The sequence below is a fragment of the Halichoerus grypus genome, chromosome 13 (assembly GCF_964656455.1).
Source record: "Halichoerus grypus chromosome 13, mHalGry1.hap1.1, whole genome shotgun sequence".
NCBI lineage: Eukaryota > Metazoa > Chordata > Mammalia > Carnivora > Phocidae > Halichoerus > Halichoerus grypus.
In genome coordinates, this window is record NC_135724.1 from 95,344,522 (window position 1) to 95,484,128 (window position 139,607).

Sequence of the window (139,607 nt, forward strand, 5' to 3'; positions counted from 1 at the left end):
AAACTCTACACCCAGCTCAAACTCATGACCCTAAGATCAAGAGTCGAATGCCCTACCAACTGAGGCTGCCAGGCACCTTTAGAATGCTATCTTTGTGTTGAGTTCTATCATTATCTTACATACCGAAATGTCCTCACCGGTCTCCACTTGTCTGAATACTGTCATCAGTCATTCTTATAGGTGTCTATTTCTCTCATGGACTTTTCCAGAATGTCCTTCCATTCTTTTATTATTTTTTAAAGATTTTATTTATTTATTTGACAGAGAGATACACAGTGAGAGAGGGAACACAAGCAGGGGGAGTGGGAGAGGGAGAAGCAGGCTTCCCACGGAGCAGGGAGCCTGATGTGGGGCTCGATCCCAGGACCCTGGGATCATGACCTGAGCCGAAGGCAGACGCTTATGACTGAGCCACCCAGGCGCCCCATCCTTCCATTCTTTTATACCCAATTCCAACCCTAGACCCTAAAATAGGTATTACCTATCCATAAAAATAGTTCTGGATCATTTTAGGCCAGTAGAAGCTTTTCACCATAATACATTCATTCATAATTATGAATAAAGAGACTTGGGTTAGCAGGAGACTAAAGTCCCTAATATGGAAAGTTCTGGGAAAACTATAGGATTAGGGACGATGCATTTAAATTTATTTAAATGACATAAGATGGCAGTCCGGATGGGAGGATAGCCTAAGAAAGGTCTAAAGAGGTAAATTTGCTTCAATCAGAGTAGTAGACATAGAATATATTTTTGCAATTTGCTAAAAATATTATCTGCTTGGGAGTTTATGAGACTATAACTGAGTGATTAGCTTTGGATTCAGCTAGAAAGGGAAGACTAAATTAGAGGTAAGTGGAATAAAGGAAAGAGCTCAGGATTTAGATTTCTATCTATCTAGACTTTTTTTTGATGTGTTGCATTTTCATCTTAATTCAAAGTATTTTCTAATTTTCTTTGTGATTTTTTTGAGTTAGGGGTTACTTAACTTAATCTGGGGACTTCCTACATTTTTCCTGGGGTTGATTTCTTTCCTTTTTTTTTTCTTTCTAATTTAATTCCACTGTTGTCAGAAAACATACTTTGTATGATTTCAATCCTTATGAATCTATTGAGACTAATTTTGTGGTCCAATATAGGACCTATCCTGGAGAATGTGCCATGCACACATAAAAATTATACATACTTAACAGTCTTTTTTTTTTTTTTTTAAGATTTTATTTATTTATTTGAGAGAGAGAGAATGAGAGAGAGAGAACACCTGAGAGGGGATAGGGTCAGAGGACGAAGCAGACTCCCTGCTGAGCAGGAAGCCCGATGCGGGACTCGATCCAGGGACTCCAGGATCATGACCTGAGCTGAAGGCAGTCGCTTAACCAACTGAGCCACCCAGGCGCCCTACATACTTAACAGTCTTTAGATAGCATTGCTAAATAAAAATTAAGCCAAGTAAATTTTAAAGATATAATTGACTTTATTATTCGATTCATGAAACTGGCAGCATCCCATCTAGCAGGTAGAGGGGAGCTCCAAAGGGCTACAGAAAGGGAAAGGTTTTAAAAAGCAGGGCAAAGAAGTCATAAATAGAAAAAAGTATTATCTTAGGTGAGGTCACCCTCATTTGGGGACAAAGGAATTTTAGTAGGTAGATTACCTCCTCTTCCTTTGGGGGATGAAAAGGGCCCTGTGACAGATGACCTTCTTGGTGCTTACCCTTTAAGATTACATTTTTGGGAGGTTGAGACTGCTAATGTTAGGTTACATACTACTTCTGGGTTTACAGACTTGGGGCCTTCACCTAAGTGCGCCCATTTTGGGCCTGTGGTTTTCTCTTTAAGAGTGTTCTCTACATGTCAGTTACTTTGTGTCTTTTCAGTTCTGGCTAATTTTGTCTGTTTGCTTTTATCTTTAATATATCCTTTGCTTCCTTTTGGCTTACTTTGTTGGTTTTTCACTAGGTTTTTGAGACTTTAATTTGCTCCTTTTTTAGTGTTCATTGTTATAATTACTCCAGATTGTGAGATTTTCTGTTATTGCTGCTTTATTTCTCCCATAAATGCTTATAGAGTGTTGTCTACACTTTTGTCTTTATTTCCCTATTTCATTAAAATATTTGTTGAATAGAAAGCTTTTTGAAAAAAAAAAAGGATTTTCAGGCAGAAAAGCCTTTTAAAATTATGGTATTTAGAGTTTTATTGCATTGTAATGAGAGAATTGCTTATTTTGGACTGGCAGTTTGTTCTGTCTTCTTTCTTTCCATCCACTGCAGTGTCTCCTGTATGCAGTGCTGACTGTGTGGGTTAGTGCACAGGTGTTCCAGACTGTTGTGTAACCCTGTGACCTGCAGCTTTTGGCCTTACAAAGTGTCCTTCTCTTCTATGTCTGTGGATCAGAACCCTGTCTTTTTTTTTTTTTTAATATTTTATTTATTTATTTATTTGACAGAGGGAGACACAGCGAGAGAGGGAACACAAGCAGGGGGAGTGGGAGAGGGAGAAGCCGGCTTCCCCCCCCGAGCAGGGAGCCTGATGCGGGGCTTGATCCCAGGATCCTGGTATCATGACCTAAGCTGAAGGCAGACATCTAAGGACTGAGCCAGCCAGGCGCCCCCGGAACCCTGTCTTGTTTGACCTCAGGCCTCAGCATGTTGGCCCTTGCACTGAGGCTGGAGCACGGCGAGGCCCGAGAGAGGGGACCAGGGGTCGCCTGCGGCTCCCAGCCCTGCAGTGGGTCCGCTGAGGCTTGGCCCCTCTGCAGATCAGCTTTCTGCTGGAAGCCCTGCCAGCAAGCAGGAACCCTTCGCAGAGGATTCTGGGAGATGTAGTTTTCTTCCGGCGCCGTCGCGTCCGGTGCATGACGTACTTCCGCTGCGCCGCACCCGCGCTTGTAGTGGGGTAGGCGCCTCCAGGGTTGTTTCTGCCTTGGTGTTTGTGGACCGGAGCGGGCCCGGGGATTTCTGAGTTCCTGTGGCCCCGGACCCGGGCGGAGGCACAGATTTAGCCCCCTTCGGCGCATCTCGTGCAGACCAGCAGCTTGGCCGGCTGAGCCCCCACGGTAGGTCTGGGGCGTGGTCGGAGCCAGCCTGGACTCGGGGTCTCCCGTTTCAGGGCCGCGTCACGGTGCAAACTCATCGCTCCGACTGCTTGTGCCCAGGCCCGGAGGCCGTGTGCCTGTGAGGGACTCAGCCCCGGACACACCCTCTGTGGGGCGGGAGATCCCTCCTGGGTGGGCGCGGGTGAGGCCAGCAGGGAGATCCTCACGGTTCGCTTCTTTGCTCCGCAGCCTGCACGAAACAGCGCGGGATGGCCGGCAGGTTTCGGACAGCTTCGTGTTGGGTAAGTAGGGACTCTCTCGTCTTTAAAGGCTGCCTGGGCACCGAGGACGGACCCATTCATCTCTTTACCGTCACAGCCAGGGCCCGAACTCGCGCGTTCCCTCCCCCCGCTTTCTCCCCCTGATCTCCGGAAACGTCCCTTGTTTTCTGGCATTTTGTGTCCCGTGCCCTCTCCCTCGGAAGTTACACTTTATTGCCAGCTGCAACCCTGAACTCCGAGGGTAATGAGGGTCCTTGTCAAGGAAGCGGGAAGGAGCAGTTTTGGAGCGGGGGAGGGCCGGTGGACCGCCGGGACTGTGCGAGCGGTTGATGGGGTCAGCGAGTGATCGCGGTACGGCTGACTTCTCGCGGGCTGGCGATGCTTCCCCTCGGGAGCTCTGTTAGAAGAGGCGTCCAGGAGAGAGTGTGGCCGTGTAGATGCTGGCTGTGGGGTGCCTGCGGTTGGATCTGCAGCTCAAGTGGGAACTCCCGGGAAATACCCAGATTAAAGATCCCTCTGTTAGTGGAAGCTTAGGGTGTGAGGGGAGAGAGCCCTGAAAAGTGGAGACGTGGCGAAGACAAGGAAGGACTGCGGTGCACAAGGGCTGGGTGCAAGAGAGGTGTAAGTTTGGAGAGTGGCTGTTTCCTGCAAATTTGAGGAAAGAACTTCATAAAAGCCGTGATATGAAACACCTCAGAGAATTTTTTTTTTTTTAAGATTTTATTTATTTATTCGACAGAGAGAGACAGCGAGAGAGGGAACACGAGCAGGGGGAGTGGGAGAGGGAGAAGCAGGCTTCCCGCCGAGCAGGGAGCCCGATGCGGGGCTCGATCCCAGGACCCTGGGACCATGACCTGAGCCGAAGGCAGACGCTTAACGACTGAGCCACCCAGGCGCCCCACACCTCAGAGAATTACTTTACGAGACAAACAGTTGCCCTTGGATTTGGGAAGTTACAAGTCTTTTTTTTTTTTTTTTAAGATTTTATTTATTTGAGAGCGAGCGAGAGAGCGCGCACTAGCAGGGGCAGAGGGAAAGAAAGAGGGAGAAGCCGACTCCCCGCTGAGCAGGGAGTCCCACTCTGGGCTCGATCCCAGGACCCTGAGATCATGACCTGAGCCCAAGGCAGACGCTTAAGCGACTGAGCCACCCCGGCGCCTTGCGTATTTGTAAGTCTTAAGCAGTTTTTCCATACCTGAGAGCATGTTGGAATAGTCACTTCCTGAGAGGTAATGCGCGGTGTTGCCAACTGGATTGCGTAAGGTTGTGGACAGTGGAATGTAAAGAAATGATTAGTGACAGTAGCGACCTTTTTTAGGTGGTATGATGCCTCGGGTGTGACAAGAAGAGTATGGGTGCCAGGAACAAGGGAGGTCAGAGTGGCATGAATCATACAATTAACCTTAAAATTAAGGATCTTTTTATTATTTTTAAAAATAATCTCTATGCCCAATGTGGGGCTTGAACTTAAAACCCTGAGATCAAGAGTGGCGTGCTGTACCAACTGAGCCAGCCAGATGCCCCAGGATATTTTTATTCTTAAACAAAACCATATGGAAAATACAGTGAGAGAAAACATTGTATTTACAATAGCAATAAAGAAAGATAAAATAAGCAAACAGAATCATACCTTGTGAAGAGTAAGTAAGTAAACAAAGAAGACTAAATGAAGACTTTAGAACTATTGAATAGTATTAGTAGGTACCATTCTTAGCTAGGCACTTCGTGTGTACGAAGTTGTTAAAGTCTCATGACCCTGTAAGGCAGGTATGTCCCCACTTTACAGGTGAGGAAACAGGGAAGCCTGTCCATGGTCCCAAACTAGTATCCAAGGAGACTAGGGTTGCAGAGCTAGGATTCAAACAAAGCAGTATCTTCAGAGTTTGTGCTCATAATGCCTCTTACCTTTTTTTTTTTTTTTTAAGATTTTATTTGACAGAGAGAGAGAGGGAACGAGCAGGGGGAGCAGCAGGCAGAGGGAGAGGGAGAAGCAGGCTCCTCACTGAACAGAGAGCCTACCCCTGGGCTTTGTCCTAGGACTCTGGGATCATGACCTGAGCCGAAGGCAGACTCTCAACTGACTGAGCCACCCAGGCGCCCCTGTCCCTCTTACATTTTAATGTGAACAGTATTTCCTTATTCTTGGGTGCACATACTAATTTAACAAACGTTTATTGATGATTACACCAGGTAATTTTTCTAGGGCATGTTGAGATGAACAAGATTGACAGGGTCCATGACCCCATGCAGGGTATGGGAGATACCATACCTGGTATGTCTGGTCAAACATACCGGAGGAGCATCATAAACAAAGATGTGAGTGTTATGCACGTGAAAGAGAGCGGCTGAGTGGCTACTTTAGATTGGCACCCCTTCTTGAGGCAACATTCACGTACGGTCTGAGTGACAGCTTGACGATCATGGGATGGCGGGGGTAGTGGGGGAGGAAGCATCCCAGACTTTTATTTCTAGGGTTGTATTCCAAGCAAGTGGCAGCTGCCTCAAGTGGAAAGCAAGGCCATGGCTGGAGTGGAGAGGGTTGGCGCATCAGCCGGGGCCAGATTGGTAGGGCCCTATAAGTGAGGGGGAAGATCATGCTGGAAACCCCTAGGAGTTTTTAATTTTATTTCATCTTGGAAGAATTTTGGAACTGTAGAGAAATCACAAGAACAGTATAAAAAATTCCTGTACAGTGTTGTATAAAAAACCTCTTCACCCAGAATTGTCAACATTTTGCTATATTCACTCTATTATTTTCTCTTTGTGTGTGTATGTGTTTGTGTGTACACGTGCATATACACACTCTAATTTTCCTCCCTTCTTCTTTATTGTTCTAGCCCGCACCACTTCACCTCTGTAGACCAGCTCTTGCCTACACACCTCATCTTTTTTCCTCAGTCCTCCCTCCCTCCCTCCTACCTTTTCCTTCTCTTCTTTCTCCTCTTTTCCTTCCCTTCCCTCTTATTTTTGTTGACACAGATATTCCAGTGTAAAAGAGTGCTCCCCAGAAAAGATTGCCATCCACAGTGTGTTATGTAACCTTCCCATTGTTTTTCTCTGCATTTTACGTGTCTGATCATGTACACTGCTGTCTGTTCCACGTTTTAGTATGGAAATGGCTTTATTGCTTTTTCTCTTTAATATAAAACCATTTTTAATTGCATCGTTTTAGAAAATGGGATTGTAAGTAACACAGCCAAAGCTCTTTGGTTATCATTTTCTTCCTCTAATGTCAAGAGGTAGTCAGTAGCAGGTGCCTGTTCTCGGGGTCGTGAGTCAGGCCCCACATTGGCGTGGAGCCTACTTAAAGTAAAAAACCCAGAAGTTTAGAAAAGAGGTAGTCAGTAGCTTGGGGGGTTTCCATCCAGACCCTTCCTACAGGAAACAAGGTTTTATGTTCTCTTCTATAAATTGTGCAGTTTGCCATTTGCTTTACATTTATTTTAGAATTCTTCATAGCAATACATATAGATCAGCGTTTCCTTTTATAATAGCTCCATTTTATTATCCTGCAGTATGATTGGGCCGCATTTTATTAAGCTGTTTCTCCACTGATGGGGATTTAAGTCTGTGGACTCACCTCCTCATGCCCACAGCTGGTAACCACTAGGGCTTCTTACTTCCTGCTCTCAGGCCTCTCAGCTTTTGATCTGCTGAAATTTTGTATTCCTGGAGACACAAAGATATTTAAATTTTTTAAAAGAACTGATTAAAAATACTTATGAATTTTATAGGTGATTGGGTGGAATTTTAGGTGTGCTTAATTCAACATTTGAAAAGTTTATTTATTTATTTATTTATTTGTCAGAGAGAGAGAGGGAGTGAGCACAAGCAGGGGGAATGGCAGGGAGAGGGAGAAGCAGGCTCCCAGCCGATTGAGGAGCCCGATGCGGGACTCGATCCCAGGACCCTGGGATCATGACCTGAGCTGAAGGCAGACCCTTCACTGACTGAGCCACCCAGGCGTCCCGAAAAGTTTTGTTTTTGTATGAGTTGCATCATACTGTGTATAATTATTCTACAATTTGAAAAATGTCTCTATAGGATGAATGTACCATATTTTTTAGCTGTTCTCTTATGGGTGGAAATTTAGGTTGTTGAGCTTGTCACTGTTACAAACTTTGAAACCATGAACAACTCTGCACATGTATGGATATTCCTGTCTCGTTAATTTTTGGTTAAATATTTGGTACTTTTCTACATTCTCTTAGAACGCAGTTCAGTCTTAAAATTACCCTCCTGTCCTAATCCCTTTTCTCTCTTCAGAGATAATCAATTTGGTGTATATTCTTCTAGATCTTTCTACATATGTTTGTCTACAATCGTTTATATCCTTAAAATGTTTGGTTTGTTTGGGTTATTACATAAGTGGGTTTCACACTATGTAACATTATTTCTGTTTTTACCCCCATGCAAAAAATATATTTGTAGTTGTATCTGTGATGTTTTTATACATATATATCCATTTGTGGCTTCTTTTGCCTTTTTAAAAATTTAATTGAGTTCTAAATTATAGTAAAATACATAAACCTTAAGTGGAATATTTATATTCTTTTAGGTTCCTGGACCAATTCCAGCAAGAGGGGTGGGGGTGCAGTTCCCCTACACACAGCATCACACAGTTCTTGGACACCAGCAGGTTGTCTGAGAATTCAGCTTCAGTCTGTCACTGTCGACCCAGAGATGGGGGACAGTCTCCTGGAAACCAGCTGCCCTTTGGTAGGTTACCTAGGGGCTTTCCAGAAGTTGCCTCATTAACATAACAAAAGATACCTTGATCGTACTTACCAGAGGAAATTCCAAGGGTTTTAGGAGCTCTGAGCCAGGAACCCATGGATGAAGACCAAACACATATCAGAAATATGTTTTGGACATCTGAATGACCAAATATTCTTATAAATCACAATATTAAAGTATACACTGAAGACAAATGAAAATCAAGAATTCCAGCACCCTGGCAGTTTCCGTTCTTCTCTCTATCGCCACTGGCCCCCACCCCCAAGGGGTCACTGCTTTATTTATATTTTTTTACTCCTGTTATAACACCATTAATTTTGCCTTTTTTTTTCTTTTTTTAACTTAATATAATTGGAATTGTACAGTAAAGTATCTGGCTTCTCTCAGTCAGCATAGTTTGTGAGTGACATTCAAGTTGTATGATTCTCTGTTGTATGACTGTTTTATAATCTGTCTGCTGTATTCATGTGTTATCATAGACATGGTCATCAGCAACACTTGGGCTGCGTCCAGTTATTGGCTATTTTGAATAACACCGTTATAAACATTTTTGTACACATCTTTTGAGGGACATCAATTCTCATTTCTGTTAGGCTTATGCCAGGATTTCTCAGCCTCAGCACTATTGACATTTTGGACTGAATTACTCTTCATTGTAAAGGATTATTCTGTACATTGTAGGATGTTGAGCAGCATCCTTGACCTCTACCCGTTTAGATACCAGCAGCTCTACGTGACCAGCGCAGAAGTCTCAGTGCCAGACATCCCCGGGGGCGCAGAATCTCCCTCTCAGTGGACAACCACCTGGCATATATCTAGAAGTGATGGGTGTGTGTGTATTTAAGTTTAGTGAACATGACCAAACATTTTCCAGAAGTGCTGAAACCGCTTTGTGTCCCATCAGCAGTGAGTTCCAGGTGTCCTGCATGGAGGCCCGTCCAAAGTTTGTCAACTTTGCTTGGAGTATTTTCCCATAGGATGGATGTCCTGTACTCAACTATTCTATTGATGCTTAGTTAATGTGATATCCATTCTTTATTTCTAAATGTCTCCTGGTTTTTTAAAAACAAATTTCCAGTTTCCTTTTAATCTATTGTATACTTTTCTTCTATAATTTTAAGTATTTGTAATAATATATACTATGACAGTTATTTCTAACGTTGTCTGCTAACTTCTGGATCATCTGTTGCGTCTGTGTTGTGTGTTTTTCCTTTGATTTATCGGTCTTGTTTTCTTGCCTCTTCACATGTCTCAAAATTTTCTATTTTATGTCTATGTTGGTATAAAGGAACAACCATAGAGACTGAAGTTCAGTGTTACCTTCTACCAGAGTGTTTCCCCTTTCCTCTGCCATGCAGATAGGGAGATGACTGATGACATCATCAAACAGGCTTGGAGGTGGTTTGGGGCTGGGGTGCCGCTTTAGTTATTGTACATTCACCTGTGGTCTCGGTGGTAGTTGGGGGGGGGGTTATTGCATGCTCCCCTCTAGGGTTCTTTGTGTCCTCAGTGCCTTGAGACTGTGGGAGAATCAGTCCACCATTGCAGCCCAGTTCCTGTGCTCACCAGCACTCAGCAGATGCGCCACAGGGAAAGCCTGCTGTCAGGGGGCATCAGAGGCTCCCCTGCCTATTCTCAGGCTGGACAGATGCCCCCAGTGAAGGAAACACCCAGCACGTAACTCACCTGGGGAGAGCTCTGATTTTTAAAAGTGTTGAATTTTACATGACTTTGTTTCATCTATTGAGATGATCGGTTGGCTGTTCTCTGCTAATATACTGATGTGACTTATTTCACTGATGGGTTTTTTTGTGGGTTTTTTTGTTGTTGTTAATTTTGGACCGTCCTTTAATTTTTTGGATACATTTCCTTGTCATAGTTTGCTCTGTATGTGTGTACAGGACTTGTACTTGAGTAGTATTTTTATCTAGACACTTTGACCAGAGTTAATGATAAATGAGTTAAGACTACAGTTTGTGCTGTACTTGCCTGGTTTTGTCTGTGGGGTTGTGCAAGTCTGTGCTGTACAGGCGTCCCGTGGTTTCCGGGCTCAACATCAGGTCAGACATGATGGGAATTTTATGTTCCTGCGATGTTGATAGAACTTACTTTTAAGTGTAGTGTGGGCGCATGGCCTCTCTGAAACGGAGGGTGTACCTTCGGTTGCTACTTCTGTGTGTTTTGTGATCATGGATTAGTCAGTCTTGCTTTTTTTACTTCCTTCTGGGCCAGCTTGGGTTCTTTTTACTTTCTTTTTTTTTTTTTTTTTTTAATGTTCAAGATTTTTTTTTTTTTTTTTTTTTTTTTAAAGATTTTATTTATTTATTTGACAGAGAGAGACAGTGAGAGAGGGAACACAAGCAGGGGGAGTGGGAGAGGGAGAAGCAGGCTTCCCGCGGAGCAGGGAGCCCGACGCGGGGCTCGATCCCAGGACCTGGAATCATGACCTGAGCCGAAGGCAGACACTTAACGACTGAGCCACCCAGGCGCCCCTCTTTTTACTTTCTTAGACAATTTTTATTTCTTCCAAGTTTTCAAATTTATTGGAACAAATTCGTTAATATAGTTAGATCTGCTACCATGTTTGCTTTAAAAACATGAATTCAACAAAATTGATTTCGTAGGGAACAGTGTGAGCCTTCTGTCTGACTTCACACAGCCCTCTTTCCACCCCTTTATGATCAGCTTTAGCCCCTCTGGTGTCCAAACACCAGGTCTTTTCCAGGGTAAAGTGATGTATTGTCATTTTATGTATTTCTTAAACATTAAACATGTCAAACTGCTACTGTTTTTAATAGGTTCCTGGTGTTCTTTTTTATGTGTTGCTGACAAAGGTGTTGTGCCCCAACCCCATTCTCCCCATATTCCCTGTGGGTTTGCTGTGTGACTTTGCATAGGTTTGCAGCATACAGTAGAACTGCCTCTCTACAATAATCTCATAATTTAAAAATCTTTACCTTAGAGCTATGGATTCTGTCTTGGTCATAATAGTTTTCTATTTTTAATTTCTTCATTTCTTGACCAATAAAAAATTTTTTTTAATAGTTTCTCTGTATTTTATTTTTATTCTTATCAAACTCAAAATACAGTAAAAAGCTTAAAATAAAATAAGCCTCACGGTTTACTCCCACTCTCTTCTTCCATCCTGTCTGCATACTCAGCCACTTTGGTCTGTGTTCACTCTCGTGGCGTCTGCCTTAAGCTTGTACACAATCACACTGGTATGCCTTGCTTGGGCTTCTCCTCTGCTATGAAGTCACAGATCTGACAAGTGGCCTGGGCTGGATCTGAATGTAAGAAGTCACAGCCTCAGGCGTCCCTGTCCGCTCTCCCTTTCCTTGGCCCCAGGGTTTGTCTCAGCGAGCGCTCATGATACTCCGGTCTCATCTTCTCTGGTCACTTTCAGGCATTGGGCAGTCCAGTCCATGCTCTTAATTCCACCTCCTCTGCTTGCCCCACTCAGGCTGCAGAGGAGAGATGGGGTGCTCATCTCTTTATTCCCTCCTTCTATGGGGGCTCCTCATGGGTTGGGAAGACCAGTGCTTAGACCAGAGAAGCTCCTGTTGTCAGGTGATTGGTGCTCAGCACCAGGCGGTTGCTTGGAGCCTGAGGCAGGGCCTTACCCTGGATTTCCACATTGTGAGCAATGCTCTCACTTACTTCTGCAGACTCCCCCAGAATCGCATTCACTGTCTCTCCCCTCCTGGGTCTCCCTTTCTGCGGGCAGTGCTGTTGGGTAGGAGCCTGTCAGGGGTGATCAAGTCCAGGCATCTTTGGACATCACTTTTCAGCTGCCTTTACAGAGTGTTCCAGAAGCCTCTGTCTTCAGAAATTCCCAGAGGAGAAGAGATACCAGATTCCTGGTTTACTGAAATCCCTGAACACGGGGCCAGTTCCTCCTGATTGTGGGCTCAGTGGACATCCAGACGGTCTCCTCCTTCCCTCCCTTCCCCCAGTGTCCTGCTTCAGGGAATCCTGTCCAGCTGCTTCTGCAGCCCCTTGTTCCCCTCATTTCTCATCCCTCAGGCACCCTCACCTTGTTAGGGCAGCGTCTTCAGTTTACTTGGCCAGGATCCTTGCTGTCCTCCTCAACACCCTTCTCTGTGTGCTGGTCATCTCCCGTCAAGATGTCGTCTACTCTGTCTTTACTTGATGCCCAGAATCCAACCACTGCGTATTACTTCCAGCTACCTTCATTGCCCCAGATCCAGGACCCTCCCTTCTCCACAGCAGTCAGATTAATCTTGGGCGGGAGTCAGAACATCCCACTCTTGCTTAAGGCCTTCGGATGGCCTCTCCTCACCTGGAATGAAATCTCGAGTCCTTACCATACCCTCTGAGCCCTGAAGTCCTGGCCCTTTGTTTTCATGCCTCTTGGAAGGCTCTTCTGCACAAATCTTGGTATCATTCTCACATCGCTTGGGTTTCTACCCAAATAGTCCCTTACCAGAGAGCTTCCTGACCACTCCATCTGCCTACACCTGCCTCCCTGGGCTCTATCCCCTTACCCTGCTTCTTGGTAGAGCACCATCACCATCTGCTTGTTGGGTAGTTACGGGTTTACTGTCACCTTCCCCTGCAAGGATGGAAACGCACTAAGTCCAGGGACCGTGTTCATGGCTGAGCCCCCAGCGCCAAGAACAGTCCTGGCACATTGTCAGTGTCTCAGAAATGTTTGTTGAATGATCCTGTGAGGACCTGTAGCTTGTTACTACTTTTTTTTGGTCCCATGAAAGAAACTTATTATAAGCATTCTGGGTAGTTCACAGAGATGTCAGGAACCACACTTCCTGTCTTACAACTGCCTGGTGGGGACTGCCGCCCCCTGCCCAGCCACAGCGGTTCTCCATCATCTGCAGCTCTGCAGCCCTAGCTCCAGGCTTGGAGTCTGTGCCCGAGTGAACCCTGGTTGACCTCAGCAATGGGCCCCTTATTCTCTGGAAAGAAGGCTAGGAATTTACCTATTTGGCCTTTTTTCCTTTTCTTTCCTTTTTTTTTTATGGTGCCAAGCTCTCACTCTGTCTAAGACTCAAGATGGGTTGAGCAGCTATCAAGATGCCACACCTTCCCATGTGTTTAGAATTGTTCTCTCCATCTCTGGGCAAAATATATCCTGGATAATTTTTTTTATCAAAGACTTGTAACACCTGTTTCTTCTCCATGTATAAATGTTTATTTCCCTCTACAAGACTGGAAGCTTTTATTTTTTTAAATTTAATTTAATTTAATTTTATTTCATATCTGAGAGAGAGAGAGAGCAGGGGGAGGGGCAGAGGGAGAGAGAGAAGCAGACTCCTCGCTGAACAGGGAGCCCGACATGGGGCTCGATCCCACGACCCCGAGATCACGACCCGAGCCAAAGGCAGATGCTCAACCAACTGAGCCACCCAGGCGTCCCAAGACTAGAAGCTTCTTGAGGGCAGAAGTTGGTTGTGTTCGTCCTGAAATTTTCAGGACCAAAAACAGTATCTGGCTCATGGAAGCTCAAAAGTTTTTGTTTTTTTTTTTAAGATTTTTTTTATTTGTGCATTTGAAAGCAAGTGAGTGAGAGAACGAGCCGGGGGGGAGGGGCAGAGGGAGAGGGAGAAGCAGGCTCCCCGCTGAGCAGGGAGCCAGACATGGGGCTCGATCCCAGGACCCTGAGATCATGACCTGAGCCCAAGGCAGACGCTTCACCGACTGAGCCACCCAGGCGCCCCGGTTTTTTTTTTTTTGTTTTATTCTGAAAGTCAGTGTTGATCTGGGCACAGGAGGCAGTCTGTGGAGGAACATCTCTCCTTCCCGGTTCCTGTACATCTGTTCCACGTCACCTAATGTAATGGTATCCAATTGAATGGGATGTATATTATTCCAGGGATTATTGTCATTCAAGGATATATCTATGGAGTTCACCTGGGAAGAGTGGCAGTTACTGGACTCTACGCAGAAGTACCTGTACAGGGATGTGATACTGGAGAACTATAGCCACCTGGTGTCTGTGGGTAAGTGCAGCTTCTCTGTTGATCTCAGACTATGATGTATAAATCGCCACCCTTTTTCTTTTGTTGATCTACCCTGAGGTCTCCAAAGTACTTCCTGGTTGTGGGCTTGAACTTCAGAGATCAAAGGCTCATAGTCCCTATTTGGGGCTCATCTCCTCATTGTAGTCTTCCCCCAAGTGCCAGTGAGCAGTTTCATTTTGTAGTTCTGGATCCCTTAGTCCCTAGCAGCTTGGCCCACATCCTTTATGATTTTCCACCAACAGGGTATCATGGTACCAAACCTGATTTAATCTTCAAGTTGGAGCAAGGAGAGGAGCCATGGATAATAAATGCCAAAGTTTCCCGTCAGAGCTGTCCAGGTGGGTGAGTGGGAACCAGGAAGATGGGGGTGTGGGCGTGAACCTCAGGCAGTGTTGTGTGGAAGCTCTGCTTTGAAGCCCCTGAACCATTGGGGCAACTCGGGAGGAGCCAAGTTAGCCAAGCTAGCTCCTCAGGAAAGGAAAGGACCATTGCTCTACCCATGTTTGGGCTTTCCTCTCTTGGGTCTGAGGGGCAGGCATGCCTTCTTGTCTGCACTCTGCTCAGATGTTTTTCTGGGTTAGTTTCCTTCCTTCCCATGGTCATGGACTGCATTAGCTGTCCTCGCTTCCAGAGAGTTTCTCTCCTCTCCCTTCGTGTGACTCACGCCCTCTACTTCCCTTACATTGACTTTCTCTCTTGCCTTCCACAGATAAATCCCTCAGTCTTCCTCGTCCTTTGCTCAGCATCACCTTCTTCAGAGAATGCATTGTTTCCTTTTCTTTCACTGTGAAATGATAGCTGTTACTTTCTTGGGCACTTTTCTGAAGGATTCTGAAACCTAGCCCAGTCTCACCTGTGTCATGAAGTGATTTTATCACCTTACATTTCCTGGCTCCTCTTTATCCTTCCCTCTGGAGTCCTCCAGAAGGGCGTATTTCCCAAATCTGGCTGTTCTCTCACCAATATTGTAACAGCTGAAAGGCTCTTCTGCCCAAGCTTGCTTTCTCCCATGTCATAACGTCCCACGGGTATCCTCATCCTCTTCCCTTCTACACTCTCGTCCCGAGTGTTAAATGCTTGTAAAGAGCCCCGGGCTTCCTCACTTTTCATTCTCAGTAGCAGAAATGGGAAGGAGCTCTTCGTCTTTGGCCTCCCCACGTTTCTTACTGCTGCTCTTGTGCTCGTGTTACCATCTTAGTGCTTAGTACTTAGTACAGCTGCGAATCTTAGTACTGCTTCTGTTTTTGCTGCTATTTTATCTTCATAGCTCCTGTCCCCTCAGTTGTCACCCAGACTAGATCAGTGTTCTCTCAGGCATGGGAAGCTTAAATTCTTAGCCATATTTGAGAACTCTAGTCTTCTCCTTAGCTATTCCTGCTGGATTTGTTTTCATAAGCATCCTATCACTAGTCTGAGAAAATAAACAAGTATCTTACATCCCTTTTTCAACCAGAATAAAGAATAAGGAATTTATAGTCTCAAATGACAATTGTCTACCATAGGACAGCAGCCTCACAGTGGCTTAATTCAGAAGCTTAGTGATGTCAGGGGTTCCTGGTGGCTCAGTCTTGATTTTGGCTCAGGTCATGACCTCAGGGTTCTAGGATTGAGCCCTGCACTGGGCTTGTGCTCAGTGCAAAGACTGCTTGAGATTCTCTCTCTCCCCCTCATGATAGATTAGATAGATGCGTACGTACATGGATAACTAACTAACTATCTAACTTAAAAAAAAAACAAGGAGCTTGGTGATGTCAGCGATCCATCTGCCTCCCTTTTCCCACCCTGAGAGGTTATGCTTTTCTTTTCCTTTGTCCTGGTAGGTTCCTCCATGCCAGGCATCATATGCAGACACAGCAGGAGTCACTGGATAAGTCCTGTTTCTTTCCCCAAAATCCCCTTCACCAGTCCCCAGACTCTTTCTCAGAAGCCTGCCGGCATGTTTTCTTACAGCTGACATCCAGTGCCTGAACTAGCCGTGATGTGGGGGTGGGGAGGGCTCGGTGGGGGACCACACGGACCATGTCCTCACCAGTCAGGGCTGGTGCACGGAAGAGGGGAAGTGCGTGTGGCTCTGTGGTGAGCAGTGTGAGTCCTCCCTTTGGGTGTGCCGCACATGTGCCCTTCTGTCCACCTGTGCAGCTTCAAAAATGCTAATGTTAACACAAAACATCGTCATTCCTTCCCCAAGGGAGGCAGCCTGTGTTCTCATCCTGGACCCGAGTCCAGTTGCAAGGCCAGGATTTCTTGAGATGGGTGTGGTACCTTCACACAGGTGTGGCTGTGGCCTCACGATCTGAACAGACGTGGGCTTAAAAGATCAGCGGTCTATTCTAGACACATGCAGTGGTGGGGAAGGATCCGGAAACTAACGGAAGCTCCTCTGTGCAGAGGGGTGGATGGGGGATAGCAGTCCATCACACACTCTCCTCTTTGAGAAAAAAAATCAAAGACGACTTCTTGCTCTAGCATACTTTCCCTGTTCACTCCAGTCTTTTTGTCCTGTTGGCATAGATGAGACGATGCTTGGAGAGAACATGGGCCTGTCTGTTGGTGCGGATGTGGGCGTATTTGGGACTGAAGAATCATAGGCTGTTATCAGACCAGGCTTAGGTTTCCTTCGAAACCTAACAGGTGGGGCGCCTGGGTGGCTCAGTTGGTTGAGCGTCTGCCTTCGGCCCAGGGTCCTGGGACCGAGTCCTGCATTGGGCTCCCTGCTCAGCAGAGTCTGCTTCTCCCTCTACTGCTCCCCCTGCTCGTCTCTCTCTCTCTCTCTCTGTCAAATAAATAAATAAATAAATAAATAAAATCTTAAAAAAAGAAACAACCCACCCAACAGGCTTCCAGTCAGTCTTTTTTTTCTGACTAATTCTGTGAAGCCAATACCAACAACCAAAAGTGGTCTGAGCATTTATTCAAGCCTGAGAAGTCTTCTAGCCATTGGTCTTGGTATTCTCACCCCTGTCCTTGAGTTTAGTGGCCCTACTTTGAGGCACAAACCATAATGCAAACTGTTCCCGCATGAGTGGGGAGAGAGGGTTTATCAGGAGGTCCTGAGGAGGCAGGAGAGCCCCTGGTGGCCCCACAGGACAGCTGTAGCAACATGATGAGGCTGTGCCCCTAAGGAGTGTGCCTTCCTGGTGCCCTGTGGGCCTCACACTCAGCATCATGCTCCTGTTGGGCCTCATCATTGTCCGGCCACATGTGTCATCTGCGCACCTTCCCTGGAAGGTCTCGTCCTTCATGGTGTTTAAGACCTTTTACATGTTGTTGACTCCTGCTTTTCTCTGAGCACTGAACTTCCATCTGTCTGCCTACTTGCTGTCTCCTCTCCATTTGGGTATTTAGCCGAGATCTCAAGTGTAGTCAGATCCAAAACAAAGTCCTTAATTTTTCCTGCAAACATTTTCCCTCTCAGAGAGCAGCACCTCCTGTTTCTCCAGCCTAAAATCTGGAGTTCTTAAAGCCTCCCCTTCTCTCACCTTCTCCTTCACCCAGTCCTTTGGTAGATTTTCTTGGTTCTCTCCAGATGCATTCCACATTTGCTCAGCTCCAGGGTTTAGTCCAAACCACTGTGACGTCTTCCTGCACTACTACAAGGGCTTCCTCGTTTGTCTCTCAGCCCTTCTCCTATTCATTTTCTACATAACAGGCAAACATCTTTTAAAAGCACAACATGAGGGATGCCTGGGTGGCTCAGTTTGTGAAGTGTCTACCTTCGGCTCAAGTCATGATCCCGGGGTCCTGGGATTGAGTCCCGCTTTGGGCTCCCTGCTCAGCGGGGAGCCTGCCCCTCCCTCTGCCTACCCCCCCCCCCCCCCGCTTGTGCTCGCTCTGTCTCTCTCTCTCTGACAAATAAAATCTTTAAAAAAAATACTCTAGAAAGCACAACACGAATCAAGATGTCCTCTTACCTTTGGGTAAGATGAAAACTTTTTTGCCTGCCTATTTGGTTCTTGACGCACTCTGTTCACTCAGTGGGTTTTAGCTGTCCCAGCCTTTTTTCAAAATATTTTTCTTTTCTTTTCTTTTTTTTTTAAACTTGTAGGCTTCACACCCAACGTGGGGCTCAAACTCATGACCCTGACAACAGGAGTCACAGGCTCCCCCGACCAAGCCAACGAGGCATCCCATTTTATCTATTTCTTAACTGTGCCAAACAGGTGTTCCTTTCTCAAGAATTTTGTATGTGCTTTTCCGTCTGGTTGGAATGCTCTTGCCCCTGATTTTCCTATGGCTAACTGAGTCTTACTTTTAATGTCTCGTACCTATCTGAATGTTATACCCTGGTTACTCGGTATCCTCTGAATTCACTTTTTGAATAAGCCCCTGTAATAATAACATTCAGATATAAGATAAATGGTGTTGGCTCCTAAGTGCAGGCTAAGCCTCTTAAGCCTCGTGTTCTCTTTTTCTTTTTCTTTTTTTTTTTTTTTTGAGAGAGAGGAGAGCATGTGTGACCAGGGGTGGGGTGGGGGGAGAGGGAATCTCAAGCAGGCTCCCCAGTAAGCACAAGCCCAACGTGGGGCTCAATCTCATCCTGAGATCATGACCTGAGCTGAAACCAAGAGTCAGTCACTCAACACACTGAGCCACCCAGGTGGCCCTAAGCTTCTATTTTAAAAACCATTTTTGATCACTGCTAATTTGCCATCCATTTCCATAATGGGATTTGGTTTAACACAGTTCCTCATGCTCCATAGCTCAGATAGATGGCACATGTGGGCTTGGCCAGTATTTCTTTTGAACCGGTGTCTGAGGCCTGTTATTAAGCAAAAAACACTCATCACATGCCAGTTTTATAGCTCTCTAATTCCAGATCAGCTACATTGATGATTAAAATATATATATATGTATATATATATTTATTTTTCCTAGAAGGTTGGAAAGAATGGTACCAGAAAAATCAAGATGAGTTTGAAAATATCGAGGGAAGTTATGCTTGTGGCGCATTTGGAAAACGTCATCTGAGCAGAACCCATGTTCCTTCAAGACAAAGAATCCATAAGTACAACACACATGGAAAAGGTCTGACACAAAACTCAGGTTCAACCAAAAGCTGTCTGAGAAAAAATCCTGATAAGTTCCATGGATATGAAGAATCCTATTTTCTTAAGCATCAAAGAGCTCATAGTATAGAAAAAAACTGTGTGTGTAATGAATGTGGGAAAGCTTTTCGTTGTAAGTCACAACTGATTGTCCATCTCAGAATTCATACGGGAGAGAGGCCTTACGAATGCACCAAATGTGAAAGGGCATTCAGTGCCAAGTCAAACCTTAATGCTCATCAGAGGGTGCACACGGGAGAAAAGCCCTACTCCTGCAGTGAGTGTGGGAAGGTATTCTCCTTCAGGTCACAGCTCATCGTCCATCAGGAAATTCACACAGGGGGGAAACCTTATGGCTGCAGTGAATGTGGGAAAGCCTACAGCTGGAAATCACAGCTGCTTTTACACCAGAGAAGCCACACGGGCGTGAAACCTTATGAATGTGGGGAGTGTGGGAAAGCCTTCAGTTTGAAGTCACCGTTCGTCGTACACCAGAGGACTCACACAGGAGTGAAGCCCCATAAATGCAGTGAATGTGGGAAGGCTTTTAGGAGTAAGTCCTACCTCCTGGTTCACATCAGAATGCACACAGGGGAGAAACCCTACCAGTGCAGCGATTGTGGGAAAGCCTTCAATATGAAGACACAACTTGTTGTTCACCAGGGAATCCACACGGGAAATAATCCTTATCAGTGCAGTGAATGTGGGAAAGCCTTCGGTAGGAAGGAACAGCTCACCGCACATCTGAGAGCGCATGCAGGCGAGAAGCCCTACGGATGCAGTGAGTGTGGGAAGGCTTTCAGCAGCAAATCATATCTTGTTATACATAGGAGAACGCACACTGGAGAGAGACCCTACGAGTGTAGTTTCTGTGAGAGAGCCTTTTGTGGGAAATCCCAACTCATCATACACCAGAGGACTCACTCGACGGAGAAACCCTATGAATGCAGCGAATGTGAGAAAGCCTATCCCAGGAAGGCGTCACTTCAGATACACCAGAAAACTCACTCGGGAGAAAAACCTTTTAAGTGTGGTGAATGTGGGAAGGCCTTCACTCAGAAGTCGTCCCTCAGTGAACATCAGAGAGTTCACACAGGAGAGAAGCCGTGGAAATGCTCTGAATGTGGGAAATCCTTCTGTTGGAACTCAGGGCTTCGTATACATCGAAAAACTCACAAGTGAGAAATTAGAATGAAGTAGATGTTAGGGACTTTCTCACAGACGTTGATTCTCAGGAGACTTTAGATGATAATGGAGATGGGATGCAGAAGCAGGAAGTCCTAAAAATACACTCCTATCAATTAAGTCAGAGAGAGACCATCATATTTGGAATGAATTGACAAAAGCTTTCAGAAATAAGTCCTACGAGTCTGTAGACAAGAACTCAAGGAATGAGGAGCAGTCACTATGAAGTGCACTAGCATCATGATAAAGATAAAATTCAGAGAATTCATATTTAAAACTTGACAAATTTAATAAATCAGGAAAGCATTTTCCCATACGAAATGTATGTGTGGAGAGTCACATTCCAGATTTGAAGCTGTTTTAGAGTGAAGAAAATCTCAATTTTAAATGGTGGATTTTTTCATGGTGGAGTATAAAGTTGTTTTTTATTTTAATATGTAAATAAAGCAATGGTCAGGAAAACATCAAGGAACATATTCTGAAGGTTAAGAAATATTTAGTGTGACTTTCTTGAGTAACACTGAAGAGCATTTTTTAAAACTTTGGTATTTTGTTTTTTAATGTAACTTGTCATGCATATATTTGGTAGTTTGTGGAATAACATCCCCTAATATTCTCCATATTAAATGCTAAATATCAGTTTTGTCTCTTTATTTCTTAGCAACTAAAGTAATGTGGCTTTTAATAAATGGAAAGATTCTGTTCCCCAAATGAGTTTACTTACTCAGCAGTCTTTGTACGTGGGTCTGACAGTTATCACGGGGCTGCTGTGTAGGAGCAGAGAGAGAGATTATATTTTAGCAGTTCAGAGTGTGTTCTCCACTGATTGGCGAGAACACCCTAGTTTTCTCTGGCGGAGCACCTCTCTGGTGTGTGCATCTCCAGGTTGGTGTCTCTCAGGGCACCTGTTGCGCCAGCTACCGGTGAGCATTATGCCCATTACCGGCTCATGGTAGCCTCGTTCCTGGATCCTGAGTCTGACTCAGCCTAATGTGAACCAGAAGGGACGTGTGGGACTCACTCTTGCCCCAGAATGGAGGGCCATCAATTCCTTCCTGCTGGATTGGTTTCCCGGAATAAGTCTGGGTGCTGTCCCTCTTTGAACCTGGTTTTCTGGCCTTTGTGCTTCCGCCTCTCTTCAATAAAAATGTTTTCCTGCTCACGTTAAGGAGAGTGAATTTCTATCTCATATTACTGAAGGGCTTTAATCGATAAATTGTTGCTGGGCAGTAGTGTATAAGTCACAAAAGAGGGCTTTTTTCCTGAGGCAAGAAGAAAATCAGGTTCTTGTTTACATTCCAATGTGGAAACTTTAGCCCATAGTACAAAGTGCTGTTGCTTGTTTACACCAAGAACCTTGTGGCCCCTGATGATAAGATTCTGGGAACACTGAAGGCTATTGCCATAGAAGAGTTTTTAATTTATGAGGAAGTCTGACACAGGAGATGGGATGGCCACTCTGGTCCTGTTAGCTCTTAATCACAACGGTGACAGATGTGAAGCCCTGAAAGCTCATCTCAAGGAAGAGCGTTAACTGTGACGTTGCTGAATTAAACCATCCACTTCACATGCTTGCTAATCCCTTATAGAAACATGTATCGGTATAGAAAAAGTAGTCTCTTTAATAATTTTTTTTAAGATGTATTTATTTGTGAGAGAGAGTGAGCAGGGGGAGTGGCAGAGGGAGAGGGAGAAGCCGACTCCCAGCTGAGCAGGGAGCCCAACGTGGGGCTCGATCCCAGGACCCTGAGATCATGACCTGAGCTGAAGGCAGACGCTTCATCGACTGAGCCACCCAGGTGCCCCTAGAAAAAGTAGTCTCTTGACAGTTCATGTAGGGATACCTGACCGAAGTGTGAGGACTCAGCCTGGCAGACTCCTGAGAAACTGCGCTGGATGCTCTTCCCTCAGAAATACGTAGCTTAGACGTTGGCAGGCCACAGCTCGCAGGTCAAATACAGCTTGCTGCCTATATTTGTATGGACGGAAGCCAAGAAGTCTTTAGGTTTTTAAATGGTTGCAAAAAGATCAAAACTACTTCACCAATTGAGAAAATTATTTGAAATTCAAGTCTCAGCATCCATCAGTCAGGTTTTATTGGAACATAACCATACGTTAATTGTATTGTCTGGTGGCTTTTGCACTAACTACAATGGCAGTTGTGGCAGATGCTGTTGCCTACAAAACCTGCCAAGTCCTGGTGTAGGGTCCCTTCCCCTCCCTGAAGAAGTGGACCTTGCCTTGCAGGAGGAAGCTTATTCTGCCAACACCCCAGGGCTCATTGCTACCAACTCTCTGACCCAGTCTTTCAGAAGGATCCCACTTACTGGCTTAGGTCTCACCCTAATTATCTCATTTCACTTGATTATCTCTGTAAAGATACTATTGCTAATTAACTTCACATCCTAAGGTACTGGGGACTAAGAATCCAATACATCTTTTTCGAACGGACGTAATTCAACATGTAAGTTTGCCCTCTTGCTCCTCGCCCCCCATCCATGTCCTTTTCATGTGCAAAATACATTCTCCCCAGCCCAACACCCCCAGAAGGCTTACTTCACCCAAGCATCAACTCCAGAATCTCTAAATACCATCTAAATCGGATGTGGGTGAGATGGGGTATGCTTCATCCTGGGGCAATATTCCTCTCATTATTTGGGCTCCTTCCCAATATTGGGAATGTGTGAAACAGGTTACCTGCTTCCAAAATACAATGATTAGACAGGCATAAAGTAGACTATCCTATCCTAAAAGGGAGAAATCAGGAAAAAGGGTTGTGAGTCCCAAGCAAGTTAAAAACGGGGCAAATTCCATTAGATTTTAAGGCCTGGGAATAATTCTCTGGCCAAATGCTCGGTCCTCTGAGACCACTGGGTGATGGCCCTGCCCCTCATCCCTGGGTGGTGGACAAGCCTCTGGAATTGAAAAGGTGGCTTCACTCTCTGAGTCCAAGGAGGTGGCTCTGCCCTCGGGGTCACTCTTCCTTTGTCTTTAAGGATGACCCATGTGCCCATCTAGAGAGCTCTATTGGCCTGTTTCCAGGACAGCCAACGACTTTCTTCAGTCACCTTTCTCTGTCCCCTTCAGTGCAAGTTGGTAGCATTTCTGCTGAGATGGCTGATGGATTCACAAGGCACACCCTTGTTCTCTCCAGAGCATGCTTTCTCATTTTTTGCAATATGGATAAGCTGAGAATCTTTCAAATTTTCAAAATCTAGTTTCTTTATGCTTAACAATTCATTTTTCAGTTTATCTCTGTCCTCCCAAATTGTACTATTAGCAGCAAGAGGTCAGGCCATGTCTTCAACACTCTGCTTAGAAATCTGTTCACCTAAACGTTCCAGCTCATTATTTATAAGTTCTTTGTACGAAGCACTAGAACACAGTTTAGCCAAGTTCTCTGTCACTTTATTACAAAAATTATGTTTTCCTCCAATTTTCTTTTTTTTTTTTTTTTTAAGATTTTATTTATCTATTTGAGAGAGACACAGTGAGAGAGGGAACACAAGCAGGGGGAGTGGGAGAGGGAGAAGTAGGCTTCCTGCCGAGCAGGGAGCCCAATGCGGGGCTCAATCCCAGGACCCTGGGACCATGACCTGAGCAGAAGGCAGACGCCTAATGACTGAGCCACCCAGGCGCCCCCAATTTTCTTTTTTTTAAGAACTACTTTTTGAAGATTTTATTTATATGTCAGAGAGAGCAAGCACAAGCAGCGGGGAGTGGGAGAGGGAGAAGCAGGCTTCCCACTGAGCAGGGAGCCCGATGCGGGGCTCGATCCCAGGACTCCGGGATCATGACCTGAGCCGAAGGCAGACGCCTAACGACTGAGCCACCCAGGCGCCCCTAGATAAATAAAATATTTTTTAAAAAATGATTATCTCTGTAGACTCTCTCTAAATAAGGTCACGTTCTGAGGTGTGTGGTCGGGATTCCAACATATCTCTTCTGCGGGGATACAATTCAACCCATAACAATCAACAAAGAAATAGACAGCTTGAACAACACTATAAACCTTGACCTAACACATACATGGAGCACTCCACCCAACTACAGCAGAATATACATTATTCTCAAGTGCACAGGGAATATTATACAGCATAGATCAAGTGCCAGGTCATAGAACAAACCTCAAAGATTTAATGATGGAGTCTTGTCAAAAGAACACTGCAACCAGCTTAACACTGGCCAAATCTGGAACAGTTAGAGCATTCAAATAAATAATGATAGCAGGTTATAACCAAAAGAATAAAATAAGTCCATGGATCCATATTGATATAAATATGCAAATGTATAAACAAGTAGGAGAGAAGGGAAAACTTATTTCTTTAAAGTAAAATATCACTTAATACATTTAAGAAATGACATAATTAGAAAACTCACCCCTTGGTGGCCAGCACAGTAATATTTGTCTTAGGCAAGAATCATCCATGAATGCAAAAATTAGGTGGGTGAAAGTCTTAAAACCTCTGCCCACGAGATACTTATTAATTACAATTGGAAAAATAAGAATTTTACAAAAGAGAAATCTGGCATTTACCACCTTAATTGAGCAATCAAAATGAATATCGCTATTATTGGCACAAATAAATATGGAACTCGATATGGATCTCTGAGAAAGACACATCACTTGTGTAGTATTCCTGCCAAAAATGCGTAACCTGAATCTAAATCCTGAGGAGGGGCGCCTGGATGGCTCAGTCGTTAAGCGTCTGCCTTCGGCTCAGGTCATGATCCCAGGGTCCTGGGATTGAGCCCTGCATCGGGCTCCCTGCTCTGCAGGGAGCCTGCTTCTCCCTCTCCCACTCCCCCTGCTTGTGTTCCCTCTCTCGCTGTGTCTCTCTCCGTCAAATAAATAAAATCTTTTAAAAAAATATATAAATCTTGAGGAAACACCTAACAAACCCAGGTTAGAGTCATTCAGCATGAAAATGGCAACACTCTTAAAAATGTTGAGGTCAGGAAAGACTGAAAGACTGGTCCAGTTTAAAGGTAACTAAAGAGGGACACCTGGCTGGCTCAGTCAGGGGAACATGTGGCTCTTGATCTTGGAGTCGTGAGTCGAGCCCCATGTGTGGACTAGAGTTTACCTAAAATTAAAAAAAAAAAAATTTTTTTAATTTAGAGGTAACTAAAGATACATGAAATCGGATATTGAATCCAAGTTTTGCTTCTTGGACTTTATGAGAACTATTGATGGAATTTGAATCAGTTCTGTGTATTTGATAATAGTACTGCATTTAGGTTCATTTCCTCAATTTGATAACTTACTGTGGTTAGTTAATGGAATGACCCTCTTGGAGACACTGCAGTGTTCATAGTGTAGAGGAATTATGTCTGCAACTCATGTTCTACCTTTCAAGAGAAGTATTTTCTTTTATGGAGAAAGCAGACATGGTAAAATGTTAACATCTGGGGAATGTAGGTAAAGTGTATTTAGGAATCTTCCCTATCCTGTAAATTCTGTAATTCTGTGATTTTTTTTCAACTTTTCATCAGTATCAAATCATTTCTAAATAGATGAAAAAAAATGAATTTAGCAAAGTCATCAGATGTCAGGTCAATATATCCAAATCAATTCTATTTCTACATACAAGAAAAGCTTTGCGAAATGGAATTTAAGAAAATGAATCTATTTTCAAAAGTATCAAAACACTAAATGTAAAAAAAAATCTTGTGCTGTGGGAACTGTTCAGTATCATGTACTGATATTGAAGAGTTGTTCAGTTGTTGTTGATACATGAACCTACACAGGTGATAAAACTGAATAGAACTTCATACATGAACATGAGTGTAAGTGAAACTGGAGAAATCTGAGTATGTATTATGGGCTGTATTAAGGTCAATATTCTGGCTGTGATGTACTGTAGTTTTGCAAAATGTTAACATTGGGGTAAACTGGGCAAAGTATAAGGATCTCTTTCTATTATTTTTTACACTACAGGTGAATTTATAATTATCTCAATAGAAGTTTCAATTAAAACAAATCTAATAAAGATGTAAAAGGGGAGGGGCGCCTGGGTGGCTCAGTTGGTTGAGCGACTGCCTTCGGCTCAGGTCATGATCCTGGAGTCCCTGGATCGAGTCCCGCATCGGGCTCCCTGCTCGGCAGGGAGTCTGCTTCGTCCTCTGACCCTATCCCCTCTCATGTGTTCTCTCTCTCTCAAATAAATAAATAAAATCTTTTAAAAAAAAAAAAAAGATGTAAAAGGGGAATGAATAAACTATTATATAGAGTCAATGGAATATTATGTTCTGTGACATAAATTGCAACTGAATAAACCATATGTTCAAGCCCTAGGTATATAATATCATTGTTAGAGGCCAAAATAAAGTGAAATGGAATTACATATTATTTAGACAGGCATGTATCTGTGACAAAATGATGAAACAGAAGCAAGAAAATGATAACCAAAATATTCAGGATGGCGTCTGCTTCTGTGGAGGGGCAGCAAATAGAAGCTGCAAATTATTTGTAATTTCCTGTTTCTCAGACTGGGTGACAGATTCATGAACATTCATGAGAAAGTACTTGTAACTAATGTGAGATGAAAGGAGGACATAAATACAGACAATTTAGGTTTTGAAAAATTATAGGAGAATACTAAGGATAACCATGTACCACTAAATATGAAAGGTTAGATTAAATTTCTCAATTTTCAGGGCGCCTGGGCGGCTCAGTCGTTAGGCATCTGCCTTCGACTCAGGTCATGATCCCGGGGTCCTGGGATCGAGCCCCGCATCGGGCTCCCTGCTCAGCGGGAAGCCTGCTTCTCCCTCTGCCTCTGCTGTTTCCCCTGCTTCTGCTCTCTCTGTTTCTGTCAAATAAATAAATAAAATCTTTAAAAAAAATTCTCAATTTTCTTGCAAATTATACATGACCAAAATGGACCAAGCAGAAAAAGCAAGACTAAATAAATCAGTAACAAATATGGAAATTGAATTGTAGTCAGAAATTTCCTTCAAGAAATGTAGCAAGCTTAGATTACTGAACAGTAAAATTTTACCAAACATTAAAGGACTTGATCATCATTATGTTATTCAAGCAGTATTGGAAAATTTTAAAAGGATAGATTACTCCCAAATTCATTTTACAATCCTAGTATAAACTTCATACCAAATCTGGATAGAGACTATAGAAAAACAATGATTATAGACCAAATAGATGAAAGTTTTCTGAGTAAAATGGAATCTAGGTTACTTTCCCCACACATTTGTATATGTCCGTTTAGGTTGAACTGTATGAAATTACCGATAATGGGCCATTTTTGACATATATGGTGGATTTTTCTTTCCAAAGATGGCTGTAGCCAAGAGCCAGCCCTTTTTACCTCCCTTCCACAATGTGGCTGTTCCACTCCTCCCGCTGGGTCCCGTTTGCTGATGGTCCCTGGTAGCAGCAGAATGTGGTGGTGGGCTGCTGCGCGCCCCTTAAACACACACACGCACGCACACGTGCCTGTGGACACATGCACACATGCACGGACACACACGTGCACGCGCGCACATATACATGCACGTGTGCGGACACACGTGCACGCGCGCATATACATGCACACACGTGCGGATGCACGTGCTACACGCGGGCACACACAGAGGCGCATACACACGGACACACGTGCACACACGCGCGCACACACACACACACGCGCACACACACACACACACACACACACCGTAAGTTAAAAAAAAAAAAAGGCAATGCAGCTCCTGCTGTCCTGGCTGGAGTACTTGCTCGTGAAGCTCTCAGGCTGCCATGTGGCCAGTCCCTCAGGCTGTGGTGCTGGGGGGAGCCTCTGAGAGTCCACGCAGAGACACTACATAGGTTCTGAGGCTACATGAAGAGAAAGAGATGCCCATCCACCTCCCCGTATACTCCAGTGCCACCTTCCCAGCTGCAGCCACCAAACGGACAGCATTGCGTTGAGACGTCCTGAACCACAAGTGCCCAGCCACACCTTTCCTGAAATCCTGACCAACAGAACCGTGAGAGCATCTTGTTGTTATGTATGCTAAGATTTTGGGGTGACATTGTAGGCAGCAGTTGTGATTGGAATAGAAATTTGGCCTGGAAGTAGGGTCCTACTGCCTTGGCACTGGGCGGTAAGTAGAATCTGGAAGACTCTTGAGGAAAATGTTAGTGAAAACCTGAAGGGCCCTTGGGAAGGTTATTAGCAGAGCCTAGAGGTTGTTGGTGAGAGCTTGAAGGAACTCGAGGACAGTGCTATGGGAACATGGGGAAAGGAGACTTTTTAGGTAAAGGCAGACAAGTTATCAACATTGCCATCTAATGTAGATGGAAGATAGAAAACCTACCTAATGCCCTCAAATGGACTAGCCGAGTTTTCCAGGTACAGTGTCTGGGTGCCACCTGGTTTCTTCTCGGGACTTTTAATAAAATGTGAGAGCAGAGAGAGGAACTAAAAACAGAACAATTTCCCAGAAGAGATGTTAAGTTTCAGCTAGTAAAATGTCCCCAAAGTAAGAAATGCCCTCAGGTGGGGCGCCTGGGTGGCTCAGTCGGTTAAGTGTCTGCCTTCAGCTCAGGTCATGATCGCAGGGTCCTGGGATTGAGCCCCACATTGGGCTCCCTGCTCGGCGGGTTCTGCTTCTCCCTCTCCTCCTGCCCCTCCCCCTGCTCATGCTCTCTCTCAAATAAATACCTCATGAACCCCTTCAGACGAAAAAAATGCTTTCTGAGGACCTCCCCCACTTCCTATGTACCCCCTGCAACAACACACATGTATAATTACTAAACTCCTTCTCCACCAAAATACTCTCAAAACAGAAATTTGGGAGTTCCCCTCTTTAAGAACAAGAAGGAAGTCTGGGTACCTCGGTGGCTCAGTCAGTTAAGCTCCTGACTCTTGATTTTGGCTCAGGTCAGATCTCAGGGTCCTGGCTCAGATGGGAGTCTGCTCGAGGATTCTCATTCTCCTCTCCCTCTGCTCTTCCCCTCTGCTCACATGTTCTCTAACTAACTAAATAAATAAAATCTTAAAAAAAAAAAAGAATTGAAGTAAGTCAACAAGCCCTCAGTGAGATAAGCCATGGCATCAGCTGGTAAGTTCTAAGAACCCAGTTGCAGATCTGGGGGAAAATAATTTTGAAGATTTTATTTATTTGAGAAGGAGACAGAGCATGAGTGGGGCAGAGGGGCAGAGGGAGAAGGAGAAGCAGACTCCCCGCTGAGCAGGGAACCAATGTGGGGCTCGATCCCAGAGCCCCGAGATCATGACCTGAGCTGAAGGCAGACACTTAACTGACTGAGCCACCCAAGTGCCCCTGGGGGAGAACCATTTTGAAGAAAATTTCATTACAACCTCAATTTCCAAGAATATTTTCCATCACTTTTCCATGAGGTTGAAGACATGCTAAGTAAAGAGTTACTATGAGTGCTCTAAGTGTTCAGTTAAAAAAAAAAAAGAAATGGCAAAGTGAGTAGAAAGAAAAATATAGGACAAAACTTATGGTATGGTTAAGTGTAGTGTTTACAGCAAAAAACGAAACAAAAAAGCTAATTGTAAACTGAAAAATAGTATAAATATACACACACCACAAAGTTTTAAACAGCAATATTAACTTGGACTGAAAAGGACAAACCCTATACAAACTAAAAAGAGATCTTTGGACTCTCAACTTTCTGGAGGCAGGAAGGAGGCTGAGAAGGGTACTGTCTTGCAAACCTGATCACTTCTTGTGAATAAGGAAGGATGACGCAGATGGCAGAGCCAGAATCGAAAGGGTGCAGCCAAGAGCTAGGAAGAATTCCAAGAGAACAGGCCAAATTGGTGACCTGGTAACATGTATTCAGCGGGATTTAAGAATTTCTATGGAGCAGGGACTGCTGTGTGCGGACCCCTGTTGTCCCCAGTGTTGAACAGGAGTATCTGTAGCAGTTTTCCTGTGTCTTCCCCACTGTTGTATTTTGGGTGTATAAGACGGAAATAACCTCATTTAACCTTAATTTCCTTAGATGCCCATATCCAAATATAGCCACATTGGGGTTAGGATTTCTTTCTTTCTCTCTGTCTTTCTTTCTTTCTCTCTCTCTCTCTTTTTCTCTCTCTCTCTTTCTTTCTTTTCAGCAAAGCAAAGTTTATTGAGTGATAGTAAAGCAAAGTTTATTGAGCTCCTGAAGAGGGAGGGGACCCGAGAGGGTTGCCCGGGGTTAGGATTTCAACAAAAGAATTTTGGAAGGACACAAATTTTCAGCCCATAGCACATTTAATAGCCAGTAAGAAAATACACTAGGGGAAAAAACTCATGTTCGTAATATCAATAGGAATGATAAGCTTCTTAGGAATACATCTGATACAATGTTGAATTTTTTAAAAAGATTTTATTTATTTATTTGACAGAAGAGCAAGAGCGAGCACAAGAAGGGGGGAGGGGCAGAGGGAGAGGGAGAACTAGGCTCCCCACTGAGCAGGGAGCCTAACACAGGGGCGCCTTGGTGGCTCAGTTGGTTAAGCGTTGGACCCTTGATTTCAGCTCAGGTCTTGATCTGAGGGTCGTGAGATCAAGCCCTGTGTTGGGCTCCATGCTGGGCGTGGAGCCTCCTTAGAATTCTCTTTCTCCCTCTCCTTCTGCCCCTCCCCTCTCTCCCTTTCTAAAAAAACAAAAAACAAAAAAACCTTATGTAAACATAATTTATGAATAAAATAATAAAATGCTATTAAAGTTCGTAAAAGAACTGAAAAATTCATGGGGCACTTGGCTGGCTCAGTTGGTAGAGCATGTGACTCTTGATCTCAGGGTTGTAAGTTCGAGCCCCATGTTGGCTGTAGAGATTACTTAAAAATAAAATCTTAGGGGTACCTGGGTGGCTCAGTTGGTTAAGCATCTGCTTTCTGCTCAGGTCATGATCTTGGGGTCCTGGGATTGAGTCCCATGTCAGGCTCCTTGCTCAGCAGGGAGTCTGTTTCTCCCCTTCCCTCTGCCCCTCCCCCCTGCTTGTGCTCTCTCTTTCTCAAATAAATAAATAAAATCTTTCAAAAAAGGTTAAAAAAATAAAAATCTTAAAATTTTAAAAACTGAAAAATTCAAAGATATACTATATTGATGGAGTAGAGTCAATGTAATAAAAATACTAATGCTTACAAAATATAAATTTAATAAAATTCCAGTCAAAACAATAAAAGCATTTTCTTTCTTGAAATGGGACAGATCTTAACATTTCCATGAAAGTTTGCAGGTCTCAAACTGTCCAAGACAATCATGAACAAGGACAATTAGAAGAGCTTTCCGTTCTAGATACACGAGGTTTTTATTAAGCTAGAATAATAAAACAGAGTGGTATTCATTCAGTGATAGAAAGTATTCCAGGGGCGCCTGGGTGGCTCAGTCATTAAGCGTCTGCCTTCGGCTCAGGTCATGATCCCAAGGTCCTGGGACGGAGCCCCGCATCGGGCTCCCTGCTCAGAGGGGAGTCTGCTTCTCCCTCTGCTCGTCCCCCTGCTTGTGCTCGATTGCTCTCTCTCTCTCTCAAATAAATAAATAAAATCTTAAAGAAAAAAGAAAGAAAGAAAGAAAGAAAGTCTTCCAGAAAGGGTACCTTGGCCACATAGGAACGTCGGATATAAGAGAAATGAATTTATAAGTATTGAAGAAAGAATGTGCTATTTGATACTTGGTGTTCAGGGCTGAATTGTGTCCCTCCTCCAAATTCATATGTTGAAGTCCTAACCCCCAGCACCTCAGGAAGTGGGGGAGTCCGCCTTGTGTGAAGGGAGGTGTCGGTTCTTGGATTCCCTATGAAACCTCGCTCCAGTAAACACAGCCAGGAGGAACGGAGCAGGCATCAGGTAATTATTAAGGACGGTACACTCTTTTTCTTTTTCTTTTCTTTTTTTTTTTTTTTTAAGAATTTATTTATTTATTTGAAAGAGAGAGACACAGCAAGAGAGGGAACACAAGCAGGGGGAGTGGGAGAGGGAGAAGCAGGCTTCCCGCCAAGCAGGGAGCCTAACGCGGGACTCGAGCCCAGGACCCTGGGATCATGACCTGAGCTGAAGGCAGACGCTTAACGACTGAGCCACCCAGGCGCCCCAGGATAGTACACTCTTGAGAAGGGAGAGCAGGCCCACCCAGAGGAGGCCACTGCCCTGGGGTCAGGGGGGCCTTTTCTTTTTATGTTTTGTATAGGTTGTGGGTCATAGCCAGGGCGGTCTCTGGGAGGGGGAGTTTTTGGTTCTACAAGGTTCTTGCTGGAACTGTCAAGGCCATCTTTCCCCACGGGGGGGCCAGGTTGGGGGGTGCTGAAGCCACCCTTGCATATGTGTTATAATAAACCTAGGGGTCATCCTGGGGCAGCTGAAGAGGAGAGCACATGTTTCATAACTGTGGCTCCTGGCCCGCCAGCCCCGGGGTGTTAGAAGCCACAAGGCCAAGATGTTGAAAACCACAAAGTCAGGATGCTGTGCCTTCAGGCTTCTAATGTGTAACCTAGGAAATTAGCTTCCATATGGAAACAAAATGAAATTAGATCATTACTTCACACTATATGCATACACACAACTCCAGAAAGATTAAAACTTAAATGTCAAGGGAAAATGCTGAAACTATTAAATGGTAATACAAAGAAATATTTTACAATAACAAAATGGAGAAAGATTTTTCTTTCTCTTTCAAGAGAAAGATTTCTTTATAAGACACATAAGGAAACTATAAAGGAAAATCTACATACTTTTTATAATGTCAAAACTAAAATCTAAGGGACCAACATTTTTATAAACAAAGTTCAAAGACAAGGAATAAATTAAAAAATTAAAACATGTTGCATATTGAGGATTAGTAAATAACATACATCAACTCCATGGATCTAGTCGAGAAAGAACCTGACAGAAAAATAAGCAAAGGATAATTGACAATCTACAAAATAAAATCCCAATCATGTGGAAATACATATATTTCAGCAGTGATCACTGAAACACATTACCTGTATGTTCTGCATTTCAAATATCACTTCAATTTTATTTTATTTTTTTAACTAAAAGATTTTATTTATTTGACACAGAGAGAGAGAGAACAAGTAGGCAGAGAGGCAGGCAGAGGGAGAGGGAGAAGCAGGCTCCCCGCTGAGCAGGGAGCCCGATGCGGGACTCGATCCCAGGACCCTGGGATCATGACCTGAGCCGAAGGCAGACGCTTAACTGGCTGAGCCACCCGGGTGCCCCATCACTTCAATTTTAAAAATCTTGATCTTAGGTATCCATATCTTGTCAGTAAGTCCTCCTGATGTTCCAGCATTAAGTAGCATACAAGTTTTATGGTTAATGTCTATATTTTATTTATTTATTTGAGAGAGAGTGAGTGAGCGCGAGAGAGCACACAAGCCAGGAGGAGAGGCAGAGGGAGAAGCAGATTCTCTGCTGAGCAGGGAGCCCAACAAGGGACTCCAGGATCATGACCTGAGCCGAAGGCAGACGCCCAACTGACTGAGCCACCCAGGTGTCCCTAGAATGTATTTTTAAGTTTAAAATGTTTGTTTCATATTATTGAGGTGATTATATTTTCCCTTCGACTTATTGATAGGGTAATATTAATGAATATCCCAACTATCCTGTATTTCCACTCCGTTACAGTATATTTTCACAAGGTACTGCCAGCTCCTCTCTACTGATAATTTCTCAGGGTAGTCATAATTTTTGCATGGGTAGTCATCATCAGGTTTTGTCTGAGCTTCTTTTTCAAACCATACATTTGTCGATTTTGGTGTCTTTACGCTGAGTAGTCAGTAGAAAAATTCCTTCTTCTATTTCCTCTGGTTATTTTATATGTAAGAATTCTCTGAGCACTTGAAAAAATTCCCCGGAAACTCAATGACTGATGCGTTTTGGCACAGGATCTCTGAAACGGTCTTCATCTTTACTCATGAAGTGGTTTTCTCCTTCCTCGGGTCAAATTTGACACATCCATTCCTGGAGAATCATTTGTTTCACAAAGAATTTCTAGTTTCTTAGCATACAGAGGATTCTCATTCGACTTCCTATATGTCTGTGGTTATTCTCTTTTTGTCATCCTGCCCTTCTGTCTCTTTGTAAGGATAGCGACTTGTTTATAACTTTCCCCCACAGCACTTGAATTATGGATCAGCTTTACTTTTTCCTGTTAATTCCTATCTACTTAACGTAAATGTACTCATACATTTTTTTATTTCCTCACTTGAATTCTTAAGCCAGTTGTCTTTTTTTCCCCCTTTTTTCTAACGTATTGGTGGATTTGTATTCCTAGTCTTCTGAAATCCTAATCCTCTACATTGCTCCCAGACGCGCGTTCACGCCGCTCGCTCCCGGGTGGGCGGTCGCCCTCGCGTCTCCAGGCGACCAGCGCTCCCCAGACGCAGCGACGCCTACGTGCCGCGGTGCCTTCTGGGAAATGTAGTTCAAAGGCGGCTTCCTGGAGTGACCAAAAAAAAAAAAGAGAGAGAAAAGCAAAAACAAAGGCGTCTTTCTCTCGCGCACGCGTACTCGCACTCACACGGCCCCTGACGCTTTCGGGTTGCGCCCCTTCTCTTTGTCCTTCGCCGCAAAGCAAGAGGCGAGTGTGGGCGTCTCTGCACGCGCGCCCGCATGTCCATGCGCGCCCCCCGGCTCCGCCGCAGCCCTGTTGGCATCCCGCGGACCCACAGGCACCGCACGGAGGCCCGCGGGCCGGGGAGGCGTGCGGGCCGGGGGCGCATGCGGGCCGGGGGCGGGGCGGCGGCGAGTCTGGGGGCGCTGGGGCGGGTCACGTGGTTCCTGGGCCTGCGCGTCCGACGAGGGCGGTCTGGGGTCGGTGCTGGCGTTCGTGGGGGTTCGGGGGCGGATTTCCTCCGGGTCGGCGGTTGGGACGAGTGTGGGGGTCTCGCGGGAAGGACCTGGGGGTCGTGTCTGGGCGGCAGGCTTGGAGGCCTGTGGGCGCCGGCGCGTGGGCGGGCGGGGGTTCGCGGGTAGCGCGGCGGGGCGCGTGGTGAGTGGGGGGGCGCGGGGTGTGCGCCCCGTTCGTGGATGTGGCCTTCGAGAGCTCTCCCCCGCCGGCGTCCCTGGCTGTCCGGGGGCCGCGAGCCCCGGGCACGTGCGCCCCGGGGCCGCGCGGAGAGGGTGTGGGGTCCCGCCGTCAGGGCGACTTCCCTGCAGGGCCTCCTGTCCCCCCCCCAGTCTGGCTTCACCCAGCTCAGCTCTGCGTGTGTCAGTAGAGCTGTTTTTAAAGGCTTCGCTACTAAAAACAAAAAAACCCCAAAGCCAGAAACAAACCCCAAATAGGTTTTTGACAGCAGCTGGATGCTCCGGTCTGAAGTTCTCTCTCTCTGACTGTGGTCCACCTCTGCCACTTTGGGCGCTCCACTCACGATTTCAGGGTCTCACGTTTATCGCCTGAAAAATGAGGGAGTGCAAAGAAATGATCTTTTTTTTTTTTTCCTAGTTCTGATGCTTTTTGCTGTCATTAACGCATACTTTTTTTTTTTAAGCTTCATTTGTTTATCTGAGAGAGAGAGAGAACAAGCCAGGGAGGGGCAGAGCAGCAGACTTCCCGCTGAGCGGGGAGCCCGATGCGGGACTCGATCCCAGGACCCTGGCACCATGACCTGAGCCGAAGGCAGACGCTTAAGGACTGAGCCACCCAGGCGCCCCTGTTTTGTTTGTTTTTAAGTAGCCTCTACAACCAGCGTGGAGCCCAGTGCGGGGTTTGAATTCACGACACTGAGATCCAGACCTGAGCCGAGATGGAGAGTCGGGCACTTAATTGGCTGAGCCATCCAGATGCCCTTCTTCCTTTTGTTTTTATCCTTAGTTTGCCCTCGTGGCATTATTTCTGGATAGGGGACTAGATGGCACCAGTACTGGAATGTAAACAGAAACTCTGGAGGCCTTTGCCCACCCCCACCTCCCACTTTTGTTGAGGGGCTGTGACTGCAGGTCTTTGGGGACACTGAATGGGACCAGTGGCCTGGATCTGCCACTTCCTAGGTGTGTCCTCGATGTTGGGCAAGTTGCTGAACCTCTGTGCCTTATTAATTTTTTTGTAATGGGTGCTGGATGCATTAAGAAAAAAAAATGTATAAAACGTCTGTCACAGTAAGTAAGTAAATGTTATTTTTTATTATTCTCTATGTTTCCCCTGAAATTCCTTCAGAACTTGATGCTAAGTGGAACTACACGATGATGCTGATGGTTGCCCCTTCCTGCTGAAGACAAATGTGAGAGCTGTCGCAGGGAGAGCTGCGTGTTATGCAGGAAGCTGCCAAGGTACACAAAAATAGTCCAGTTAAAGTGGGCCAGTTGTACAGAGAAGGGCTTAGGCTTCCATTTGCTGAGAGGACACGTGGGAGCCATATAAAGGAGTTCAGGAGAAAACTTCTCAAAACTTCCAACTTTCAAAAACACATTTGTTTAAATTAGAGTAAGGTTGAGTCTGCATTTTTCTGAATAACAAATATTGGAAATAATACCACCACACTGATGGCTTGTCACACTTGTTCACCTGAAATTCTGAATTCTATGTATTTTCTATAGTAAGTATACATCATTTTTTTTTTCTTTGAGAGGGAGTCGGGGAGGGACAGAGGGAGAAGGGGAGAGAGAGTCTCAAGCAGACTCCCCGCTGAGCATGCCAAACTCAGGGCTCGATCCGAGGACCCCAAGATCATGACCTGAGCCGAAATTGAGAGCTAGATGCTTAACTGACTGAGCCCCCACAGGCACCTCTTAAGTCCATATCATTTGACATGACATGATGAGTTTTCTACTTTTGATGAGTTTTCATTGAAACCCAAGTAATCTTCACCGAGTAGTGTTTGACAACAATTACAAAGGAAATTTTAAAATCACACTGTGAATTTGGCCGTCTGCTTAAGGAAATGGCTTGCGTGATAAACATAGTTTTATTTGTCACAATGCCAGAATTTTTATTATGTGAAATGAAGTGAAAGCATAATGCAAAGCAAATGACATTTGTTGTAGGTATATTTTCCTGGTGTGTGTGTGGAGGTGGGGGAGTGGTTATGCAGTTATAATTGACTTTTTTTTTAACCATGCCTAGGTTTTTAAATTTTTTAATGGTTAAATTTATTGACTTTTTCTTTTAATTATGGTTTTTGCCTTTGTATTATGTATAGGCAAATTCTCCCCCAAATTACACAAATAATCATCTATGGGTTTTTTTTTATTTAAAAAAAATTTTTTTAAAGATTTTATTTATTTATTTGAGAGAGAGAGAGAGACAGTGAGAGAGGGAACACGGGGAGCGGCAGAGGGAAAGGGAGAAGCAGGCTTCCCACTGAGCAGGGAGCCGTGATCCCAGGACCCTGGGATCATGACCTGAGCCGAAGGCAGATGTTTAACAACTGAGCCACCCAGGCGTCCCCAAAAACGGTTTTTAAATGTGACCACATACTTATATTTTTGTTAAAAATATCCCTACAGTTTCCCCATCTCTTAAGGGTTGTCTGTGGTGTGGTAATAGAGGTACTAGTTGTTTCTTATTTAGCTTGTATACATTTCTGAATTTTGCCGTCATGTTTCACTGCTGCAGTAATAAGTATAGCTAATACTTGGGTAACGCTCATATGTCCCCAGTGTTCTAAGATGCAGGTATTTTCACTATGTAAAGGCATTTCTTGTGTAACTGGGAGAAACCTCCCTATGTGTTTCTGAGCTGGTGCTGCAGTTTGAGTTGCAGAAAGGCATGAAAGGGAAGAGCTTGTTTTTTAAGTGCTGTTTTTTATTATGATTTGGGGGCAGCAGGCCGTTCATCATTTGTGTTTCTGTGGAAATACCACGGTGACAAAGTGTGCACAGAGATAAGAACTAATTTGAGGATGTATGGGGTGTGTGTCTGCATAAACACACCCACGTGACATGATTTTAGTAGTAAGTGCCTTGAGCATAGCAAGAAAGAGAAACAATATTCCAGTTCTGCTTACCAGCAATGCAGTCACTTTAAAGATCGCTGCTTGCTTTTGGTAAGGTGGAGATTCTGTTAAATGCCTCCTCGGGTTGTCTGTGAGTGTCAAATTATAAAGTGCTTCGTGTTTTCCCTTACATGAAGAAAGCATTCACATTCCTTTTATTATTTCATTTATTCCTCAATCCCACTGTTAAGTGGACCCAAAGGTCCACTTTATCCTCACAATTTTAGCAAGTAAAAAAATGAGGCTTAAAAGCCAAGAAAGGAGCATGATTTGGCATATGGAGTGCCATTACACAATGATTAAAGCATAATCTTCCAGAAATACATAACCTCCTTGTGTCGAACAACATAGCTTTAAACATATAATCCAAATATCAAGAGGATTACAAGGTGAAATTTACCAAACTGTAATCTTATTGGGAGATTTTAACATGCTTCCTTCAGAAGTTGATAGAGTTGAGGGGGTTATGGACGACTTTCATAGGGAGCTAAGGCTCATAAAGATAAAGTTTGTCTGGTTTTGCCCAAAGCCATGTAGCCAGTGAAGGGAAGAGTTGATTGAAACTCAAGTCTTTTTTAATACAAATCACTTAAGCTCTCCAAAATTCCATCTGCCTAAAATAGAGTTGTACTTCATTGCACCTGTGAAAGTGATTTATCCTGTGTCCAGAGTGAGCAGTGAATGGATATCAGAAGTACTTTATATCTGATATTTCTTACCAAGTCACAGACTTCTGCTCTTTTGCACTATATCTTTTTCCTATCCCTGGGTAGCCCTATTTCAGTTATATAGAAACACAGATGACCGTGAATGCCTGATTCCTAGCAAGAGGAGAAAAGATTTTAGGTGCAGCATGAATATACCCATCAAAGTGCATTTGTTCCTAAGTCCATGGATCCTGGTTACCCACAGATAAGCCTGCTCATGTGATGTAAGGAAGGAGCTCCTGGAGCCAGGAACCTGCTCCCGGTGTGCGAGACCCAGCTACGGCTTCCTGGCGGAGCTCTGGGACAAAAGCAGAAGAGACTTAGGGTGGAGCAGAGCTCAGAGGTGCTACTCATCTTGGAACAGAAAATGACCATGTTACAGGTGAGGTGATTGCTGCTTCTTTATTTTCCAGGGGATTAGAAGAGGTGCATACGTCTTCTAGTGAAAAAAGTATAAGTAGTTAAGAAATCAGGGGAAAATAGCCTCAGCATAGAAGACCCAGGTTGGGACAAAACGGGAGCAGTTAGAACAACAGTGGGGTCAGGGGCGCCGGCTCCCTGCACTGTGGAAAATCCATGTGTAACTTTCAACTCCCCCAAAACTTAACTCCTCACAGCCTACTGTTGACCAGAAGCCTTACCGGTAACGGGTAATTAATATGTATTTTCTATGTGTATTATATACTGTGTTTTATGATAAAGCTAGAGAAAAGAAAATGTTATTAAAGTCATAAGAGAAAATACATTTATAGTACTATAACAGTATTTATTGAAAAAATCCACATGTAAGTGGACCTGCACAGTTCACACTCATGATGTTCAAGGGCCAACTTTCTAATTTTTTTTTTTAAAGATTTTATTTATTTGAGAGAGAGCACAAGCAGGAGGAGCAGCAGGAAGAGGGAGAGAGAGAAGCAGGCTCCGCACTGAGCAGGGAGCCGGCTGTGGGGCTCCATCCCAGGACCCTGGGATCGTGACCTGAGCCAAAAGCAGCACTTACTCGACTGAGCCACCCAGGCGCCCCTTCAAGGGTTAACTCCATAGGACCTTGAGAAGGTCTTAAGATTTGAATTGTTTTTGTTTTTGCTTTGTTAGAGAGTGTGAGCGGGGTGGGGGGGGTGGGAGGGCAGAGGGAGAGGGAAAGGAGGGAATCTTAAATAGATTCCACACCCAGCACAGAGCTCGATGGGCTCGATCCCACAATCCTGAGATCATGACCTCAGCTGAAATCAAGAGTCAGATGCTTCAACTGAGCCACCCAGGCGCCCCTGAATTTTTGTAAGCAATAGTGTCCTACATAATTAATGAATTTGAGCTACAAACTTGGTTTTCAAATTTTCAGTAGTTATAATAAAGATATAAGAATGTTTCTGTGAGTTGCATTATCCAAAGGTAAAAGTGAATTAGTTCTTCATAGAAAGTAAGTATTTCTTGGTCATTCTTAGATGAAGTCTTTGAATAAATGATATAGTGTGGGTAATGCCCTCAGAGAAATGTAGTAAATCCATGGGTCTTATAGTCATTTTTCATAGTTTTCCACAGAGTGTGACCCAAGGGGAAAATACCAAAGCACTTAGTAATCATAATTGCATATTTATGTACCTCTTCAATTGTGAAGCAGTATTCACATATGAAAATGTACATAAAATGTAAAAGTACAGCTTAATGAATTATTACCAACTGCATACCCATGAGGCAGCCATTCAGGTCAAGAAGTAGAACATTCCCAGCCCAAACGAGGCCCTTCGTGTGCCAGTCACAACCTCTCCCTCCTGGCAGAGGGAACCGGGACCCCGACTTTTGTAACCATTTCTGTGCTTCTCTTTCTAGTTTTACTCCTAAGTGTTCGTCCTTAAACACTGCAGTTTGTGTCATCTGCTGCAGAATATAGTGATTTGTGTTTTGTTTCTTTAACTTAACATTTTGTTTATGAGATCATTGCAAGTGCAGCTTTCTGTCCCGTGAAGACAGCTTCTTAATATCACCAAATTCAGTCAGTGTTCAGAATTCCAGTTGTCTCCTAAAACCCCAAATCGTTTGAAGTTTGGGTCAGAATCTGGGTACAGTTCATACAGTGTAATTGATCTGCCTCTCTTAAGTCCCTCTTAACCTATTGGCTCTTTTTTCCTAGCCCCATTTTTAAAAAAAAGATTTTATTTATTTGAGAGAGAGAGATAGCAAGAGAGAGCACTGAGCTGGGAGGAGAGGGAGAAGCAGGCTTCCCGTCGAGCAGGGAGCCCGATGCGGGACTCGATCCCAGGACCCCGGGATCATGACCTGAGCCGAAGGCAGCTGCTTAACGACTGAGCCACCCAGGCGCCCCGAGGCCAGGTGATGTATTCTGTGGATTTCCCACTGTCTGGGTTTTGCTAGTGTTGCTGGTGTGTTCTGTGTCTCCTGCAGTGCATGGATGTGGAGCTGTGCTGTCCAGTACAGAAGCCGCCGGCCACATCGCCTGTTTAAAATGATTAAATCTAGCCCCGAGTCACACTGGCCTCATTTCAGGTGCTCAGAAGCCACGAATTAGCACAGATAAAGAATATCTCCATCTTCACAGATCTGCTCTGGAGACTTGATCAGATTCAAGTGTGACTTTTTTTGGCAAGAGTATTTCAGAGGTTTTGGTACATGGTCTTTCAGGAGGCAACTTCCATCTGCTTGTCCCTTTGTCATGCCGGCAACTTTATATGGTTGTTGCCTTGATGGATTATTTCATTAGGGGCTACAAAGTGATACCCTGCTTCTACCTGCTCTTTGTTTCTCCCCCCCCCACTTCTTTGTTAATTAATTAATTTTTATGTATTTTTTAAAGATTTTATTTGAGAGAGAGGGAGGGAGAGAGAAGTAGGGAGGGAGAGAGCACAAGCAGGGGGAGGGGCAGAGGCAGAAGCAGGCTCCCTACTGAGCAGGGACGTGGGGCTCGATCCCAGGACCGCGGGATATTGACCTGAGCCGAAGGCAGATGCTTAACTGACTGAGCCGCTCAGGCACCCCTAATTAATTTATTTTTAAAAAATTATATTGGGTGCCTGGGTGGCGCAGGGTCCTGGGATCAAGCCCTGTATCGTGCTCCCTGCTCAGCGGGAGACCTACTTCTCCCTCTCCTGCTCCCCCCGCTCGTGTTCCCTCTGTCACTCTCTCTCTCTGTCAAATAAATAAATAAAATCTTTTAAAAAAAGAGATTTTATTTATTTGAGAGAGAGAGAAAGCACGAGCAGGGGGAGGGGCAGAGGGAGAAGCAGACTCCCCACTGGGATGCGGGACTCGATCCCAGGACCCCAGGATCATGACCCGAGCTGAAGGCAGACGCTTAACCAACTGAGCCCCCCAGGCGCCCCTTTCTTGCAGCATCATACTGAGTTTTGTTATCACGGTTATGCTTGTATCAAAAAGTTTAGGGTCGTGGGCGCCTGGGTGGCTCAGTTGGTTAAGCGACTGCCTTCGGCTCAGGTCATGATCCTGGAGTCCCGGGATCGAGTCCCGCATCAGGCTCCCTGCTCGGCAGGGAGTCTGCTTCTCCCTCTGACCCTCCTCCCTCTCATGCTCTCTGTCTCTCATTCTCTCTCTCGCAAAAAAAAAAAAAAAAAAAAAAGTTTAGGGTTGTGTTCTTGCTTCCATCTTCCATAGTTGTTTAGTAAAATAGGAATTATTTCTGCATTAAATGTCTACAGAATTAACTAGTAAAGCTGTTTTTTTGTGAGAAGACTTTAAGTTAGAGATTCTGTACTGCGGCTTGGCTCATCTTTAAGAGACGACCAGCTGATTAGTTTCGGTGCAGTATTTGAGAAGAATATCCATAGTTAACTAATTATCATTGTTCGTAGTATTTTAAAAATTTTCTTCATATGCAGTCCTGCCATCGGTGGCAGTTTTATCTCTTCCTTCTGATATTTGTACTTTTTCCTTGCATTTGTTGTACTGGCCAGGACCTCCAGGATACCTGTTTCCCCCCTCCTCTCAGCCTGCCTTGTTTCTGTCTGGTGCATCCCAGGGCTCATTTATGACAACGTCTGCCGTTAGCACCGACTCTGCAAGTTAAGGACACAGCCCCCAACATGACCGCCCTCACTTCTGTGGTCAGCTATAAGTTCTGGGGGCCCGCAGGCCACCTGCATTTCTGACCAACTGGCTACAAATTTGGGGGCTTCCCATGATCCCTTCAGGTGTGCTGGAACAGCTCACAGAACTTACAGAAGTGTTGTACATACAATTACAGTTTGAGTGTAAACGACACAGATTGGAAGCAGCCAAGTGAACAGACACAGAATGAGGTCTGGGGGGTTGCGGAGGTAGAGCTTTTCTGCCCTGTCCCCATGGAACCAGGACACATCACCCTTGTGGCACATAGCTTTGTGCTTCCCAACCAGGAAGCTAGCTTAAGGTTCCAATGTCCAGTTTTCTTTTTTTTGTTTGTTTAGATTTTATTTATTTATTAGAGAGCTGGAACGGGGGTGGGGAGGGGCAGAGGCAGAGGGAGAAGCAGGCTCCCTGCTGACAGGGGCCCTGACGTGGGACTCGATCCCAGGACCCTGGGATCATGACCTGAGCCAAAGACCGACCCTTAACCCACTGAGCCACCCAGGCGCCCCTCTACAGTTTTTATTGGGGATTCATTATGTAGATGTGATTTATTGACTCACTGGCCGTATGAGTGAACTCAATCTCCTCCCCTTCCTTGACGTTGGGCTCGTATCATCAGACTCAAAACACCAATCCTCTAATCAAATGGTTGATCTTACCAGCCGGTGCCCATCTAGAACACTATCTAGGAGCCCACTATGAGTCACCTTTTTTTGTGAGAAGCATAAACTCAGGAGGAGCCCATCATGAACTACGAAAACACTCTGTCACTGGGGAAATAACAAGACTTTAACATTTTTAAGAGCGAGAAAGTGAGTGTGCGCGCATGTGTCCTCGGCAGGGGGAGGGGCGGAGGGAGAGAGAATCCTAAGCAGGCTCCACACTCAGCGAGGAACCTGACACGGGGCTGGCTTGACCTCACGACCCTGAGATCATGTCCTGAGCCGAAATCAAGAGTCAGAGGCTTTTAACCGACTGAGCCACTGGGGTGCCCTCAAATAACAAGGCTTTAAAAGCTCTGTCCCAGGAACCTGAGACAAAGACCAGACAAATTATTATACAGTGGGTTGCCATTAGGTACCTGTGCTGTTTAATTACTTAAACGTAAGTAAAATTAAAAGGGGAACCCTCTTACAGTCTTGGTGGGAATGCAAACTGGTGCAGCCACCCTGGAGAACAGTATGGAAGTTCCTCAAATAGTTAAAAATAGAACTATCATGATTCAGCAGTTGCACTACTAGATATTTATCCAAAGGATACAAACGGGCGCCTGGGTGGCTCAGTCGTTAAGCGTCTGCCTTCGGCTCAGGTCATGATCTCAGGGTCCTGGGATCGAGCCCCGCATCGGGCTCCCTGCTCAGCGGGAAGCCTGCTTCTCCCTCTCCCACTCCCCCTGCTTGTGTTCCCTCTCTCGCTGTGTCTCTCTCTGTCAAATGAATAAAAAATTAAAAAAAAAAACAAAAAAACAAAGGACACAAACATAATGATCTGAAGGGACACCTGCACCCCAATGTTTATAGTAGCAATGTCCACAATAGCCAAACTATGGAAATAGCCCAAGTGTCCATAGACTGATGAATGGATAAAGATGTGGTGTGTACACACACACACGCTGGAATATTGCTCAGCCATCAAAAATGAAATCTTGCCATTTGCAGCAACGTGGCTGGAACTAGGTGGTACTTTCGCTAAGCGAAATAAGTCAGAGAAAGACAATTACATGATTGCACTCATGTGGAATTTAAGAAACAAAACAGATGAACATAGGGGAAGGAAAGGAAAAATAAGATAAAAACAGGGAAGCACACCGTAAGAGCCTCTTTCTTTAATTATTTTATTTAAAATTTTTTTTGAAGATTTTATTTATTTGACAGCACAAGCAGGGGGAGCAGCAGGCCGAGGGAGAAGCAGACTCCCCACTGAGCAGGGAGCCCAATGCGGGACACGATCCCAGGACTCTGGGATCATGACCTGAGCCGAAGGCAGACGCTTCAGTAACTGAACCACCCAGGTGCCCCCCATAAGAGACCCTTAACTCTAGGGAACAAACAGTTGCTGGGGGGGAGGTGGGTGGGTGGATAGGATAATATAATTGGGTGATGGGCATGAAGGAGGGCACTTGATGGAATGAGAGCTAGGTGTTACATGTAACTGATGAATCACTAAATTCTACTCCTGAAACTAGTAATACAGTATATGTTAACTGAATTTAAATTAAAAATAAAATCCATTCCTAGTCACCTTTGAAGTATTCAGTAGATGTTTGTGGCTAATGGCTACCTTGTTGGATGGTGCAGATACATTACATATGTCATCACAAAAAATTCTTTTGGACAATGTCCTTCTTGTCCTCTGAGAGCGAGTATTCAGAATTTCATCATTAAGTATGATGTTAGCTGTAGATGTTTGTAGATTATGATTACAAGTTCTATTACTAGTTGACAGTATTTTACAATGAAGACATTTTCATCATATGCCTTTTCCACATCTGTTGAAATAATGGTTTTTCTCCCTTATTCTGTTAATATGATTTATTGATTTCTGAATGCTAACCCCATCTTGCACTGTAGGTCACATTATGCTGTTTTTATACATGGCTTGATTCAATTTGCTAATTTTTTGTTAGGAATTTTGATTCTGTTAGAGTTATTTGCCCATGATGTTCATTTATTATGTTTTTGTTTGGTTTGGTCTGCTGGCCTTATACAGCGAGTCGAGAAGTTTGCACTCAGGAGGAATTTCTGTGAGGTTATTTTATTTATTCCTTAAATGATTGGAAGAATTTACCTCTGGAGCCACCTAGACTTGGAGTTTTCTTTGAAGGAAGGTTTTAAATTGTGGGGGTCAGTGTCTTTAACATTTACAGAATTAATTCAGACTTTTATCTTGTGTCATTTTTGAGTGCATTGTTTGAATATCTCTTTTACCTAAGTTGTCAGATACATTGGTATATCTTTACTACTTTCATGTTATCCTTTTTAACAACTTTTCTGAACTGTGACTTCAGTAGGATCTACCCAGTTTACGTGTGTAAGTCAGTGATTTTTCTGGTAATTTTATGTTGTGTTACCATCATTCCAGCTTTAGAAGTTCTGCTTCATCCCAAGGGGACCTGGTGATTTTGCAGTCAGTCCCTGTTTCCACCCGCAGTGGAGGCAACCACTGGCTTCCTTACTCTCATTTCACATCAGTGGGTTTGTATAATGTGTGTGGCTTCTCTCATCAGCGTAGGGTTTTGAAGTCCATCCATATTTTGGCACATGTCAGAAATTCATTCTTTTTACTAGTGTTCCATTCTGTGGGTGTTCCCTGTCTTTTTACTCGTTCACCACTTGCTGGGCATCTGGATTATTCACACATCCCGGTGGTTGTAAGTCCTGTCGTGGGGCAATCGTGTACATGGTTCATATGAATGTAGGTTTTCCTTTCTCTTGGGAACATGCCTGAGCGTGTCCTTGCTGTGTTGTCTGGTAAAATTATATTTAACCTTTTTAAGAAACTGCCACAGTCCCGTAGTGTCAGAACCATGTTATATCGTCGTTTAGTTCGTTTCTCCACATCTTTTCCAACACTTGTTATCGTCTGTCTTGTTGATTATCAGCATGCTGGTGAGTGTCACGTGGTTTCTCATTGTGGTCTTAATTTGCTCTTCTTTAATAACTAGTGATGTTGGTCACTGTTTCATTGCTGCTTATTAGCCATTCCTAAGTCTTCTTTGATAGAATGTATTAAAATAGTCTACCAGTTTTGGGCGCCTGGGTGGCTCAGTTGGTTAAGCGACTGCCTTCAGCTCAGGTCATGATCCTGGAGTCCTGGGATCGAGCCCACATCAGGCTCCCTGCTCGGCAGGGAGTCTGCTTCTCCCTCTGACCCTCTCATGCTCTCTCTGTCTCATTCTCTCTCTCAAATAAATAAATAAAATCTTTAAAAAAAAAAAATAAATAAATAAATAAATAAATAAAATAGTCTACTAGTTTTTATTTTTATTTAAAAAAATTTTTAAAGTAGGCTCCACGCCCAACGTGGAGCTTGAATGCTTGACCCTGAGATCAAGCATCATCTGCTCCGCTGTCTGAGCCTGTCAGGCATGTGCTGCCTACTTTTTAACTGTTTGTTTGTTTGTTTTTTGTAAGAGGTTTTCCTTTAAGTTCTGAGTCTTTTTTTTGTTTGTTTTTTTGTTTTTTAATCAGAAATAGGATTTGCAAATAATTTTTCCTGTCTGTGGCTTACCATTTTTTTCAGTTGTGTGGTTTGAAGTACAACAGTGTTAAATTTTGTGTTGCTCCTTCGAAAGGGATGTGGAAACCACCACGGTCTGGGCCCTCTCCTGTTGCAGCCCGGCGGGCCTACTGAAGACCCCAGCAGGAGATGCACAAACATACCTCAAAGAATGCAAGAGGAGACGAGCATGTGTCATATTTGCAGGGATTCTTAACTCTTGCACCCCTGAATTACCTGCTGGTGCTGTTTGCACCGGTTAACCCTTTCACAGCAGGTCTCTTACCCTGAAGGCGCTTAGGTTTTTTTCATAAGAGAAAATGTTCTTATTTCACAGTTATTCCTGATGAATATTTAAGTTGGCTACAAAATCCTTTCCTTTCAGCACTTTTAAAATGTCCTACTTTCTTCTGGCCTCTATGCTTCTGAATAAGAAATCTGCAGTCATTTTTTTTTTTTTTTTTTAAAGATTTATTTATTTATTTGAGAGAGCGAGAATGAGAGAGAGAGAGTACATGAGAGGGGGGAGGGTTAGAGGGAGAAGCAGGCTCCTCGCCGAGCAGGGAGCCCGATGCGGGACTCGATCCAGGGACTCCAGGATCATGACCTGAGCCGAAGGCAGTCGCTTAACCAACTGAGCCACCCAGGCGCCCGAGAAATCTGCAGTCATTTGAATTGCTTTCCCTGTAAGTGATGTGACTTCCTTCTTTGTCTGTATTCCGTCCCGTTTGATCGTGGCATGTTTGGTTGTGGCTTTCTTCATGTTTATCCAGTGGGGGGTTCACTGAGTTTCCTGAATCTGCCAACTTACGCCTTTTGCCACGTTTGGGGAGTGTGTAGCTGTCATTTGCTTTGTCCGCCACGTTCCTGCTTTTCTCTTCCTGGGACTCCCGGGACATGCATATGGTGTTGTCTGGCAGCGTCCTGAGCCCTGAGTGTCTGAAGCGCGTTTTTAAGTCTTTTTTTCTCTCATTTGCTCAAAATGGGTCTTCAGGTTCGCTGGCTCTTAAAGCGTATGAGGTGCTGTTTAGGTCAGGCTTTGTATTTTCTGATGGTATTCTGGATTTTTTAGAGTGCATGTTTTCTGGTCCTCTCAGGAGGGTTTGGGACAGAAATCCATCATGACCTAAAATCCAGAACCCTTTCTGAGACCTAGATTTGGTTATGTCACTCCCATTCCATGAAATCATGGCTAGCTGTTGGCAGCAAGAAAGTGTCTAGCTCAGGGGCGCCTGGGTGGCTCAGTCGGTTGGACATCTGACTCTTGATTTCAGCTCAGGTCCTGATCTCAGGGTTGTGAGATTGAGCCCCGTGTCAGGCTCTGTGCTCAGTGGGGAGTCGGCTTGAGATTCTCTCTCCGTCTGCCCATTCCCCCCCCCAAGCTCGCTCGCTCTCAAATCTTTAATTAAAAAAAGAAAGAAAAACTGTCTAGTTCATTTAAGTACAGTAGGCCCCACCTCCCATGTGGCCTTTAATCACTACCTTGCACCCTGTGATGTTGTCTAACAAACTGTTTGCACCTCCTGAACGCTAGCAGTTTTGGGGTCTCATTGGAGCTGTTGGCTCCCAGAATGCCTTTGCATCCCCATTTTTGTGGAAAGCACTGCTAATTTCCTAAAACCCATCTCAAGCTTTACCTCTTGCAAAGAGCTTAAGCTGATGCTCAAATTGATCGTTTTTTTTTTTTTAAAGATTTTATTTATTTATTTATTTATTTATTTATTTATTTTTTTAAGATTTTATTTATTTATTTGACAGAGACACAGCGAGAGAGGGAACACAAGCAGGGGGAGTGGGAGAGGGAGAAGCAGGCTTCCCGCCGAGCAGGGAGCCTGATGCGGGGCTCGATCCCAGGACGCCGGGATCGTGACCTGAGCCGAAGGCAGATGCTTAACGACTGAGCCACCCAGGCGCCCCAAGATTTTATTTATTTAACAGAGAGAGACACAGTGAGAGAGGGAACACAAGCAGGGGGAGAGGGAGAGGGAGAAGCAGGCTTCCCGCAGAGCAGGGAGCCCGATGCGGGGCTTGATCCCAGGACCCTGGGATCATGACCCGAGCGGAAGGCAGACGCTCAACGACTGAGCCACCAGGCGCCCCAAACTGATCGCTTTGACCCACATTGTGCCCTCCCTTCATTTCTGCCTCTGCTGTTATAATAGCTTATTTTATGAATAGGTGTGTATGTTTGCAGCCCTCTGCAAGGCTGTGCAGCTTTTTAGGGTGTTGTTTTGCTCTCTTTCTTTTGATACCACTTTTCTGGTGCCATAGTTGAGGTTCAGTACATATTTTGTTGGTGGTTCAGAAGATTTAAAATTGCCAATTCCAGTTGTCAGGTATCGTATGAATGGATACGTTCATTCGATTCTGAACAATCGAGGATCATGGCACTTTATCCCAGAGACATAATGCGAAGGAGACCGTCGTCATTCTCTGTAACTTGGTGTGATAAGAATGATGTGCTCAAGCTCCAGTCCTCCCTTCCCACGTCACACAGTGATTGTTGCTTCAGATTCACCGGGACTGTGCTCTTACAGGACACATTCTCATTTGAAGATTTATCTGTGGACTTCACCCAAAAGGAATGGCAGCTCCTGGACCCCAGTCAGAAGGACTTGTACAAGGATGTCATGTTGGAGAACTACAGCAGCCTCGTGTCTCTGGGTAAGGCAGCTCCCCGAGGACCACCGGTGGGGCCCAGCACCTTACTTTTTGAGTTGCTGAGAGCTCTGTGGCTTCTGAAATCTCTAATGGTTTTGGACCTGAATTCAGGGGATTGAAAGTTCCCTGCACTATGACAGTAGGGAAGGCATCTACATCTCACCTTCCAATAACGAAGACTTATTTTCGTTGTGCAGCTCTGAAACTTACCAGGATGGTGGTGTTGGTACTATTAGTGGGCAGCACCTAATGCAGGGAACTTACTGTATTTCACATACTGTTCACATGTGGACTTATTTACAGAGCAGTTTTTTTTATAATTTTTTTTTTTTTTTAAGATTTTATTTATTTGACAGAGCACAAGCAGAGGGAATAGCAAGCAGAGGGAGAGGGAGAAGCAGGCTCCCCGCCGAGCAGGGAGCCCGATGCGGGACTCGATCCCAGGACCCCGGGATCACGACCCGAGCCGAAGGCAGACGCCTAGCCGACTGAGCCACCCAGGCGTCCCTTACAGAGCAGTTTTGTGCGGAAGGTTTAAGTAACTTTCCCAGGGACTGACAGCTGGTAAATGAAGGGCCTGGATTTGAACCCCGGCAGATTGGCTCCAGAGCCTCTGAAGAGTGTAACGGTTTTGGATTTGGATTATAGAAGTCAAAGATTTTTATTTTTTATTTTTATTTTTTTTTAGATTTTATTTATTTATTTGACACAGAAAGAGATGGCGAGAGAGGGAACACAGCAGGGGGAGTGGGAGAGGGAGAAGCAGGCCTCCAGCTGAGCAGGGAGCCCGATGTGGGGCTCGATCCCAGGACCCCGGGATCATGACCTGAGCTGAAGGCAGACGCTTAACGACTGAGCCACCCAGGCGCCCCAGAAGTCAAAGATTTTTAGACCCCATTAGCCGCCAGGGAGACCGTTGCCTTTGAGAATTACTTACTCCGTTGATACACCAGTGAGTAGCTTCACTGTCTGCCTGATGCCAGACTTTGCTCATTCTTCAGAGGCCCTAAAGCCCAAGCAGTCGGGGCCATGGCTTTGTGTTTTCCCCTGAACAGGGTACGAAGTTATGAAACCTGATGTCATCTTCAAGTTGGAGCAAGGAGAAGAGCCGTGGATCAGAGATGGAGAAGTTCCAAGTTCAGATCGTCCAGGTGGGTGTGAGAACCAGCCAGATGCGGGAGGCGGAAAGTCAGTCTCAGCTGGCCAGTGGGTTGACTTCTGTGAATTGTGCTTTGGAGAGCTCTCTTTAAGATCTGTAAACCTTTAGTGGTGATTCAGAACAGGTGACACGAGCTGCTCAAATAAGTCACATTTAGATGTGGCTTCTTTGCTTGTAGCTTAACGCAAAATATCTACAGCTCGTCTAGGCCATGACTTACTCCCTGTCTTTCAAGTCTGGGACTTTGACTTTTTGTTTGGTATTCTGACATGTTTAGTCTCCTTCTGTCCTCTGTTCACCTCTGCTTGTACCTTCAGGAGGTTTCCTTTGCCCTCGTTTGGGCGTCTGATGCCCAGAGAAGTGCCCGTGGAGCAGAAAAGGAAGTCCTCCCTTATTCCTCCCAAACGGTGGTCCTTTTCCTCCTTTTGTAAGGTTGGCTTCTGGTGTACTTTACGTCTAGATTAGACACCATGGAGTGTACTGAACGTTCTCTCTTGCATTCTTATTATTGAATTCTCTTGCCCTTTGGAAACTGTCTTTTTTTTTTTTTTAAGATTTTATTTATTTATTTGAGAGAGAGTGAGAGAGAGGGTGCTCGAGAGGGGGTAGGGTCAGAGGGAGAAGCAGACTCCCCACCGAGCAGGGAGCCCGATGCTGGACTCGATCCTGGGACTCCAAGATCATGACCCGAGCCGAAGGCAGTCGCTCAACCAACTGAGCCACCCGGGTGCCCCTGGAAACTATCTTTTTAACTTAACTCCTCAAGTCACACTTAAAACTAGGCTTGATGGGTCCAGAGCCTTACCTTTTATAAGTGTTCTCAAATGATACCTTGTATTTCAGTCCCTAAAGCAGCCAGCTGTCTCTGATCTGTCCTACATCCCTACTCATCTGTGTGACATTGACTTCAGGTTCCCTCGGAAGCAGACCCTGAGATACGGATCTGAGTGCCAAGAATTTACTGTAGTGGGAGAAAGAGCAGGGAGATGGGGGTGGAGAGGGAATGGCGGTGTGCATGTTGGAAGGGGTGCTGACCCATGGCGGCTGCTGGGAGCCCCTGTGGGGCCAGGAAGCTGGTCACCCACTGACTCCCATCTCTCAGGGTGTTAACTCTCCAGAATGTCCAGAATCCCTGCATGCAGACCAAGCATGCCGTGTGTGGCCTAAGGATTGTTTTGGGCAGAGAGATGTGGGTGCCTGGGGTAGGTCCCACAGTCTGCCCGGGGCGTCCCTCTGAATGTAGCTGAGGCAGCAGAGTATCTGCTACAGCCGGTGGCCTCTTCCTCCGGGATCCACAGTCGGGGTCTGCGTCGGCCGTCAGCTGTTTACCCTTTCCCCCCACTTCATGGTCAATGCCATTTACACATTTCTCTGTGTCTTCACATGTAATATTTATTCTTCTCTGCATCTGAATGTTTGATTGTGCTATGCTTTATCTTCATCCTTCCTGCGTAAGCTCTGTTTTTGCTGCATTCATACTCATGGGATGTTCCTTGACTGTTCCAGCTAAAGTTTTCTCACTTTTTTGGAAGTCCCATCCCAGACCTGATCACAGTGTATGTAATGTTCCTTAGTTGGTTGGTTCCCTGAGCTGTGTGCACGCATAAACACAAGGTTTATAGTTTACATCCACTTATGTAATCAGACAATATTTATGCAATAAGCCCATTGTTTTAATTTAGGTGTTTTTAGCCAGGTGTGCATTAGATTACCTGGGCATTTTTTTTTCCAACAATAACCATTATGGATGCATTATCAGCAAAATTGATTCAGTAGAGTGGTGTGTATGTAGTTTTAAGATGGAATATTCTAGAACTGGAGTTTGTAGTTTGAGGAACCTCTTGTAATTTTTATGTGCCCCTCATTCATTGATAGCGTCCACTTGAGTGACAACTAAAGATAATTAAAAATAAAAGACCTAGAAAACACCTTACAGAAGCGTAGAAATTAGTTAAGTTAAGACATTTGTGGGGCGCCTGGGTGGCTCAGTCTGTTAAGCACCTGCCTTAGGCTCAGGTCATGATCCCGGGTCCTGGGATCAAGTCCTGCATCGGGCTTGTTGCTGGGCGGGGAGCCTGCTTCTCCCTCTGCCTCTGCTGCTCCCCCTGCTTGTGCTCTCTCTCTCTGGCAAATAAATAAATAAAATCTGTAAAAAAAAACTAAAAAAAAAAGTTAAGACATTTGCATTTAGGTTTTTTTGGTTTTTTTAAATTCAGGATTTAAATATTGGACATTCATGCTTCACTGCAACGTAGTCAAAGCTACCTAAACAAGGCCTGTGTGTCAGGGTCCTCAAGACCACCATGTTCGGAGAGTCGCTAGGAGGACTCAGGATATCGTTGTCCATAAGGCTAAGACTTATTACAGTGACCTAATGACAGCTTCCTCACCAGGGAAAGGGCAAAGCACAGTCTGGAGGAATCCGGGTGTAGGTTTCCTGTGCTGCTCCCTCCGTGAGGGTCACCCCAGCAACAAAAATGCAGTAATGTGTGTAGTGTTTCTGCCCAGGAAAGCTCACTGATGACCCAGCACCCGGGGACCTCGCCTGGCACATAGCAGCATTGCAGACTCCCAGGACGGCAGGCGCTCAGCACAGACCACCTTGTTTGCACAGAGTCCAGGCACAGGTTGCCCCTGTTAAAAGCTGGGAGTGGTGGGAACACTCTAGAAACCAAGCTCCAAATGGCAGCCAAGGGCTACATTGCAGTCGTGTGTCGTAGAAAGTTGAAGACGTGGTGATGTCTCTTACTCCAGGTATTGTGCTGGGTGGTACGGGTACAATAGTGAGCATTAGAGATCAGTTGCCTGCCTACAGAGTGCTTACTTTCTCATGGGAGGATAAAACTAATCAAGTTGGCAAATAACCAGGGTAAAGCCCAGATCCTAAAAGGTCTATTATAGAAATAAATTAGATAGATGATAATAGGGTAGAGAGTCTGTGGCTCTGCTCAGGCTGCCATAACAAAATAGCACAGATGGGTAAACAGCAGCAAGCTGTTCCCACAATTGGGGAGGCTGGAAGTCCAAGGTCAAGGTGCCTGCCTGATTGGGTTCTAATGAACACGGTCCTCCTGGTTTGTAGACAGCCGCCTTGTAGCTTTGCCGCCACATGGCCTCTCTTTGTGCAGGGAGTGGGGGGTGGTGAGGTGTTTCTAATAAGGATACTAATCCTTTTGGATCAGGGCCCCACCCTTATGATCTCATTTAACCTTAATTCCGTTGAGATCCCATTTCCAAATATAGCCACACTGAAGGTTAGGGCTTCAACATAGAGTTTTGGGGATGGGCAGGTAGGGGGGACGCGTAAACATTCAGTCCACAATATGGTCATGTGGAGAAGCCAGTTCTGGACGTGAAGACCAAAGTGAGTGAGCTATGTGAATTGGGGGAAAGTGTTCCCTAAATGAATGCAGATATGAATGTATTAGGTCAGGAAGGGGCTTGGTGACCTCAGGAAAATGGAAAGGAAGCCTTTGTGTCTGGGGCTTAGTGTGCCAGGGAAATAGAGGCTGGCCTGTGTGCGGGACCTAGGTCGTACATGGACTTGTAAGCAGTAGACAGGTGGTTAGACTGATGCAAGTAATTTTAAGTAAAAATAGTTACCTGATTTACATTTTTTAAAAAGATTTATTTGAGCGCCTGGGTGGCTCAGTTGGTTAAGCAACTGCCTTCGGCTCAGGTCATGATCCTGGAGTCCTGGGATCGAGTCCCACATCGGGCTCCCTGCTCAGCAGGGAGTCTGCTTCTCCCTCTGACCCTCCTCCCTTTCATGCTCTCTGTCTCTCATTCTCTCTCTCTCGCAAATAAATAAAATCTTAAAAAAATAAAAAAATAAAAAAAATAAAAGATTTATTTATTTGAGAGAGAGCACGTGCGAGTGGGGGAAAGGGCAGAGGAGTCAGAGAGGGAGACAAACAGACCCCCTGCTGAGCACGGGGCCCTGTGTGGGGCTCAGTCCCACGACCCTGAGATCATGACCTGAGCCGAAACCAGGAGTTGGACACTTAGCCAACTGAGCCACCCAGGAGCCCCCTGATTTACACTTTTTTTTTTTTTAATGTTTGCTCTTTTTTTTTTTTTTTTTTAAGATATTTATTTATTTATTTATTTGACAGATCGCACAAGTAGGCAGAGCAGCAGGCAGAGGGAAAGGGAGAAGCAGGCTCTCTGCTGAGCAGGGAGCCCGATGCGGGGCTCGATCCCAGGACCCTGGGATCATGACCCGAGCCAAAGGCAGCCGCTTAACCGACTGAGCCACCCAGGCACCCCTGATTTACATTTTTAGAAGTTTGACTTAACTGCATTGTGGAAAATATAATGGGAAGCAGGGAAACCAGGTGGAAGGCTGTTTCACTGAGCTAATGAGATAGATTAAAGTATAGCAGGGAAGAGTGGTGGGGAGAGACCAAACATAAAGCAGTCCAATTTTTCTAGTGGGAAAAAAGTAAAAATTTCCAAATGTGTGTGTATGTATGTATGTATTTATTTATTTAAAGATTTTATTTATTTATTTGACAGAGAAAGACACAGCGAGAGAGGGAACAGGGGAGAGGGAGAGGGAGAAGTAGGCTTCCCGCCAAGCAGGGAGCCCGATGGAGGGCTCAATCCCAGGACCCTGGGATCATGACCTGAGCCGAAGGCAGACACTTAACGACTGAGCCATCCAGGAGCCCTTCCAAATGTGTATTTAGTCTAACAATGTAATATTTAAAGTAATGCAAAGTTGTAAGTTTAATTTACAAGTACTTCATTTTCTGCTCTCACATCTCCTATTACCACTTTATTCAGACTCTTAACCTCCATCTCAAAGCTAATGTTTCTATACTAGACTCTGATTTTAACTGCCAGACCTCTTTTTCCCTCATCCCCTATCTTAGAGTATTTTCAGTGAAAGAACATATGGATCTGGGGCGCCTGGGTGGCTCAGTCATTAAGCATCTGCCTTCGGCTCAGGTCAGGATCCTGGGGTCCGGGGATCGAGTCCCACATCGGGCTTCCTGCTCCGCGGGAAGCCTACTTCTTCCTTTCCTACCCGCCCTGCTTGTGTTCCCTCTCTCACTGTGTCTCTCTCTCTCAAATAAATAAATAAAATCTTAAAACAAACAAACATATGGATCTTAAGGTTTTGTGCCTGAACAGGTTAAATGAAAGATGATGCGTTCCATGAAGTGGCTTTTATGGTAATAATGTTGAAAATGTGCTTGGAAAGTTTCAGACTTCCAGAAAATCTAAAAATGGGGAAAAGCTCACAAACGATTTCTCATTCTTCAAGCTTGAAATGGCTTCAGTAGTTCCTCTATCAAACCTGTTAATTTTCTGTCTTCTTCCCATTAGAATGTAAGCTTTGCAAGGTCAGGGGCTGACTGTCTCCTGTCCCCAGTGCTTTGCACACTCAGTCAGGGTGGAGGAAATCCTCTCCTCAGAATATTGGATCAGTTCTTCTTCCATCCTCCTTTCTTTGTTCCTCTTCGGTCTTGATGAATTTTTTACATTTTATAAACCTAGATTTGACAACAACCAGAGGTGACTTAATATACTGCCTGTATCTTATTCCTATTTATAGCATTTTCTTTTCTTTTTTCCCCCAAATACCCAGAGGATAGATCTTATACTTGGGACTGAGAGACAGCCTTCCAAAGCGTTCATCCCCGCAAATAGCATTGCTGGTTTTGTATTCTGTAAACACAACCATAGAAGAGGCGCCTGGGGGGCTCAGTCAGTTAAGCGTCCAACTCTTGGTTTTGGCTCAGGTCATGATCTCAGGGTCATAGGATTGAGCCCCGTGTTTGGGCTCCACACTCATCGGGGAGTCTGCTTGAGATTCTCTCCCTCTGCCCTTCCTCCTACTTTCGTGCATGCTCGCTCTCTCTTTCTCTAAAATAGATAAATAAATCTTAAACATAACCATGGAAGCATTCACAGGGTTTTCTTTCTTTATAGAACAAGTCTTGCAAGTAGATGGTCACATGACATGGCACCAGGATAACCAAGAGAAGCTTAGAAATATGAAACAAGATCATGAATGTGATACATTTGGAAAAAAATTCAATCTGAGCATGAACTTTGTTCCTTTAACGAAATCAAACAGTGAAGATGACGTAGATGGATTACTTTTAAAACATCACTTAGATTTACTTATTCCAAAAGCAGATTATGGAAAAGTGGAACCACACGGCTTAAGTGTATTTGATAAATTGTTTCTCCATACTAAGCCTGAGGAAACTAATACTTGGTTAAAATACTATGACTATGATAAATATGATAAAATTAGCTCTAAGAAGTCGCAGATTATCATATATCATAGAACTCGTTTAGGGGAGAAACTCTATGAATGCAGTGAATGTAGGAAGCGCTTCAGTAAGAAAGCAAGTCTCATTAAGCATCAGAGCAGACATGTAAGAGAGATCGCCTTTGGCTGTGGTAAGTGTGGCAAAACCTTTCCCCAGAAGTCACAGTTTATTACTCATCACAGAACTCATACGGGAGAGAAACCTTATAACTGTGGCCAGTGCGGGAAAGCCTTCTCCCAGAAGTCGCAGCTCACATCCCATCAGAGAACACACACAGGAGAGAAACCATATGAATGTGGTGAATGTGGGAAAGCCTTCTCCCGGAAGTCACATCTCATCTCACACTGGAGGACACACACAGGTGAAAAACCCTACGGGTGCAATGAATGTGGGAGGGCCTTTAGTGAGAAGTCAAATCTTATTAATCATCAGAGAATTCATACAGGAGAGAAACCTTTTGAATGCAGAGAATGTGGGAAAGCTTTCAGCAGGAAGTCACAGCTTGTTACACATCACAGGACTCACACAGGAACAAAACCCTATGGATGTAGTGATTGTAGAAAAGCCTTCTTTGAGAAATCAGAGCTCATTAGACATCAGACAATTCATACTGGAGAGAAGCCCTACGAATGCAGTGAATGTCAGAAAGCCTTCAGAGAGCGGTCGAGTCTCATTAACCACCAGAGAACTCACACGGGAGAGAAGCCTCATGTGTGCATTCAGTGCGGGAAGGCCTTCTCCCAGAAGTCACATCTCATATCCCATCAGATGACACACACAGGAGAGAAACCCTTCGTATGCAGTAAATGTGGGAAAGCCTTCAGCAGGAAATCTCAGCTTGTTAGACATCAGAGAACTCACACAGGAGAAAAACCCTATGAATGCAGTGAGTGTGGGAAGGCTTTCAGTGAAAAATTGAGCCTGACTAATCATCAGAGAATTCATACAGGAGAAAAACCCTATGTGTGCAGCGAGTGTGGGAAGGCCTTTTGTCAGAAGTCACATCTCATATCCCATCAGAGGACTCACACGGGAGAGAAACCCTATGAATGCACGGAATGTGGGAAAGCCTTTGGTGAGAAGTCGAGTCTTGCAACTCACCAGAGAACCCATACAGGAGAAAAACCATACGGTTGTAGGGATTGTGAAAAAGCCTTTTCTCAGAAGTCACAGCTGAATACTCACCAGAGAATCCACACAGGAGAGAAACCCTACGAATGCAGTCTTTGTAGGAAAGCTTTCTTTGAGAAATCAGAGCTAATTAGACATCAAAGAACTCACACAGGAGAAAAACCATACGAATGCAGCGAGTGTGGGAAGGCCTTCAGGGAGAAGTCAAGCCTCCTCAATCATCAGAGAACTCACACAGGCGAGAAACCCTTTGGGTGCGGTGTGTGTGGCAAAGCCTTTTCTCGGAAATCACACCTCACACCACATCAGAGGACACACACTGGGGAGAAGCCCTATGGCTGCAGTGAATGTAGGAAGGCCTTTTCTCAGAAGTCACAGCTTGTTAATCACCAGAGAATTCACACAGGAGAGAAGCCCTACCAATGCCACGAATGTGGGAAAGCCTTCTCCCAAAAGTCACAGCTCATTAATCACCAGAGAACTCATACAGTGAAGAAATCCTAGGAGTGGAGTTAATACTAGCCTTTGACCGAGATCTCACCTGTTTGTACTTCAGAAAACACAGGGTAAACCTTTCAGATAAATAGTTGCATCACATTGTATGTCTGTCTGGGTAATCTTTTAGGGTAGGAGCTCTGAGGTTATGTAGGGAGAGCTTTCAGCAGGTTAACCTGTTCATGTAAGAACCCTGAGAGTAGAATGAGCCTGTGGGATGCAGTGGATTTCAGAACCCTGTCAGACATAAAGTGGGAAATGAAAAGCAACCAGGAGTACAGTAAACATCAGAAAGCCTTGCAGAGGTCACACCTCATTTGCTGGTGGAAATATCCCCACTGGGGTAAACCCTAGTCCAGTAAATGAGGAAAAACCCCATGAATGCAGCAAGTAATGTCATATTTTCGTCAAGAAGTCACAGCTCGTTGTGCATTAAGGAAATACTCTCAGGAATGAAGCTCAGTGAAAATGCTAAATATGGGACAGTCTTCAGCAGGTAATCCAACCGTATCGTATTTTGGGGGAATTCATATTGTGGGTAAAACTAACAATTTAAAGACCTTGGAAACATGTGCCCCTAGAAATAAGGCTATAAAGGGAAGCCATACATTTTTTTATAGACGGGGTTATCAAAAATGCCCAATTCTAATGGTTGATATGTTCACTCTGAAGAATGAAGTTTTAAAAATATGTGAATACACAAACAATGAATCATGGAACACTATATCTAAAACTAATGATGTAATGTATGGGGATTAACATAACAATAAAAAATTTAAAAAAAAAATAAAAAAATAAAAATATGTGAATAAATTGAGTCATTGAAACATCAAAATAAGACATTTCTCAGTGGTATTTATGGCTTATTTTCCTGTGTCACACAGTGTGTCTCATGTTTTGGAATCACGTGCTAATGTAACTGCAAGCACGAAGTGCACGTACCGTGCCTGGTGGTGCCTCCGACGTCAGGACACACCGCGTGCTGCTGGTTTCTCTGTTTCAGTGATACGGTAAAAACGGCAGCTGATACAGCACGTGTTACTGCGAAAGACGCAGCTTGAGTGAGTGCACCACATCCTTTTTCCTTACGGCTTGTTGGCATATAGAAGGGGTCTGTTGTTGCTGACCTTTCTCTTCAGTTACAAAAGCCAACATTCTGCAACCTGAGAGAAACAATTTAAATAGAACCTGGTTGTTAATTTTCAAAGGCAGGAACCACAGCCCAGCAGTAGCGACTCACGAGAGAACAAAAGAAAGCAGGTGTGTGAACTCTGCACTCAGCACTCGGGCTAAATGGCAGTCGTGCTGTGCAAGGTCTTGTTCCCATTCAGCTTGGCGCCTTTGGCTTCAAGTGGACATGCTTCAAGTACAGCATGTATGTTACTTCACTGATGAAATACCACGATGCTGTGTGCTATTATGTTTTTGGTGTTTCTTAGAATATCTTGTAAAAAAACTAGATGGAGAAGCCAATTTAAGAGTCACTGTTCAGAAAATGTAAAATACAGATTTTTGTGGTGAGAAATATATTTTTGGTGTATTCAAGGAAGCCTGTTTTGCCTTCCTGCGAATTTCTGTGACTACTGGATAGGTGTTAGGAATTAGGATTTTCATTGTTGCATCATTTGAAATACGTGTGTTTCACCTTTCGTCACCCGTTGCATCCTCTACATGGAGACTCCCGCTGTAAACCTTTCATGATAAGTAGGGTTTACTTTGGCAGTGCATGAACCACCCCTTAGGTAGAACTTTGCAGTGATCTTAACAATGTTGCTTGACAAAGTCAACAGTATTCTGTGTGATGGTGAAATTCAGAAAAGTCCAGCCCTGACCTTGTTACCAGACTTGGAAAAATCATGACTTCTCTCAAACACAAGTTGCTTTTATCAGTATGGTGTATTGCACCTTTGATTCTAGCAGTATTTTTTTTTTCCTTTAGTTACCAATTTTAACATCATTGTTGAAAAATTGGGACTTAAAGAGTAATTTTCTAATCCACTGCACCAGGTTAAAAGTATCTTGAGTTCCCAAATTTGTATTCATATTCAAATGTATGGACTTCCTACTCTTCCCCTAATACCTGAACATGATTTTTATCAACTTCATTTCTAAGAGAATAGTGACAGGGTGATTCTTTGTAGATTTTCCTATTTTTAAATTTTCATCGATCATGATTCTCTTTCCTAGTCCCAGAGATTGATTCATTAGTTCTTGGATTGAGTTTGGAGTCTGTTGTCTAAAAGTGACCTAATTTTGCTGACTTCAATTCTAGATTATTCCATGTACTATTAGGTAGTTAAACCCAGTGCTTTCCTCACTAACTAATAGAACTTCGGCACTAGCCCATTGGTCTAATACCCAAGAGCAGGTTTTTTTCCCGAGTGCCAGGAAGCAGTCATTGGGAGGGCTAAATGCTGGCAGCAGAGGTCTCGTTTATCAGAATACCTTACGTGGAGGCCCAGCTATGTTGTGTAGAACTCACTAGGGACTCTTTCTGAAGTCACAAGAGGGCTTTGATTCTGAAATTAGACATTTCTAGTGTTTGTCTTTTAAATTACTTTGGTAAACCACAGAACACATGTAACCCCACATTTCCGCTCACAAATCCCACATCAGGAAGAAAACAGGTTTTAAAGTTAAGAGGGATTTATGTGCAGCTTCCTGGAGCACAACAGGTTATGTTGGTTGAATGGGAAAGGAGCCCAGGTGGAAGGAGCAACCCCTCTCTCCTCTCTCCACCCAGGTTCCCCCAGTGGCCTGGAGACAGTCCTGCGGAGGATAATTCCTATTGTATATTCCTTCTACTAAGTAAAGTGAATTTTGGGATCTGTCCCAGGAGTGCCTTCTGTTCAGCCTTTCTTTGTGGGCTTTGGTAATAGAGACAAAGTTATCTCTGTGTGGGTCCATGTGTTCTGGATATTTTAATTTCAAGATCAACTCTTGTAGAGACTGGGTGAAAGGAACCCAAAGAATATCTGATTTATCCAGCAATACCTGTGTCAGATAGCAGAATAGAGATCAGCAGGCATTTGGAATCCACACTTGAGGCCTCCCTTATTGGTTGCTTATTCCAGCAGAATATGCTCAGGTTGTTGATTTCACCGAACTCCTGAGTCTGCAAATACTGTACCAACAAGCCGGCCTGGGCCAAGTGCGGACGAGCTCACCCCACCATGACCCTCGTCCATTTTCCACAGTTAGTAGTTATTTTAAGATGCAATTCCGATTATGCACTTCTCTGTTGAAAAACCACGTGGCTAATTGTGGACTTAAAATGTACTGTCCTCACCGTAGATGAGGACTTCTGTACAAATCCAGGCTATCTGTCATTTCTGAATATCTTTCTTCCTACACAATACTTTTTTGGCCTCCTTGAACTACTTGGAGTTCCTTGAGGTTTCTACAGTTTAATGCTTTTCGCCAACCTTCTGTCCCTGAAATGCCCGTGTTCCTTGTTAATGCCTGTCCACACTTTATGAGCGTGCACACGTGTTTGTCACTGTGATAATATAACCATCACATGTCTTTTCCATTAGAAAGCTGGAAAGCTGGGACTACCTTCTTTGCATAGTTTAAGCAACTGAAGCTGTAACATGTAAGCGTGGGTGCTCTCAGTGGCTTCCCCCTACCACGTGGGGAAGCATCGTCTGCAGAAAGAGACAAGAATGAAGCCATGGAAAATCGTGCTCCAGGATCTGCTGCTTCTGGTCTTGATGTCCTGGTTCACCTCTGCCCTCTGCCTTTTTCATGCCTTGATTGTTGCATTCTTCTGTGAGATATCCCAAATATCCTTGTAATAAATTCTCATGTTTGCTTTGGCTGGTTCAAGTCGTGTTTGTTACTTACAACCCAAATATTCTTCACGTAGGAGGTCAGGCTGTATCATGACTTGGATTCTCTGGAAGTGGACCCTGACATGAAGTTTGGAATGCAAGATGCTTATGGAGGATCAGCAGCTGTGAGGTGAAGGAAGGATAAACAGCAAAGGGTGGGTCAGAGGAAGAAGGCTGCACAGAAGTGGTTGAGACCCTGGCCACACTGGTAGGGAGCTCTGAAGCAAGTGCTGCTCAGGAGTGACTCGTATTGGGCCCCGATGGTCAGGTCTCTGCAGCCCTGAGGTTCTCTGTCACCAGAGGCCTGCGGCCCTGAGAAGGGGATCATCCCATGTCAGGCAGTTTGTTTTTTTTTTTTTTTTTTAGCTCAGGCCAACTCCACAAAGGCTGGCCACTGGAGGCAGCCTGCTGGCCTCTCTCCCTGCCCCTGGGTAGCAAGTCCTTCCTTGGAGAGGGTTGAGCGGCCCATCTCTGTCACCACAGTCCAGCCCTTCCACTGCTGAGCCCCATTTTCCCAGCATTGGGTCTGTCTGAGGAGAGATTGAGGAAACAGGTCACTAGGACCAACCGGTCCCCACTGGTGGTGGTCTCTCTCCCCGGGGAGCCATTCCGGGGCCTCTGCTGGCTTTGGTGGCTCACGAGGCCATTCCGGCTTTCTACGGAAGGTGAGTTATGTAATAAATCCAGTGTACCCTTTTGTTCTGGGCATATTCTTGCACCCCCTTTGCTGCAGAGTGGTTCCTTCTGGTCTGATACAGTGTATGAGGGATCCCATACTGTTCAATCATTTTGTGAGCCTTTTTTTTTTTTTTTAAAGATTTTTATTTGAGGAAGAGAGAGCAAGCACAAGCAGGGGGAGTGGCAGAGGAAGAAGCAGGCTCCCCGCCGAGCAGGGAGCTCAATGCAGGACTCGATCCCAGGACCCCGGGATCATGACCTGAGCCGAAGGCAGGTGCTCAACAACTGAGCCACCCGGGCGCCCCTATTTTGTCAGCCTTTGGATAGTGGTGCTGGCTGAGGTACTGTGGGCAGAAAACCCCTACCTGGATTGTGTTTTTTCTTGTGAGAACGGTGGCCTTTTCAGGCCAAAATCGTCAACTTGACACCAAGTGCCGGTTAGTCTCCTCAGGGAATGGTGCTGTACTGGGGGCTCAGCCCTGGTTCTCTTGGACATTCACTAATGGCAGTAGCCAAATCAACCCTGTGAGATTCTGTGCTATTGGACAGATTGGCATTCTTGGCAATTTGGATTGACCCCTGCACTGGATGCCTGGTCTTTGGCTAAGGGTCACCATAGTAGGGAAGGCAAGATGGAGGTCTCTGAAACTTACTCCCCAGATAGGATAGTACATAAAAAACAATACTGCCCTTGGGGGAGGAGTATAGGAGGGGGTGGCAGAGGTTAGTGCTATTCTAAAAGACCTGAAGGAGGGCGCCTGGGTGGTTCAGCTGTTAAGTGTCTGCCTTCGGCTCAGGTCATGATCCCAGGGTCTTGGGATCGAGCCCCACATCGGGCTCCCTGCTCCGCGGGAAGCCTGCTTCTCCCTCTCCCTCTCCCCCTGCTTGTGTTCCCTGTCTCGCTGTGTCTCTCTCTGTCAAATAAATAAAATCTTAAAAAAAAAAAAAAAAAAAGACCTAAAGGATACATTGGCAGAGTTCCTATTACACTGCTATCTACTTTAGTAGCTCGGGCTTTTTAGAAGCCCGGCAAACCATACAGACTACACCGACTGCAAACTACAGACAAGTTCAACCAAGTAATAGCACTGCTTGCAGACCTGGCACTGTTTTCTCAAGTTTTTTTTTTTAAGACTTTATTTATTTATTTGACAGAGACATAGCGAGAGCGGGAACACAAGCAGGGGGAGTGGGAGAGGGAGAAGCAGGCTTCCTGCTGAGCAGGGAGCCCGATGTGGGGCTCGATCCCAGGACCCTGGGATCATGACCTGAGCCGAAGGCAGATGCTTAATGACTGAGCCACCCAGGCGCCCCCTGGCACTGTTTTCTAAAGCAGATTTATATGCCCTCAGGTACATAGGATACAGACTTTGATTTGACAAATGCATTCTTTTTATCCCACTCAGGAAAAGAGATCAGAAGATGTCTGTATTAACATGGAGTGGACAACATTACACATTCACAGTTTGCCCCAGGGCTGCCGTAACAGTCTGAAGAGGTCCAGACTATCTGGACATAGTCTGGTAACAGTGAAATTGTGCCCATCTAGCAGGATGATGGAGAGGTGGCTAGCACGTTGGAGACCCTGATACCCCAGGTACATTCCAGGGAGAGGTGACAAGCCCTGAAGGTTAGCAGCTTACTGCTGAAGATAGCATGTGACTCACATTGCTTTATATATATTATTCAGGAAGTTTTGGTAGGCTGTTTTTCTAGTAATTTATATTTACTGACATCAAGTCATAGATATTATCTTTGGATCTCTTCTGTATCTGTAGTTACGCTGAATTTTTCATTTATATTTATTTGTGAATTCTCTTTTACTCTCATTCCATCTTGGCAAAAATTTTCCTATTTGTTAGCTTTTACAATGAACAAGATTTTGATTTTGTTGAACCATCAGTATCTTTTTTCTGATTAGTTTATTATGTGGAATCTTGGACTTGACAGAGGCTCATACAAAGATAGGATGTCAGAAACTCCTTGGCATAATATATGGATTTAAGGAAATATGACGATATAGGTTTGTTATGAGTAATCCACTCATCAATTCCCCCAATCTTGACATCCAAGAGGGGCATTGAGAAATTAGTGGGTACAAGGAGCACCAGAATCCTGTAAAAATGTGCTTATTGTTGTGCTAGGGGCCAACGGTGCCCCAAAGTGAGGTTCCTGATATCAAAGGAGACTCCAGGGTTCTGTGATGGAAAAGGCTTAGTAGCAGAATTTAATTTTGAGAGACAAGATGGCAGGGTTACTGTGATAGGCTCAAGGTCAGGATGGTAATCAGAATTGCTGTCCCTGCAGGCAACTTTGTAAGTGGCTAATTGATCCTGGGGTCTAAAGGGCCAAAATAGATGGACATCTTATCTCTATAATCTTATCTCTATAATCAAAAATGTAGAAGCTGGATATCCTTAAGGATAGACCCAATAATTGGGTCACAAGTACATACTGTAAAACTGGGGAATCATCAATAGGCCATTTTACCATCTGTCAGGCTGACTCCTTCTGTGTAACGAAGTAACATTAACACTTGTGGTCTTAACCATGACCATTACCCCGTTATTATACTTTCTTTGCCTTAAAATGGCCCACTGGACCCGAAGCTGGCCAGTATGCACAAGATGAGTCACACTGCCCGTTGCTTTCTCTGATTCTTCTAGGTATTAATGTGAGATATAAAAATCAACCTGCTTTATGTCCATTACCAAAGTGCAGAGTTCAACCTAGTTGCCTTTTCCTCAGACTTCCTTGTCCCTGATGTTTGCTTTGTGCCTGTCAGGATCCTACCAACCAGCCAAATGAGTTACCTCTGCCAAGATATCCATGTTTCCAGCCATCCCTCCATCTGTGTTAAGTAAATTCCTAAGTGCACTGCTTTATAGCTTTGACCACTGGGAAGGTTTCTTTCCCCTGGAACTGTCTTTCAGGGTCTCCACAAAATGAGGGGCTAATGTGTACCAGTAGTTCTTTCCAGATGATACTTGATGCATCTGTGAATTATTTCTTCTGCTGGGCTTTATGCACTTTCCAGGGCCTGATACCTGATACCAAATGAATCATTCTATGATACAATGAATTCAGCAGCCATCAATGAACCTGATATTACATCTAACACCAGTTACAAAATCACATGGTGAAGTGTGTACGCTCTGTGAGGGCCCTGTGGTGTGCAAGACTCTGCTTTTCAAGAATAGTTTCCTGTCACAGAAATTGGGGCTTTGGTACAGAACTCTAGAGGTCTTTGCAACTCTTAAGTCCAGACAGCATCTTCCTCTGCCTTGGATGCTTCTCACACAGACCTTCTGCACGCTGTAAGGCCAGCTGCAGGGTGCCTCACACCCGTCCCGTGCCCGCCGCAGAGCCCGCTTGCTCTGGGTGCCACTCGAAATCAGAAGCTTTACAAACTACCCGAGTGTGCTCTGTGCTGCCTTCCAACTTCAAGGAGGCCCACCAAGCACCGTACCTCCGTGTGGCGTGGAGTGTGCATTTTAGTAACTTGCCCTTTATTTTTTTTAAAGATTTTATTTGAAAAGAGAGAATGAGAGAGAGAGAGCACATGAGAGGGGGAGGGTCAGAGTGAGAAGCAGACTCCCTGCTGAGCAGGGAGCCCGATGCCACGAGTCCTGGGACTCCAGGATCATGACCTGAGCCGAAGGCAGTCGCTTAACCAACTGAGCCACCCAGGCGCCCCCATCTTGCCCTTTACTTTAAAGCCTTTACCTGGCTTTCCTCAGTTCACTGAACTTCTAAAAATGGCATTTATGTCAGGCCTCTAAGTTCTTATGAACTTTACCCGACACCTTCTGGCCTGTGTCATCAGGGCATGGCGGGTACTTGCTACTTCTTATACAACAGTTGCATCTGTCCACCAGGCCAGCCTCTCTGATCAATTGCTGCCTTCTGTGGTGTTAGGCTTTTTTTTTTTTTTTTTTTTTTTGGTGTTCCTTTAACAAATTTTAGTCTATCCTTTTTCATTCTTTCTTCAGAACTACACTTTAGAAATAAATTTTATTGATAAAAGTTGCAGACAATAAAATGTATCTTTTTTTTTAAAAGATTTTATTTATTTATATGACAGAGAGAGACACAGAGAGAGAGGAAACACAAGCAGGGGGAGTGGGAGAGGGAGAAGCAGGCTTCCCCCCGTGGAGCAGGGAGCCCGATGCGGGGCTCGATCCCAGGACCCTGGGATCATGACCTGAGCTGAAGGCAGACACTTAAGGACTGAGCCACCCAGGTGCCCCAAAATGTATCTATTTTTAACATAGAGTTGAAGCTCCATGAATTCTGATAAATGGCTACGCCTACATAACTACCACTCCTACCAAGTTGTAGAGTATTTCCATCACTTAAAAATATTCCCTTGTACCTCTTCACAGTCAAATTTCACTCTCACCACTGACCCCAACCATTGGTTTCTCTTCTAACGCTGTAGATTATTTTTATCTGTTCTAGAATTTCGTATGAATGGAATCATATACCTAGTAACTCTTCGTACCTTCTTTCACTCAGTGTCATGGTTTTGGGATTTGTGCATGTTATTTTTTTTTTTAATTGCTCAGCATTCCATTGTATGGATATGCCACAGTTTGTCTACCCATTCACCTGTTGATGGACATCTGGATTGTTAATTTTTGTTGTGAAAAATAAGGCTGAGATACTGCACTACACTCATCAGAATGGCCAAACATAAAAGACTCCCCGTACAAAATGTTGGCAAGGATGCAGAGGAAGCAGAGCTCTTAGACATTGCTGGTGAGAATACAGTTTGGCAGTTTCTTAAAAGCTATACATATAGTTGTATGGTGACAGATGGTAGCTACACTTGTGATGACCATAACATAATGTATAGACTTGTCAGTCATTATGCTGTATACCTGAAACGTTCACATTTTATGTCAACTATACTTCAATAAAAAATTTAAGGGTTAAAAAAAAGTTAAACATATACTGACCATAGGATTCAGCAATTCTACTCCTAAGTATATACCCATGGGAAATGAAAACATGTTCATAAAAATTTGTATACTGATACTCGTAAGATCAGTTTAAGGAATGTTTGTTTTGTATCTGCTTCTAATCCCTGTTGCCGAAGCTACAGACAGGGTCAAAGAAGAGGAAAAAATTAGAGTCAACCAAAGGAGAGCCCAGAAGGGCATTCTATTTATATATTCTTGTTCTTAAAAATATATTCAGAAGATAGTTTTGTGTGGCAGAATGTGGGAACCCCTTTGAACACGTGTTCTTGTTTGTCCCTATGTAATCTCTGGGCCACTGAAGAAATTTGACTTTGAAATTAAAAGCAGGATGTTTTGTTCAATATATGTTAGGACCCACAACCAAACATTTTGGACAAAATAATAGCACTGCATCCATATCACACCAAAAAACCTAAATTCCAGAAGGGATAAGAAGCAATATAAGAAACAATTAAAGTATCATATATATGAATATTTATAATAGAGATGAGCAGTTTCAAGTGTACAACACAGGGATTCGACAACTCCATGCGTTCGAGTCTAGCTACCATCTGTCACCATACAATGCTATTAAAAATACCACCGGGGCGCCTGGGTGGCTCAGTTGGTTAAGCAACTGCCTTCGGCTCAGGTCATGATTCTGGAGTCCCGGGATCGAGTCCCACATCAGGCTCCCTGCTCAGCGGGGAGTCTGCTTCTCCCTCTGACCCTCCCCCTCTCATGCTCTCTGTCTCCCATTCTCTCTCTCAGATAAATAAATAAAAAACTTAAAAAAAAAAAAAATACCACCATGTTCCCTCCACTGTACCTGTAATTCCCATGACAGTCCTTCCGTAACTGGAAGGCCGGGTCTCCCACTCCCCTTCATCCATTTTGCCCATCCCCCCAACCTCTCCCTCTGCGATTTCTTTCTTCCTTTAATCCTCTTCCATTTTTTATAATGGACTGCCCTTCTTTCTTCCTTTAAGTCTTTTCGCACAACTGCTCCCTCCACCTGTTACACTGTGCCCTGTGCCAGTGGGCCGACTCTTACCTAACCTTCACATTTGGGTGGATAGTCCCTCCTCCCGCCTCCCACCCCACTGGGGCTCTGAGCTCTTCAAGGGCAGGGCGGTGTCTGGCCTGCACCCCAAAACCTCCCCTACGCGGCCACCACAGTACCCCCACGGCGCAGGGAGGAAAGGAGCTCTCAGGTCATTCTGGCAGTGCAGCCATTCCAGCTCCTCTTTCCGGAGGGCGTCAGGGCTCGGCCCAAGGGAGCCATCGCTGTCCCAGACGCGCAAGTCTCTCGGAATCGCAGTCCTTCGCGCGGGAATTCCGTTTCCTACAGCTGTCCAGGCCGGAGATCTTTCACGGAAGTGTTGGGAACCGCAGTCGCTTCCGGTTAGGCTCTAGGTCTCAGGCTGTGGGCATGGTGCATTCTGGGAGTCGTAGTTGAGGCCAATGGTATTTTTCTCGAGGTGCCATTACCTCCCCTAAGGGGCGCTCCGGGAGTCACAGTGTATGAGGGGCGCTCTCCTGCGCTCACCCAGAGGCCGCGGTGGGTCCTGGGAAAGGTAGTCGTCGGAGGCCCGACGGCTCCGGCGCTGTATGTGCAAGCGCGGGGCGTTCGGGCAGTCGTATGTATGAGGGCCGCTCTCCTGCCCTCACCCGGAGGCCGCGGTGGGTCCTGGGAAGTGTAGTCGTCCAAGACCCGCCGGCGCGGGGCGCTCTAGGAATCACAGTGTGTGAAGGGAGCTCTCCCGCCTTCATCCGGAGGCCGCGGTGGGTCCTGGGAAGGGTAGTCGTCCGAGACCCGCCGGCGCGGGGCGCTCTAGGAATCACAGTGTGTGAAGGGAGCTCTCCCGCCTTCATCCGGAGGCCGCGATGGGTCCTGGGAAGGGTAGTCGTCTGAGGCCCTCCGGCTCTGGCGCTGTGTGAGCAGGCGCGGGGCGCTCTGGGCGTCACAGAGTGTGAGGGGAGCTCTCCTGCCCTCACCCGGAGGCCGCGGTGGGTCCTGGGACGTGTAGTCGTCTGAGGCCCGCAGTCTCTGGCGCTGTGTGCGCAGGCGCGGGGCGCTCTGCGAGTCAGTGTGTAAGGGGAGCTCTCCCGCCTTCATCCGGAGGCCGCGGTGGGTCCTGGGAAGTGTAGTCGTCTGAGGCTCGCGGCCTGGTCAGGGGTCCGGTCCCAGAGGCTCTGGCAGGCGGAGTTTGCCCGAGGGTGGCGGCGGGGTCCCCGGACGCAGAGCCGAAAGTCTGGCTTGCGTTGGGCCCGAGGTATGTAACGCGGCCCTCCCTGCCCGCGCCGGGCTCCCCTCCGGGTGGCCCGGACCGAGGGCTCCGTGTGGAGCTCGAGACCGCCTCGGCCACTCGGCCAGACGCGCAGAGGAAGCGCGCGGTCCTGTGACCCGGTTAAGGGAGGAAGGGGTGGCGGGGGTGCGGGTCAGGTCCAGGCTTTCCGGAGCGCACGCCGTGGCTGGGGGGCGGAGGGGACCCTGTGTGGCGAAGACGGCCCGCTGGCCCGCGCGCTCAGGGCTTCGTTCTCTCCGCGCCAGCTCTGCCGTGTCCCTCGGCCCCGTTGTCCCCGGCCCCCGCCGTGAGCCATGCCTCAGGTAAGCTGCCCTTTCCCCTTTTTTCTGGATGCATATCCAGGCCGTGCGGCCGGAGGCTTGCTTTCCCCGGAAACCTCCCGCCGCTCGCACGGACGGGGACGCGAGAGGGTGCACGCGAAGCCGAGATGGCACGGGCGGGTTTCTAACCCGGGACGCGAGTTTTAGGGTAAGAAGGGGGAGCCAGCGATGACCGTGTTTCCTCCTTTTCCCAGTGTTAGAACTGCTTTACTCTGTTCCTCGAGCCAGCTGCCCCTTTATTCACCATATTTTTATTAGGTGTGTACTTTCAGCACCTGGGTCAGTGTGATGCCCGGATCCGCAGTGTCAGCATCACCGGAGAACCTCCTGGAAGTGTCTGTTCATGAGCTCCAGGCCAGACCTTCTGAACCAGAAACTCTGGATGTGCGGCTCAAGGCTGTATTTCAGCAGTCACTTCCAAGTGATTCTAACCGTGACCCGTCCTAAGTCTCGGGGATGCGCAGCAGCAAAACAAGATCGCTGGCAATTATGCTTCACAGACGTGGGGGATGAGAAGGCCAGCCATTCTGCTTCAGTCCCCCTGTTTTTAGTTCCACTTCTCTACTTTGTGTCATATTTTTCTCCAAATCCAGATGCTCCCCAAGTTTTGCTGGGGAGCGCAGTTTCCATCTGTGCTGCAGAGTCCACTGTTTAGGAAGTAGCTTTTTTTTTTTTTTTAATTTTATTTATTTATTTGACAGAGAGACACAGCGAGAGAGTGAACACAAGCAGGGGGAGTGGGAGAGGGAGAAGCAGGCTTCCCGCCGAGCAGCGACCCGATGCGGGGCTCGATCCCAGGACCCCGGGGGGTCATGACCCCAGCCGAAGGCAGACGCTTTAATGACTGAGCCACCCAGGTGCCCCAGGAAGTAGCTTTATTAGTCAATAATCTTTTAACACTTAAAACAATTTTTATTACTTATTAAGTTTTTTGTGAGAGAGGGAGGGAGGAGGGGCAGAGGGAGAATCTTTTTTTTTTTTTTTAAGATTTATTTGAGAGAGAGAGAGATGGGTGGGGGGAGACTCAGAGGGAGAGAGAATCCTGAGCGCAGAATCCAGGGGTCCATCCCAGGACTTCAAGATCATGACCTGAGCTGAAATCAAGAGTCAGCTGCTCAAACGGCTGAGCCACCCAGGCGCCCCTAAAACAGTTTTTTTTTAACTGTAAAATATAACTGCCATACATCTGGGGCTCTTACTAGTTTGGTACCTTTTAAAATTTCTCTTCATGCTTAACGGTTATGTGGATTATTTAAGTCGGGCAAAACCACGGTGCAAAGCAGGGGCTTACTGTTACTGAGGGGAAAAGCTTTCATTTCCATCCTGGGAGGTGTTACATTTCTTCCTTGGGTAGTCCTTAACACTTGATTGCTCATCCTCCTTGTTATGTGACATTGCTTAAATGACCCCTCAGTTTCCTAGCTGTTTCTTCTGGAATGCGGACAGCTTGATGCACTTGAGTGCATGCCCCTTTTCAAGGATGCTGCTGCTGTCTGCTATAGCAGTTGTTACTGATGGAGTTTTCGAATGTAGGTGGGGTCCACAGCTGACTGCGAGACGTCTTTGGTACAAAAAGGTGATTTTATTAAAGCCCGGGACAGGACCCGTGGGCAGAAAGAGCTGCTGCATCGGGGCTGTGAGGAGTGACTGATTATATACATGGGAGTTGGGGGAGGTAAGGAAAAGGGAGGTTTTCAAAAGAACTTTCGTGGGGTGCCTGGGTGGCTCAGTCGGCTGGGCATCTGCCTTCGGCTTGGGTCATAGTCCCGGGGTCCTGGGTTCGAGCCCTACATCGAGCATGCTTCTCCCTCTCCTTTTGCGCTCTGCCTACTTGTGTTCTCTCTCTCTCCCCGTCAAATAAATAAATAAAATCTTAAAAAAAAAAAAAAAAAGAATAGTAATTGACCTCACAGATCTTTAAAAAAAAAAAAACTTTCGAATGCCTAAGAGGACCTACAAGATACTGGAGGCATTGCCGTTGTCGAGTTAAGGTTGTTTTTTCCTCTAGCAAGGCATTACTGTTGAGACAATTGGGAGTTTCCTTCCAGAAGTTAGGGTATTGATAAGAATGCTTTTCTCCTGTAAATCACTAAGACATTTGTAAACTGAGGGAGACTCATGTCTTGCAGGACTTTAATCTCTATAAATAAACCATTTGTTTTTCCTTCCCTTAGCTTTAGAGAGTCCGGGAGTGCTTGAGGAATGTTACACGTAACCCACCTGGCGGTTGGGGGTGGGGGTTGCCGGCGTGTCAGCTTGTGCTTTGTCCTCAGCTTGCCTTCTGTTCCCTCATCAGTTACCAGGAAGAAATTTTGCCAAATCATATTAAAATAGGGCTGCCATTAAGGAAAATATACATTGTCTGTTAAATACAAAGGGATTGTCTTCACTATTCATTAAGTGTTGTAAGATTCTAAGAACTTTTACAACAAAAAGCCGGAAATCCAAGTTGTTCACATGTATATTCCTTTATCTTTCACAAAATTATAAATGATCTCAGGACAAATTGCGTTTATTTTTTCTGCTTTTCTCCAATTATACAACAAAACAAAACAGCTAGGCTCTTACACCTGCTGATTACTCAGAATTCTGAAAACTCCCATTGCTACTACTTATATACACTGCTCCCCACAGTGGGACTCATTTCACTTGTTGATCAGGGCCTTCGGGAGCATGGGTGTTGGTTGTGCAGGTATCTGTATGTCATTTCAGGGGTCAGTGACATTCAGAGATGTGGCCATTGACTTCTCCCAGGAGGAGTGGGAATGGCTCCAGCCTGCTCAGAGGGATCTGTACAGACATGTAATGTTGGAGAACTATGGCCACTTGGTCTCACTGGGTAAGCGTATTCCTTCTTTTCCTCTCAGTCAGAATTTGAACTTTGGGATGGCTTTGTGAATCTTGGTTTTCTGACAGTATTCCCAAGGGAGGTATGTTAGTTTTCTTTTTGTTTGTTTTTTACTTTTTTTTTTTTAACAATTTTTATTTGTAAGTAATTTATACACCCAACGTGGGGCTCAAACTTACAACCCGAGATGCATGCTCTACCGACTGAGCCAGCCAGGCACCCTTGTTTTTTACTTTTCAAGATGGATTATAACCTCCTAATCCTTAGACATCTCTCATATTTACATCTGGCATTTCTTTTTTTTTTTTTTAATTTTATTTATTTATTTGACAGAGAGAGAGACAGCGAGAGAGGGAACACAAGCAGGGGGAGTGGGAGAGGGAGAAGCAGGCTTCCCGCAGAGCAGGGAGCCCGATGCGAGGCTCGATCCCAGGACCCTGGGATCATGACCTGAGCCGAAGGCAGACACTCAATGACTGAGCCACCCAGGCGCCCCTACATCTGGCATTTCTTTTAATGGCCCCTCTTCTAGGGATTTAAGGACTGATACTGAATTTATTTCATTTCCTGCAAGCAGGTCTTAACATTTCTAAGCCATATGTGGTTTCCTTATTGGAGCAAGGGAGAGAGCCCTGGCTGGAGAAAGGAGATGTGAGAAGAGATCTGTTTTCAGGTGAGTAAGTTAATAAGAACCCAACTAATTAATGAGAAAGCAATACTTTTTTATATGTTGGTTGTAAAGTTTTCCCTTAAAGATACCAGAGATATGGAGTCTATGTAGTCTTGCCCATAGCTCCATAAGGAACCACCTCACATCCACTTAGCAGTCTGGCTTCAATTCTCGTCTTATCCTTTCCCCACTTTCTCACAGACAGATGTGTTCTTTCTTTCCATTGTTAGCTCTGTCTGGGCTCTGAGTTTCATTTCTTTTTCACTTCTCCTTTTCTTTCTTGAAATTGACCTGTGTTTGTTGTCTAAATTAAAAGGTATATATTTTTTCTGTAAACTATTATTCTATTTAACCATCTTGGAAAGACTAATTCATTACTTTTTGGTCAGTTGATGGGTTTATGCATTCACTCACACATTCTCTTATTATTTATTTAAAAGACTTTCTCTTAGGTGCTATAAAGAGTAGAAAGTATAAGAAAGTGTAATAACTATCAAAGAAGTTATAGCCTAGTGAGATAAAATAGATCTGGAAATAACTTTATTACATGTCCTCAAATTTGCAGTTCAGCAATAAGGAAAAAGGAATTTCCAGTTGGAGTTTTAGGCCTACATAATTTGCATAGGGAGTAGTAGTAATAGAAACAAATAGTAGTAATAGAAACATAAAAGACAGGAAAAGGATCAGTTTTGGAGAAAAAGTGATGTAGAAAGGTGAGATATCACACGGAAATAATGTATAAAACATAAATGTGCAGCTTAACAAATTATTGAAAGGTACCGATGTAACCACCACTCAGGTCAGTAAGCAGAACACTGCCAGGTCCCTGCGAGCTCTCTGTGTGATTCCCCCCTTCCCCCACCCAAAGGCAATCTCTTTACTTTAATGGGAGTAACTTACCCCATTGGTTACTTGACAAACTCTGTCAACTGTTTGTGTTTCTAATCACTGTAGTTTAGGTGTGTATGTTTGTGAACTTTATAAAGAGGGGTTCATAATTTATATATTGTGATTTGCTTCTCAAAATTACTTTTAAGATTTATGCATTTTGCATATTACTCTAGTAGTTTGTTTCATTGTACAAGTCAGTACTCCCCAATTTATCTCTTCTATTATTGAGGGCTTCTTGGGTTGTTCGCATTTTAGGGCTGTTGCAAGCAATGTTACTATTGTCCCAGCATCCTGGTACAGACCGGCCAGATTTCCTGTGGTATATATCTAGGACTGGAATTGCTGGGTCAGAGGACAATGTACCTCTTTCTTATTAGATAATGCCAAAATGTTTTCCAGAGTGCTTTTACTGACTTACATTCTCACAAACACCTAAGTGGGTTCTCCTCGCTCCCCATACTTACTAATGCCCATTACAGTTAGGTACCATAATATTGACCTAACAGAAGAGTGTGCACTGGGAGCTTGCTGTGGTTTAAAATTGCATTTCTCTGATTACTGATGAGATTGAGCACCTTTCTGTATGTTTATTGGACATTTAGATATCCTCATTTGTGAAGTGCCTCTTGAAGGTTTTTGCTCATTTATGTATTGGATTGTCTTTTTCTTATTGATTGGTAGATGTTATATATTTCAGATACAAATTCTTTGCTAATTATTTTCACTGCAAATATTTTCTCCCACATGCGGCATACTTTTCCCCTTAATGACCTCTTTTGATGAATGGGAATTCTTCATTTTAGTGTGGTCAGATTTACCAGTCTTTCCCTTTATAGTTGACCTGTTTAAGAAATTGTTCCCTACCGGGCGCCTCGGTGGCTCAGTTGTTAAGCGTCTTCCTTCGGCTCAGGTCATGATCCCAGGGTCCTGGGATCGAGCCCCCCATCGGGCTCCCTGCTCAACGGGAAGCCTGCTTCTCCCTCTCCCTCTCCCTCTACTGTTCCCCCTGCTTGTGTTCCTGCTCTCGCTATCTCTCTGTCAAATAAATAAATAAAATCTTAAAAAAAAAAAAATTGTTTCCTACCATGAGGTCATAATGAAGGCATTTTCCTATATTTTCTCTTTAAAAAGCCCAGTCATTTTGCCATTCACATTTAGATCCATTGTCCACTTTGAATTGATTTTTGTGTGTTGTGTGTTACTGGTCAATTTTGATTTCTTTGAGGAGATCCAGTTATCATGGTACTGCATACTGACATGTCTGTCCTATCCTTGTTACAATGTCATAAGTTTGTCATAACTTAAATGTCCATATTTGTGTATATTTCTGAGTTCTCTATTCTTTATTGATTGTCTGCTTTCCTATCCTTGCATACATCTATACAGCCTTAGTTATGGACTTAATGGATAACATTTTACTGTATTTACTTCACCCCACCCCCCTTTTTTTTGCTGAATAATTTAAAAGTAAATTACAGACATCTCAACATTTCACTGAACAGTACTTCATCATGTGTAAATTATAGGGACATTTTCTACATGATCAAAATAGCATTTTTCATACCAAAATAATAGTTTTGCCAGTTTTGTTTCCGTTTTCACAGTTTCTAATATGGTATATAAGGTCAGATCTATGCATGCACAACTCAGGGATGAGCTCAGGATTTCATACACAACTTTATGGGAGCACTTTTCTTGAGCTCCGTCTGCTACCCTTTGTGGCTCTCAGGGCCCCTCTTTCAGGTCTTCTGGGTAGAAAGGCAGACCTTTAGTTTCCCCTCTGCTCTGTATTTCCTGCAACTGTGTCTGCCTCTGTAGCCAAGCAACAAGGAGACAGAGAGAAAAAGAAGAAAATGGGTATTATTCCTGTGCTGTAGGGAACATAGATTTTTCTTTTCTTTTTAAAGATTTTATTTATTTGAGAGAGCAGGCAGGAGCTGGGGGAGGGGCAGAGGGAGGGGGAGAATCGGGAACCTGATGTGGGACTCGATCCCAGGATCCCGAGATCACAACCCGAACCAAAGGCAGACGCTTAACCAACTGAGCCACCCAGGTGTCCCAAGATGAGCAACTTTGAAGGGGAGGAGAAGATTATATCAATTTGTGACTTACTGACTTTTGGATCTTTGTGGGATGCTTGACTATATCAATTCATTAGGCAATTGAGTATCATACTCTGGAGCTTAACAAAGAGATCACTGTGCTTCTCAAATTTTAGTCATTTGGAGAGATTTTTCTTTTTTTCTTTTTTTTTAGATTTATTTATTTTAGAGAGTGTGTGCACATAAATGGGGAGGGGTAGAGGGAGAGGGAGAGAAATCCTCAAGCAGATTCCCCACTGAGTGCAGAGCCTGATGCAGGGCTCAGTCCCAGGACCCAGAGATCATGACTGAGCTGAAACCAAGAGCTGGCTGCTTACTGACAAGCCACCCAGGTGCCCCTAAAGATTTTTTTATAAGTAATCTCTACACCCAACGTGCAGCTCAAACTAACAATCCTGAGATCATGAGTTGCACGCTCCACCGACTGAGCCAGCCAGGCAACCCATACTGTTGAATTTATTCTTAAGCAACTTTCCCTAGTTTCTTATAGATTATATTGCTTTTCTATAGGAATGCTAATGAATTTGTATATTTATATCTCTCAGTCTTTATTGTAGTAATAAAAATATCCTAAACCTTTCTAGATTGATCTTCCCTGCAAATACAGTAATGATTTTTTTAAAGTGATAAACTTTTTAAAAGCAGTTTTTGGTTCACAGCAAAATTGAGTGGGAAGTACAAAGAGTTCCTATATACCCCAAGCCCCACCACAACCTCTCCCACTGTGGACATCCCACACCACAATCCCACATCATAATATATTTGTCACAATTGATGAACCTAGATTGACACATCATTACCCAAAGTCCATAGTTTACATTAGGTTTTGCTTTTTGTGTTCTATGTACATTCTGTGGGTTTTGGCAAATATATAATGAATGACATGTACCCACCATTATCGTATCATACGGAATAGTTTTACTGTCCTAAAAATCCTTCATGTTCTGCGTGTTCATCTGCCTCTCCCCTCTTACCCCTGGCAACCACTGATCTTTTTATTGTCTCCCTTGTTTTGCTTTTTCCAGAATGTTATATAGTTGGAATCATACAGTAGTTAGCCTTTTCAGATTGGCTTCTTTCACTTAATATTGTGCATTTAAGGTTCCTTTATATCTTTCAGTGGGTCAACAGCTTTTTTTTTAATTTTTTAATTTTTTTTATTATTATTTTTTTTAAGATTTTATTTATTTGCGAGAGAGACAATGAGAGACAGAGAGCATGAGAGGGAGGAGGGTCAGAGGGAGAAGCAGACTCCCCGCTGAGCAGGGAGCCCGATGCGGGACTCGATCCCGGGACTCCAGGATCATGACCTGAGCCGAAGGCAGTCGCTCAACCAACTGAGCCACCCAGGCGCCCAACAGCTTTTTTTTTTAATAGAAACTTTTTTTTTTTTTAAGATTTTATTTATCGAGAGCACAAGCAGGGGGAGCAGCAGAGGGAGAGGGAGAAGCAGGCTCTTCACTGAGCAGGGAGCCCGATGCGGGACTCGATCCCAGGACCCTGGGATCATGACCTGAGTGGAAGGCAGATGCTTAACCAACTGAGCCACCTATGCGCCCAACAGCTGTTTCTTTTTAGGGCTAAATAATATTCTATTGTCTGGATGAACTACAGTTTACTTTTGCATTCTCCTACTGGAGGGTATCTTGGTTGCTTCCAAGTTTTGGCAATTATAAAGAAAGCTGCTATAAACATCCATATGTAGGCTTTTGTGTGAACGTAAGTTGTGAATTAATTTGGGTAAATACCAAAGAGTGCAATTGTTGAATTGTGTGGTAAGAAAATGTTTAGTTAGGAAACATCCAAACTGGGCGCCTGGGTGGCTCAGTTGGTTAAGCATCTGCCTTCCGCACAGGTCATGATCCTAGGGTCCTGGGATTGAGTCCTGCATCGGGCTCCCTGCTCCGCTGGGACTCTGCTTCTCCTTCTGCCCCTCCCCCACTTGTTCTCTCTTACTCTCTCTCAAGTAAATAAATAAATAAAATCTTTAAAAGAAACCGCCAAACTATTTTCCAAAGTGGTTCTACCATTTTAAATTCCCACCAGCAATGAATGATAATAGTTCCTATTTCTCCGCATCCTTGCCAGCATTTGATGTTGTTAGTGGATTGAATTTTGGCTATTCTAATAAGCATGTAGTGGTATTTCATTTTAATTTAGAATTCTCTCATGACATGTGATGTTGAATATCTTTCCATATTCTTGCCATCTGTATATCTTCTTTGGTGACGTGTCTGTTTGGGTCTTTTGCCCATTTTTAAATTGTATTGTTCATTTTCTTAGTGTTGAGTTTTAGGAGTTCTTTGTATATTTTGGATATCAGGTCTTAACAGATACGTCTTTTGCACATGTTTTCTCCCAGTTTATGGCCTGTCTTCTCATTCTCTTGATGTTGGCTTTTGCAGAGCAGACGTTTTTTATTTTAATAAGTCCAGTTTATCAATTACTTTCCTGGATCATGACTTTGGTGGTTGTATCTAAAAAGTCATTGCCATACCTAAGGTCATCTAGGTTCCCCCTAAGTTATCTTCTAGGAATTTTATAGTTTTCTGTTTTACGTTTAGGGCTATGATCCATTTTGAGTTAATTTTAGTCAAGAGTGTAAGGTCTGTGTCTAAATTCATTTTTACGCATATGGATGCATAGTTGTTCTAGGACCATTTGTTGAAAAGATGTCTTTGCTCCTTTGTGTTGTCTTTGTTCCTTTGTCAAAGATCAGTTGAGTATAATTATGCAACTCTATTTCTGAGCTCTCTACTCTGTGCCATTGATCTACTTGTCTCGTCTTTCACCAGTACTGCACTGTCTTCATTACTATAAGTTTATAGTGAGTCTTGAAGTCAGGTAGTGTCAGTCCTCTGGCTTTGTTCTTTTCCTTCAATATCCTGGTATTCTAGGTCTTTTGCTTCTTTTTTTTTTTTTTTTTAAAGATTTTATTTATTTATTCATGAGAGACAGAGAGAGAGAGAAGCAGAGGGAGAAGCAGGCTCCCAAGGAGCAGGGAGCCCGATGCAGGACTCGATCCCAGGACCCTGGGATCATGACCTGAGCCGAAGGCAGACGCTTAACGACTGAGCCACCCAGGTGCCCCTCAAAATGTGTTTTAAAGAAAAATGAATTTTTTAGTGTTATTTGGAAATAACTTTAAACTTCCAGAAAACTTTCAAGAATAGTACAAGAATACCTATAAGCTCTTTATTCAAATTCACCTATTGCTAATATTTTGCCCCATTCATTTTATCATTTGGTATATGATTTTTTTCTGAAAGATCAGAGAATAAATTGGATACATCATGGCCTTTTACCCCCACGTATTCCTAAGAATTAGGATATGAGTGAATATATTTCTTAAAAAGTCTTCATATTATTATACTGTTTTGTTCCCCCCAAAATGATAAAGTACCTTCCTAAAATGTAGCCTGGAGAAAATCAGGGCCAATGTTTGACTGTTAAAAGCATCTGATAGGGTGCCTGGGTGGCTCAGTTGATTAAGCGTACGACTCTTGGTTTTGGCTCAGGTCATGATCTCAGGGTTGTGAGATTAAACCCTGCGTCAGGCTCCACGCTCAGCAGTGAGTTTGCTTCAGATTTTCTCCCTCACCCTTTGCCCCTCCCACTTGTGCACTGTCGCTCTCTAATAAATACACTCGGGGGAAAAAAAAAAGCATGTTATACCAAAGTTGAGCTTCAGTTATCAATTTGGAAAGTAGAGTTAGAGTGAGGATCATAGACAGTCATTTTCATGGATACCTTTTACTTATTTATTTAAAATAAGTCACTGTCAGGTGTTCCAAAGGCATTAAGCGAACAGAGTCTGAGGTCTTTGTGGGACCTGAGGAACATTTGTAGTTTATTAGCAGCATTATGAAATTGTCTTTTTCAAGTCCTTTTTGCCTCAGATAAAGTTTAAGTAGAGCTGAGAAAGACGAAAATGTATCCTTCCCAAGTATTTATCTTCCTGACCGTTTTTTTTTTTTTTTTAAGATTTTATTTATTTATTTGTCAGAGAGAGAGAGAGTAAGAATGAGTGAGCATAAGCAGGGGGGAAGGTCAGAGGGAGAAGCAGGCTCCCCACTGAGCATGGAGCCCGACATGGGGCTTGATCCCAGGACCCTGGGATCATGACCTGAGCCGAAGGCAGATGCTTAACCAACTGAGCCACCCAGGAATCCCCTGTCCTGTTTCTTCCCTCACCTTCAGTTACTTCTATTTAGTCTTCCCTTTTTACCTACATCCCTCTTCTGAATTTCTGGGCATACTGCTCAGATTTCAGTCTATATGAGAACTATGAAAGCCATGTAGTGTTGAGTTTGTTTGTTTTATCTCTCATTGAAAAAATGAGGAGTGGCTTTACTTTACTCAATACAGGGAGAAAAAAAAATTTGCTTTGTTTTTTTATTTTCAGAGTCAAATGGTGACATCAAAGAGTTTTCTCCAAAAAATGTCACATATGAAGATGGCTCATCCCAGTATTTGGTAGTGGAAAGAATTCTAAACCAAGACCCTGAATATTCCAGTTTTAAAGGAGGCTGGAAATGCGAGGAAGATACTCAGATGCAAGGAAATCAGGGAGGTATCAGGCAAGTGACAGTCTCTCATCAAGGAGTCCTGTCTCATCATATGAGTATCAATACCGCGGAGAGGCCCTATGGATGTCATGAATGTGGAAAAACTTTCAGTCGGCGCTTTTCCCTTGTGTTACACCAGAGAACTCATACTGGAGAGAAACCATACGTATGTAAGGAATGTGGCAAAACCTTTAGCCAGATCTCAAACCTTGTGAAACATCAGATGATACATACTGGAAAGAAACCCCATGAGTGTAAGGACTGTAATAAAACATTCAGTTACCTCTCATTCCTTATTGAACACCAGAGAACACATACTGGGGAGAAACCTTATGAATGTACTGAATGTGGAAAGGCCTTTAGCCGTGCCTCAAACCTCACGCGCCATCAGAGAATTCACATAGGAAAGAAACAGTATATTTGTAGGAAATGTGGGAAAGCCTTTAGCAGTGGCTCAGAACTTATTCGTCACCAGATTACACATACTGGAGAGAAACCTTATGAATGCATTGAATGTGGGAAGGCATTTCGCCGTTCTTCACACCTTACTCGGCATCAGAGCATCCATACTACCAAAACCCCCTACGAATGTAATGAATGTAGGAAAGCCTTCCGTTGCCACTCATTCCTTATTAAACACCAGAGAATTCATGCTGGAGAAAAGCTCTATGAGTGTGATGAATGTGGTAAGGTTTTCACATGGCATGCATCCCTTATGCAACATATGAAAATTCATACTGGAGAAAAGCCCTATGCATGTACTGAATGTGATAAAACCTTTAGTCGGAGCTTTTCCCTCATTCTACATCAGATAACTCACACTGGGGAGAAACCCTATGTATGCAAGGTATGCAATAAGTCCTTCAGCTGGAGCTCAAACCTTGCCAAACATCAGAGAACACACACCCTAGAGAACCCCTATGAATATGAAAATTCGTTTAGTTATCACTCATTCCTTACTGAGCACAAAGGAATTCGCAGTACAGAGAAAACCTAACAACGTATGGATTAAAAAACAAAACAAAACAGTTAATGCCTTACTTTGGACTCCTGGAAAGAAGCCTTAAGTGAGTATGTTGAATGTGAAGAAGGTGGGTCATACTTGATTCAATATCCGGAAAATAATAACCCAGGAATATGATGGGAAGCCGTTAGTAGTCGCACATTCTTTTTGTTACATCAGAAGATGAAATCAGTACTGAGAAGACTTCATCTGGTAGGATTCCCTCACTCGACCTTTGTAAATTCCTACCAGGGAAGGACACGCGGCCGATAAACGTGAGAAAGCTTTTATTTAGAAACTGGCCCCCATTCTGCATCTGTCAGCTCAAACAGGACAGACTGTGTGGGCAAGAGTGCACATTTTCCTGGACATCAGAAAATTCATAATGAAACAAAGTCATGCAAATGCAGTGACTTGGCAATGTCCTTGTGTACCATGCAATATTTATTAAGTTTGAAAATACTCTTCTAAAGAGAAAAAGCAACCCTATAAATGAACTGAATAGAGGGTTTTCTGCTTTATTTCAGAACTGCAGAATTATACTGGGGAGAAAACTACTATTGTAAGGAGTGTGGCAAAATCTTAAAGAGTTCTGAGAAGTCCTACTGGAGGGAATTTGTGGGCGTTTTTTTTTGGGGGGGTTATTTTTGTTTTAAAGCAAACTCAGAAAAGAAAGCTACGAATAAATGTTTTTAGTTGATCTGGTACTTGCAGAGTTTTTTCCACAGCATGTGTCGTTCTGAAAGTGCAAATACCACAGTACTGACATCAGCAGTGAAGACTAGTGTGCGTTTGTAGAAACATACATGGTTACAGAAACATTTTTAGTGTCTTAATGGCTTTAACTTTGAGATAGAGTATAGATTTAAGGTTATGCTAACTCATGTTTATCCTTGAATATGACTAGACCTGTCTTGGCCTGAAGTAAATGTAGATAAGGTATGTCGCAGGAAAATGCCAAGGTGGTCTTCCTCTTTTGATCCACTTACAGTGGGAACATTCCTTTTGTAAGCACGTTTGTCAAAATAAACCAGATGATGTTTTTACTCTCCATGTACACCTTGCCCATTTTTAAATGTCCCAGTTGAAAGTGTATCTTATCTTGGAAGCATCTGTCTGCCTCCTTTTAAGAACTGAGCTTGCATTTAGGATAAGTAATACACAGTTTAGTACTTGAATAAGTGCCTCATTTAAGTATATTTCATGTATGGCTAAATCTTTCACCAAGTGAGAGGCTGGCAATTTTCTTTCCTACTTACTATGGTGTAACACATAACTGTTGCCTAATAATTTTCTCAAAGCCTCAATCTCTACCAGAACAGCTCCGTTGTACAAACCCTTCCTTTCCTGCAGTGCAGCAGGGCATTATTACTTTTCCTAGCCCCATGTGGGGAGTCTTTGTTGGACAAAAATGTATTTATTGTTTCAGAGGTTTATAACATTCAGGGATGTGGCCATAGACTTGTCTCACGAGAAATGGGGCTGATTGGACCTTGACCAGAAGAATTTATATAGGAATCTAATGATTTGGAACTATGGGAACCTCATCCGAGATTACCATTCCTCCAAATTCAAAACCTGAATTTAGGTATCTTTGCTTTCTCTTTTAGGAAGAGGGGGTGGGCTTTAAATTGCCTGCCTGAATTCCTACTCCAGGTTCTGGAGGAAATGAATTAAAATCGGTAGAAGTGGGAAGTGGCTTGCATTCTTCCTTGAACGCTCTGCCCCTCCCTGCCACTCATGCTCTCTTTTTTATTTTGAGAGAGGGAGAGAGAGAGAGAGAGAGAATGAGCAGGGGGAGGGGCAGAAGAGAGGGAGAAGCAGGTTCCTTGCTGAGTGGAGAGCCCGATGTGCCAGGACCCTGAGATCATGACCCCAGTCAAAGGCAGATGCTTAACTGACTGAGCCACCCAGGTGCCCCTATATTCTCTTCCTCTGTATCAAGAAGTCAGGTCTGGATCTAGGAAAAACCATAATCTTTTGAAGTATCTATTTTCTCCCTTTTATAAGCAGGACTCTGTATTTCTAAATCAAATGTGGCCCTTACTGGAGCAAGGAAGAGTCAAAGAATGATGGACAAAAGATGACAAGAGGCCTATGATCAGGTAAGTGTGGGGTAATCAGGCAGGGAGTGCCATTGCATGGAGTAGTCCAGCTTACCAAATTGCTTGAATCATTTTCTCAAAAATAGTAACTTTCCTTTAAAATTCCCATCATGCAACAGCATTCTGAACTATGAAACTCATCCTTTTTTTTTTTTTTTTTTTTTTTAAAGATTTTATTTATTAGAGAGAGAGAAACAGCATGAGAGGGGATAGGGTCAGAGGGAGAAGCAGGCTCCCCACTGAGCCGGTAGCCCAATGTGGGACTCGATCCCAGGACTCCGGGATCATGACCTGAGCAGAAGGCAGTCGCTTAACCAGCTGAGCCACCCAGGAGCCCTGAACTATGTAGCTCATCCTAAAGGTACTCATTAAGTTGTGGTTAAGATACTTCAGAAAATAAGAACTATGCTTTTATTTATTTATTTGAGAGTTATTTATTTGAGAGAGAATACATGCACACGTGAGCAGGGGGAGGGGCAGAGGGAGAGAGAATCTCAAGCAGATGCTCAACATGGGGCTTGATCCCATGACCTGAGCAGAAATCAGGATTCGGCCGCTTAACTCACTGAGCCACCCAAGTACCCGTGCTATTATTTTTAATTAAAGTAAATACAGATAATTTCTAGATTATACAATAAGATATCAAGAGACTTGCTACTGAAAAAAGAAAATGAATAGCTTGTGGGCATTTTCATTATACGATATATTTGTCGTATCAAGAAGGTGCTGGCAGGGTTCACAGTTGCTTTCTTCCACTGAATTTTAGCACACAAATCTGTTACATCTTTCCATATTTAACAATGATTTTTCATAAACTAGTGCTTTCCAGAGGTAGCAGAAAAGTAAAAAGAAATTTGCCTGTTTTTCTTTTTTAAGATTTTATTTATTTATTTAATGAGAGAGAGAGAGAGAGCACAAGCAGGGGGAGAGGCAGAGGGAGAGGGAGAAGCAGACTGAGTCACCCAGTCCCCCTTAAAGTTGCCTGTTAATTTTAAGATGAAATTCTGTAACAATAGCCAGACACACTAAGATATAAAAGCAAACAGCAGGAGAAAAACATGTATGATGTTACACTTTAAATCACTTGTGGAACATAATATTGTTTCAGTTCCTATTTGTATTGTTGAGACAAGAACCATCTCTGTACATCTGAAGGGGTAGGCATCCTGCTTCAACATTATGAACTATGTAGTATAAGATGTTTGTATCTCAGGGCGCCTGGGTGGCTCGCTCAGTTAAGTGTCTGCCTTGGGCTCAGGTCATGATCCCGGGGTCCTGAGATCGAGCCCCGTGTCAGGCTCCCTGCTCAGCGGGGAGTCTGCTTCTCCCTCTGCCAACCCCACCCCCCATTCATGCTCTCTCTCGCTTACTGTCTCTCTCTCTCTCAATAAAATCTTAAAAAAAGATGTTTGTATCTCAGACACAATTTTATTATGTTTACATGTGTAATATTTAGTGAAACATGCTCAGGAATGCAACCATTACTTCAAGTGAGAATGGTACCATATTTTCATTACTTTGCTGTCATTTATTCAATTATCCATACGTTGTGAAAGCATCATACTCCCAATGAAGAGGTCTGTCCTTGGTAGAGGAACACATAACACATGGTGTTTTTTCTGGAATATGACTCCATATATTATTTCTGCGTGAAACCTTCCTTAACCGAGTTGAGCTTCAGAGTGGTTCCCTTGCATACAGTTGATCTGAGTGCACAGCCGGGTGGCTCTCGGCACCCGGCACACTTACGTGCAGCTGCCCTGCACTGGTGCCTGTCTGATACGGGTGCGACAGTTCTTACGGTTCTCTCTCCATGTGAATGCACTGTTGTTAGTATGAGGTCGGGTTTCATGGCTACTTATAATGTCTTCAAAAAGTCTGCTTTCAAATAGGATGTAGAATTGTGGCAACAACCAGATACAATACAAAAATCCTATTTTAAAAGGCATCATTGAGCTGTGGAAGCAAGAGAGAAATCCCAAGAGTTTTTGTGGTCAGTTGAAGTTGAAATGGCAGATTAGGAACTTGAGAATCTTCAAATGCATAGCTGGTTCCCTCCCCTGGGACATTTGCTGAATTTAGGACTGTGCAGGAGGCTGGAGAGCCAAAATAAAAGCTTCCAAAAGAGTGAAGTGTCTGCAGTGTCTTTGGTGCTTAGGAATGAAAAACCCACTCGAGAAGGTGGCTGCCCAAGATAAATGGCCAGTCTCCCCTCAAGCTGTCTATCAAAGTTTGAAGCTGCATGGGGTAGGAGGTCAAGGAGATTAGAAACTACCAAGCCCTCAGATTTATTTATTTATTTATTTTTAAAGATTTTATTTATTTATTTGAGAGACAGAGAATGAGAGAGAGAGCACATGAGAGGGGGAAGGGTCAGAGGGCAAAGCAGACTCCCTGTCAAGTAGGGAGCCCGATGCGGGACTCGATCCAGGGACTCCAGGATCATGACCTGAGCTGAAGGCAGTCACTTAACCAACTGAGCCACCCAGGCGCCCTCAAGCCCTCCAATTTAAAAGCTTCAGGAAAGGGGCGCCTGGGTGGCTCAGTCATTAAGCGTCTGCCTTCAGCTCAGGTCATGATCCCAGGGTCCTGGGATCGAGCCCCGCATCAGGCTCCCTGCTCTGCAGGGAGCCTGCTTCTCCCTCTCCCACTCCCCCTGCTTGTGTTTCCTCTCTCGCTCTCTCTGTCAAATAAATAAATCTTTAAAAAAAATAAAATAAAAGCTTCAGGAGAGTCCTACCCAAAACAGAGGCTAAACAAGGGTAAACTGAAGCTTATTAGAAATTTAATGGAGCTTTGACCCAGCTCAATCTTACTGGACATGGGTGATTAGCCTCTCAAATTAGCAGAGGAAAGGAGAAACTCTCTGGTAGAAGGTAACAGAACCTGGAGCCCCTGTGGTTCTTTTAAACATAAAGTCTGGCAAAATATATATATAATTACTAGGCATGTGAAGAATAGGATCACATATAGATATACTTCAGTTTATTGTGCTTTGCAGATACTGCCTTTCTTTTTCTTTTAATTGAAGGTTTGTGGCAACCCTGTGGTGAGCAAGTCTATCTGTGCCATTTTTCCAGTAGTATTTGCTCATTTTATGTCTCTATCACATTTTGGTAATTCTTTTATAATATTAATTTTTTTTTCATTATATTGAATTGCTGCAAGCTAATGATAAAATTTTAACAGATGAGGAGTTGCTTCTTATGGATGAGCAAAGAAGTGGTTCCCTGAGATGGAATCTACTCTTGGTGAAGATGCTGTGAAGACTGTTGAAATGACAGAGAACTTAAAATATTACATAAACTTGGTAAAGCAGTGGGAGGACTTGAGAGGATTGACTCTAATTTTGAAAGAAATTCTGTGGGTAAAATGCTGTCAAACAGCATCATACGCTATAGAGAAATCATTCATGAAAGGAAGATTAATTAATGGATTAAACTTCATTATCTTAAGAAAATGCCACAGCACCCCAACCTTCAGCAAAGACCGCCCTGATCAATCAGCAGCCATCAGCAGCGAGGCGATACCCTCCACCGACAAAAAGACTATGACCTGGTGAAAGCCTACGTGATGGTTAGCTCGCTTTTTTTTTTTTCTTTGGCAAGAAAATATTTAATTAAGGTATGTCCATTTTGGGGGGAAATAACTGTATTATACACTTAATAGACTGTAGTATAAGCATAACATTTATATGTACTGGGAAACAAAAACTTCATTTGACTTGCTCTGTTGCAGTATTTTCGCTTCACTGCAGCGTCTGGAAACAACCTGCAGTATCTCTGAGCTGTGCCTGTAATCAGTGAGAGACAAGAGAGACAAGAGAAGCACACGCAGAGCTGACTTAGGTATTGGGGATTTTAGACAAGGATTTTGATGTAAATATGGTTAATATGTTAAAATATATGAGAGGATGAAAGAAAAAGAAAACTGGACAATTTCAACTAGTAATTAGAATCTATAAAAAAACAGTCAAATGGCTGGCTATTCTAGAATTGAAGACACAGTATCTGGAATTAAGAATTTAATAGATGGATTTAACAGCACATTGAACACAACAAAAGATTAGTAAACAGGAAGGCAAATCAACAAAAATACTGACAGAGGGAGAGAGGGAAAATATACCAAGGTCTGAGTGAGGACTCTGGCTTTGCTGTTCTTAGAAAGCTCTTCTGTCCCTCCAGTCTTCATCCTCCATGGAGGACTACTTCCTTTCCTTCAGATTTTGGCTTAAATGTCATCTCATGGAGACCCTTCTTGACTTCCTTATCTAACATAAGTCCCCTTATTCTTATCCTAGCATCTTATTTTTTCCACTCATATTTTGAATTTAGCCTAGAAGTCAATTTAGATGGTCTTTTTCTTAAGATTTTATTTATTTGAGAGAGAGAGTAAGCTAGTGAGCACGAGCAGGGGGGAGGTGCAGAGGGAGAGGGAGAAACAGACTCCCTGCTAAACAGGGAGCCTGACACGGGGCTTGATTTCAGGACCCCAGGACCATGACCTGAGCCGAATGCAGATGTTAAACCGACTGAGCCACCCAGGCTCCCCAAGTCTATCTCTTTTCAAAAGATTTTATTTTTAAGTAATCTGTACACCCAACATGGGGATTGAACCCACAACTCCGAGATCAAGAGTCACATGCTCCACTGACTGAGCCAGCCAGGTGCCCCTAAATGAAGTCTAAAAAGAGTCCATTCCCCTTAGCAATACTTTTCAAATGTCCTTTTCAAAAAGTTTGCCTTTAAAAAAATGGAGATAGAAAAAGTGGTTTTAAAAATGTAAAAGAAAGGGGGTGCCTGGGTGGCTCAGTTGTTAAGCATCTGCCTTCAGCTCAGGTCATGATCTCAGGGTCCTGGGATCAAGCCCCACATCGGGCTCCCTGCTCAGCGGAGAGCCTGCTTCTCTCTCTCCCTCTGCCTGCCGCTCTGCCTACTTGTACTCTCTATCTCTCTGTCAAATAAGTAAATAAAATCTTCAAAAAAAAAAAGTAAAAAAAAAATCTGATACTTTAAAAAATGGATAGAATTGATATATCCAATAACAGTGTAAGCAAATCTGTGTATGACTTTGAAGATAGTAAAATCATGCTTTTGAAAATTATTAAGTTTCATGATGTAATTGTTTACTTAAAAAATAGAAAACTTAGCTCTTTACTATATAAACTATAGAATAGACAGGTAAAAGAAGAAATTTATGGCTCAGAAATCACTAGTAATATAGATCAGTGAACACAGATCAATGGAACAAGATGGAGAGTCAGAAATAAGCCCTCCCTTATATGGTCAATTAATCTATGACAAAGGAGGGAATATACAATGGAAAAATGATAGTCTCCTCAATAAATGGCATTGGGACAACTGGACAGCCACATGGAAAGTGGCTACATGGGCCACTTTTTTTTTTTTTTTTTAAGATTTTATTTATTTGACAGAGAGAGACACAGTGAGAGAGAGAGAGCACGAGCAGGGGTAGTGGGAGAGGGAGAAGCAGGCTTCCTGCAGAGCAGGGAGCCTGATGTGGGGCTCGATCCCAGGACCCCGGGATCATGACCTGAGCCGAAGGCAGACGCTTAACGACTGAGCCACCCAGGCGCCCCCATGGGCCACTTTCTTACAGCATACACAAAAACTCAAAGACTTAAATGGGAGACCTGAAATCTTAAAACTCCTAAAAGGCAGGTATCTCTTGGCCATTGGCCTTGACAACATTTTTCTAGATTTGTCTCCTCAGGAAAAGGAAACAAAAGCAAAAATAGACTATTGGTATTGCATCAAGCTAAAAAGCTTTTAAACAGCAAAGTAAACCATCAACAACATGAAAAGGGAACCTAATGAATGAGAGAAGATAATTGCATTCAATGTGTTCAATAAGGGGTTAATATACAAGATACATAAAGAACTTATTCAACTCAATACCCAAATAACTGAATAATCTAATTTAATAATGGGCAGAGGACCCGAGTAGATGTTTTTCCAAAGATATATGGATGGCCAACAGACACAGGAAAAGATGCTCAACATCACTAATCATCAGGGAAGTGCAAACCAAAACCAAAATGAGATACCACCTTACACCTGTTAAAACAGCTAGTATAAAAAAGACAAGAAATAACTAGTGTTGGCAAGGATGTGGAGAAAAGAGAACTTTCATGCATTGCTGGTGGTAATGTAAATTGGTGTAACCACGGTGGTACACAGTATAGAGGTTCCTCAAAAAATTAACAATAGAGGGCAGCTTGCGTGACACAGTTAAGCGTCTGACTCTTGATTTCGGCTCAGATCATGATCTCAGGGCTGTGAGATTGAGCTCTGCATCAGGCTCTATGCTGGGCATGGAGTGTGCTTAAGATACTCTCCCTCGGGGCACTTGGGTGGCTCAGTTGATTGGGTGTCCAGCTCTTTGATTTCGGCTCAGGTCATGATCTCAGGGTCCTGGAATTGAGTCCTGTGCGTTGAGTCCCGTGTCGGGCTCCCTGCTCAGCGGGAAGCCTGCTTCTCCCTCTGCCTCTGCCCCCTGCTTGTACTCGTGTGTGTGCTGTCTCAAATAAAATCTTTAAAAATATATATATAATAAAAAAAATAAACTGCAGTTCTCTGAACATGCTCCTCATGGTGGGATAGCTTGCTGAATGTGACTCCAGTGCTTAGAAAAATGAAATTTTGATTCATGCAATTTTTGCCTTATACAATCACTTAAAACGCAGCCCTTGTTTTAACTTAGGCCTCCACTAAAATACTAAGTTAAAAAGAAAAGGCATAAAATTTACTGAAAAGTTTTAAATGTTTATTTTTTAAAAGGTTTTATTTATTTGAGAGAGAGAGAGAATGAGAGAGAGAACATGAGAGGGGGGAGGGTCAGAGGAAGAATCAGACTCCCCGCCGAGCATGGATCATGACCTGAGCCGAAGGCAGTCGCTTAACCAACTGAGCTACCCAGGCACCTAAAAGTTTTAAATGTTTAAATGAATACCTACTATGGGCCAAGTACCAGGATTAAAACAGTGAACACCTGAAACAAAGTTCTCACCTTACCAAAGCTTACAGTTTAGACGGTAAGATACACAATGAAACAGATGATACTGTGGTAGTGTGACCAGCCTGTGAAAGCAGAGGGTTCAGAGCCCCCGGTGAACAGGCCAGGTTATGGTCCAGAGAGGGAGTAAAGAGATGGTGTAGCAAGGAATGTGGCCCAGAAAGGTAAGAATTTGAGCATGGAAGGTCATGTAAAAAGATTTTAGCTTAAAGGAATGAAAAAGCCAGTGGAGGATTTAAACATGAACTATAATATAATGTGATTAGCACATTGGATGGATCATCCTGGGAGCAGTATGAACAAATGAAAGGAAAGCAAGATAGCTAAACAATATTGTTTGGATGTGAACATTGCAATGAACAATATTGTTTATTATAAACATCTGGAGGGGAAAATGGATTAAATACGTTACATCCATATAATCAAATACTAAGCAGCTATTAAGAATGAAATAGAACCATATATATTGGGGCACCTAGCTGGCTTAGTTGGTAGAGCATGCAACTCTTGATCATGATCATGTTTTCAAGCCCAATGGTGGGCATAGAGCTTACTTAAAAAAAAAAAAAAGAAAAAGAACTATATGTACTGACATAGAAAAGTAGATTTTATAAAGAGGCAAAGGTATGACCAATTTTTATAAGAAGAAAGCAATATATTTGTATGTATATAGAATAGAGTGTGACAGAACGCATATTCCTCTACAATGTTAACTTTCTAGGGCAGAAGCATCTGAGAAGGAGCAAAGGTTTTCCCTTCTCTTATCTAGGACAGAAGTTGTTCACATTTTTCTCTCAGATGCATGTATTCGTTTTATAACTAAAACCCACTAACCATAATAAAAAATAATAGAAGGCTACCATGGCAGCTGCATGGAAAACATACCGGAACAAAGTAGGATTCAAGTCAGAGAATCCAGGTAGAAGGCTGTTGCACTAAAACCCTGGTGAGGTGTGCCGGGCGAGTCTGTGCCTGAGCCTGCAGCCCACATCCGTAGGCAGACCCCAGTCTCCGGCCCAGCACAGCCCCGAACACCACTTAATGTATCTCCTCGTGCACGGACCACATGCTTTTGGAATCACTTTCTATTTGCTGTCTGCTACTGCCATCCCCTCGAGGACTGCTAGCAGCTACTGAACAGAAGGAACACTTGGTTCCACGGCGTATCTGCAGGCTCTCCTGTCCGAGCTCTATGTGAATCCTTTCAGACCTAAGTATCCACCCTCTTTTTAGAACCTGCTGAGATTTAATTTATCCTCCCTTTAAAGTTTGTTTTCACTGGTCACAGCCCAAAGTCTCAGCCCACCCCCAGCTCTGATCTTATTTTCTCTGTAATACTGTCACAACACTCTTTGGTATTCCTCATGTCCCAGCCACAAATCCCAAATTCCTGCACTTCTGGGAATTGTTTACATGGTGCCCTCTTAGATTCCCCTGAATGATAAAGCAGCTCCTTTATGCCCTTAATGAATTCCCTAAATGTTCCCTTCACTTCTTTGCATTCACTTCACCTCTTTGGTTAGGTTTATTCCTAGGTATTTTATTGTTTTTGGTGCAATTCCAAATGCGACTGATTCCTTAATTTCTCTTTCTGCTGCTTCATTATTGGTGTATAGAAATGCAGCAGATTTCTGTACATTGGTTTTGTATCCTGTGACTTTACTGAATTCGCTTATCACTTCTAGCATTTTTTTTTTGGTGGTCTTTCAGGTTTTCTATAGAGAGTATCATGTCATCTCCAAATAGTGAGTTTTACTTCTTACTTGCCAATTTCGATGCCTTTTATCTTTTATTTTTTTAAGTAGGCCCTATGCCCGACATGGGGCTTGAACTCATGACCCTGAGATAAAGCTGCATGCTGTATTGAATGAGCAAGCCAGGCGCCCCTGGATGCTGCTTATTTTTTTTTGTTCTCTGATTGCTGTGGCTAGGACTTCCAGTACTATGTTAAATAACAGCAGTGACAGGGGACGTCCCTGTCTTGTTCCTGACCATAGGGGGAATGCTCTGTTTTCCCCAGTGAGAATGGTATTAGCTATGGTTTTTTTTTTTTTTTAAGATTTTATTTATTTATTTGACAGAGAGAGACACAGTGAGAGAGGGAACACAAGCAGGGGGAGTGGGAGAGGGAGAAGCAGGCTTCCCACTGAGCAGGGAGCCCGATGCGGGGCTCAATCCCAGGACCCTGGGATCATGACCTGAGCCGAAGGCAGACGCTTAACGACTGAGCCACCCAGGCGCCCCTATGGGTTTTTAATATATGGCCTTCACTGTGTTGAGGTTATGTTCCCTCTAAACACTTTGTTGAAGGTTTTTCATCATGAATGGATGCTGTACTTTATCAAATGCTTTGTGCATCTATTGATATGATCATATGGTTCTTATCCTTTCATTAATGTGAAATCACTTTATCACATTTGTTGATTTGGAACTACTGAACCACCCTTGCAACCCAGGAAGAATCCCGTCTTGATTGTGGTGAATGATTTTTTAAAAATATGCTGTCGGTTTCAGCTTGCTAGTATTTTATTGAGAATTTTTGCATCCATGTTCATAATACTGGCCTGTAGTCCCCCCCCCCCCCGCCCTTTTTTTTAGTGGTATCTTTAACTGGTTTTGGTATCAGGGTAATGCTGGCTTCACAGAATGAATCTGGAAGTTTTCCCTCCTTCAGAAAGTACCTCTTAAATTAAAAAACCAAACAGCACTTTATAGTTCAGATACTCTGAGGACGGCTCAAATAACTCAGATGTAAGTAAAGAAACAGGTAATTAAAACCAGCCCACCCACTCCTCCTTTCCTTTGCTTGTGGAAGTATCTTCTTACAGCTAACAATACTTTCACACAGTGCTCCAGACACCTCCAACCCCATCTCAGGAACTTCGTATTATTGACTCTGTCTCCTTACACCCGCATATTTAATCTCTCCATAGTGGATACATTACATTAGGATTTACACATGTTCTAGTTTCTCATTTTTTTTTTTTTTTAAGATTTATCCATTCATTTGAGAGAGAGAGTTCTAAGCAGACTCCGCGCAAAGTGCTGAGCCTAACCTGGGTTCGATCTCATGACCCCGAGATCACAACTTGAGCTGAAACCAAGAATCGGTCACTCAACCAGCTGAGCCACCCAGGCACCCCTAGTTTCTCATTGTTTTTTTTTTTTTTTTTTTAAAGATTTTATTTATTTATTTGACAGAGACAGAGACAGTGAGAGCAGGAACACAAGCAGGGGGAGTGGGAGAGGGAGAAGCAGGCTTCCCGCCGAGGAAGGAGCCCAATGCGGGACTCGATCCCAGGACCCTGGGATCATGACCTGAGCTGAAGGCAGACGCTCAACAACTGAGCCACCCAGGCGCCCGTTTCTCATTGTTTTAAAAATCTCTTGCCTTGACCAAATCTCTCTTGCTACTACCCTTTTTCTCGTATTCAAACTTGTCTATATTCAGTCTTTACTTACTTTATGGATTACTAAACTCATCCCAACCTACCATCCATCCTCAACATTATTATTTCTAACCAAGGTCAACAATATTCCTCATGTTGCTCTGTGATACATTCACTTTTTAAGACTTCATTGAATTTGACCTCTAAGTAGTATTTAAAAGAACCAACTTTATCTTCCTTCTTGAGACACTAGTTTGTCTTGGTCTGGCAAAACTCGTCTTTATGGTTCTCCTCTTATCTACTAAGATTCCTTTTTTAAGGCTACCTCTAAATATAGCAGGTCTTCATGATCAGTGGTAGACACTGTCTTTTTCCACCATCCATTTTCCCTATGCAATCTTAGTCACCTTCACAAGACCTACTATAGTCTATTTACTGATGTTGCTGAAGTTGCATCTCTGTCCTCGACACCTCCTCAGGTCCAGAACTGCAGCATACCATCCAGTTCATCTGGATGTTTCACAACTCTATAAAGGTATCATGACTAAAACTGCACCTACTACCTCTTTCTTCCATCATAGGTTCCTCTTTCTATGTTTTGTTTCTTAATAAATTAGAGCTAAGCTGGTCAGTATCTGTAAGACCAAGTAGCAAAATCTCAAGGGCTGCTTTCAGCAACTAAAACTGGTAACTTCCCCTCTCTGAAAACTCTCTGGATTTCTAATACTCAAATATTGGGATTTCCCTGCTTCTCTGATCTTTCGGCTTTGGTGACCTTGGATCCATCATTATTTCTAGCCTAAGCACAAAAGTTCTGTCAACATTCTTCTTTCATTCCTCCCTTCTCTATGTTCCTGTCCAATATATGCATCCAACCTAAAATATTTACTCTACGTACCTCTTTGGTTTTTCTCTTTTTAAAAAACAAGGTTACTGTGTGGACTGTAGGCATGTGCTTTTTAACATCAATAAGCTTACTTTTCTCACATAAAAATATCCAGATACAAGCAGTACAGTTCTGGTACAGCTATTTAAAGAGGTCTCTGAGGAACCAGGATCTCCTTCTATACCATCCTTAGGCCATGGGTGTCATTCTCATGGTCACAGATGGCTCCTTCAGCTCTAGGAGTGGAAAACTGAAAGGGAAAAGAATGGGGAAGGCAGAAAGGTAAAGTGCAAAAGGCAAGAAGAAAAAACCAGATAAGTCTGTTTCCAGTGATACTATTTTTGATTAATCAGGAATGAGGATTATGGCTACAGTTGGCTGCAAGGAGACTGAGGAGTTTTGTAACTCGACATATTGTTATTGTGAGTTAAAATAGGATTATCAATAGGGAAGGATGAGCTGGATGGCTGACTGCCTACTAACAATACCTGCCACAACAGGCCAGAAAGCAACTCCCAAGAAAATACCAATAAATATCATATGAGCCACCCCAGATACTCTAAACATAATGCAGTTAATTTATTATTTTTTTAAAATTTTATTACGTTATGTTAATCACCATACATTACATCATTAGTTTTTGAAGTAGTGTTCCATGATTGATTGCGTATAATACCCAGTGCTCCATGCAGAACGTGCCCTCTTTGATACCCATCACCAGGCTAACCCATCCCCCACCCCCCTCCCCTCTAGAACCCTGTTTGTTTCTCAGAGTCCATCGTCTCTCATGGTTCGTCTCCCCCTCTGATTTCCCCCCCTTCATTTTTCCCTTCTTGCTATCTTTTTTTAAAAATATATAATGTATTATTTGTCTCAGAGGTACAGATCTGAGATTCAACAGTCTTGCACAATTCACAGCGCTCACCATAGCACAAACCCTCCCCAATGTCTACCACCCAGCCACCCCATCCCTCCCACCCCACCCCCCACTCCAGCAACCCTCAGTTTGTTTCCTGAGATTAAGAATTCCTCGTATCAGTGAGATCACATGATACCTGTCTTTCTCTGATTGAGTTATTTCGCTCAGCATAATACTCTCCAGTTCCATCCACGTTGTTGCAAATGGCAAGATTTCATTCCCTTTGATGGCTGCATAATATTCCATTGTATATATATACCACATCTTCTTTATCCATTCATCTGTTGATGGACATCTTGGCTCTTTCCACAGTTTGGCTATTGTGGACATTGCTGCTATAAACATCGGGGTGCACGTACCCTTCGGATCCCTACATTTGTATCTTTGGGGTAAATACCCAGTAGTGCAATTGCTGGGTCGTACAGTAGCTCTATTTTCAACTTTTTGAGGAATCTCCATACTGTTTTCCAGAGTGGCTGCACCAGCTTGCATTCCCACCAACAGTGTAGGAGGACTCCCCTTTCTCCACAGCTCCGCCAACATCTGTCATTTCCCGACTTGTTATTTTAGCCATTCTGACTGATGTGAGGTGGTATCTCATTGAGGTTTTGATTTGGATTTCCCTGATGCCAAGTGATGTTGAGCACTTTTTCATGTGTCTGTTGGCCATTTGGATGTCTTCTTTGGAAAAATGTCTGTTCATGTCTTCAGCCCATTTCTTGATTGGATCATTTATTCTTTGGGTGTTGACTTTGATAAGTTCTTTATAGATTTTGGATACTAGCCCTTTATCTGATAAGTCATTTGCAAATATCTTCTCCCATTCTGTCGGTTGTCTTTTGGTTTTGTTGGGTGTTTCCTTTGCTGTGCAAAAGTTTTTATCTTGATGAAGTCCCAATAGTTCATTTTTGCCCTTGCTTCCCTTGCCTTTGGCGATGTTTCTAGGAAGAAGTTGCTGCGGCTGAGGTCGAAGAGGTTGCTGCCTGTGTTCTCCTTTAGGATTTTTTTTTTTAAGATTTTATTTATTTATTTGACAGAGACAAAGATAGCGAGAGCAGGAACACAAGCAGGGGGAGTGGGAGAGGGAGAAGCAGGCTTCCCGCAGAGCATGGAGCCCTATGTGGGGCTTGATCCCAGGACCCTGGGATCATGACCTAGCCGAAGGCAGACACTTAACGACTGAGCCATCCAGGCGCCCCTCCTTTAGGATTTTGATGGACTGCTGTCTCACATTTAGGTCTTTCAACCATTTGGAGTCTATTTTTGTGTGTGGTGTAAGGAAATGGTCCAGTTTCATTCTTCTGCATGTGGCTGTCCAATTTTCCCAACACCATTTGTTGAAGAGACTGTCTTTTTTCCACTGGACATTCTTTCCTGCTTTGTCGAAGATTAGTTGACCATAGAGTTGAGGGTCCATTTCTGGGCTCTCTATTCTGTTCCATTGATCTATGTGTCTGTTTTTGTCCCAGGACCATGCTGTCTTGATGATTACAGCTTTGTAATAGAGCTGGAAGTCCGGAATTGTGATGCTGCCAGCTTTGCTTTTCTTTTTCAATATTCCTCTGGCTGTTTGGGGTCTTTTCTTGTTCCATACAAATTTTAGGATTATTTGTTCCATTTCTTTGAAAAAGGTTGATGGTATTTTGATAGGGATTGCATTAAATGTGTAGATTGCTCTAGGCAGCATTGACATCTTCACAATATTTGTTCTTCCAATCCATGAGCATGGAACATTTTTCCATTTCTTTCATGAGTATTTTATAGTTTTCTGAGTACAGATTCTTTGCCTCTTTGGTTAGATTTATTCCTAAGTATCTTATGGTTTTCGGTGCAACTGTAAATGGGATTGACTCCTTAATTTCTCTTTCTTCTGTCTTGTTGTTGGTGTATAGGAATGCCACTGATTTCTGTGCATTGATTTTATATCCTGCCACTTGACTGAATTCCTGTATGAGTTCTAGCAGTTTTGGGGTGGAGTCTTTTGGGTTTTCCACATAAAGTATCATATCATCTGCAAAGAGTGAGAGTTTGACTTCTTCTTTGCCGATTCAGATGCCTTTTGTTTCTTTTTGTTGTGATTGCTGTGGCTAGGACTTCTAATACTATGTTGAATAGCAGTGGTGATAGTGGACATCCCTGCCGTGTTCCTGACGTTAGGGGGAAGCTCTGAGTTTTTCCCCATTGAGAATGATATTTGCTGTAGGTTTTTCATAGATAGCTTTTATGATATTGAGGTATGCACCCTCTATCCCTATACTCTGAAGAGTTTTGATCAAGAAAGGATGCTGTACTTTGTCAAATGCTTTTTCTGCATCTATTGAGAGGATCACATGGTTCTTGTTCTTTCTTTTATTAATGTATTGTATCACACTGATTGATTTGTGGATGTTGAACCAACCTTGCAGCCCAGGGATAAATCCCACTTGGTCGTGGTGAATAATCCTTTTAATGTACTGTTGGATCCTATTGGCTAGTATTTTGGTGAGAATTTTTGCATGCATGTTCATCAAGGATATTGGTGTGTAATTCTTTTTGATGGGGTCTTTGTCTGGTTTTGGGATCAAGGTTGGTGGCCTCATAAAACAAGTTTGGAAGTTTTCCTTCCATTTCTGCTTTTTGGAACAGTTTCAGAAGAATAGGTATCAATTCTTTAAATGTTTGGTAGAATTCCCCTGGGAAGCCATCTGGCCCTGGGCTTTTGTTTGTTGGGAGATTTTTGATGACTGCTTCAATTTCCTTAGTGGTTATAGGTCTGTTCAGGTTTTCTATTTCTTCCTGGTTCAGTTTTGGTAGTTTATACATCTCTAGGAACATTCCATCCCAAAGCAACAGAATACACATTCTTCTCTAGTGTCCATGGAACATTCTCCAGAATAGATCACATCCTAGGTCACAAATCAGAGGTCTCAACTGGTACCAAAAGACTGGGATCATTCCCTGCATATTTTCAGACCACAATTCTTTGAAACTAGAACTCAATCACAAGAGGAAAGTCGGAAAGAACTCAAATACATGGAGGCTAAAGAGCATCCTACTAAAGAATGAATGGATCAACCAGAAAATTAAAGAAGAATTTAAAAAATTCATGGAAACAAATGAAAATGAAAACACAACTGTTCAAAATCTTTGGGATGCAGCAAAGGCAGTCCTAAGAGGAAAGTATATAGCAATACAAGACTTTCTCAAGAAACAAGAAAGGTCTCAAATACACAACCTAACCCTATACCTAAAGGAGCTAGAGAAAGAACAGCAAATAAAGCCTAAACCCAGCAGGAGAAGAGAAATAATAAAGATCAGAGCAGAAATCAATGAAATAGAAACCAAAAGAACAGTAGAACAGATCAACGAAACTAGGAGCTGGTTCTTTGAAAGAATTAACAAGATTGATAAACCCCTGGCCAGACTTATCAAAAAGAAAAGAGAAATGACCCAAATAAAATCATGAATGAAAGAGGAGAAATCACAACCAACACCAAAGAAATACAAACAATTATAAGAACATATTAAGAGCAACCATATGCCAGCAAATTAGATAATCTGGAAGAAATGGATGCATTCCTAGAAATGCAGTTAATTTAGAAATCAACAATAATAAGGGTGTCTGGGTGGCTCAGCCGGTTGGGCATCTGACTCTTGATTTTGGCTTGGGCTGTGATCTTGGGGTTGTGGGGTCAAGACCTGCACTGGGCTCCACACTCAGTGGGGAGTCTGCTTGGGATTCTTTCTCTCCCTTTCCCCCTGCCCCTTGCTCTCTCTCTCTAAAATGAATGTCTTTTTTAAAAAAGAAAATAAGAAAATAACTGCAAACTTTTAACTATTTTGAAAACAATTCTAAACAGTTATAGACTTGTTAAGTCATAATAAAATTTTATACAACATTTAGAGTTAAAATAAACACAGACCAAAATGTGTTACATAGTTGAAGAGGTATTTAGAGGACTATAGTCTTTTTTTTAAGATTTTATTTTTATTATTTTTTTATTTGACAGAGAGACAGAGCACAAGCAGGGGGAGTGGCAGGCAGAGGGAGAGGAAGAAGCAGACTCCCCGCTGAGCAGGGAGCCCGATGCGGGATTTGATCCCAGGACCCTGGGATCATGACCTGAGCTGAAGGCAGATGCTTAACCAACTGAGCCACCCAGGCGCCCCTAGAGGACTATAGTCTTAAATGCTTATTTTGGGCGATAAAGCCTGAAATAATGAGTTGGAGTCCACCTGAAGACAATAAATCAATTCCACATTCATAACATTTATAGTTTCTCTCCCAGTATGAATTCTCTTGTGTATAATAAGTGAAGAACTCCAACTCAAGGCTTTTCCACATTGAATACATTCATAGGGTTTTTCTCCAGTGTGAGTTCTCACAAGTCTCCTAAGGGAAGAGGAAACACTGAAGGTTTTCCTACATTCCTTACATTGATGGGTTTCTCTCCAGTATGAGTTCTCACATGTATTCTAAGGGATGAGAGACCACTAAAAACTTTCCCACAGTCATTGCATTTGTAGAGATTCCCTCGAGTGTGTTTTCTTGTGAACTTTAAGGTGCGAGCTTATAGTAAAGGCTTTTCCACAGTCATTGCGGTCATAGAGTTTCTCCCCAGTATGTATTCTCTTGTGCACTATTAGGTAAGAACTTGTGCCAAAGGGGGCGCCTGGGTGGCTCAGTCGTTAAGCGTCTGCCTTCGGCTCAGGTCATGATCCCGGGGTTCTGGGATCGAGTCCCACATCGGGCTCCCTGCTTGGCGGGAAGCCTGCTTCTCCCTCTCCCACTCCCCCTGCTTGTGTTCCTGCTCTCGCTATCTCTCACTCTGTCAAATAAGTAAATAAAATCTTTAAAAAAAAAAAAAAAAAAGAACTTGTGCCAAAGGATTTTCCACAATGATTACACTCATAAGGTTTCTCTCCAGTGTGAGTTCTCACATGAATCTTAAGAGATATTTTTTGACTGAAAGTTTTTCCACATTGATTACATTTGTAGGGTTTCTCACCAGTGTGAGTTCTTACATGTCTCCTTCAGGTTGAAGAATCGTTGGAAGACTTTCCCACATTCTATACATTCATATTGTTTTTTGCCCATGTGACTTTTCTTGTGCAAAATAAGATTACAAAGTCTTCTGAAGGCTTTCCCACATTGATTACATTTATGACATTTCTCTCCATTAGGAGTTTGCTCCTGTTGCCTATTGGGTGGATGATGACAAAAAGTCTTGCTTTTATTACATTCATAGGAATTCTCCACCATATGAAAATTGTTATATATAGGTAGCATATTATTATGCTTGAAGTGTATACTATGTTTGAAGCATGCACATTTTTGTGCTGAGTTTTTTTCAAGATGCCACAGAGCTCTATCATATTTATGACTTTCACAGAGCTTCCCTCTTACACAGTTTCTCTTGTAGTTGTTTACAACTGAATGATGTTTCAAACTCTCAATATCTAATTGACATTTATGGCAATGTTTACTGGTGGAGACTCTCTTTGAAAAAACAAGTTTTGATCCAAGTTTAGACTTTTCCTCTAATTCATGATGGTCACAGAATCTCTCCTGAGGTGCTGTTTTCTTTTGGGTCACTTTCCTCAAATTTCTCTCTGGGATCTTGTGCTGTTTTCTGATCTATGGCATTCCTGGTCTTCACTTAATGTGGAGGACCAATTGTCCATTATGAATCTTATCATTTTTCACTCCATTGGATGATTTTTCCCTAAAAATATTCTTTGGTTTTAAGTTCAATCTCCCAGTCTGGATAGGTGCCTTAGAGAAGTCTCCTTTTCATAGTTCTTATCTCTTCTTGACCCAACGGGGAGATCACAGTAGGCTTCCATTAATTGATATTCCATTGAGGTAAGAGTCATATAGTTTTCCAGCATCACATCTCTGTAAATTCGTCTCTGACCAGAATCAAGCATCATCCACTCCTCCTGGGTGAACACCACAGCCACATCTTTAAAGGTCACTGGTACCTGTAACCAGGTTGCTGGAAAACCAGCCACCATCCTTTCTTCCTCAGTATTTCTCACGTATAAACAGACAGAATCCTGTGTTGGCAGAGCCCATGAGGGATAGGTCAATGGCTGCCATCTTAAGAGTCTGAAAGTGATATCTGCCTGCACAATAGGGTACAGAGATCAGGATATTTTCTTGTTCCTCTGATCCAATCAGGGTGTGAAGGCATTTCATGGGGTGTCCTCCCTGTAGCCAAAGAGGCAGGTTCAGGTAAAAGAAGAAAGGTGGAAACAGAGCCCCACTGTTGGCAAGGAAAAAGAAAAATTGTTGACCCTCCCCCCTACTCCCAGCAAGGTTTGACCAGCTTAAAATCTTTACAGGGATTTGTAGTCACATACAATACTGTCATCCTTGGCCCCCTTCTAGAACTTGCGTTATTTGTACTAGCTTCTCCTGGAGACTACTGTTCAGCACAGGTGTGAAAGGAGCATGCATTATTAAAAGAAAAAAGATTAAAGCTAAAGAGAACCAGTTCAAAGAGGCATGGTTAATTAATTAAATTTTGTGCATACTTTGCTACTTTTTTAGTTAACTTTTGGAATGGGAAAATAATTTTCCTGTCAAACATAATTATTCTAGGTATGCTTACTTTCCTATATATAACTTGTTTACCTGAATAACCTCATACATGATTAACAGCACTGATGATTTAGCTCCTACTCGGGAATTTTATTGGAGTTGTTAAAGGTACATACATGACTTTGAAACAAACGTTCATTTGATTACCGTCAAATCAATCTCTCTCCCCAGAGTATATGTTTCCTCATGATAATTTATTCTATCTAGAACTTGAATGGAATCAACAAAGAAGCATGATCCATGATCCAAACTTTGGGAATGAGGTCTTAAGGTTAATAAGATGGCACAGTACTTTCCTACACAATTTTTACAAAGGCTTTAAAATAAATCTTAAAAAGATACAGTGTGAATACAAAAAAATGAATGCTTAGAGCCTTTAAGATCACAACAAATCATGCAATGATTTGTTATGCTAGTTTTTTACAGGTGTTACTTTTTGCAGGTTAGATGATAACCTTCAAATGTGAGCCCTCTATCTCAATGCTACAATAGAGTTCAATTTTAATGGACAAAATCACAGAATTGGCAATTTTATTTAGACAAATATCTTTGACAGGTAGATTCTATGTCCTTAAACCAGAAGTGTATATAAGTCTGTAACTTTGGTGTAAACTGTACAGAAATAGATTTCCATCTGATTTGTTCATTGCTGTATTCCAAGTACCTAGAATATTCCTAGCACATGGCAGATACTTAACAAATATTAATCAAATAAGCTGAATGAGTCCATGGCAATTAAGGTTTTGTGAAGGAACCCCCCCCCCACCATCCATACCCTTCTTCCAGAAGGAAAAAAAATTAGAAAGTTATGCTTTCTATTCAAAAAGGAACTTAGTCTTCTGGTTAAAGCTTTTTAAGCTAAAAATTGTACTCTGGACTTGTTCCTTAATTCCCCATGTTTTATTTCTTTTCTAGTTACAGAACTAATTAGAAAAACTAAACACTTTAGGGACAAACATGAAAAAGTATCTGAATAAATGGAGGGATTCATCATGATCATGGATGGAAAGATTCAATATTATAAAGATTTCAATTTTTCTCTAACTAGAATTGCATTGGATTTTCATTAATCTATATATTCAATAGGGATTTTTTGAAATGACAATTTGATTTTAAGGTTTTATAGCAAAATGAAGGTACATAAATAACAAGGCAATTATTAAAATAGTGCTTTACCCTACTTTATTTATTTATTTATTTATTTATTTTAAAGATTTTATTTATTTATTTGACAGAGAGAGAGACAGCGAGAGAGGGAACACAAGCAGGGAGAGTGGGAGAGGGAGAAGCCGGCTTCCCGCTGAGCAAGGAGCCAGATGTGGGACTCGATCCCAGGACCCTGGGATCATGACCTGAGCCGAAGGCAGACGCTTAACCATCTGAGCCACCCAGGCGCCCCACCCTACTATATTTAAAAATGCATTGGGGTGCCTAGGTGGCTCAGTCATTAAGCGTCTGCCTTCGGCTCAGGTCATGATCCCAGGGTCCTGGGATCGAGCCCCGCATTGGGCTCCCTGCTTGGCGGGAAGCCTGCTTCTCTCTCTCCCACTTACCCTGCTTGTGTTCTCTCTCTCGCTGTCTCTGTCAAATAGATAAATAAAATCATAAAAAAAAAAAAGCATTATAAATCTCTAGTAACTTGGGTGCCTGGGTGGCTCAGTTGGTTAAGCATCTGCCTTTGGCTCATGTTGTGATCCCAGGGTTCTGGGATCAAGCCCCACATTGGGCTCCCTGCTCAGTGGAGAGCCTGCTTCTCCCTCTCCCTGCCATTCCCCCTGCTTGTGCTTGCTCTCCCTCTGTCAAATAAATAAGTAAAAATCTTTAAAAAAAATAAATCTCTAGTAATTTAAACAGATGATAATGGGGCAATAATAAAAAATAAAACAGCTTCAGAAACAGATTGGTGTGTAGCTAGACATTTAATATATGATAAAGGCAGCACTATGAATCACTGCGGGGAAAGGATGGAATAGTTATTAAATGGTGTCAAGACAGCTGACTATCTCTTTGGAAAGCAAATTCTACTTCACACATTCCCATTCCCATCTGGATCAAGGACATAAATAGGTATGTAATAGGAATTCTAGAAGAGGAGGACAGAGGGAATATAAAGCAAGCAATATTAGTGATAATGGTTGTTCCTATCCCAAGCTGAAAGAAAGATATGAGTCCTTCACCTCCAAGTGTATGTATGTACCACATGCCACACTGAGGAAATTTCTGAAATCCACCGGATACATTGGAAGTAAGCTGTAGAGCATCAGGAATGATGAGTAAAATTTTGAAGTTACTGGAGAGAAAAGGCAAATTACCTATAAAGAAATACCAATTATACTGACTACAGACTTTTTAGCTGCAAAGATGAAGCCAGAAGACCACAGAATAGTATCTTCAAAGTGTTAAAGGAAAACAGTTTCAACCTAGAAGTCAATAGTATCCTAAAAAGTGAGAAAAACACTGGCATATTTCAAAGTGACAGCAGCATCCTCAAAGATGCTCATAAGATAAATGCAATTGAAACAAGAATGGGATATAATTTCTCTAAGGCACACCTTAAATTAAAAGAGACCTAAAACTGCATGAGACTTATTTAGACCATGAGTCAAAAACAAAACAAAACAAAAAAACCACACACACACACTTACGAAATAACAGAAAACTTTGAACACTGCCTATACATTTGATATTAGAGAAGTACTGCTAATTCTGTAGATGTGATAATATATTTTTTATGATTTTTAAAGGAGTTACTGGAGAGAGATTTTGAAATATTTACAATATACCATGTAAAAGATCTGCTTCAAAATAGTGATGGATACAAGGGTGTCTGTTATACTTTTTTGTGTTTTGAAATTTTCATAATATAAATCTAAAAATCATTAGATATTTCATTCATAAAACATTAAAAGGATGTATGGCTGTTTTTTTTAACATATATATAAAATCACAAAATAAGTGGTCTTAGGAAATTTAAAAGTATAATAACAAAAACAAAAAAAGGTTTTAAAAAGATTTAAAGACAAAGCTGAGGAACTCTTCCAGAAAGCAGAACTCCCAAAAGAGATAAGCAAAGAAAAAGGTAAGAAAATTACATGATCAATTTCAAAGGTTCAACACCAGATTATTCAGAGTTCCAGAAAGAAAAAACAGAAGAGAGAATCAAATACAGGAGAAATTCCTTAAAGTAGTGAAATCTGTAAGGACCGACCCATCAAAATGGCAATATTTCTTTTTTGTTGTTTTTAATATTTTATTTGAGTGAGAGAGAGAGAGCAGGAGTGGAAGGGGGAGAAGAGGCATCATGAGAGGGAGAAGCAGGCAGCCCAATGTGGGGCTCCATCCCAGGACCCTGAGATCATGACCTGAGCCCAAGGCAGACACTTAACCGTCTGAGCCACCTAAGTGCCCCAAAACGCGCAATTTCTTAAAAGACTGGAACTAAACTTATCAACATGAAAGTTTTGAATACCAAAAATAAACTGACGAATCTAAAGGTTCCAAGAGATGATAAATAGGTTACATACAAAAGAACAGTAACAGGTGTAGAATAGGACTTCTCAATGGTAACACTGCTTCATTTCTATTTGGCTTTGCCCACTTTTAAAATTCCAAGGGAAGGCAAGTTCTTCCATCGACCGCCTAAGAGTGGCACTGCAAGAAGCAACCACCTCTCCTCCTCCTCTCTGCCATCTGCTCAGCAGCCACAAAGCAGCAACCATGTGCAAATTCATTTCCATCCAGGCTGGTGTTCAGATTGGCAATGCCTGGTTGGGAGCTCTACTACCTGGAACAGGGCATCCAGCCCAATGGTCAGATGCCAACTGACAAGACCACTGGGGGAGGAGATGACTCCTTCAACACCTTCTGCAGTGAGACAGGTGCTGGTGCCCAGGGCAGTGTTTGCAGACCTGGAATCCACAGTCATTGATGAAGTTCACACTGGCACCTACCACCTGAGCAGCTCATCACAGGGAAGCTCACCACAGCCAGTAACTGTGCTGGAGGGCACCACACCATCAACAAGGAGATCAATGACCTTGTCTTGGACTTAAGCTCAAAAAAGAAAAAATGGCTACAATTACAGCAATGATTTTAAAATATCACTAAAAAGCCGTGATTTTTAAAATCTCCAAAAAATCCCTACAGAAGATTAGGATGAACAACTTCATGCCACCAAACTTATAAATTCACAGGAGATGAACAATTTTCTAGAAAACCTTAAGTGTCCAAATTGACTCAGTAAGAACTATAAAACTTAAATCCATCAACAACCATTAAAAAAAAAAAAAAAAAAGAATCAGAAGTCAAATATCTACCCCTAGAGATTTTGAATCCAAAACTTACAATGGAAAAACTACTTTACAAAATAGGAGGAAAGAAAAATCTATGCTTCCCAAATTATTCATGAGACTTGTGAAATCCTTTTACTGTACAAAAGACAGTACTACGAAGATAGCATAGAGGCCGCTTTTAGGCAAAGAGGCTGGAGCGATGGAATGTGGAAAGGGCCCACAGTGACCCCCTGGCTGAACACACACCTGCCCATCAGGCGACCCACCTTAAAACAGCCGACCAACGGGCTACTTACAAGCCGGTAGTTACCAAAAAAAGCAAAATGCCCATACATCTCCGTACTTTCTCACCTTCTCCTTTAACAAAACAGCCCCACCACTGCCTTGCTGCCGCCGGTTTCTCCTCTGCTGTCCAGCCGCCCCACCCCCTGCGGTGGGTTCAATAAACGTCTATCTCCTTTGTTCCACCTGGGGAAATTCTTTTCACCGCCGGAGCCACCGGCTTCCACCCCAACGTGGCCCCACATATGCGGGCCCCCCAGATAGTACAAGGAAAGAAGATTAAAATGCAATTTTAATTCTGAACTCTGAAAAAGCCCTAAGCAAAATATTAACAACTTGTAATATGACTGTGTACTGAAGTAATAAAATAGTATCACATTCAAACAGGGTTTGAAGAACATTTGCAAGAATTACTGCCAAGCAGAAAAACTACTGTTACTGTAATAGTAACATTTAATGAACACTCTTGTCCCCACTGTATTTTGAAGCAGATCTGGGGATGCTCTATCATTTGTAAATATTTCATAATTTATCTCTGTATAAGTATTTTTTTTTAAGATTTCATTTATTTATTTGGCAGAGACACAGCGAGAGCAGGAACACAAGCAGGGGGAGTGGGAGAGGGAGAAGCAGGCTTCCCACGGAGCAGGGAGCCCGATGCGGGGCTCGATCCCAGGACCCTGGGATCATGACCTGAGCCGAAGGCAGACGCTTAACAACTGAGCCACCCAGGCGCCCCTCTGTGTAAGTATTTTTTTCTTTCCTTTTTTTTTTTTTTTTTTAAAGTAAGTTCTACGCCCAACGTGGGGCATGAACTCCACCCCGACATCAAGAGTTGCATGCTGTATAGACTGAGCCAGCCAGGCGCCCCAGAATTTATCTCTGAATAAAAATCTTAAAAAATCATAACAAGGATATAGTCACACCCACAATATTAGCAGGAATTGCTTAATATCAAATATATAGGCAGTGTTCAAACTTTTCTGTTATCTCATTAGATTTTTTTCAAGCAATTTCTTTGACTTACGGTCCAAATAAGGTTCATGTAATTTCAAGTCCCTTTAATTTAGGGCTTGCCTTAGAAAACAGAGATCTCGTTACGGTGATGCAGCCCATTAATAAATGAAGGGACTAAGACGGATCGAAGAAAAGCTCCCGCACAGAGTACGGGTCAGTACAGGACGCCCACCACGGACCGCCAGCAGCACTCACGGAGGCGGCTTCTCCTCGGTCCGCCCCCGGCCCCCCCTCCCCCCACGCTCCGGGCGTGGCTCCGCGTCTTCCCAGCCTCCGTGTCCCGGCCGGCTGCAAAGCCAGGCCTGGCCGCCCGCAGAGCTCGGGTGGGCGCTGAGCACCGGAGCGACCACTCCCCACGTCCCCTCTCACGGGCCCCGTCTACTCAACTCTGCGCACTCCTACACGCTCACCTGTCCCTGGGGGACCTGCCTCGGCGTCGGAACCACCGGTCCCCCGCGGGAAGGGAGAGGAGAGCGCGCGCTGGGCGGGCGGGCGGGCCGGCGGCGGCGTCCGGAGGCCCCCAAGCCGAAGGAGGAAAGCAGCAACCGCAAGTCCCGCGCTCAGCGGCCCCAAAAACCCGCAGGGCGGGGACTACATTTCCCAGGAGGCCCCGCGCCGCCCAGGCCTGCCCCGCGGAGGGATTCTGGGCTCGCGTCCCGGCTGCGCTCCGCGGCTGAGAGGCCGCGGCGCGTGCGTGCGTGGACGGGGTAGAGGGGGCGGAAGGAGCGTGCGTGGGACAAGCCGCAGCCGCGGCGCGTGCGTGAAGGGACTGGGGGGGGGGTGGAATGTGTGTGGGACGGGCTGAGGCCGCGGCGCAAGCGTGAGGGGCCGCGGGCGTGGGCGTGTGTGGGGCGGGCCGGGACCGCAGCGCGTGCGTGAAGGGACGGGGGCGGTGTGTGTGGGACGGGCCGGGGCCGCGGCGCGAGCGTGAGGGTCGCGGGGTGGGCGTGTACGGGGCGGGCCGGGGCCGCGGCGCGTGCGTGAAGGGACGGGGGCGGTGTGTGTGGGACGGGCCAGGGCCGCGGCGCGTGCGTGAAGGGATGGGGGCGGTGTGTGTGGGGCGGGTCGGGGCCGCGGCGCGTGCGTGAAGGGACGGGGGTGGCGTGTGTGGGACGGGCCGGGGCCGCCGCGCGAGCGTGAGGGGACGCGGGCGTGAGGGACGCGGAGTGGGCGTGTGTGGGGCGGACCGGGGCCGCAGCGCGTGCGTGAAGGGACGGGGGCGGTGTGTGTGTGGGACGGGCCGGAGCCGCGGCGCGAGCGTGAGGGTCGCGGGGTGGGCGTGTGTGGGGCGGGCCGGGGCCGCGGCGCGTGCGTGAAGGGACGGGGGCGGGGTGTGTGGGACGGGCCGGGGCCGCAGCGCGTGCGTGAAGGGACGGGGGCGGTGTGTGTGTGGGACGGGCCGGGGCCTCGGCGCGTGCGTGAGGGGATACGGGCGTGAGGGACGCGGGGTGGGCGTGTGTGGGGCGGGCCGGGGCCGCGGCGCGTGCGTGAAGGGACGGGGGCGGGGTGTGTGGGACGGGCCGGGGCCGCAGCGCGTGCGTGAAGGGACGGGGGGGGGGGCGTGTGTGGGCCGGGCCGGGGCCTCGGCGCGTGCGTGAGGGGATACGGGCGTGAGGGACGCGGGGTGGGCGTGTGTGGGGCGGACCGGGGCCGCAGCGTGTCCGTGAAGGGACGGGGGGGGGGGCCTCGGCGCGTGCGTGAAGGGACGGGGGCGGGACGTGTGGGACGGGCCGGGGTCGCAGCGCGAGCGTGAGGGGACGCGGGGCGGGCTGGCGGGCGGGTGGGAGGTGAGGAGGGAACTCCCCCCCGCGGAGAGCCGGCAGCCACCCGGACGGACCCTCCGCACCCCGGTGGCCGCGGGGCGCCTGCTAGCGGAGGCCCGGCTCGTCATTGATTTGCCGTTGCTGCTGCCATTGTGACGGATCGCCTACCCCTGCGCGCCTGCTGGGTGCTCGCTGCAGGTATACACGCGCGCGCTGGTGTGTGTTTGTGCGTGTGTGTGCGCGTGTGCTGGGTCGTCCTTCCCGCAGCCCCGGGCTTGCTAGCCTCGTGGTTGTAGGCGGACGATGATTTCCTCAGTGAGAAGTGCTTCCTTCTGGTGTGATTTTCACCCCGTGCGTGAATGACGGTTTCCGCGTTGCGGGGTACTCCTTGACTTCACGTCGTGGCATTAACGGCCCACGGTCCTGTTTGGCAGGAATAGTGGCGACACCCGAGTGTCTAAGTGTGCTCTGCGGGGATGGCGGGGCCCGTAGGCCGGAGCCAGATACTCAGTGATTCAAAATGAGGTTTCCTCTCGTCCTGCCTTTCTTTTTCCCCAGCTAGGGCTAGCTGTTTAACATTTTGCTTGTGGCTTTTCTAGCATTTGTTGAAAAGGATCGTGCTCTTTTTGTTAGAGCAGGAAATTTCTTAGCAGTAGAAGCCTTCCGTTCCTAGGAGAAACCAGACGTGGTTACACTGGTTTTCAAATACATAAACCATTGGATTCTGTTCGTGGAGAGTGTGAGAGCCGCATGCTGCTTGCTTCTTGAAGAAGGAGGTCTGCTTTCATACGTATAGCTGTAGAAGGGGCTGGATAGGTTTCTATTTCTTGGTCTAGTCTAAAAATACTAAGTTAAATAAACCTTTTCACTTACTGTTGAAGTTATATTGAGTTACTTTCCTCAGAATTTCTTGTATCAGCATCCTCGGTCTTTAAGATCAGGCCAGTTGGTGTGTGGTCTTTTACAACAAAATTCTAAAAAAGCCCTGTATCTCCAGCTCCCACCTCCTTAATCTTTAGTGTGTGTGTGTTTTAAATCAAATAGATTAACTGGAGGTGGGTATGTGTTTAACATAGTTTTATTTTTCAGAGACAGCTCAAGTTTAATGTGTTTTTATTTTTCCTCGATACGAGAGTTGTTAAGCTATTCAGAATGGTAGGTATCATCCGGTATCTGGTATGGTGTCACAGGCAAGGTCAACACCAGCCAGAGTCTGTGGAGAAGGTGAAGCGGTTCAGTTCTTCAATATATTGTCTTTTACGAAGAAGTGAAAGGGAACATGAGATGTCATCCAGAATGCGTGCTGACAAACCTTGTCAGGTTGGCAATGTCGACTGTACTTAACTCTCCAGACGGTTAAATAGCACAACTCCTCCTCTGTCTTGCAAAGCTTCCTGGACGGTGAATTTCACACATTCTTGCCTATTCTTGAAAATTGTTCCCTTGTTCTGTCATTTCTTCTCTCAACACACATTTCTTGGGCTCTTAGCATGTGCCAGCCACAGGGCAGGGATTTGAGATACAGATAAATTAAAGAAGGAAGGCTGTTTATCAGTATTTTATATTAATATTGTCTCCAAATTCCGCTTAGGACAATACCGTATTTACATAGATACAAAGCATACCTTCTGGAAAAGAGACTACAAAATTATTCTTATTAATTAACTATACCCCCGCCATGTGAAAGAGATTCAGTTAACATCAATGAGTTTTTAGTAAAGTGACTGAGAAGGAAATATGTAAGTGAACAGATTGCTTTACTGTCCTCAGTAACAAGCTAACACATGTCTTTTTGGAAGAAAGTCTACTCACAACAGTAATAGAATAGCTAATATTAATTTTAACTAGAGATATGCCTGCACTATGTGAGAAAACTTTAAAACCTTACTAGGAGGTAGAAGAATAAAGGATGAATGGGAATGAGACCAGTTCTGTTTTTTATTAAATTCAGTTGTTAAGGAAATATAAATGGAATTTTTTTCAAGAATATCCATGCACTGTGTTCTTTATGTCTTTATCTTCTTAAAAGTGTTATGGAAGTGGCTTATTGCTTTTCATAATTTGGTGAGAAAATGTTTCTGTTAAAGAGAAATACTCCTAGAAATGATGGGTTTCCTTGGTTTACATGACGTAATTCAAACACTGAAGGCTTAGTAACATAGTTTAAAAAACCTTTTAGGTTTTAAGAATTTTTATTTTAAGGAAAAGGAAGCTTCATATTATAACATCTCTGTTTTGCTTACAATACACCTTGACCTGCAGTACTCCTTCTTGCATGTCTCCTATCAGAGTCGTTGTCTCCTATCACATCAACATGTCTTATATCTTCTGGCCACAAAGCAAGGTCAGGACTGGGTGTGGCATAGGCTGTATATGTATCCCTGACACAGTACCAACACCCAGAGCATCATTTTTGCCTCTTTCACACAATACCTCTCTGCTATCTCATTCTTACCTTTTCTCATATTTCATTATGAAAACTTTTGAGCGTACAGCTAAATTAAAAGAATACTTGTAAACCACCCTCCTAGACTCCACCATTAACATTTTACTGTACTTATTTTAACATATATTTATTTCTTCATCAGTCCATCTTTTTTTGGTGTGTATTGAGTAAATTGCATATATCAGTATACTTCCCCTAAATACTTGAAAATGTATATGTGTTATTAACTAGAATTCAGTATTCGTTTAGCTTTTTCTTTTGATGTAAAATTTATCTAAAATGAAGTGCACAAAATGAAAGTACACATTTTCTGAGTTTTCGCAGATGCATGGTCTTTGCCTTTTGTATCTTCAAGTATGTCTTTGCCATCTCTCCTGGCCCCAGAGTTCTCACTCTGTGGCTGCTGGGTCCTTTTGCTAATCATTCCTTGCCCCTTGCACATGCTAAAAACTAGTGAACTTACTCAAAATCTAAAGAGATCCTGTTCTCTTTTATTAGGAAGCGTATACTCCAGGGGTGCCTGGGTGGCTCAGTTGGTTGAGCATTCGACTCTTGTGTATTGTTTCGGTTCTGGTCATGAACTCATGGTCCCAAGTCATGATCTCAGGGTCCCAAGTCAGGCTCCACACTGAGAGAGGAGTCTGCTTGAGACTCTCTCTCCCTTTCCTTCCCCCTCTACCCCTCTCCCTGCTCCTTCGTTCTCTCTAAAATAAATCAGTCAATGTTAAAAAAAAAAAAAAAAAAAGAAGCATACACTTCATATACCTGAGTGAAATGCTGTCCCTGACAAGGTCTTGCCTATCTCTGGGTACTGGCGCTCAAGTACTGGGTCTTCAGATGGAGACTGGAGGGCAGACACCTTGGGAAACAGACACGTAATCTTTGTGGGCGCTCCTTAAGTGTTGGACAAATGCCAGTGGAACAAATACGAAGTTGAAAGCACTATGCTAGTCTCTTAGATTTCGAATGAGATTATCCCAATTCTCAAGTAGTTCCTTATAAGGGAGGTGGACAGTAAGTAGGGTGTTGAAGTGCTAGAATCATGTACAAAGTTCTCCATGATTACTGGCCAGGGAACAGTTACTCTCTCTGGGACAACAGGAAGGCTTGTCAGAAAAGGTGGCATTTAAATGAGGCCCAGAGATCATGGGGCGAGTGCAGCAGGAATTAAGTTTGAAATGTTGTCAAGGCCGTGAAAGTAGATGGTTGTGAAGCTTGTGTGCTCAGTGACTTGGTTGGAGCCGTGCTGCAGAACCTCTTATGCCCTGGATAGTCTCTTTCATAGCCTTCTGGTTCATACTGAAAGCTTCTTGCAGCCCATCTGTGCCCTGGTGGTAGGCAGAATAATCACTCCCCAAAGAACCAGAACCTGTGGATATATTAATATTGCTATATGGCAAAAGGGACCTTGCAGATGTGATTCAACTAAGGACCTTAAGATGGTGAGATTACCCTGGATTGTTCGGTGGGCCAAGTATAATCACAGAGGTCCATCAGAGTTGGAATAGGGAGGCAGAAGGTGAGCATCAGGGGGAGATGTGACTATAGAAGAAAGGCATAGAGAGAGCTGGTGTTGCTAGCTTCCTGCCTAACAAGCCTCCAATTGATGCCTCCATCTGAGCTTCTGACTCCATCCCTTGCCCTGTTCTCTCCTCTGGCTCCAACCTGCTTGTCTGTTACTTCTTCCTCTCAGTCTACAGACGACTCTCCAGTCCCCAGCACCTCTTCCAGGTGTGCACTTTCTCTTCTTTTTTCACCTCCAAACTTTTCATTCCTTTTGTGGAATTTGTCTGCTGTTGCCAGTGATATATTGAGACCAGTCTCCCCTAATCACTAGTGAACCCTTATCTAACCAATCCTGTACATTATGCTCCTTAACTTACCTGAACTCTTTTAAGTCTCCCCTCCTTGAAATTCTCTCTTCTGGCTTTTGATACACCTCTCTTTCGGATCTTCTCATTCTCTAGTGGGTCTTTCTTTGCCTCCTTCGTGGGCTTTTCTTTCTCTTCTATTTGCTTCCTAAATGTTGATTTTCCCAATAATTTAATCCTGGTCTTACACTTCATTGTACTCTTCACATTATCTTTGGTTGACTTTATATATTGCCATGGTGTCATCTGATAATACATTAACTAACTTTATCAAATCTTACTGTTTCTTAGTGGGCTTTATAAGAATTATTACATCATAGGGTTGTTGATAAGAATGTATGATCTCACTTAGACTCTTGTCCATCTGCCTACTTCACCTTTATCTCATAGTGGAAGAACGTAGTCACTCTCAAATCTATGACAAAAGACCATCCCCTACCCCCCAAATCTTGTTGGAGAATATAGCTGAGTAGTTTGCATAGATACAGATAGAACAGAAATGTCGAAGGCAGATGATACAGCTGGATAACCCTCACATCTACATACGTCTCCTAAATGTCAGTTCTCTGTCCCACTTTCTGAGTTTAAAACCAACCCCATCAGGATGTGAGGACGATCTGGCTGCAACATTTGTCACCCCATTGATCACCAAGGTTGGTTTAACTGATCTGGCCAGGTAGGTGGGTGTCCCCTTCCTCCTTCACTGCTCCACGTGCATCCCTCCCAAAGTTGCAGGTTCAATCAAAGAGGACAACCTTCCCCAATAGAGGAGGACCATTCTTTGGTCAAGGATATACAAGAAGCTGCGCTCCCTGCTAGAACTTCCAAACAAGCTCTCAAGGTCCATTTGTAGGAGAACAAGTTTCCAAGACTCCAGACACATCCAAATGAGGCGCTGCATGTGGCAGTCTGCCTTTCTTTAAAACAAAACAAAAAACAGCCCAGTACCATCATTTCTCTAGTGTCTACTCCTCCTGATACATTGTTGTCATATCGGTCACCCAGGAAACTGGGAGTCATCTTTAACCCCAACCCATCTTCACATCCATATCCATTTGATTTCCAGGATACACCAATCTTTCCAAAGTCTTACAAGCCTCCAATTGATGCCTCCATCTGAGCTTCTACCCTTAGTCCTAATTTGTGTTCCCATCCTCTGGATTATGGTTTTAGCCTTCTTCCTTGTTTCTTTGCTACTGTTATATCTTCCATCAGTCCATTACACAACCGCCCCAAATGCAGGGGAAGCATTTTTAAGGTGCAAATCTAGTATCATTTCTGGGCTTATAACATGTAGGACAGAGTCTGAAAATGGCTTTTTTGTCCTTTTGTGACCTAGGTCTGGTCACGTGCGTCTATGGGCTCCCTTCTGGCTGTTCCCTGCCCTTCACAAGTATGCACCAGCTGCAGTGAGCTCCCTTCCCCAGACATCATTGTCTTAGGCTCTGTCTTTGTTTACACACGTCCCCACCCTTCTTTGTCTGCCTAATTAGCTCTAGGACCCAGCCTTGAAATCACCAGGTGGTGCTGGGTGCTATTTTCCATGCTCCATGACCCCTTGGGCATGCATGCTGTTGTCAGAGCAGTAATCATAGTGGACTGTAGGTGTCCATTTTCAGTGTCCTCAGCTAGACTCAGCTGCTTGCTGTCAGGAATAAATACTGTATTCGTGTTTTTATCTCCTGGGCCTTGTACAGAGCCAGGCGCATAGTAAGTGTCCACTAATTATTTATTAAAATGACAGAAGAAGATCCAAATATATAATATCAAGATAGTAATCAACTTACCAGCTGTTTCCAGCTGTTTCCCTAAACACAAAACTCATCCCAGTATCCCCACATGGCAGTGACAATTGTTACTTTAGAGAAATCAGTTTTGGCTAGTTGCACAGAAAGGTATCAGTGATAAAAGAATCTGATTATTCCAGGGTGCCTGGGTGGCTCAGTCAGTTAAGCATCTGACTCTTGGTTTCAGCTTAGGTCATGATCTCAGGGTCTTGGGATGGAGCTCCACGTCGGGCTCTGTGCTGTGCATGGAGTCAGCTGGAGATTATCTCCCTCTTCCTCTGCTCCTCTCCTGCTCGTGCACGCGTGTGTGCTTTCTCTCTAAAATAAATAAAATCTTGGGGCGCCTGGGTGGCTCCCCAAGATTAAGTGTCTATTCAGTATCGTTAAGCGTCTGCCTTCGGCTCAGGTCATGATCCCAGGGCCCTGGGATCGAGTCCTGCATCGGGCTCCCCGCTCAGCGGGAAACCTGCTTCTCCCTCTCCCACTCCCCCTGCTTGTGTTCCCTTTCTTGCTGTCTCTGTCTGTCAAATAAATAAATAAAATCTTTAAAAAAATAAAATAAAATAAAATCTTAAAAGAATCTGATTATTTCTAAGAAGTGGTAGGATTTAATTAATTGATTAGTTCAAATAGATTTGAATAGTTGCATAGTTTGTTTTTTTTTTAAGATTTTATTTATTTATCTGAGAGAGAGAATGGGAGACAGAGAGCATGAGAGGGGGAGGATCAGAGGGAGAAACAGACTCCCCGCTGAGCAGGGAGCCCGATGTGGGACTCGATCCTGGGACTCCAGGATCATGATCTGAGCCGAAGGCAGATGCTTAACCAACTGAGCCACCCAGGTGCCCCAGTTGCATAGATTAAATAATGGCTTAGATCAGTGATTCTCAAACTTGGCTTCACAGTTGAGTCACCCAGGGAACTATTTAAAAGAAACAAAAGCCTGGCCCCTCTCTATACAATTAAGTCAGAATCTCTCAGAGAAGGATGGCATGGGATCCAGGTGTCATAATTTATGAATATACTTGGCATTTCCAGCATTCAGTTAGGGCTGAAAACCACTGGTTTAGAGAAAGGTTTGAGTAAGTTATCAGAACTGTAGGTTAAGGGAAATTAGGATGACATGAGACTAATTGCAGGCTTTTTGTGTTTTATATAATCCTAAAATGGGAGAGTTAATGGAATGGACCTTAGATACCTATGTAAAGTAGAGGCCGTACTGTAGTTTTTTTAATAAGATCCGATTGAAAATTTATTGGTGGCCAGAATTTCCTGCTTTCTTAGGCAACCTGATCTATTTCCAGGTGTCATATGATTATAATATTGACTTGTAATTGATTTCTTTGTGACTGCACACATTACTCCTAATTCTGCCCTCTGGAGCAACTCAAAATAAATATCCCTGTTCCACAGGACCTGTAAATATGTGAAAACCATTCTCTTGCTTCCATAAAGTAATTTCTTACACAGTTTAACATCCCTGGTTATTTCAGCCTTTATTCATGTGACATTGAAAAGTAAGTTCCAGGAGCGCCTGGGTGGCTCAGTCGTTAAGCGTCTGCTTTTGGCTCAGGTCATGATCCCAGAGTCCTGGGATCGAGCCCCGCATCGGGCTCCCTGCTCAGCGGGGACCCTGCTTCAGGGAGCCTGCTTCTCCCTCTCCCACTCCCCCTTCTTGTGTTCACTCTCTCGCTGTGTCTCTCTCTGTCAAATAAATAAATAAAATCTTAAAAAAAAAAAAGAAAAGAAAAGTAAGTTCCAGGAAAGGTTAAGAAACCTCCTAGTAAGTATTGGAGCAGAGACTTGAACCTGGGCAGTCTGGCTGCAGAATCCATGCTATTAGCCACAGTTGGAAATATGCAGTTGAGGTTGAGGAGCAAGGTCGGGATAGAAGACAGAGTGGTCTATTCATGTAGCCGAAACACAGTTCTGTTGTGTGCCTGGCAGTGGGATAGACAGTGGGGATAAAACAAATAGGTACATTGTGTGTCCTGGAAGTGCCCAGGGGGGCATTGAAAGTGGAGACCGAGAGATGCAGCGAATCATTAGAGAAGACTGAGAACCAAGATACACAGAGGGAAGCTAGGTGAGGAAGGAAGCAAAGTAAATAAAGAGCTTCAAGAACAATCAAAAGGCCAACAGTGTCCTCTGTAATAGATGTCATTGGTGAGAACGGTTTTTAGTGGTGTGGCAGGGCAGAAGCCATACTGCTTTTATGCATGTAAATTTGCATAGAACTGAGATGGAAATCCGTAAGATCTCCAGAAGACAAAGGGGGGAAAACAATAGGAAAGAAAACAGATTCAAAAGAACTGTAAATACAAACATATGGGAAATATTCAAGCCCCGTATTCAAAAGGTGGAAATTAAAAATACAATCTAAGTTTAAAACAACTTAAAAACGCAATGTTTATAGACTTCTGTTTCTGGCCAACATGGAATAACAGGGACAACGGCAACAACAACAACAAAGACAGACAAAATACATGAAACAATCGTTCTAAGACCCTGGATATCAGATGACAAAGGACAGTCATCCCTGGGAGATGGAAAATCAACGAGGTAAGCCTTCTGATTGTCCCAGTTTATTGCCTTGAGAGGGTTTCCAGTTTACAGCAGAGGAAGGAGAACCTGAGGTGGAGCCCAGCAGACTTCCTGAGTCAAGGATGGAGCTGAGAATCTGGGGAGAGCAAAGCAGCTGGAGTTCATAGGACAGACCACCAGAGAGGACAGGTCTGCAGAGGGTCTCCCACGAGTACTCAAGAGCACAGAGCAGCACGTGTGTGTGAGGAAACTCCACAAGGCCAGGGAAAGAATCCTCTAAAGGGTTGGAGGGAATAGTCCTGATATTTGCATGGGGAATACTGCCTGTTACTACTAGCCAGACTGGAAAACTCTCGTAATTCCTGGAACATTGGGAGTGGAACTATTTATGTAAAGCACTGAAAGGAAAATTAACTCTACTTAGAATTCTAAATTCAGCAAAAATATATTTCAACAACAAAGACAAGACAATCAACAGAATGGGAGAAAATATTTGGAAATTATATATCTGATAAGGGTTTAATATATATAGGATATATAAATATATATGTGCTTATACGTAGAATATGTAAAGAACTACAGCTCAATAACAGAAACAAACTATCCAATTTAAAAATGGGCAAAGGACTTGAACAGACATTTCTCCAAGGAGGATATGCAAATGGCTACTAAATACATGAAAATAATACAAATCAAAATACAATGAAATACCACTTCACACCAACTAGGATGGCTATAATAATTTAAAAAATGGAATAACAAGTTTTGGCAAGCATGTGGGGAAATTGGAACTCAGCATCACAACTCACAGTGATGCTGCCACTGTGGAAAACAGTTTTGTGGGTCCTCAAAAAGCTAAACATGCAATTACCATATGACCCAGCACTTCCACTTCTAGGTATAGACCGGAAGGAATTGAAAGCAGGGACACGAGCAGATACTTGTATGCCAGTGTTCACAGCAGCACTGTGCACAAGAGCCAATAGATGGAAACAACCCAGGGGTCCATCAGCAGATGAAGGGACAAACAGAATGTGGTCTCTCCATACAATATTATTTGGCCGTTAGAAGGAATGAAGTTCTGATTCATGCTACAGCATGGATGAACCTTGAAGACATGATGTGGAGTCACGTAAGCTAGACACAAAAGGACAAATATTGTATGATTCCATTTATATGAATTTTCTAGAATTGGCAAATTCAGAGAGACAAAGGAGATTAGAGGTTATTGGAGTCTGAGGGGATGCAGGAATAGGGAGTTTGGTTAATGTTTCAGAGTTTCCGCTGGGGTGATGAGAAAGTTTTGGAATTATTAGTGATGGTTGTACAATATTGTGAATGTAATTAATGCCACTGAATTGTACACGTAACAATAATTAAGATAGCAAATTTTGTTAATTTTTTTACTACAATTTTAAAGACTGATAATGTAATTGCCAAAACCATTGGATTGTATACTTTGAGTGGATGAATTGTATGGTATGTGAATTATATCTTAGTAAAGCCGTTTAGAAAAAAAAGGCAAAATGAAGACATTGTCAGACTTAAAAAGCTGAAAGAATTCATTACCAGCAGACCCACATTGCAGGAAATGTTAAGAGATGGCCTTCAGGGAGAAAGGAAATGAAACCAAGTGGAAATCTGGATCTACAGGAAAGGATGAAAAGCAGTGGCAATGGTAACTACGTAGGTAAATATATGATATTTTTCTTTATTATTTAAGTATCTTTAACAGATAATTGATCATGTATTGGTTCCCTATTGCTGTTAACAAACTATCACAAACTTAGTAGCTTCAAAAGCACCCACTTACTGGCTCACAGTTCTGTAGGTGGAAGTCTGACCCTCTCTGGCTGGGTTTTCTGCTCAGATATCCAACAGCTGCTTTCAAGGTGTTAGCTGGCCTGGGTTCTCATTTGGAGGCTCTGATTGTTGGCAGAATTCAGTTACTTGTGGCTGTGGGACTATGATAGGACTGGCTGTCAGCTGGGTGTTGCTCTTAGCTCCCAGAGACTGCCCCCATTCCCTGCCATGTGACACCATCCACCTGCAGGCCAGTAACGGCACATCACATGTTTCTTGTGCTTCTAATCTCTGACTTCCCTTCTCTGATAAGCTGGAGAAAACACTTTTTTCTTATCTGTAAAGTAAGGGTGTTAGATCAAGGCAGGTTTTGTGTCTTGGTTTGTTTTTCTCAAAAAAGAGGATTTGTAGCAGCCAAACCATTAAATTAAAAATGAAATTTTGCATGGAACTCTAGAGACTAAGGAGAAAATGGCAGTCTACATAGTTCTTCATACTCCTGGGAATTTCAGACATTGTAGATATATTTTTGGACTATCTCTGATGTTCTTCTTTGTGTGGTGGGTGTTTGCATTATACCCAGCTGGGTGTGAGGGAGTCTAGGTTGATGATTTATGAAGCCTCCCTGTCACAGCAGACTTTCTTCATGTTTCTTTCTTTTCTCCAGCTTCATCTTCTCAGGATCTCCATTACTCAAAAAAGCATCATCAAAAACAAGGAGGGCATGGAAGCCAAGTCACTAACTGCCAGGTCCCATGTAAGTTGGGCTGCCTTCTTTGTTTTCCAACTGAGAATCCCTTTTAGCTTAAGTTCTGGAGTTCCTTTGCCTAGGAACTTCAGAAATTATATCTTGGACACTCTCCTCTGGGAGACTAGCACTCTTTTGTTTGCTTTATTTGTAGATGTAGTTTTATTCATATGTTATACACTATTCATATACCTTTTATATAAAAGAAATGCACGTTTAACAGTGATGTGGGCAGGAGTCAAGTGGGGTAATATTAAGCACTCCGATAAAATGCTTTGATCCACACTAGGGAATGAAGTCCACAGCACACTTCCTCCCTAAAAAGTTAGGTGGGAACTGGGAATGTTGTGCCTTGAGGGTCTCTCTGGTTCCTGGTTGTCCTAGATGTGGAGCTGGCTACGTGATGCCTCCATGGGGAGCTCAGGCACAAGTTATGTACTTACTTAGGGGTAGCTGCCACCCAGGCATGAGGAGCTTGGAGGAGGGTGGAACCTCTGGGAGCATCCAGGGTGGGAGACTGGTTCCCGTGTGGGTCCAGCTTCCCCTGGAGCATCCTGTATGTATTACCTCTGGTATATTGAAAATCCCACCAGAAAGTGTTGTGGTTTTTGCTCTCAGCTGTGCTACATATTTTGAAGGACTTAAGAAAACTAGTCTATTATATTTACCCAGATATTTACTGTTTTTGTTGCTCATCCTTCATTCTTGAGATTTAAAGTTTCTCTTTGGTAACATTTCCCTTTTGTTTGAATAACTACTTTTAATATGTCTTTTAGAGCAGGTTTGCTGGTAACAAATTCTTTTACTTCATTTTAGAGTATATTTTGCATCATTCCTGAAATATGTTTTCACTGGATATAGAAATGGCTTGACAGGTCTTTTTTTCAGTATTGAAAAAACCATTATTCCCTTGTCTGACCTTCATGGTCTTTGAAGAAAAATCCTCATTCAAGTAAGTGTTTCTTTGTTAAATCAGCATTTCTTTTTTTTTTTTTTTTAATTTTTTTTTTAATTTTTTTTTTTTAAAGATTTTATTTATTTATTTGAGAGAGAGAATGAGATATATAGAGAGAGAGCATGAGAGGGGGAGGGTCAGAGGGAGAAGCAGACTCCCTGCTGAGCAGGGAGCCCGATGCGGAACTCGATCCCGGGACTCCAGGATCATGACCTGAGCTGAAGGCAGTCGCTTAACCAACTGAGCCACCCAGGTGCCCTCAGCATTTCTTTTTGATGTAGCTAATGAAGAAGGCCTTGCTTCTGTATCTATTGTTTGTCAAATTACTTTGTTACTATTAAAATATAATCTCTATTTTTAAAAAATGCTATTCAATGTTTAGCAAAGATGTCTTGGATAATTATTTTAGATCAGAAAACATGGTGAGGTTGGTCTCTCTTTTTTTTAAAGATTTATTTATTTTAGAGAGTGCGTGTGCGAGTGGGCAGAGGACAGAGGGAGAGGGAAAAGGAGAGAAACAGACGTCCCACTGAGTGTGGAGCCCGACACGGGGCTCGATCTCACGACCCTGAGATCATGACCTGAGCCAAAACCAAGAGTTGGACGCTTAATCTCCTAAGACACCCAGGCGCCCTGATGTTAGTCTCTTAAGCATTAAGTTGTACTTGGACTGAGGGCTGTTTTTTTCTGCCTTGAATTAGGTTCTTTATTTCACAGAATATAAGTGTAGATTAACTTTGGTGTCTGATACTCCTTGCTATAGCTGTTCATAACAAACTTGATTTAAATAAAAGTTCTTTTGGGGCCCCTGGGTGGCTCAGTCACTTGGGTGTCTGACTCTTGGTTTTGGCTCAGGTTGTGATCTCAGGGTCCTGGGATCGAGCCTCTTGTTGGGCTCTGCGCTCAGTGGGGAGTCTTCTTAAGGATTCTCTCTTTTTCTCTCTCCCCCTGCCCCTCCCCCCTAAAATAAACAAACAAACAAACAAATGTTCTTCTGACAGCTTCTAAACCTAGAGCATAACATGGAACTGCTTTTTGGACATTCCTTTTAGGACTTGACCAGAACCCAAATAAGTACTACTCACTTTTGGAATAAATTCTGGTCCATCCTCTTTTCCTGCCCCAGTGCTGTCTGCCTAATCTCTTTTTCTGTCAGTACTCAAGAAGGGGAGGGCAGAGATACACATCTGGCTTATTACAGATTTGTTCCATGTTGTAGACATTGGTGACCTTCAAGGATGTACTTGTGAACTTCACCAGGGAGGAGTGGAAGCTGCTGGATGCTGCTCAGCAGGTCATGTACAAAGATGTGATGCTGGAGAACTATAAGAACCTGATTTCCTTGGGTAAGACTAACTTCTGTTCTCAGAGATATCCCCCTGCGATGATTTTGGTTTTTTATTGATCAAAAGGTATGGAGAATGAAGCACATATATCAGAGTGTGAGCTTAGGGTTAGGGACCTAATTTCTTTGGGGCATAGAAGAGGGTTTTGTACTCACTTCTGTTTTTGCGGAAAAAAATTTTTTTGTTTTGATTTGTTGAATTTTAAAAACATGCATATTTTGCTGCCTCTGTAGCCTCCCCTTGTCTACTCTTCAGAGTCCCCCCAGGACTAAGAAGGGTTTGGGGGTTGGGGCTGAATCTGGGATGCTCTTTGTGTCCAGCCCAGAGTTCCCCAACCCCTGTGCAGTTCTTTATCTTTTGCTGTGTACAGGGCATCAGCTTCCCAAACCAGATGTGATCCTCCAATTGGAGAAAGGGGAAGAGCCGTGGCTGGTGGAGAGAGGGATTCACCGGGAGACCCATCCAGGTGAGCACCAGTCAAGAGACATTGCAGCAGTAACCCAGATGAGCTGTTAGGGGCTGGAATACCTGGACATAGTGGTCACTAGTTCTCCTCATTTCTATAGAGAAGACTGAGTTTATTTACCTTCTATTTCCCCATGACCAGTCTTTCTACAGTCTTATCACACATCATTTGCATTCGGAGACAAAGATGTGTTCTTCATGAAAATTATGTTTCTGTTGGTGTACTTGTTTCAGCTCTGTTGGTCTTGCTTTCCTGATTCTTACACTGATTCTAGTGTTCCCATTCTCTTATTTGTCATACAGTCTTTTCTTTCCTCCTTGCCTGCCTTTTCCCTTTACCTTTTCCTGTGGCTTTCCTGCTATATGTAAGCCATGCAGTGGGCTTGGTAACCGACCACTCTTCAGAGTTTGCAGAGGGCTTGCCAGTTCCTGCTGGCTGAACTCCTTTCTCTCCAGAACTGCTGCTCCCAAAACATCTTTTTCTTACTCTATTCTAGCTCTATATTTCATGTTTTCTCAATTTATTCCTATTTTGTTTTCATCTTAATATCTCTAAAATGCAAATCATTATGTGGATTCCGAACATCATTCCTTTCCCCAATTTCCCTGTGCGTTGAATATCTGCTTTCTAGGTTAAGAAATAGAAGGTTGAAGGGGCACCTAGGTGGCTCAGTCGGTAGAGCATCTGACTTCAGCTCAGGTCATGATCTCAGGGTCTTGGGACTGAGCCCCACATTGGGCTCCCTGCTCAAGTGGGGCGTCTCCTTCTTCCTCTCCCTCTGCCCTTCCCCCCCTCTTTGTCTGTCTGTCTCTCAAATAAATAAATAAAATCTCTAAAAAAAGAAAAAAGAAATAGAAAGTTGTTGTTTTTCTTCTTCTTCCTTTATTCTATAGAAGCAGTCTTTTCCCTGACCTGTGTTTGTAAGTGCAGTCCTCTGGCATCTTCCTCTCCAGCCATCTTGGGTGCTGCTGTCTGAGTCATACTGCAGATAACCTCGGTGTGTGGTGAGGCATGTGACTCCACAGGACTCCAGTGTGGCCTAGTCATGCTGTGAGGACCTGTGTTGCCTCTGTCTGATCCCCAGTGTCCACACGTATTTGGTGCTTCCCTGCATCTCGAGCTTTGAGTGTGATGTGAATAAAGTCTGTCAGTCTTAGTTGTCCTCTGTGAAACTTCTTATGACTCATCGTCAAGTGCAGGTCCCTTCCTTTTCTGAGCTTCCACTTTAAGTGTACTTTTAAATATCATAAACTATTTTTTACTTGTTTTACATTTGGTCTTATCGGTGACTGCCTCAATTTTCTGCCTGAAAGACAAGTCCTTCAATATACCGTTAAGAACTTGATCAGCCAGCTGCTTTGGTGCCTTGGGAGGAAAGATTGTTTTGTTTTCTTTCATTTCTCCATTATTTCCTTTATTTTTTTCATTCCTGTGTTCATTCATTTAGGAAGCTTTCCTAGATGTCTCTTGATGACTATCTAAAACTAACTAGATCAACAGTTTAGATTTTTATTGAGAATTTGTTGTCAAAAGAAATACTGAAGCTCCATGTGCTTAAATACATGGCTGTGTGAGCTTCATGATCAATGTGGAAAGTATAATGAGTGGTGGATCTAAAAATGCAAATGGGGGGGTCACCTGGCTGGCTCGGTTGGTGGAATGTGTGACTCTTAATCTTGGGGTTGTAGGTTCAAGCCCCACATTGGGTGTAGAGGTTACTTAAATAAAATAAAATCTCTAAAAAGAATACAGATGATGAGTTGATGAATGGATGTTATATGTTTTAAGTATAACTCACTTGAGTGTTGTGTTACATAATACATGGACAAATTTTAAAATTTTGATGAAGGAAAGCACCCTATTCCTATGTTCAAACACGCCACTCACAGTTGTTCTCCTTTGGTACCCAGCCCTCACTCTTCCTCACACATGTTCATTTTAGAATTTTCCAGTTGGCATTTGTGGTTTGAAAAAACTTTCCATGCAATTTTGATGCCTTGGGTGGAGGGGAGGAGAGGGAAAAGATGGTGCATTTCCTGTCAGAAATCATGATGGCAGTAGACACACACACACACACACACACAAAATAGGCTGGTATTCAGCCTTAAAAAGGAAGGAAATTCTGCCATCTGCTACAACATGGATCAACATTGAGGATATCATTTAGTGAAATAAGCCGGACACAAAAGAACAAGTAATGTATGATTCCTGTACGTGAGGTTAGTTGAAGTCGTCAAAATCATAAAGACGAAGCATAATGGTGCTTAGCAGGTACTTGCGGGAGGGGAGAATGGGGCCTTACTTTTTAAGAGGTACCAAGTTTCAGTTCTACAGATGAGAAGAGGTACGGGGATGGCGGCACAACCATGTGAATGTATGGAGTACCTGAGGTGGCCCTTAAAAATGGTTAGGATGGTAAATTTTATGTTATGCCTAGTCTACCACAATTTAAGACAGAAAAAAGGGGCGCCTGGGTGGCTCAGTTGGTTGAGCATCCAACTCTCAATTTTGGCTCAAGTTATGATCTCAGGGTTGTGGGATTGACCCCTGTGTCCAGCTCTGTGCTTAGCAGAGAGTCTGCTTGGGATTCTCTTTCTGCCTCTCCATCTGCCCCCCTCCCCCTGCCCAATAAATAAATCTTTGAAAAACATTTAAAATTAAAACAGAAAAAGACATCAGGGTGGGGAAAAAGCTAGTGACTGACACAATAGTGAAAGAGGATTGGGAATCGTGGGTTCCCACAAAGAAGGTGGCAGTCAGGAGCCTGGCACGGGGATCATTGTCAGGTGAATTACTTTCCTGGTGCTGCCGAGATAAAGTTCCACAAACTGGGTGACATAAGTGTGCCCTCTTAAAGCTCCAGAGGTCACAAGTCTGAGATCAAGGTGTCAGCAGGGCCATAGGCCCTCTGCAGCCCCTAGGAGAGGATCCTTCCTTGCCTCTCGTGGCTCTGGTAGTCCCAGGTGTTCCATGGCTTATGAGCACATCATTTCGGTCAGCCACCACCTTCACGTGGCTTCCCGGTGTGTCTTTGTGTCTCCTCTCCTCTTGTAAGGATACCAGTCATCTTGGATTGGGGGCCCAGTCTGTACCAGTACAACTTCATTAATGACATCTGCAGTGGTCCTGTTTCCAAATAAGGTTGCATTCTGAGATACTGGCGGTTAGGACTTCAGTGTATCTTATGTGGGGCACACAATTCAACCCATACACCAGGTAAGAATAGAATATCACCTCACTTGTGTAGGGAGAGGCGGTACTTTGTAAATAGTGTTTTTGGGGGATGTCTGGCTGGCTCAGTCGATAGAGCATGCAGCTCTTGATATCTGGGTTGTGAGTTCAAGCCCCACGTTAGGCATAGAGATCACTTTTAAAAATACGGCTTTTTTTCCCCCCCATAGGTTAAGAACCTAACATTTTGAGCGCCTGGGTGGCTCAGTCAGTTAAGCGTCTGTCTTCAGCTCAGGTCATGATCCCAGGGACCTGGGATTGAGTCCTGCATTGGGCCCCCTGCTCTGTGGGGAGTCTGCTTCTTCCTCTCCCTCTCGCTCCCCCTGCTTGTGTGTGTGCGTGCTCGCTCTCTGTCAAATAAAATCTTTAAGAAAAAAAGAAAAACCGTAACATTTTACCTAAAAGGCATTAGGAGACAAACAGGCTTTTAACCAGGGGAAATAATGTGCAGTAATACACACAGATATAAGCAAAGGAGCAAAAAAGTCCAGGAGAATATGAGTTAGGGGCTAGCTTGTGAGTTAGTGTCCTGTGGTATGAGTCCTGTCAGTTAAGTCCCCCCCCCCCTTTTTTTTTTAAGATTTTATTTCTTTGGGACAGAGAAAGAGAGAACATGAGTAGGGGGAGGGGCAGAGGGAGAAACAGGTCCCCTGGCTGAGCAGGGAGCCCAGTGCAGGGCTCGGTCCTAGAACCCTGAGATCATGACCAGAGCTGAAGGCAGATGCTTAACTGACTGAGCCACCCAGGCGTCCCAGTTGTTAAGTCTTGGTGTCTCAGAACAAAGGAATCAAAATACAAGACCAGGAGAATATTAATAATGATTACTGTGGTATTGCTTTGACCATACATGTGTCAGAGTCTGTGACGAGCTCACACCTTACAATACTTAACAATAATCTTACACCACAAATACTGTTGTCCCTTGCATTACAAATAAGCAAGGTGATATTTGAAAAGTTTAACAACTTGTCTAAATTCACCACTAGTAGCATTAAAGCTTCGATTTAGAACCTGTATCTGGATAACTTGTGTCCAGTTGCTTTTCCAGCCTGTCACGTGGCCTTTCCGAGAAGTTCCTGTGCCAGTTATCTGGGCATTACTCTGTAGTGCTTTGGTGGTGTCAAGAACAGCCACTGTCTTGGCATACGGTTGGACTCACGTCTTAGGGATGTGAAATTGGCTGTAGTTGGGAAGAATGCGTGTCGGGAAGGCCCCGGCAACAAGCAGACACGTTAGGTTCTTGTGTCACTAGATGAGATCATGGGAGTGCAGGCCTCTCTGTGAGACTTCTCTCACTGGCCCCCAGCACTGACTGTCCGACCCCATGTGTCCTACCCAGTCCTGTGTCTTCTTGCCCTCATTGCTCCTCTTACCTACTGCACAGCCCAGCACCTTTCCTGTTTGCTGTTCTTCTCTGCCCTTTCTCACTGTCCATGAAGGCAGCCATACAAGCAGCTCTATACAGTCTACATACTTGTTTCCACATCCCACCATTCAGACCTTAATATGTTTTTTTTTTTTACTTTTTTTTTACCACAAAAGTTTCTCTCTTTTTTTTTTCAGATTTGGAGACTGCAGTTGAAATTAAATCATCAATTTCCAGTAAGAGCATTTCTAAAAATAAACAATCCTATGGCATTAAAATGGAAGGAATTGCAAAGAATGATCTCTGGTATTTGTCATTAGAAGAAGTCTGGAAATGTGAAGACCAGTTGGACAAGTATCAGGAAAACCAGGAGAGACATTTGAGGCAAGTGGCATTCACCCAGAAGAGAGTACTTACTCAGGAAAGAGTCTGTGAAAATGGTAAATATGGGGGAAACTGTCTTCTTCCTACCCAGCTGGTATTGAGAGAGTATTTCCATAAACATGACTCACATACTAAAAATTTAAAACATAATTTAGTTTTTAGTGGTCATCAGGAAAGTTATGCAAGTAGCAGTGAATGTGGTCCAACCTTCTGTCAGAACATTCACCTTATTCAGTTTGCAAGAACCCAGCCAGGAGATAAGTCCTACAAATGCCCTGATCCTGTTAACTCTCTTACTAGTGGTACATCCCTTGGTATATCAAAGAGTATACATAGGGAGAAACCCTATGAATGTAAGGAGTGTGGGAAATTCTTCAGCTGGCGCTCTAATCTTACCAGGCATCGGCTTATTCATACTGGAGAAAAACCCTATGAGTGTAAAGAATGTGGAAAATCTTTCAGCCGGAGTTCTCACCTCGTTGGCCATCAGAAGACTCACACTGGTGAAGAACCCTATGAATGTAAAGAGTGTGGAAAGTCCTTCAGCTGGTTTTCTCACCTTGTCACCCATCAGAGAACTCACACAGGAGACAAACTGTACACTTGTAGCCAGTGTGGGAAATCTTTTGTCCACAGCTCCAGGCTGATTAGGCACCAGAGAACTCATACTGGAGAGAAACCCTATGACTGTCCCGAGTGTGGGAAGTCTTTCAGACAGAGCACACATCTCATTCTGCATCAGAGAACTCACGTGAGAGTAAGGCCCTATGAATGTAACGAGTGTGGGAAATCTTACAGCCAGAGATCTCACCTTGTGGTGCACCACAGAACTCACACCGGACTGAAGCCCTTCGAGTGTAAAGACTGTGGAAAATGCTTCAGTCGAAGCTCTCACCTGTTCTCCCATCAGAGAACCCACACTGGAGAGAAACCGTATGAATGCCATGACTGCGGGAAATCCTTCAGCCAGAGTTCTGCCCTCATTGTGCATCAGAGAATTCATACTGGAGAGAAGCCATATGAATGTTGCCAATGTGGAAAAGCCTTCATCCGGAAGAATGACCTTATTAAGCATCAGAGGGTTCATGTTGGGGAAAACACCTATAAGTGTAATCAGTGTGGGATTATCTTCAGCCAGAACTCTCCACTGATTGTACATCAAATAGCCCACACTGGAGAACAGTTCTCAACATGTAACCGGTGTGGGACAGCGCTTGTCAACAGCCCTAACCTTATTCGATACCAGACCAATCATATTAGAGGAAATACTTATTAATATAGTGAATGTGGAGAGTTCTGTACAAAGAGCAATAACTTTCTTTTGCATTGGAAACTCCTTCTGGGGAGAAGCTGTGTAGATGTAATCTGTGCAGAAATGCTTTCAGTCTTGTTACTACCCTTTTGTGCACTAGAGAGCTGGTCCTAGAAGGGGAAATAACCCAAGATTTCATTTTAGTACACAAATACATCAGCTTTTCTTTCCACAAATTCCTACAAAAGCAGTTGTCCTCGGGGCATTCTTGACCAAGCCTTAAAATGCTAAAATCTGAGAAGTAGGTGAGTTGTTGAGAGATTATCCAACTTTGTTACCTTCTTCAAAAAGATAGAGTTGCTACTGCAAAGAATAAAAAATTGATACAGTTACTGTAACAAAAGTGGAAAATAGTATTCCAGTGAGTTAATATGCCCCCCCTTTTTTTTAAATTAATTGTCTTTCTGGGACATTTAGTAGTGTTTACTCTGTTTTGTGTGTCTGATTTAAGCCACATTTTGGTTAGCAGCAGGGAAAATGCTTATAATGTAATGTAGAAAAATAACACATTTACTAGTAATGGTACTTATTTTAAATATATTTGCATGTGGGCAAGAATTGGAAAAGTACCCATGGATAAATGACCAGAAATGATTTGTTAGGTAATGGGATTGAGTTTTATAGTTTATTCCATGTTACTCTGATAATTATTTGAAGATATTTTTAAATATTAAGAAAAAGATATCCAGCTTCTCTATTCTATCATCAAGGACACTCAAGGACCATCTACTAGCAGACTTTCCCATTCTATGTTGTTTAGGGTCATAGTTAGAGTTGCACTCTTTGAGACAGGGTGCTAAAGGCTCCTGGGAATTTAGAAACCGTGATTCTTCGGACATGGGGATCTAGAGGAAGATTAGGTATTTGAGCACACCAGGGAGGGTCCCCATTTGAGTGGGAACAGGTACTTGGGCCATACTTAGAGCAACTATGCTCATGAAATAAACAGCAGTGCCCAAAGCCACCCTCCTTCCAAGGTAGTCCTTTATCTTTATAAAGGAAACGTAGTGGTTAAATGCATAAGCTTGAGCTAGACCACCCAAGTTGAAATCCCACCTCTGCCCTTAACTTGCTGAGTAACTTGGGCATGCTGCCTGACCTCTCTGGGCCTAACTTACAGATCTCTGCTTCTTTACATTAGGGATAATACTTACCTTGTAGGACTGTGGTGGGCATTGAGTGAGTAAACACATAAGCAGTTTAGAATAGTGCCTGATGTATATTGAGTGCTCTATCATTGCCAGCTGTGGTGATCCTATTACTGTTGTTGCCTCACCTTGGTGTGTGTCATTGAAGTTAAACCTGCTTGAGCGTGAGTAAGAGCTCACAGGGCTCTTGCTTCCCTCCCAGCCACATGTTTCCCTCTTACCTCCGTCAGCACTTGGCCTGAGGAAATCGGTGCCCATATTGGGTGTATTGACTCATTTCCGAGGATCAGTAAACAGCTTTTAATATTGTATACGAAATCATCTTGTTTGTACAGAGGTAATATCTTCTAGGGAGAGGAGCCTAATCTTCAGATTCTGTGATAAGTTCATGCCCCCAAAAAGATTTAGCAGTAGAACCTGTTTTAATTCTCTCTTTCATTCTGTAAATGGATCTCCTGTGTATAGGGACTAGCCATTATCTGCCATTTGCCAGCAAACAAGATATATGTTAGATGCTTAATGATTGATGGTTGAATGATAAATATTTTTGAGACCAAGAGGACAAAGATCTCGATGTCTCTCTCACAGGAAAAATCTAGAAATGATTGCTAGTGTCATGGGACTTGGGAGCCACAGGGAACGTAAGACCATCTAACTCGTACTCTTCATCATACAGTTGAGATGAGGTGAGTTGGCGCAGGTCTCAGGTTTTGAGTGAAGTTAGACCCAGAACTAGGTCTCTGGTCTCTCAGTTACTACTGCTCTCCTCAGTGCTTATATACCAATACATATAATACACTCCTTTTAGAAGGAGTTTTCATGATAAACAGCAGTTCTTGATGGGAGTGGAAGAGTAGCCCCTTAACTTGGCCTCTTAGAGTTTGTGATAACCTATGGCTCAATTTTGCCCAACTGTTTAATGGAGGTACTTCTAGTATCTACCTCAGAGGGCTGTTGTGTGGATTAAGTGAGATAATGTGTGTAAAGTATTTAAAACAGTGCCTGGCACACAAGTACTATATGTGTTACTTACTACTACTATTACTAATGCTAACACACTAAGGAATGTAGGAAGAGAGAAATGTCTATGGATGATCACTAAAACAGTAGTTACAACAGTGCAGAATTTGCAGTATAAAATGTATAATATTATGCAGACATTAAAATTATGCTGTTTGTTAACAAGAAAAATGTTGATGCTGTTATGTGTGTTGAAGAAAGCATGATAAATAATTGTTAATATGGAGTAAACTCAAATATATAAAAATAAATGAATTGTAAATAAGTGAAAATGAATCTTTCTCAAAACCCTTAAGGAAGTGGCGCCTGGGTGGCTCAGTCGTTAAGCGTCTGCCTTCGGCTCAGGTCAGGATCCCAGGGTCCTGGGATCGAGCCCCGCATCGGGCTCCCTGCTCAGCGGGAAGCCTGCTTCTCCCTCTCCCACTCCCCCTGCTGTGTTCCCTCTCTCGCTGTGTCTCTCTCTGTCAAATAAATAAATACAATCTTAAAAAAAAAAAACTCTTAAGGAAATTTGTCAAAAGATTAATAACAGTTAAACTACTTTCTTTTCTCTTTCTCCTTCTTTCTTCCTTTCTTTTTTGTACTTTTCTATTTATTCCAAAGTCTCCTCAACAAATATATACTACTTTTAGGATCGGGAAAACAGTCTCTTCAGTAAGGGAATATTTTCTCTTCCAAAGTTTTCATATTCAAATAAACTACTAGAACCTTAATAAGGAAATTTGACAGCAGATAACTCAGAGGTTGCCAGTGGTTTGGGATGGGAGAGCAACTGATAGCAGATGGGACCACAAGGGAACCATTGAGGATGATCTGTGTCTTGATTGGTGGTGGTTGCATGACTGTACTTGTCTGTCAAACTATACACTTGAAGTGGATCCAGTTTGTTGTATGCAAGCTTTACCTCAATAAAATTGATTTTTTGAAAATATTCAGAAAACCAGGAATTCCTGGGAAATCAGAGAAAATCTGCAGCTCCAAGTTAAAGCTAACAACAATAGTAGTATTTGCTGATTTTATAATTCATCTTCATTTATAGACAGCTTAATACAAGGTAGCCAATCTGCTAAGCCCTTTAATACAATAGATTATTTCTACGTATAACCCTATGAGGAACATATTCTTGCCCCTATGTTTAAGGAAACTAGAGTTTGGAAATTTTAGGTAATTTGCCCCAATATACATGGCTAGTGAAGCTTCATATGAAAAGTAACTAGACAAGTGTGTGGCAGATCTCAAGCAAGGTAATGTCTGGGACTTTGTAGAGGATCTTACAAAATTAGCCAGTCCAATATAAAAAATACACACTACCATTGTTATTTATTTTCTCCAGAGACAAATTCATTCAGATCTGCCTTGAATAATGTCCTCTGTCTCCCTCTGTAGTATCATGTGTCCTATCTTAAAATGACGCAGGTACTAAGTGGAAATTAGGATCTGAAGGTAAGAAAGTAAATTACTGTGAAAACGAGTAGCGGCATGTAAGTTATATGCATTCTCTTATTTAGTTCTTACATTAATGCCGTTCATGTATACTACTTCTCTTTTGAGTTCACAGTGACTTGCCCCAAGTTGCACAGTAAGAAGTGGAGGAGCCAAAGTTCAAACCCAGATCCCTTTGGCTCCAGCACATGCAGTGTTTCTACTACTGCTTACTGCCTCCACATCTGGCTAAGGATCCTGGCACTATCCTAAGGGTAATGGGAAACCACAGGAATTTTAAAGGCCCCAGTATCCTCAGTCACCACTGTTACAGGCTCATGGGGATTCAGAAAGCATTTTTTTTTTTTTAAAGATTTTATTTATTGAGAGAGAGCATGTTGGGGGGGCAGAGGGGAGGAAGAGAGAAAGGGAGAGAATCTCAAGCAGGGTTTGACACAGGGTTTGATCCCACGACCCTGAGACCATGACCTGAGCTGAAACCAAGAGTCAGACGCTTAACCGACTGAGCCACTCAGGCGCCCCAGAAAGTATTTTCTTAACATTCATCCATGAATTAAGCATACACTGATTAGTCTGTGGAATTGCCTTTCCTGTCAGATGGGAAGAAGGTGAAAATTTTTTATTTTGTTAACTTTGCCGTTAAATAAATTGCAAGCTGACCATGTACTCAATGTCTTAGCGGCTGTACAGGAATTGAAAGAAAGGATGTGTGTAAATAGGTGTTGGTTGAGGTTGGCAAGATATCCCAGCAATGAGATCAATTTAGGAGATAGATGGCAAGGGTCCATAGATTTGTGGCTTCATGGAGTTGGAAAAACCAACTGCTTTTTGCTCTACACATTAGAAATTCAGCCATTAGCTTTAGATATTTTTAATGACAAAGTTCTCTTATCACACAGCCCTGTGGAAAAAGATTAGATTTAGGATGTGTTACCTTACAAACAAGTTCTACCCTACCTGTTATGGGTAGAATTTTGTGCTCCCAAATTTCACGTGTTGAAGCCATCCCCCATTACCAGAACGTGATCTTACTTGAAGAAAGGGTCTTCATAGAGGTAATCAAGTCATTAGTGCAAGCTATAATCCAGTATCAACAGTGTACTTACATTTAAAAGGGTGGGAACATCTGGATACAGAGATGCACATAGAGGGAAGATGATGTGGGGAGACACAAGTAGAAGGTGGGTCTACAAGTTAAGGACAGAGGCCTGTAACATCCTTCCCTCACAGCCCTCAGAAGAAACCAGTCCCTACCAACAAATCGATTTTGGACCTCTAGCCTCCAGAACTGTAAGACAAATTTCTGTTGTTGAAGCCCGCACGCTGTGGTACTTTGTTACAGGTGACCTAGAAAACAGACATTGCTTTATTTAAAATTGCAGCCACCCCACTGGTACTGCTAATCCCCTTTATCCTATTCTTTTCATTTTTGCAATAGTACTCATTACCTATCTATCAAGCATTCAATCATCTGTCTTCCCTTGCCAAAATAAATGCTTCACAAAGGATTCTAGTGGTTTTTTTTTTTTTTTTTTTAAAGATTTGTTTATTTTAGAGCAGGGGAGAGAGGCAGAGGGAGAGAGAGATAGTCTTAAGCAGACTCCCTGCAGAATGTGGAGCCCGATGCAGGGCTAGATCTCACCACCCTGAGATGACCTGAGCTGAAATCAAGGGTTGGACACTTAGCCGACTTAGCCACCCGGGTGCCTCAAGGATCCTAGTTTGTTTGTTTGTTTTAAAGATTTATTTATTTATTTTAGAGAGAGCATTAGCGGGAAAGGGAATCTCAAGCGGACTCCACGTTGGGCATGGAGCCTGACCCAGGGCTCAATCTCACAACCCTGAGATCATGACCTGAGCTGAAATCATAAGTTGGACGCTCAACCGACCACCACCCAGGCGTCCCCCAAGGATCCTAGTTTTAATTACTGATGTATCCCCTGTGCCTAATGCAGTGGCTAGCTCATAGTAGGCATTCAATAAATATTTGTGGAATGAATTGAAGAACTGAACATTCATTCACTGAATCTAGAAGGGGAATGCCATAAACTTATGGCCAACCAATACCTAAACGTACGTAGTTCTTCCAGCAAAGAGGAAGGAGAGAGGATAGTTATTGGATAGTGAAGCAACCGTGTGTACCATATGAAGACAACACCCTAATAGTTCTATCATAATTTATTATAAAGGGTTTTACATGAAATGTGGTAATTGAAGCCTAAAATGTGCATGCAAGACCAAAGGAATAAAAATAACAGACCATTTTATTTATTTATTTATTTTAAAGATTTTATTTATTTGACAGGCACAGCGAGAGAGAGGGAACACAAGCAGGGGGAGTGGGAGAGGGAGAAGCAGGCTTCCCGCGGAGCAGGGAGCCCGATGCGGGGCTCGATCCCAGGACCCTGGGATCATGACCTGAGCCGAAGGCAGGCGCTTAACGACTGAGCCACCCAGGTGCCCCAATAACAGACCAATTTAAAAAGGCTTTGACCTGCTTTTCAAGGCTTACTCTAATATAATAACAAGACTGGTACACTGGCATAGTGTTGACCAGGAGTCAGCAAACAATGGACATAGGCCAAATCTGGCTTTCTGTCTACATTTGTAATTAAAGTTTTACTGGAACGTAACCATGCTCATTCATGTATGTATTAATCCGAGGCTGCTTTTGTGATACAATGGCAAGGTTCAGTAATTGTGGTGCACAAAACCTAAAATATTTACTAATTTATTGTAAAAGGATGAATTATCTCCCTCCCCCAAATTCCTATGTTGAATTCCTAATCCCCAGTAACTCAGAATGTTGACTGTTTGGGGTCTTTCAAATTTAAACATTTTAAGTTAAAATAATGATATTAGGGTGGGCACTAATCCAATCTGACTGGTGTCCTTATAAGAGGTTAGGACACAGACACACACAGAGGGACAACCATGTGGGAACACAGGGAGATGAGGAAAGGCGTTAGAAGAAACCAACTCTGTTGACACCTTGATCTCTGACTTCTGGCCTCCAGAACTGTGAGAAAATAAATTTGTTGTTTAAGCCACCCAGTCTATGGTACTTTATCATGGCAGCCCCTAGCACAGTAATACACTGGACTTTTACCAAAAAAAGTTTGCAGACCCTCATTGTTGGCAAGTATCAGTGGAATGAAATAAAAAGACTAGAGACAGACTCACATACACATGGTAGGCAAAATAATGGCTCCAGAAAGATGTCCACATCCTAATCCTAGAATCTCTGAATATGTTACATGACAAAGGAGAATGAAGTTTGCTAACCCTGCATTATCCAAATGTGCCCAGTGTAATCCATACATTCTTAAAAGTGGAAGAGGGAGACAGTGGAGGCCAGAATGATGTGAACAGTACTCAACTCTGTTGCTGGTTTTGAATGCGGAGGAAATGGGCCATGATCCAAGAAATGCACATGGCCTCTAAAATCTGGAAAAGGCAAGGGAAAGGATCCTTTCTCAAGAGCCTCCAGAAATGAATGGATCCCTGCCAACACTTTGATTTAGCCTAGTAAGACTTGTGTGGAACTTTTGCCCTACAGAATTTTAAGATACATTTATATTGTTTTAAGCCACCAAGTTTGTTAACTTGTTGCAGAAGCATAGAAAATTAATAGAATATGAGAAACTAGTATATGACTGAAATTATTTAACAAATCAGTGGGCAAAGGATGCTAACTACATTTCAGTGTAAAACTTTTAGAGCCTTTCCACATTTAGTATTTATCTAGGATTTATTTCACTTTATGATGTCCTTGATAGAGCAGTAAAAGTATTTATTAAATCAACTCGAGTACATATCTTTTTAATACCTATTCAACAAATATTCTGTGCTGCATACTGAAGTTCCATAGTTGTCATTGAAAAGCACTTGTGTGATTGTTTGATTTGGGAGCTTAACCTTGCTAAAAAAGGACTGAAGACAAGGCACTCTTAGGGATTTTCTCAAAAATTTTCTCAAAAATCAACCAAGTGAGCTTGTAACTTCAAGGGAAACAAATGACAGTATTTATTAATTGCCAACATAAAATTCGAGTTTTCTAGGTGTGGAGCCTAAGGCAGGGCTTTAAATCATGGCCCTGCGATGAAAACCTGAATTGAGTTCAAAAGCCCACCGGACTGAAGCATTCAGGCACGCCCCAAAATTAGAGTTTTCAAATGAATAGTACAACTTTGGAAAACTTGTATCTGCCACTGTGAATTTCACAGCTTCCCAATACTTAAGATCAACGATAATATTAAATACAATTTTTCATATTGTAAAGTGAAATGTGTCAACATTTGGAAGATCTGCATAAGTCAGTGAACCAATATTTACACATGATTAATTCATGATGTTACAGAAGCAT

The 139,607-nt window shown here is 43.5% G+C and overlaps 4 protein-coding genes across 29 annotated transcripts; 3 read left to right on the plus strand and 1 right to left on the minus strand.

Annotated features, from left to right (window-relative positions):
* The first annotated feature begins 2,881 nt into the window (after nt 1-2,881).
* LOC118528841 (uncharacterized) lies at nt 2,882-62,730 on the plus strand. Of its 13 annotated transcripts, none has more exons than XR_013443579.1 (8): nt 2,882-3,051; nt 3,280-3,332; nt 36,394-36,506; nt 39,083-39,259; nt 49,713-49,839; nt 50,892-50,987; nt 56,936-59,972; nt 62,448-62,730. XR_013443579.1 is itself a non-coding variant. In XM_078061190.1 (7 exons), the coding sequence occupies exons 3-7, from the start codon at nt 7,995-7,997 to the stop codon at nt 58,918-58,920; spliced, it is 2,880 nt and encodes a 959-aa protein (XP_077917316.1). In that variant the 5' UTR covers nt 2,882-3,051; nt 3,280-3,332; nt 7,870-7,994; the 3' UTR covers nt 58,921-62,730. The 13 variants fall into 13 exon arrangements, 10 of the variants coding, with proteins under 10 accessions (XP_077917316.1, XP_077917313.1, XP_035937078.1 ...); XR_013443580.1 differs by having other exon boundaries at nt 56,936-59,407; nt 59,796-62,730; XR_013443581.1 differs by having other exon boundaries at nt 56,936-59,407.
* A 7,592-nt stretch (nt 62,731-70,322) lies between these two features.
* ZNF140 (zinc finger protein 140) lies at nt 70,323-83,804 on the plus strand. 5 transcript variants are annotated; one of them, XM_036081529.2, is made up of 5 exons: nt 70,323-70,662; nt 70,941-70,997; nt 73,728-73,854; nt 74,438-74,536; nt 81,932-83,804. In XM_036081529.2, exons 2-5 carry the CDS (start codon nt 70,989-70,991, stop codon nt 83,089-83,091), a joined length of 1,395 nt encoding a protein of 464 aa, XP_035937422.1. In that variant the 5' UTR covers nt 70,323-70,662; nt 70,941-70,988; the 3' UTR covers nt 83,092-83,804. The 5 variants fall into 5 exon arrangements, with proteins under 5 accessions (XP_035937422.1, XP_077917327.1, XP_077917328.1 ...); XM_078061201.1 differs by lacking the exon at nt 70,941-70,997 and having other exon boundaries at nt 70,325-70,662; XM_078061202.1 differs by lacking the exon at nt 70,941-70,997 and having other exon boundaries at nt 70,331-70,662; nt 74,441-74,536.
* Nucleotides 83,805-97,531: 13,727 nt separating this feature from the next.
* On the minus strand, nt 97,532-103,560 carry ZNF891 (zinc finger protein 891; the record flags this gene model as incomplete). The annotated part of the gene is given in 8 exon segments (XM_078060481.1): nt 97,532-101,852; nt 101,855-101,955; nt 101,957-102,083; nt 102,288-102,462; nt 102,464-103,050; nt 103,053-103,115; nt 103,118-103,256; nt 103,258-103,560. Coding segments are annotated over 8 exon segments (1,752 nt in total), but the record flags the coding sequence as incomplete, so codon positions are not given.
* A 7,870-nt stretch (nt 103,561-111,430) lies between these two features.
* Nucleotides 111,431-136,746, plus strand: ZNF10 (zinc finger protein 10). Of its 10 annotated transcripts, XM_078061198.1 has the most exons (8): nt 111,435-111,569; nt 119,923-120,037; nt 121,608-121,709; nt 122,490-122,579; nt 124,745-124,871; nt 125,242-125,337; nt 130,132-130,170; nt 130,255-136,746. In XM_078061198.1, the coding sequence occupies exons 4-8, from the start codon at nt 122,547-122,549 to the stop codon at nt 131,592-131,594; spliced, it is 1,635 nt and encodes a 544-aa protein (XP_077917324.1). In that variant the 5' UTR covers nt 111,435-111,569; nt 119,923-120,037; nt 121,608-121,709; nt 122,490-122,546; the 3' UTR covers nt 131,595-136,746. The 10 variants fall into 10 exon arrangements, with proteins under 10 accessions (XP_035937333.2, XP_035937338.2, XP_077917324.1 ...); XM_036081416.2 differs by having other exon boundaries at nt 121,519-121,709; nt 130,132-136,746; XM_036081433.2 differs by having other exon boundaries at nt 121,595-121,709; nt 130,132-136,746.
* The last annotated feature ends 2,861 nt before the right edge of the window (nt 136,747-139,607 follow it).

What these genes read in the sequence shown, in the direction of transcription:
- LOC118528841 (XM_078061190.1), top strand. Translation starts at nt 7,995, where the DNA reads ATGGGGGACAGTCTCCTGGAAACCAGCTGCCCTTTG. An exon ending in TGGAAACCAGCTGCCCTTTG is followed by an intron (nt 8,031 to 13,902) that starts GTAGGTTACCTA and finishes ATATTATTCCAG; the next exon opens with GGATTATTGTCATTCAAGGA. An exon ending in AGAAAGCCTATCCCAGGAAG is followed by an intron (nt 20,074 to 57,444) that starts GCGTCACTTCAG and finishes TTTCCCCAGAAG; the next exon opens with TCACAGTTTATTACTCATCA.
- ZNF10 (XM_036081440.2), top strand. Translation starts at nt 122,547, where the DNA reads ATGGAAGCCAAGTCACTAACTGCCAGGTCCCAT. An exon ending in TAAGAACCTGATTTCCTTGG is followed by an intron (nt 124,872 to 125,241) that starts GTAAGACTAACT and finishes TGCTGTGTACAG; the next exon opens with GGCATCAGCTTCCCAAACCA. An exon ending in TCACCGGGAGACCCATCCAG is followed by an intron (nt 125,338 to 130,131) that starts GTGAGCACCAGT and finishes TTTTTTTTTCAG; the next exon opens with ATTTGGAGACTGCAGTTGAA.
- ZNF140 (XM_078061199.1), top strand. Translation starts at nt 71,026, where the DNA reads ATGCATATCCAGGCCGTGCGGCCGGAGGCTTGCTTTCCCCGGAAACCT. An exon ending in CCCGGGACGCGAGTTTTAGG is followed by an intron (nt 71,164 to 73,727) that starts GTAAGAAGGGGG and finishes ATGTCATTTCAG; the next exon opens with GGGTCAGTGACATTCAGAGA. An exon ending in GAGAAGAGATCTGTTTTCAG is followed by an intron (nt 74,537 to 81,931) that starts GTGAGTAAGTTA and finishes TTTTATTTTCAG; the next exon opens with AGTCAAATGGTGACATCAAA.